Source organism: Lynx rufus, unplaced genomic scaffold (genome assembly GCF_022079265.1).
Source record: "Lynx rufus isolate CCGP_SWC_20201006 ecotype Redwood Valley unplaced genomic scaffold, mLynRuf1.p SCAF_10, whole genome shotgun sequence".
NCBI classification, from domain to species: domain Eukaryota; kingdom Metazoa; phylum Chordata; class Mammalia; order Carnivora; family Felidae; genus Lynx; species Lynx rufus.
The window spans coordinates 65,485,290-65,629,468 of NW_025814824.1; the positions used below are offsets into that span (position 1 = coordinate 65,485,290).

At 36.9% G+C, this 144,179-nt stretch overlaps 1 protein-coding gene across 10 annotated transcripts; it reads left to right on the forward strand.

Moving 5' to 3' along the window:
• The first annotated feature begins 29,076 nt into the window (after positions 1-29,076).
• On the forward strand, positions 29,077-96,816 carry SMC2 (structural maintenance of chromosomes 2). Of its 10 annotated transcripts, none has more exons than XM_047067229.1 (26): positions 29,077-29,172; positions 30,221-30,446; positions 31,387-31,536; positions 33,712-33,834; positions 35,081-35,119; positions 38,136-38,246; positions 38,425-38,469; positions 39,547-39,780; positions 39,990-40,139; positions 42,780-43,013; positions 44,425-44,584; positions 52,432-52,549; positions 53,231-53,369; positions 53,726-53,845; positions 56,050-56,254; positions 65,753-65,888; positions 68,180-68,304; positions 72,594-72,787; positions 73,754-73,897; positions 77,139-77,333; positions 80,052-80,252; positions 82,415-82,531; positions 88,571-88,731; positions 92,407-92,554; positions 93,564-93,740; positions 96,691-96,816. In XM_047067229.1, exons 2-25 carry the CDS (start codon positions 30,279-30,281, stop codon positions 93,720-93,722), a joined length of 3,576 nt encoding a protein of 1,191 aa, XP_046923185.1. In that variant the 5' UTR covers positions 29,077-29,172; positions 30,221-30,278; the 3' UTR covers positions 93,723-93,740; positions 96,691-96,816. The 10 variants fall into 10 exon arrangements, with proteins under 10 accessions (XP_046923185.1, XP_046923177.1, XP_046923193.1 ...); XM_047067221.1 differs by lacking the exon at positions 96,691-96,816 and adding an exon at positions 96,395-96,484; XM_047067237.1 differs by lacking the exon at positions 96,691-96,816 and adding an exon at positions 96,395-96,451 and having other exon boundaries at positions 93,564-93,588.
• Positions 96,817-144,179: the final 47,363 nt, after the last annotated feature.

Here is a 144,179-nt window from a genome sequence, read left to right on the forward strand (position 1 = left end):
TGAGAACAAACTGAGGGTTGATGGGGGGTGGGAGGGAGGGGAAGGTGGGTGATGGGTATTGAGGAGGGCATTTTTGGGATGAGCACTGGGTGTTGTATGGAAACCAATTTGACAATAAACTTCATATATTGAAATAAATAAATAAATAAATAAATAAATAAATAAATAAATAAATAAATAGAAAAAGCAAGATGGTAACTTTCTTCCAAATTTAAAAAATAAATAAGGAGAAAGAAATGCTTAAATATACCGGTTAAACAGTGACGTGCATCTTTATTTTTAGGAAGGTTCTTTCAACACTCATTCTGATAAAGTTTTTTATATTGCTGGAAAATATGTGCATTGAATTCCCAATTATTATATTTCCATAAAGATACAGAGGAATGGATCAAGATAGTGATACATTTTTATATTTAAACATGGGAAAGCACATGTGCACACACGGGGTTAGATCTATGCTCATCTAAATAGACATCATACAGTTCACCTCATGTCATTCATCCAAAGGTCAGGCATAGTGCATTCAAGAAATTATTTGATCTCCATATGACTGTCACTCTTTTCATATTCATTCTAGAAGCTTAATCTAACACATTCTGATTTGCGTCTCTATTGCTCCCATCTGCCCATTTATAGGCCTCACAGCAATGGTCCATGGTTTCCAAATAAAGGGTAGATGGAGCCAAATGAAGAGCAGAGACTATCACAGTCTTTTAAAACCACAGGTTTCAAAATGTGTTGTATGACACATTCTGAATGTCAGTAGCCTCTGTGTTATGTTTTCTTTACTTGGTCTTAAGCTGGAGCCCAATTTCTATTTCTCAGCAATGTATTATCTTGTTAATTATTTTACTTTCATGTAAAGCATTGAACATGTTAGATATCCGTGCACACGTACATTGTAAATAACAATAAATAACTATTACACCAAAAGGCTTACGTTTCTTATAGCAAGTTAATGGTATAATCTACCAAATGTCCATTACCCACAATCATTTTTTTTCATGTACATTCCTCTTGGCTCTGTCTATTCTAGAATTTATGCTGATAATGAGCTTTTGAATACTGATTTTATATGACACAAGGTCATATTTGAAAGCTTTTTATCAAAATAACTGAAGATGTAATCTTAAATACACCTCATCAATACAGCTGTCTTTAATCTCTGGGGATAAATAGTGACAAATGAGGCTTAGTTTTTGACTTGTTTAGCTGCTGCTGAAACAGAGTGGCTGTTTTAATGGGACTTTGAAGTGGATAATAGACATGCAGTAAGCATTCTGCGGTATGATAATGAGCTCTATGTATGGATGCAGGACTATATTTTTCAGTGTGTTTCTGCACAAGAAAGTATTTGCAATTTATAAAAGAATCAGAAGTCTATTTACATGGCCACTGGGATGTGTGCTAAATTTCCTTATGCATTTAAATATCCCTATTTTCACACCCACTACAACCATTATTTAGTTTGCAGATTCATTAAACTGTATAATGTGTTCTTATTAACTGCCAAAGAAATCATGTCAAATTAGGTGTGGATTTTTATTACTTAAAAAAAATAGCACACAATAATGCAACATGCTCAGATGTTTGAATGACAAAATGGGTATGAGGAGAAAAAAATCTCTGGCTAAAAATCTTTCATCCTAGCCTTCAAATTATGTCTTTAATGTTAATGTACGCCAATTACAGGAAAGTACTAGTGGTTTCAGGATAGGTTTGAGGAAACCAAAACTAGATTCTCTAGTTGCTGAGCACATGAATGACTACAAAAATGACTACAACCAGAATACAGGAGCCATGGAATCCTGACAGAGAAGTAGAAACTCTTGCTGTTGCAAATCTAAATTTGGTTAGTATGAAAGAAAGAGTAAGCAGAGGTAATAGTAAAAGCTATGGTTGAGTGCTCAGACAAAATATTCTGATTTCCTAATAAAATCAACATGTGGTTTCCTGCAAATAAGATAATGTGAAAACACATGCAAGAATGAAGAATGGCATAAGGCTTCATATTTCCCATTATATGTACCCAACAGAAGATGGGAACATGGTTTTATGAAGACAATGTGGACTTTGGTGCAGATACAAAAATATTATCCTATGTATAATACTTCCTAGTTAGAGGATTGTGAGCAGATTATATATCATCTTTATTCTCAGTTTTCTTATCAAAACGTGGCAGGGTGTGTACTTCTGACTCAACTGATCAGGAGACTTCATTCTGAAGGGACTTCTAAATACTAAACAAGATAGATATTGTATGTATATATGCTCTTTAAAATATTACTGGACTCTCAAGAAATTAAAAAAAAATTTGTGCCCCAGCACAAATTCTAGTATCAGACCTGCTATCAGAAGACTACAAAACATTAGCAAATCTAACAATATATAAAATACCCATAAACATATAAAAAGAATAAGACATCACGTGCAATTAAGTGGCCATATAAATAGACTAAGAAAACCTACATGATTATCTCAGTAGAAAAAGCATTTGCCAAACTTTAACATTCAATAAGAATCTAGAAATAGGGGCACCTGGCTGGTTTAGTCAGTAGAGTGTATGACTTAATCTTGGGATTGTGAGTTCAAGCCCCATGTTGGGTATAGAGATTATTTAAAAATAAAATCTTTAAAAAAATAAAACTGGAATAGAAAGGAATTTTCTGGAACATCCTGGGATTGTGAGTTCAAGCCCCATGTTGGGTATAGAGATTGTTTAAAAATAAAATCTTAAAAAAAAAAAACTGGAATAGAAAGGAATTTCCTGGGTGGCTCAGTTGGTTAAGCATCCGACTTTGGCTCAGGTCATGATCTCATGGTTTGTGAGTTTGAGCCCTCTATTGGGCTCTGTGCTGACAGTGCAGAGCCTGCCTGGGATTCTCTCTCTCCCTCTCTCTGCCCCTGTCCCACTTGTTCTCTGTCTTTTTCTCTCAAAATGAATAAATAACCTTAAAAAAGAGAAGAATTTCCTTAACAGGATAAACAACATCGAAATCTAAACCTGTAGTTACTATTATACTTAATGGTGAGAGACTGAGTGCTTTTCCTCTAAGATTGAGAAGACAAGGATGTACTCTTACTATCCCTAATCAACACAAAACTATAAGTTCTGACTAGTGCAATAAAGCAAGAAATAGAAAAGACTGGTAGCCTGGATAGAAAAAATGTATGCACAGAAGACATGTTGGTTTATTTAGAAAATTCGAGGGGCGCCTGGGTGGCGCAGTCGGTTAAGCATCCGACTTCAGCCAGGTCACGATCTCGCGGTCCGGGAGTTCGAGCCCCGCGTCAGGCTCTGGGCTGATGGCTCAGAGCCTGGAGCCTGCTTCCAATTCTGTGTCTCCCTCTCTCTCTGCCCCTCCCCCGTTCATGCTCTGTCTCTCTCTGTCCCAAAAATAAATAAAACGTTGAAAAAAAAATTTTAAAAAAAAAAAAAAAAAAAAAAAAAAAAAAAGGGGCGCCTGGGTGGCGCAGTCGGTTAAGCGTCCGACTTCAGCCAGGTCACGATCTCGCGGTCCAGGAGTTCGAGCCCCGCGTCGGGCTCTGGGCTGATGGCTCAGAGCCTGGAGCCTGTTTCTGATTCTGTGTCTCCCTCTCTCTCTGCCCCTCCCCCGTTCATGCTCTGTCTCTCTCTGTCCCAAAAATAAATAAACGTTGAAAAAAAAAAATTAAAAAAAAAAAAAAAAAAAAAAAAAAAAAAAAAAAAAAAAAAAAAAAAGAAAATTCGAAAGAATCCACAAAAGTAGCTCAAATAATTGAGTGAGTTTAACAAGGTCATAGGATACAAGGTCTATATATAGAAGGCAATCATTTCAAAATGCCAGCAATGATGGGACACACATAGGCCAGACATTCCCATTCCAAAAGGGAGAAAGGGGAAAGAATAAAGGAGTGACAGATTTCAAGTTAAGTCCAAAACCCAGTAAGGCAAACTCCATTAAACCTTAAGGCTCAAAAATAATCCTCTTTGGTTTGAAGCTCTTCCCTCCAGACCCACTGGGATGGCAACAAGAATTTGGTTGGAGGCCATCTGGCCTGTTGAGGTGGTCATCCTAATGATCTCTGGATCACTCTTGGAGTCCTCTCTCTCTCTCTCTCTCTCTCTCTCTCTCTCTCTGTTTTTTGTTTGTTTGTTTTGAAGGACAGCACAAGTTCACAGCTAAATAGCTCTATGGTCCAGTTCTGTGGGATTAAAAAGTCCAGCAACTTTCCTTCATTTCATCCCACTTTCTCTGTCCTCTTAAGTTCAAACTGGCAGTGTCTTCTCTGGTATAATGTCATCCCTGTTCTTTTTAAAAAAATTTTTTTTTAATGTTTATTTATCTTTGAGAGAGAGGGAAAGACAGAGCATGAGTGCAGGAGGGGCAGAGAGAAAGAGGGAGACACGGAATCCAAAGCAGGCTCCGGGCTCTGAGCTGTCAGCACAGAACCTGACGTGGGGCTTGAAATCAAACCGCAAGATCATGACTTGAGCTGAAGTTGGACGCTTAACCGACTGAGTCACCCAGGCGCCCCATGTCATCCCTGTTCTATTTCTACTCTTTTCTTAAGATGACTAATAAGATCTGTGGCTCATGCCCATATTTAATCTCCTTAAAAAAATGACAAACCCTTGGTGTTCTCTCTCTCTCTCTTTTTTTTTTTTTTTGTAATATGAACAGGCTGAGAATTTTACAAAGCTCCATGTTCTGATTTCTTTTTGCTAACCAAGTCCATCTTCAATTTATCTCTCGCCTGTAATATTTTAATATAAGTAGTCAGGAGGACCCAAGCCACTCCTTCAATACTTTGCTTAGAAATCTCAGCTAAAAATACAATCTTATTGTTTGTAAGTTCTATCTTCCAGAAAACACTAGGACACAAACATAATTCGGTGGAGTTCTTTGCTACTTTATAACAGGGATTACCTTTTCTCTATTGTCCAGTAACATGTTCCTCATCTGGGACCTCATCAGAATGGCCTTTACCATCTGTATTTGTACCAATATTCTGTACATGATTATTAATGTATTTTTAAGAAGATAGAAGCTTCCTCTATAGCTTTCCTCTTTCCATTGTGAGCACTCACCAGGGCAATTTTAATTGCCTTTAAAAATCCTTTTACAGCAATATTGGATTTTGCTAGCATTTACCTCAAAACTCTGCTAGCCTCTGCCCACTATCTACTTCCAAAGACACTTCTATCTACATTTTTAGGTATTCATTCCAGTGGAACCCCACTTCTTGGTACCTATTTCCATCTTAGTTCTATCTCCCATCATGGGGTTTCCGCTCCTATGACCTCATGTAAACCTAATTACTTCCTAAAGGACCTACCTCTCAATACCATCACATTGGTGATTAGGAAGTCAACATAAGAATTTTGGGAGCATAGAAACATTCAATCCATAGCACTACCATACTACCCGACCATAAAGTTTGTCAGATTCTACTGTTACTACCTATTCACTTTTCTACCTTCCTGTTGGACTGCAGAACAAGATCTTTGCCATTTTTATGGTCGTATTGCATGTATCTAGCACAGGGACTGTAGGCCCCAAATTAATATTTATTGCATGACCAAGGAATTGATATGTAGAATAGAGTAATATATTTTTTTTCTTTTTATAATAGAATGTTTTCAATATTTATTAATACCTCTCTAAGGGGTAGTAAATACAATTTTATTTTATGTTTTCCAGTGAATTGACACTTCTTTTCATTAATTTATCATTTGTTATAACTTTTCCTGAGAAGCAGAAGAGAAATTGCTCTCAGCTTACAAATAAGATCATTGAAGCTCAAAGCAAGTAATATCTCTTTTAGAAGTTAGTGCTAGCTTTCAGATAGAAATCTCCTAAAAGTCAGCATTCAACACACAAAAATGATGCTTTCAAATGTTCAATATTATGATGGTTCCTTCTGTGATGTGAATAGAAAAAGAAAGAGCTCTGTATTTCATATAAAGAATTATAGGGTGCCTCTGTGGCTCAGTCAGTTAAGCATCTGACTCTCGATTTTGGCTCGGGTCATGATCTCACATTCGTGAGGCTCAGCGCAGAGCATGAAGCCTGCTTGGGATTCTCTCTGTCCCTTTCTTTCTGCCCCTCCCCTGCTCTCTCTCTTTCTCAAAATAAATAAATCTTTTAAAAAGCTTAGAAGAAAAGAATTATATATCTTAATGTGGAATGTGAATGATGTAATCAGCTAAAATTCACACAGCTAAAAAAGGGTGTTCTCATTTTTTCAAAACATGGCCCAAAAGATAATTGAAAATACCATTTTTAAGAATTCTTTTTTTTTTCCTTTTTCCCAATCCAAGATGTAGTGAAGTGTTGAGGTGAGTAATTGTTTCATCATTCATTCTAAACTCTACACAGTGCAGACTACATAAATTCAAGCCTGTTATTCCTATGGTATTTATTTCAGGTTGATGTCAATTTACAGCTACAAGAACATTTAATTGAACCGTTGAAGAAAGGAGATGAAGCATTTCTGGAAATAGGAAATTACACTGATATTGGTAAACTGTAAAGAATCAACTTATAGGTGCCTCTAAGATCTGACATAGGAGTAATTAGTTCCATTTTATTAATTTCTAATTCTGTCTTCTATTTGTAGCACTAAAGGCATTATACTAATAATGGAAGAAATAAATAAAAAGGAAAATCTCTTACAATCCCACCTCACTAACAAATCCTGTGTTTTCACATTTTGTGTTCTCTTGATCAAAGGAAAACAATTTTGTGTGTTTGGAAGGATAGTGTACATTTTAATTTTTTTTAATTTTTTTGCACTTGACATTATGTTATAAACATTTTTATATGTTGCTCTTCTTCACAATAATACTTTTTTTAATGTTTATTTATTTTTGAGAGAGAGAGAGAGAGAGAGAGAAAGAGAGAGAGAGAGAGCACAAGCAGAGGAGGGGCAGAGAGAAAGGGAGACACAGAATCCAAAGCAGGCTCCCGGCTCTGAGTTGTCAACACAGAGCCTGATACAGGGCTCGAACCCACAAGCCATGAGATCATGACCTGAGCAGAAGTCGGATGCCTAACCTACTGAGCCACCCAGGCACCCCCACAATAATACTTTTTACTGCATGGTTTCTAGTCTACAAATTGATATCCTAGTATTTACTGAACCAGTTCTTAGTTTTCAGACATTAAACTGCCTTCAGATTGTCACTGTTATAAATAAGTTAGCAATGAGTACTTTTGCATGTGATTTTTACTTTTTCCTTAAAATAATACTGAGTGTCAACAATAGCAACAGCAGGTCAAAAAGCTTGAAAATTTTCAAGATTTTTGCTACTTCGTGTTCAAAAAATGACTACAATTTATACTCTCAGTGGTGTGCATTAGCGCACTGGTTTCAACATAAACTCGCATATATTTGCTAATAGTTGTGAAAAGATACAGCACTGGATTTTACTCCTTTAGTAAATAGTCACATTAGTTTTATTCTGTATGCGATTGTTGGTGTGTGGACTCATTATCCCTTTGTAGATTGTAGCCCCCTGATATAAGAACTCTTAAGACAATGACAAGTTTACAAGGGCAGCTGATAATCCTCTGAAGGGAAAGTGATCCCACCCCTAATTTACCCCTTTCCAATTTGCTGGTTCATTCTTTAAGTGTGTGTGATAGGGACTCATATTACACTTTATTCTTACCACAAAATCACCAATTCAGTATTTTCTGATGTTGGAACATGATATATATCATTTTGCACTTCATCTTGTAGAGGAAGTAGGGATTAAGATGAGTTTCTGCAGGCTCCATAATTGCATAATAGTGTATGTATTTCTGTTTGACATATAATCTAAAATTACAGAAGTAAAATAAGAAGAATCCCTGCACTTATGAGCACCACCGAAATTATTCATGATTGTGTCCATCTTTGAGATCACTATTGACACTTTGTTTCTAAGGGGATTTATTTTTTTTAAGATTTAATTTTTTTAGTTTTATTTGTTTTTGGCAGAGAAAGAGAGCATGCACATGTATGCACAAGTGGGGGTGGGGGGTGGGGAGGAGCCGAGAGAGAGGCAGAGAGAGAGAATCCCAAGCAGACTCTGCACTGGCAGCACAGAGCTCCTTGTGGGGCTTGAACTCACGAACTATGAGACCTCGACCTGAGCTGAAATCAAGAGTGGGATGCTTAACCCACTGAGCCACCCAGGCACCCCAGGGATTTTTTTTAACACATGAAATGTTGAAATGTTTTTAAATTATGAAATTTTGTCAAAATAACTACTATGTACCACGTGCCAACTACATGCTAGATATTTCTATATACCTTATATCTAATTTTCCCAACAATCCTATGAAATACACATTCATTGTCCCCACTGTGCAGGGTAGGAAAAAAGGACTCAGGGATGTTAGGGGTGTTGTCCAGGTGCAAGCAGGAAATGGCTAAGCTGAATTTCACATCCAATGTTGTCTCTCTAACATCCAATGTTGAAGTCATTTAAAAGTATAAGTATATTTTCTTCTCTAAACACCTATTTTTTATTATAAATAACACTTTGACATTTGTATATTTTAATTCAAAACATGATGAAATTATAACCAAAGTAATCAAAACACTCAACCAGTTATTATTTCTGCTTATAAACTAATAAAAATTTCTTTCCATATGAATGAAAAAAAGAACTAGTATAAATTAAAAACCACTTTGGGAGCCTTATCTCCCAGTGCTCTTTTCTGACAACTGTGCTTTGTGGGTAACAGCCTCATTGGCTAGTCTTTGAACATGATTTTCACCTTCCTGCTTTCGTATCTTAGTTCATTTTCAACTGCAAGCCTCCTTCTCCCACTATTAAGGGCACAATCCAAAGAATATCTTCCTTGTAATAGGTTTTTAAATCATGTCAATCAAAGTTAGTCTTCCCTCTTTGGAATAGCCATACTACTTTAGCCGATAACACTTCTCCATTATTTATATCCCATGCACTGTATGGAAAGAACGTGAGCTTTGAACTTTTACAGGTGTGATTAAATATTCACCTCTAATCTAAATTATATCACTTTTTAAAGATCAGTGTTTCAGTTAACTATTGCTGTGTAACAAATCACTCCAAAATCCAGTGGCTTAAGACAATAAGCATTTCTGAATGCTTTTTTTTTTTTTAGAAAATGAGAACTTTTAAGATTTACTCTTAGCAACTGTCAAATATATAGTCAGTATTTTTAATTGCAGTTTTTAAATGTTTATTTTTGAGAGAGTGCAAGTGGGAGAGGGGCAGAGGGGGTGGGGGCAGAAGATCCAAAGTAGATCTGCACTGACAGCAGTGATCCCGCTTGAAATCATGAACCCTGAGGTCATGACCCAAGCCAAAGTCAGACGCTTAACCCACTGAGCCACCCAGCTACCCCCAGTATTATTAATTTAATTATAGTCTTATAATTAACTGATAGTCCTAGTTCTCTTAAATCTATAAGTAAGCTAGGTGGCTTATGGGCTAGCTGGGCTTATTTCTACATCTGCAATGAGACTTATATCAAGGGTGCAACTTTACTGATCTTGGCTGGGTTCCTTTCCATGTTTGGTAGTTGGCTGGCAATAAGATGATCTAGGATAACCTCTCAGGACAGCTGGTTCTTTCCACACAATTTCTCATCCTCCAGTAAGCTAGCTTCAGCTTTTTCCACATGGAGGTGAGAATGCCAAGAGAAAGTAAGTGGAAGATTTCTTAGAGCGGAGCTCAGAAATGACAGTCGATTCTACTGCATTCTATTGACCAAAACTAATCAAAAGGAAAGTTCACATTCAAGTCATGGGAAATAAACTCTACTTGATGGGAGGAGCTGCCAAAATCAGTGTAATGGGAATATCTACATTTCAGAGCTACTATAAAATAAGGTATATGAGTAAAAAGCACTTGGCAAATCCTTTGAATATATAAATTCAACACATGCTAAATTATGTGTTCCTTATACATCTTGGTCCCCACATCCTGCACATGGTAAGTCTACAAGAAGTACCAAATGAATGGATTATAGAAATCTATAATTTAGAAGACTTGAAAAAATATTTTAATAAAAGTTCAAAAGTTGAAAAAATATTTTAATAAAAATATGCAATTAAATAGACACATTATTGTCTCAAAATTATATTTAATTCAAGTTATGTAAAATACCTAGCAAAATAAAAACTGATCCTAAAAGCATGACAATTTTAACCATTTTTCTTTAAACTCTTGTTTCCTAATTCATATTTTTATGTCATATAAAAAGTGGGAATTTTAAAAGGAGGTATTTGATCATTTTCAATATATAATTTGTGCAGGACCATTATTTTTGGCAATAGATTTTCTTTTATGGGAGTGAAATAGAGTATATAAATTCTGCATCGCACGCTGGGAGAAAATCAGTATGGCTACACACTTCTCATGCTTCAAGGATTTTTACTATAATAGAAATCTACAGGAACATAACACCTTCGAACTTCACTGCCTCAATGTGTCTTAGATAGACATGGTGAGAATGCATTCCTGTGAGTTTTACTTGCTGAAATAAAGCACACATAGGGTTTAGTAGCCAAACAAATATGGTGACTTTACTTACGATTTTAGAAGCTACCTTTTCTTGTCAAAGAGCTTTGCAACAATAATCTGAAAAAAAAACCAAACAAACCAATATGTCAATTTTAGAAATGGGTAAATTAGAGAAAATTGAAATACCTGTGTTTATATATGTAGTAAAACTCAGAGCTGGAATATGAGTCCTACAAATGGATAAAATTTCTCTCATTCAATAAGAGAATAAAATCTTCTATCATAATGAAACCCATAATTTCCCTAATTTATCTCCTTTTATAGGTTCATATGTTTCTACAGAATCCTGAGGTGGTAATTCGGTGTTTCTAACATGTGATTGGCATCTCATCTTTTATACATGTCAAAGACAAGTTTTTATACCCATTAAAAAATACACAAGCTTGAATGTGCTACATATAATGTTTAAGATTTTTAAGTTAATGTTTCAAGATTAAGTAGTTCAAAAACTCAGACAACAATACTGAATAACATAAAAATCATATGCTCAGGACCTGGTTTTTTCGTACTTTCACATTATTCCATATTTGCTTTTGTTGTAGTTAGGGTTCTGTCTAAAATCCTTGGTATTTCTATTACCTTTGCTCCTTCTCAGAGGTAATCTGGTCTCACTAATTCAATGTTTATCATTTATAGTTAGGTTTTCTAATATTTCCATACTTGCACTTATCTCTAATAACATATAATTTAATTTTGCAGAATTTTAAGCTTGATATAAATGATATCCTATTACAGGTATTATTTTGCAAATTGCTTTGTTTTACTTAACATTATGTTTGTGAGCATCACCTGTATTAACGTATGTGTTGCTCTGGTTTGTTTATTTTGACTGTTATATGTTTATAGCATTCTATTTTGTGACTGTATCCCACAATGTATTGTTTCTCTTATTGATGGACATTTCAATTATTTCTAATTCTTTCCATTTTCAACCAGTGCTGTGCTGCTGTAAAATCTTGAACATTTCTCTTCGTATACACATGGAAGAAATTCTCTGCCAGATAAGAAGATGCTGAGTTGTAGGGAATATACACCTTCAACTTCACTAGACATTACCAATTTACAGCTCATTCACTGCATATGAGAGTTCCCTTTATCCACATTTTTTTCCTTAAAGTAAGTTACATGCTTTCTTGTTATAAAGTAACATACTGTGATCCCTTTCTCCTCTTTGACCTCAGGGTATACTTGGCTACGTAGCTGCCAGACACTTTCTTCATCAAGATCATGGATCATCATTACACAGTAGGGAAGAACTATATCCGTTCCTCCACCATGGTTTGCAGCAAGAGAGGTTTCTTTCATTCTGTGGGAGGAAGATATCAGGAATATTGAAAAGGGGCACCTCTCCCTGCTTCCATACGGAGGGAATGTGTGATTAAAGATTGACTATCTCCAAGTGAGTCCTCTGCAAATAAACATACAGATTTCACAGGACAAGACTCATGGAATTGTGTAGCCTGGGAATCACTAAACATCCTTACTCCTTCACCCCCAGATTCTCCTGGAAAGTTTTATATTAAAAAGCTCATTTTGTCTTTGGAATGAGGCACCTTTGGTATGCGTTGTGTGACCATCCAGGAGTCAGCAAATTTCCCCATCCTTCCTCCATCCCCCAGAAAGTGATAAACCTCTTTTGCCTAGTGCTCTCATTCTGATGTTCCAGGTAGCATCGAGTTTGCCTGATATTACAGCAAGACATTAACCTCTTCACTTCCTAACTGCCTCATTGATGATAGGAGAATCAGAGGGAGAGTTGGGAATCAGAGGGAAAGATTTTCTCAACACAGCCGGAATGTAGCAAATCCTGAAATGTAACTCAGTCCTGCTTCTTAGAAAAAATGTTTTTTCTACTATACCATTTTTCCAAAATGATTCCCTTCAGTTTCTCTAGTTTGTCCTCTGAGGTGGGTGTTTTTTGTGTCTTTTTTTTTTTTGTATTTTCTAGAGAAAATTGGGTTTTATGATATATTTCTAGAAATGATATATAAGCATGAACTTTAGACTCAATATTATATAGACCCTCTGCATACAGTATTCTGTCTCCTGTCAAGTCGTACAAGACACAGAATTTCAGAGCAAGAAGGGATCCTCAAAAAGATCCTCAAAAAACCCTATATATATATGCATGTATATATATATGTATATATGTATATGCATATATATATGTATACACACACGCGCACACACACACACATGTATATATTATATATATATACATATATATATACACATATATATTTTTTTTTAGTAGGCTTCACACCGAGCACAGAGCCCAACACAGGGCTTGAGCTCACAGGCCTGAGATCAAGACTTGAGCTGAGACCAAGAGTCAGATTCTTAACTGACTGAGCCACCCAGACATCTGGTAAAATTAAATATGGGAAGAGGGTGTCTGCTAGAAACATGCAGAGCCATAGTCATATTAATTTTTCCTTATTGTAACAGTAAAGAAAGAATAAAACTAAACCACAAAATCCTACCAAACAGAGATAACTATTAAAATATCATTGTCTGTCTCTCCAACTGAAGGAAGCATTAACAGGAGAATAGATAACTAAATTGGGTATTTACTTAACACCATAATAATTATCATAATCCTCTTGGGTTTGATTTCAGTCTAGGCATTTATTAAAATGTCTTGAGCAAATTATTTAATCTCCCCGAGCCTCAGTTTCCCCATCTGTAAATACAGGGAAATAGTTTTGAGGATTAGATGTAATACATTAGAAACTGAGAACAATATCTGCCAATTATCAGTGCTAGATAAAGCCTAACTCTTATTCTGTCTAAGTGAAAACGTAGATTGTGCTTCATTACGATAGGAAAGATTTTTTATATTTCATGTGTATTTTATTTGGCTGTATACACATAGTTTTACATAGAGTACTCTATATTTTTCAATGTGCTGTGTGTTTCTCCCTTTATTTTCTTAAAGTTTATTTATTTATTTTGAGCGAGAGAGCACAAGTGCAAGTGGGGGAGGGGGAAAAAGAGAAGGAGAAAGAGAATCCCAAGCAGGCTCAGTGCTGTCAGCACAGATCCCCATGTGGGGCTCAATCCCACAAACCTTGAGATCATGACCTGCGCTGAAATCAAGAGTCGTACACTTCACCAGCTGAGCCACCCAGGCACCCCTCTCTTTCCTTTTTTATAAAGCAAGCTATCAGATCAATCAAAAACTTGATTATGTTGACACAATTTTATCTTAGGAACTGGCATCCTGCTAAGCCACACCCAAAAAGTAATTATGTCGTGGGAAAGACAATCAGTTCAGTGGAAGCATTTATATTACACACCAAACCACAACTTCCTCTTGAGCAGTTAGATTTATATGTGCATTACAGATCAGAAAAAAGTGACAAGGTCTATAAAATATGGCTTATATTAATATGAAGAATATGTGTATAATACACAAACATATATTTAAATTAGGAGAAAATATGCCAGAATGTTATCATGTACTTTTCTACATTTTCTGAATTCCCAGTATGAATTATGGTACTTTTATAATAAGAAAATTCATAAAAGAAAAGTAAAGGGATGTCTTCTCCCCTCTGTTAATTGTTTATATCTGAAACATAATACTTTTTTAATGTTCATTTATTTGACAGAGAGAGTGAGCAGGAGCAGAGGAGTGGCAGAGAGAGAGGGAGAGAATCTCCAGCAGTTTCATGTGGGGCTTAGTCTCACCAGCTGTGAGATCATGACCTGAGCTGAAATCAAGAGTCAGACACTTAACTGACTGCGTCAACCCAGGCACCCCAATACATTTTTTAATGGAAGACAAAGACAAGTCTGCAGGTGTCCAAATTGATATACTACTTCAATACATGACTGACGGAATACTTTATGTCATGAGTTAGGCTGCCTCTTCATGGCTTTGACTGTGCTGCTGCAACTGCCTGTATCCCCTTTTCTCCTTTTGCCTCCAACATTCCAGTATCACCTTAAAGAAGAAAATTTAACCGTATCTCCAGGTACAACTTGTTTCTCCTCCTGATTTGAGATCTTATTAATTACCAAGAATTGACCTCTCCTATCTTTGTGACCCACTGTGGCTTGAACATAAATATATTTATCATGAAGCTGAAACCATTTTTTTTGCACTTTTCCAAGGAGATACCTGTACCTTGGGATTACAGACTGTAATTCATCTTTGTTTCCCCAGTATTTAACAGAATAGGTGCTCTGTGAATATTTGTTAAAGTAGAAAGGAGAAAGAGGGAGAGGGAATGAAGGATGGACTGTGTTAAATTGGAAATAGGCTATTGTAATGGACAATAGGGCTTCAGTCAAGAGAATTCTCTTTAAGAATGGCAGGAATTAGTCTGAAAGGAATCTGGCTGCTTTCAGTGTTAAGTTTTTACCTGTATCTATCCTAACCTAGCTATGATTGTGTATAGGGAGAATAAAAGGGGCTGTGTGTCAGTTGAAAGGTCTGTTTCACTAGACTCAGTAATGATTTGGGACTCCAACATCTCTGCTGTGGAATGCTTCATTTTACAACTGAACATAACATACTTCACCAGTGCAGAGGCATTAGCGTAGTGGCGGTAGTAATGCTGGCTTTTGCCACCATAGGCCACTGGACATGGTGCCATTAAAATAAAGACAAAACAGTTTTGGAGGCCAGAAGCTGGGAAATCTCCATCATGTTAGTGATCCTGGCTGTGACATCAGCAAATCTTAAGAGTAGCTGGTATTCAATAAATAGTGGTGATAGAGATGGCCTGATTCTAAGGCCACCAAGAGCTATCTCTTCTTAGGGCAGATCCATCTTCTTGGGGCAGCATCTCCATAGAATTGTTAAGGCTGGTGGTGGCTGTGGAATCCTGAATTAGTTAAAAGAATTTAATTAGAAGTTAACTTCTTGACCAATTTATTTATCATAGTCCTAAGTTTTTGCAGGTGCTGGACTCATAGGAATGAAATGAATTTTCTTTTCTTATGGAGCTATAATTTTAGGAGGAAGAAACAGAAAATAAATAGATGAGTAAATAAATAATGTAATTTCAGGTGTTTACACCCAGGATGCAAAAGAACGGAATCCAGGATGACTTCTAGGTTTTGGAGAACGATTATGCTGTTTACTGAAACACAGAGTGCTGGGGTTTCAGTGGGCAAAATCAATGTTTGATTTTGGATAAGTAAATTTTGAGACGTTGACTTGCATGGAAACATTGATTAACCAGTTGGATAAAGGATTAACCAGTTGGATCACAGCAATGAATCTCCACTGCAGAAAGCCTGAAATTAGGGCTAAGAACATTGGTAGTGCAGCCTGGAGCAGTAAGTAAAGGCTGACAGCCAGCGGCTCCCTGGACTGACTTGTCCTTATATCCCGTCTAGGGGTATTCCCACATATGTTCAAGGATGTTTGCTCTGAAAGGAAAGGAGCTGGAATTGTTTGAGGAGCACGTGGGAACTCGAAGGGAGCAAGATTTGAGTGCTAACTCTCATGTGATCTCATTGATACCTACAAATTAGTAAGGTATGGTGTGTTCTGGTAATAGATGCACATGCGAAGTGTTGCGTGTAATTATGTAACGAAGTGTCCCAGTGCGATTGTGTGTTTTCACTGTATGAGTAATTCACAACATTTATTACTGTCTCCAGGTTAGTGATGTTATATTAGTGGAGACAGTGTGGTATAATAGGAGAGTACTGGATTTGGAGCCAAAGTGAGGTAATTCTCCTTGAATGAAGAACATGTTGCCTCAGCTGCTGGATGTCCCCTATTGGCAGACAGTCTTCAGCTGTCACCACCTTCAGGGATTGCTTCCACTGCAGACAAGCATGTTTGCTAAGCTCACAACCGTTCCTGGGGTGGCCCACATCCAAAGTGGAGAGACTGTTTACAGACCACAGAGAGAGCTAGGCCTCAGCAGCCCCAACAGTTCTCATGCTGGATGTTTGAGTCTTCCCAGCCCAGGCATCAAATATGTGAGTAAAAGTTTTAAGGTGACCTCAGCCCCAGTGATCACCTAACTACCACTGCATGACCCCAAGTGAGGATTGACTAGCTAAGCCTAGTCAACCCTCAGATGAGCAAACTAAATGAGTGTCATTATTTTAAGCCACCATTTCAAGGTGGTTTGTTCACAGCTATGAATAACTGCAAGTATAATTGAATTATTTTACTTCTTTCTGCCTCAATCTCTCTATCTATGATATGGGAATCTTTTTATTAAAACTTCTGAATCCATCTCATGAGAATGTTGTGGAAATAACCTTAAATAGTGTATGTAAACTTGCTTTATAAGCTGTAAGATGCATTAGAGGTACAATTTATTATAATTATCACCATAAATCATCATTAACTGGGAAGAGAGTGTACAGAATACCAGAAGAGCATGGCTTCTGATTTCAAGGGGCAATGATATCAGCTTTCAGTTAATTATAATTTATCCTAAGCACATAAAGATTCGTGGTCTACATATTGGGAAAAATTAAATGTAAATAGAAGGGTCTTAAATGGGAAGGCGAATGGAAGTCAAGAAGTAGGTTTAAAAACAGTAATGTAACATTCACTTTTCTTTATCTAGCTCTTCCATATATCTCAGATCAGAACAGTATTTTCAAGTATACTTATAGAGGGTACAATTTTGTCCTGTCCAGCTTCAAACATAGAAACTTGGCACTTAACAATTTGCTCTTTTGCACTCACTTAACATTGCCCCTATCCTGTCTTTGTTCTCTTCCCCTATATACTTCAAATGCCTGTATCTCCAACTTGGTATAAATGTATGTAAAGAAACATTCCAGAGATTTTTCATAGAGTAACAATCATAGGAGTTACATAACACATGCTTATAAAATAAATATAAAATCTAAACAGTGCAAATGTGATTTGAAAGATAATAAAGGATCGATGATTACTTACTACCAAGCTTTTTAAAAATTTCATGGAAGGGGCGCCTGGGTGGCGCAGTCGGTTAAGCGTCCGACTTCAGCCAGGTCACGATCTCGCGGTCCGTGAGTTCGAGCCCCATGTCAGGCTCTGGGCTGATGGCTCAGAGCCTGGAGCCTGTTTCAGATTCTGTGTCTCCCTCTCTCTCTGCCCCCCCCCCCCGTTCATGCTCTGTCTCTCTCTGTCCCAAAAATAAATAAATGTTGAAGAAAAAAAAAAATTTCATTGAAAATTGGGAATTCAACTACCAATGTGACCAGATTTTTAAAAAATTTTATTGATTTTCTAGATTCCAAGATTTTCCCCAAATCTTCATTAATGCAGCCTGCCAATTATTCCAGTTCCTGCTCCTTCCTTGGCTTTCTGGGCACCTCTGGGATTGCACTTCCTGAGCCCCTTATGGTAACAGTTGTGGTAAATTGTGAGTGTAAATTATTTTACTTTGGGTGGAACATTTTATTTTATTTTTTATTTTTAAATTTTGTTTATTTTGAGACACACACACACACACACGAGTTGGGGAGGGGCAGAGAGAGAGAGAGAACCCCAATCCCAAGCAGGATTCGTGCTGTCAGCTCGGAGTCCGATGCGGGGTTCAATCCCACAAACCATGAGACCATGACCTGAGCCAGAATCAAGAGTCAGACACCCAACTGACTGAGCCACCCAGGTGCCCAAGTTGGGTGGGGCAATTTAATTCTGGTTTTAGACCATCCCAGAGCTCATGTTCCCTCTGGAAGAGATCCCTCTTCCCCCTGCTGACCTACAGTGGATCTATAACATGAGCAAGAAATAAACAGTCGTTGCTTTTTAAACCTTTGATTTTTTTTGTTTTTGTTCTGTTTTCTTTTCCCATAACATAACTTCCTGATACAATCTTACTGATAGAGCCCCTAATACTTAGTGACCAGAACTGATTGATGGGCTTGGCAAAGCTTGAGGACAGCTGAATCACAGCTCAAGTACAATTTCTCTCCTTTCCAGTTCTTTGTCAGTGGAATATAAATCGGTTTAGTAATTCAGCACTTAATTTGAGATGCCAACTTGTTACCACAGTGAGCACAAGCCAGCACTTCTAATCATATGTACTCTTTAGGCTTTCCAAATTCTATGTTAAACGTTGCTAAAATAAGCTAGCTATAGTGTCTCAAATTATATCTGGAGTTTCCTGAGGTGGGTTCCACAGAGAATACAGTGAGACTAGAGATTGGTATGCAGAAAGTTAATGCGAGAGTGCTGTCCAGAACAACACCTGTGACCAAGTGCAGAAAACAGAAGTGGCCCCAGGGAGATGCCGAACTACGATGCAATCACGAGGCCTCAGCTGACTGTATGGACAGCTATTTAGATGGCCCTTTCTATTTGCCCTAGTTGAAGCAAAGGAGCTTTTGTGTCCATGCACCAACCATTCACTGGCGGTAACTGATCACAGAGAGGTGTCATTTCAGCTGGGCAGCTGGCTTCAGAGGAGAGCAAACTGGGAAGGGGCTCAGTTGTGAGCTATCAGCGGCCACCACTCCTGGCAGCCGAAGGAACTTCTGCCTCTGTCCTGAAGGGGAGTCTGTGGTGCGACCCAGCATCTAGTACAAGAGTAATAGAAATTCCTAATAAGATCACTGGAGCCTGTACTAGGTTATCTCCTATGGAAACTGCTACCTCTTAGTTTTTGTCCACAATGATCTGTGCACTTAAACTGTTGTTTCCCAACTCCAACTGTCAGAAGCATATTTACCCTTAAGGATTCAGCTCAGACACCATCTAGGAAAACCCTACCAGGAAATACCTCTTGATGTTGTTTTCAGCTATGATTGTTTTTCCTCTTTTGGACTCTCTTGACACTCTACGCCAGTCCTGTGTTATCAGTTTGCTTTGAATGGGGAAAAGGTCCTCTAAGTGAATGACTATGAAGCTGCTCATCAAATCTGAGGCGTAGAGAATTGAAGATGGAAGATGGTAGGGTTGGGGGGGATAACATGAGAAATTCAGATAGGACATTCTAGTGCCATTTGTTTCTCTGGGGTCCCACACAGATGACACTAAGCCTGGGAGACCCAGAGTATCTGCTGTTCCATGTTATGTCCTGTAAGCTAGGTTCTTCTCTCTTTCTCCATATTCTGTGGACTTTCCTTATTATTATCCTAAAGCTTCAGTAGAAGATTGTTTACATGTCCCATTCTTGACTTGTCCTTGTTTCAGAGACTTAGAGGGAGAGCTTGGCCTTGTTTCAGAGACTTAGAGGGAGAACACGTAGTTTCCAGGCCTTCTGCCCCCATTCCCACCCCTGACTCCATCCCATGATGGTTGTGGTGTTAAATATTGAAAATTTTGCTTAGGGTGAGGGAAATGTCAGAGAATAAGAATCTGTCAGGTCTAACTGTTCTTTTCTAAGTAGAACTCCTCCCTAGAGAGTCAACCTCTGCTTATCTGTTTTAATTTTTATTTTGCAGGGAAGTAATTTCTCTATACTTTAAATTAACATTATTCATATGCATGTTTTATTTCTTCATTAGACCTTAATTTACTTGAGATAAACAGTAAATTTGGGGAAATCACTAGAAGACTTAATTTTCCCATTGGCAAAATGAGTGGCTATAATTCTTCAAGGGCTCTTCTATCTGCAGAAGTTACTAATTTTATGTGAGTCAGCCTAAAATGATAGGATGTCACAATTCTAGAAAGGTTGAGAATACCTTATCTCTGGTTTCCATATTAGTTTGCTGGCAGATATGCTGCCTACATTTTTTTGTTACTGTCAAGCGAAATAACTGCTCTGGAACAGAGGGCGAGAATAACACAAAGAAAGTAAAACAAAGAAATTGCACAACAGCCATATCATCAGGAACTCAGGGGCAATTTGACTTAAAGCAGCTTGAAATTTTAAAGGAAAAACAGAAAATGCAATCTGTTTTCTCTTTTGCTTCCTGTTTCTTCTTTAAATAAGCACAGTCTATCTCCCCAAAGATTTTCCCCTAAAAAGAAAACACATTGCACAGCTTGTCCTATAATTTAAATCACAATTAAGCTTCCAGTTAGAATGTATCATCATAAATCTGCTATAAATCCCCCAGTGTTCCCTTAAATTCCCTTACCCTTAAACAGCATGACCCCAGGTTTATTTTCCCTAGACATAAAAAGTTGAATTATAGCTTATTTATGAGTTTCATGAATAAGACTAATTTGATTGCCATTTGTAGAGAAATTCTCACCAGGTTATTACACTCCTAGATCCCATTAACTAATAAAAAATATACAAAATAAAAATGACTTCAAATTAGCTCAAGCAAGATTGCTGGCAACATTTCTTTATATAAAAAGAAGATGCCACTGACCATCACTATGAAGAATATTTCCTCCTGTTGCCCCTGCTCAGCACTTTGACCTATGTTAAATACAACCTACTTTTTATATACATTTACAAATCTGCCTTTTAGCCTGTCATTTATTCTTGGTGGGATATTGCTCCTTCACTGAGAATCTACTCCCTGTGAACAGTGGTTAAAGTTGTTCAGATTTTATGTTTTGACCTAAACCTGGGTACCCACTATAAATCCAGACTTGACTTGAGAATGTCCAGCATCTGGTAAAATAGGTCAGCTGAGGTTTCAATGACTTGAGGGCTTCAGTAATCACAGAGAAAGGAAAATGACCGGAGGCATTAAGACTGCTAGCTACTTCTAGGGCAGTATAAGATTATTGCAAAAAGTCATGCTTTGTAATCAATAAAATAACAACTGATAGCCACTACAGTATAAGCTCCATAAGGCAGAAATTTTTTGTTGTACTGTTCACTGACATTGTAAGCACTCAAGCATTTGTTGAATAAATGGATGGACTTTAGTCCTGGCTTTTTTCTATGATCAAAGTCTAGTTCTGTGATCCTGCTTCTTCATCTATAAAATGGAGATAAAAATAAAAGAATTGTTGAGTTACATAAAGTAACTTTGGAGAAGTGTTGGGAACTTGTGCAGCACAAGTATAAATACATCAATATTTTAAACAATAAAATTTTTAATAACTTAATAAGATGACTCAAGCTAAGTCTGAAATAAGATTATTTTAAATCCCTTGAAGGACAATGATGGGCAAAACTGTTGTTTGAAACTTGCAAGCACTGTTTTTTCCCCTAAAATGTGAAGGATTAGTTAAACTTTTAGGCCTGAAAAGCCTCTGTTTTTGGAGAATCCTCTGAATGGATATTCAAGTTTATACAAATGTAGAACAATGACTCTCTGCTGAAATAGAAAGATTTTAGATATACAGCATAAAGAAAATAAACAGCATGCTTAATATTGTAACATTTTTATTAATTTAGGCAGAATCTGTCTTAAAAACATGTTTCCCTACTATGTATCGATCTCAATTATTCTGTCTGTACATTATTGCTTGTCCTTATAGAAGTCGATAAGCATTTTGTTTTTCCAAGCAGTGACCCATAGAGATTGGGAGAGGAGACCTAGAAATGGCAGAAAAGAGTGGAAGACATGATTTTCATTGCCATAGGAACACATTGTCACAAAGGACATAAAGAGAATTTAATTTGGATTGCTGAAGCCCCACATGAATATCCCACAAATGCTGTATTTTGAAGTAAAACAACAACAACAACAACCTCAAACTCTTAGAAATGTATTAATGTTACATTATCCTGGCCTGAAGTCCCTTGGGAAGCAAAGGGCAAGACCCCACCCTTATGGATGGGAGTGGGATTTGGGGAGAATGGAGTATTCAGAGAATGGAGACTGAAAGGGAAAAGCCAGAGGGCTGTGGATTCTCTATCTGCCACCCACCCAGAGTGGGGAGGAGGTAGAATGGAAGTCAATGTTTAGAGATAGGGTCAGAATGGGAAAGGGAGGAGAGTGATCAAGGTAATTCCTGAGGTTCTGTGCATGTTAATGTTTGATGGAGTATACAGGTAACTCTAGGAATTTTTAAAAGGGCAAAAGTACAACAAAACAACAACCAATGTTCATTTGAAAAATCTAGAAAACAGAATGAGTATTCTCTGGTTTAGAAAGAATGACCACCTTTATAATCTTTATATGTCCTTGTAGCTGTTCAACAGTTCAGTAAATATTTATGGAGCACAACTGTGTCAACAACTGGGCTGGATGCTAAGTTTACAGACTAATAAGGCAAGACCACTGATATCAAGGTGCTCACAGTGGGGAGAAACAGCATATAAATGATTAAATACAATAACATGTTAACAGGAGTCTGTGTGTGTAATAAAGGAGCACAAAGGAGGAGGAGTAATTATACTGGGCAACAACCAGGAGGTGGTGATATTTGAATCATATTCTTTCAGTCTGAAACTGCAGCTGTTCCTCTGCATAATAGATGCCTGTTTTTACTTTACAGGTCAAAAAAGTAGGATGGGGAAACTATATGGTACTGACAGCCCTCTGAAGCGAAACACTGGAATGTGTATTCCATGGCAGATTACTCAGTTTATCACAGTGGTCACTGATGGTATTACACAAATAGAACACTGCTAGCTGGCATAAAAAAAAATTGCTTCAATGTTATATCAGTGAGAAATAATCACTACCATTAATTTGCTGAACTTTAAAATATTGAATAATTTGTGGAATATATTAAATATTGCAATATTCTGCATTTTCAAGTCTTTTTTGAAAACTGTTCCTTCCCTTTACCTTAATCAGAAAGCAGCAAATGAACCCTCTAAACTTATTCATATACAACCAATATTTATTGTCTACCATGTGCTAAGCATTGAGGTATGTCACAAAGATATGTCACAATAGGAATAAAGGTCAGAAGAAAAATCTGAATGAAGGATTAAGAGATTAAATAGGGTGCAAGTAATTCCTCCAGAAATGGATCAGATCTGGGGACTGAAATAGAAATAGAAATGCACATGGGGTGAGATGTAGAGAGGATGGGTATTTCAAGTTCAGCATGTGCAAAGACACAGAGATGGAGAACATCAACATTTCAGAAATGACACAAAGTTTTTTAAAATGGCACATACAGGGACACCTGGGTAGCTCAGTCGGTTAAGCTTCTGACTCTTGATTTTGACTCAGGTGAGGTGTCTCCTGGTTGGTGAAATCAAGCCTCACAGTGGGCTCTGCGCTGACAGCAAAGAGCCTGTTTGGGAGTCTCTCTTCCTGTCTCTCTGTCCCTCTCCCATTCGTGCTGTCTCTCAAAATAAGTAAAGAAACTTAAAAAATAAAATGGCACATACAATGCTCCATTATCTGAGGCTTCTGTGATCTCCTACACTAAATCTTGATACTTCTAGCATCAAACATTATGTCTCTTCTATGCCCTTGACTGTGCAGTCTACTTTATTTATAATGCATTCTACTCTTTTTCTCTGGTTATGTCTTTATACAGGTCATCTCTACTCAACTATGGACTCCTTAGGGACAGACTCACATCTTATTCATCTTTGTATCCCAACACTTAACATACTTCTTGGCATAAGGTAGGCATTCTATAAATGCCTTTTGAATTCATTCATTCATCCATCCATTAACAAAGTTATCACATTATCTTTTGTCATTGGTTGGTGCTTGGTTTACAGGAAGGAACACACAAAAAAAGACAAGGTGATCTAAGGAAGAAACAGGAGACTGGGAAAGTAGGTTGAGAATAAATTATGGAAAGCCTGGCATGCCACCTTAAAGAGATTAGAATTAATTCTGTAGGCAATTTTCACCAAGGGTTTACACAGAATCAAGAGATATCATATTTCTGATAGAGCAACATAAGTATTTTGTAGAACTTTAGAGAGGGCAGAGACTGGCACTAATAAGTACTACAGAGGTAGGAATTTAAGTCAGAATTCAAAGAATAAGAAATACTTGTGACTCTAGAGAATTGAAAAACGATGTAGATGACTACAGAGAAAATGTTAATTACAGAAGAGGCAGAATTTGTGAAATAAAAATCTAAGGGTGAAGATGTGTTTGGATCTCATAAGAAATAATAGTAATAAAAGGGAACCAATTGGAAGAAGATAAAGCAGATGTGTATGGATTTGAAATAAAACGTAAGATACCATCATGACATAGAGAACAATGAATAAAATGAGAATTGTATTTGAGACAAAGGAGCCAGTAATTATCTCTATAAAGGAAGGGGTGTGGCAGAACAGAAGAGGTAAGCTGAGTAGCTTTGGCCATAAACCATGGAAGTGATAAAAGCCTGGAGAGCTGAAAAACTAAAATTACAAATACGAAATAAGAAGGGGTGCCAAGGTGACTCAGTCAGTTAAGCGTCCATCTCTCTCTCTCTCTCTCTCTCTCTCTTTTTTTTTTTTAACTTATTTTTATTTTTTGAGAGAGAGAGGGCGCAAATGAGCCAGGGACAGAGAGAGGCAGAGGCTGAGAGAGAGAAGCAGGGGTCACCCGAAGTGGGTGAGCTCACCCGATGCGAGACTCATTATGACCTGAGCTGAAGTCAGGTGCTTAACCAACTGAGCCATCCAGGCTCCAGTATCATATCCAACTCTTGATTTCAGCTCAGGTCATGATCTCAAGATTTGTGAGATTGAGCCCCGTGCTGTCAGTGAGGAGCCTGCTTGGGATTCTCTCTCTCTCCTCTCTCTCTCTTAAAATAAACAAACTTAAAAATATACATATATGAAATAAGAAGATATTGCATTTTATGAATATTGTGTGAAAATATTTTCTTAAAGAGCTGGTTGGCACGAGACTTCTCTGTTTTCTTAGGAAAAGCTACTTTCTATATGGAATGTAAGAATGTGAAAGCAAGGCTTGAAGGAGCAAAACAAAGATCTGACTTACGTTTTCAAAAATGAGACCTCCTCTAATATGGTTGAACTTCCCTTTATAAACTAATACTGGATAAAATGTAATTATTGTTATATAAGCCATATGCCAAACTCAATAGCAAAAAAACAAAAAAATATAGGGAACTCACAGTGCCAGAAATAAACTGAAAAACAGAAGAGCAGAAACTGATGCCATGGCAGCCCTCCCAACATTTTATCCTTAGTTATACGGCCCAGGAGCCAGCTGCCGGGTTCCAGTGCACAAGCACAAGGCCTTGAGCCTCAGTGAGGCAGAGAAGCAGGAAAATCCTGGAGCCTTAAACAACTGCCAGTCACTGGGACTGGAAAAATTCCACCTCCTAGTCTGGAAGAAGCAAAGAAGTTTGTTCTTTGCTTGGGGCTTTGAATAGGGGTTAAAAACAAAAGGTACCTGTGAGAAATAAAACACCTCGGCCTGCAAGATATAAATTTACAGTATCTGCATAATTCAGGAACTACAAACTGAGAAATAATCATTTACAAATGCCCCAGGATATTTAAGAGCCAAAGAACTCTGGCAGAAACAAATACATAACTGTTCTGAAGGGACTCTTTCACAACTCAGGGCATAAGAGACTTCCATAAAACAAAACAACCCCATCCCAGAACAGCACCACGGGAGGATATAAATCACTATGAGTAAAACTCAGCAAATGTTGTAAACAGTAGAGTTAGGAACTCAAAAGCTGGAAATAATAGAAGTACCTGAAAGAGAAGATAAAGACACTTGATTAAAGAGGCCAACTAATGGAAATCATGATGAAAGAATATAGGCAGATTTCACAAAGAACCAAACAGAACATGTAGTACTAAAAACAATATTGTCACTGAAATGAAAATGAATGGGTCTAACCAGATCCCATAGGTGAATCAATATAGTCACCTCTTTTTCTGTTCCTTATTTTAAATTATGCTCAGCCATATTTCTTGTCATATAGGCTATATGTGGTGTATTCAAAATGTGCTGCTATGCAGTACAATTTTACAATATGAACTTCCCATCATTATCAGTTCATGCCCTTGAACCCCAGTTTATCTCTCAACAAAATGAATCAACCTTTCCTTACATCTGCAGTCAAGGTAAAGTCCTTTTATTTTTTTCTTCTGTCCTAAATTGCAGGGAGAGAGGATTCATCAACGTCCCAAGAAGAGCTACTTTAGGACTCTAAAATTAGAAATGTGCATCCAGGGAAAGAGGGTCCTTCCCAGTGCTCTGGAAGAAAAGACCAAATCTTTTTCCTAGGTCCCTCTTATGGCTTGATCAGTGCCCCTGTTGGTACTGCTGCCTCGTACATAAGGACTAAAACTCTACCAGCCTGCCCATCTTGAAGCTTTCAAAAGATTTTGATCCATGATAATGAAACAACAGTGCTCTATTTTTACTACATTTACTCTACAGCCTATCTTTACTTCCAGACTTTCCCTTTCCAAATTAGGGGAGTGTTAGTGGCTTTGTGCCTTGGTCTTCTTCACTTCCCTGTGATCTTAGGAGGCAGTTGTAAGTAAGCCATTAGTTATTTCGTCATCATTCCATACGAACAGAAATTCCTTACTGTTCCTGGCCTGCTGGAAAACTAAAACAGATACATATCTCTCCCTTTATAAGCAATTTTCATTTAAGTAAATACTTTCAGTGGGAGTAGGTATGTATAGTCTTATAACTACTCATAAGTGCTCATCCAGAAGTGCATTTGCATATGTTTTCATCCATTTGACTTAAATATATGTGAATTATTAATCTATTAAATAAGTGCAAAGGCTAATTGTGTCCATTTTCACCCCAAAGAAATGTTTATTTCACAACTTGGTAAAACCCATTTTAGGGTTTGTTGGCAAATTAAAAGTCTTTACTCACAAAGTGATGGAGACATAGTTGAAAATAAATGTATATTAAAATTGAATACACCATTTGTAACCAGGATGGAGCCAGACAGTAGAATGCTAAGCGAAGTAAGTCAGAGAGAGACATACCGTATGATTACACTCACGTGGAATTTAAGAAACAAACGAGCAAAGAGAGAGAAAGAGACAAACCAAGAAACAGACTCTCAACTAGAGAACAAACTGATGGTTACCAGAAGGGAAGTGGGTGGGGGGAATGGGTGAGATAGGTGATCGGGATTAAGGAGTGCACTTGTAATGAGCACCGAATGATGTATAGATGTGATGAATCACTATATTGAATACCTGAAACTAATATAACACTCTATATGTTAACTATACTGGAATTAAAAACTTAAAAAAAAATTGAATAGAACCAACATATGTGAGCTGTAGAATGTAGGGAATGCAGAAACCAAGGCAGAGAGATAAATGCTTAACTAAAAAGATGTTAGGCCAGTAACCACTGACATTACAGAAGGGGGTGGGATATGACAATACATAGTTCTTAAGTAAACAAAACTAACCCCCCCCAAAAAAAACACTTATTTTATCCTCTTAGGAAGAGAATGAATTTCAAAACATAGGCCCATTATTGGCGGTTCTTGATAGTTCTGCTGGTGTCCAATGCTGCAAAGCCATTCCTGGGTGAAGAAATTTTAAACATGGCTTAAAATAGCATACCAGCTACACCATCTTTTTATACCTCACATAGGGACAGCACGACAGTGCAATCTGCCGCTGTCCCTCCTTAGTAGTATCAGAATGCTCAACTGTGAGTAAACTGGTCAGTTTTGCTTGTTGATAACAGCACACACTGATAAATACAGAATCCTATTAATGGTACTGGATTCTGAACACGAAGAGGAATAGTATATAACCATTTAACAATACGCGATATGAAGCTACACTGCTTGGGAGCAAATCCCAGCTTCTCCACTTATTACTTGGAGTAAGTTGCTTGACCTGTGTTCGCTCACCTGTGAAATGAAAACAATGTCACGGGTTTCACAGAGTTGCGACAGGATTTGAAAGCCCTTGGAACCCAGCCTGGCATAAATATTAACAATCCGGTTTCCAAAGAAATTCTGTGAAATGTTAGTTCTGCCACTGCTTTAACGGAAGCGCAGGGAAGGAAACACCTATCTGCCCACCACCTGCCAGCCCCACACAATTTCCTATGGGATCAGCACAGCTCTCGACAGCGAGTACTAACGTCCCGCCCCGACGCGAAATTTGAGATGAAAAAGCCCGCCAGAGACCGGAGCCGCGAGGGGCGGAGCCAGAACGCCACCCCCCCCCCCGCAACAGTGCCCCGAAGTTCCGCGCCTTCCAGCACCGACAAAGCACAGCTTCTATTTTTGACAAATCTGAGCCAAATCGGATAAATTCTGAGTCTTCTGAAATACACTGGTAACACTACTTAGAAGCCTTCCCGCCTCCCTGCCTTCAGGACTCTGAGAAAGCTGCCGTCCGCACCAGCTAGTTTCTTCCCCCCCCCCCCGCAATACCCGCGAGACTCTGGACGGGGCGGGGCCACCGGGACAGCCCGAGGCCAGATGGGACCTGAAGTGGGGTGGGGTTGGAGAAACGCAAGGCCCTTGGCTGCAGTATGGGGCTGCCCGTGGGGTGCCGGACGCCGAGCTCAGCAAATGCCGCTTTCTCCTTTAGTCTTCAGGTCCCAGCGCTTGCATCCCTGGAGTTACCATTGTCATGACGCTCTTTCCTATCCCTCTGTCACTTTGATTGTTCGATGGGAGGGAAAATTAGAACCTCTAAGTTAGGCATCTCGTAGGCACCTGGCAATGAAATCGGCAGTGGAGGTGGGGTCCTTTGCTCGCGCCGAAATTCAAAGGCATAAATATTTCCGGCCAGGGTGTAGATCGCGGAGCGGGTGTCTTAGCCACTATGTTGCAATTCGCTTAGTAGCGCCCAAGGCCAGGCAAGGGTGAACCCACTCTCTGTTCTTGTGACCAGGAGTAGCTTCTGGGGAGCCTCAAGCCCGGAGGGCCTGGCGCAGTGGTGAGGCAGGTGGGTGAGCGGGGCCGGTTGGGCCTAGTCAGGCATTCCTGGCTGGAGAGGAGGATAGGGTTTTGTGTGTGTGTGTGTGTGTGTGTGCGTGGAAGGAGGGATTAGCAAGACTGGACCTCAAACTAAAATTAGTCCTAAAGGGTTCCTGGAAGAATGTCTACTTTCTCTCCAGCCTTGGAGTGGTGCAAACAATTGTTGATAGAAAGTCCTGGTGGGGCGAGGGAACAGGCTGAGTGAAAACAGAATCTCGAGAATATATGGGATTCATCTATTTAAGTAAATGTTGACTGACTCCCCGCGCCCTCGAGTCAGGCACTATTAGGGCCTACAGCGGTGGAACATGCCAAGATTTTACAGAAACTTTCATTATGATAGTTTGGGTAGACAAATACAAAAATACTGTTTAGCGTCATCTTTTTAATTTCTTAAATGTTTATTTTTGAGAGAAACAGAGTGCGAGTTGAGGAGGGGCAGAGCGAGAGGGAGACAGAATCCAAGCAGGCTCCAGGCTCTGAGCTGTCAGCACAGAGCCCCATGGGGGGCTGGAGCCCACGAACCTGAGATCAAGAGGCTTCACCGACTGAGCTACCCAGGCACCCCAGTTTAGCGTCATCTTTAAGTACAGTGAAGGAAAAGGCAGAGGGGATGGGGACAGGTGCGTTTTTATATAGAGAAGTCAGGACCTCAGTATGGTGACATTTAAGCAAAGTCGTGAGTGTGGTAAAGGAGAGTGAGTCATGTCTGTACCAGGGAGAAGGACATTGGGGGCAGAGGGAGTGGGATATGAAATAATCGGTAGTTTCTGTTGAGAGTATGATAAAGATGGAAGGGAAGGCTGGAAAATTAAGTCGTTGACTTCCAGGTTGAATTAATGGTTTAATTAACTTCTAATTAAGTTGGAAAAAGTGTCCTTACTTCAGAGGAAGTAGCTCAGCAAGTGGCTCTTTTATTTCTATTAAGCCATTAAGTCGTTTTTATGTTTTAGTCTTTCTACATACGTCATGATTCCAGATTTCTGTTCCACTTATTGTATTTCTGTTTTGTACAGAACTGCTTTGTGTCCTGTTTGATTCCTAGCAGTTTACCTGTCCAAGTCAGTAGTGAAGATGCATGTTAAGTCAATCATTCTTGAGGGATTTAAGTCCTATGCTCAGAGGACTGAAGTCAATGGTTTTGACCCCCTCTTCAATGCTATCACCGGTTTAAATGGTAGTGGGAAATCCAACATATTGGACTCCATCTGCTTTTTGCTGGGCATCTCCAACCTGTCTCAGGTAAACTTTCTGATATATGTGAATTACAAGTTTGGGGAACCTCAAGAGAATCCTCATTGAACTTGGACACTATTGCCAGTTTTCTCTTCATTTGCATTTTTAAGTTTATGTGAATTATCTTTTTTTTTTTTTCATTTCTATTGGGTTTTTACTGAACTTAACCTACCATTCTTTGTTTAAAATTAGAATAAAGCTTGAGTTTTCTATAATCCAGGACACTTTTTTTTGTTTGTTTTTTGAATGAAGTATAGTTGTCATAATCTAGGGCACTTTTAAAAGCCTTGACTGCATTCACCATAGGAGGGGGGTCAGTAAAGTTTTTTGTAAGAATCAAATAACTTGTCTTATGTCAAACAACTCACAAGTACTTTAGTACTTTACCAAATTCTGAAATAACCATACAGAATTATTCAATATGTTTTTATACGGAGTTTAAATACAGTGCATATACTTCACTGCAGTCCTTTAGAGGTAGATGTTATTACTCTACTTTTTTTTCTACTCTATTTATAGATGAGAAAATAGAAATTTAGTGTTGCCTAAGGCTCATCCCCTTAAGATGTTTGGAGCAGCCCTCAAACTCAGGCATTTGGGAATCTTATTCCAGAAGCTGTATTCCTACCCGCTCACTGCATTATAATGCCTTTTCAGGATCTAATGGGATTGGATGAATAGTGAAATTCTTAGATGCTGTCTTCCTAAATCTTTCAAATGAACTTCAGCTACGAAACGAATAGAAAACAATCCAATGCAGGGTTGGAACAGTTTTGTGGGGAAAGGCACTCATTTTATGTGGTTTCCCATTTTCCTTGCTTTCCTTGCCTGGCTGGCTACTTAGTGGATACTGCATGGGTGGTTTTCCAACAGTAAGAAACCCATTTTTAGTGCCATTTTATGCAATATGGGATTTTGTAATTGACAAACTTTTCTTTTGTTTTAGGTTCGGGCTTCTAATCTACAAGATTTAGTTTACAAAAATGGGCAGGCTGGTATTACCAAAGCCTCCGTGTCAATCACATTTGATAATTCTGACAAAAAGCAAAGTCCTTTAGGATTTGAGGTTCATGATGAAATTACAGTAACGAGGCAGGTGAGTGACTACTAAATATTTGGATATCTAACAACTTTTGTCTGACATGTTTTTTGGCAATGAGACTGCTGGAGAGAGAAAGTTTATGAGCAAAATTGATCAAAAACTGACTAGGTTTCTTAAGAATATCTTCCTTATGTTAAAAATTTGACGGGGCGCCTGGGTGGCGCAGTCGGTTAAGCGTCCGACTTCAGCCAGGTCACGATCTCGCGGTCCGTGAGTTCGAGCCCCGCGTCAGGCTCTGGGCTGATGGCTCAGAGCCTGGAGCCTGTTTCCGATTCTGTGTCTCCCTCTGTCTCTGCCCCTCCCCCGTTCATGCTCTGTCTCTCTCTGTCCCAAAAATAAAATAAACGTTAAAAAAAAAAAATTAAAAAAAAAAAATTTGATCGTGCAAATTCCACCATTTACCAAGAGGATTGAAAGGGATCTAAAAAGCCATCAATCAGGATGAGCACTAGTAACTATGCTTTAAATCTTGAACTATACTTGAATTTTCTCTGTACTGGAGTACCTCTAATAGTTGGGATCTTGCCATCTTCTGAGGTAACCTATTGTTACTGGATGAGTCTAATTAGAAAGTTATTCCTATAAAATGAGCTGAAGTACTGTCATCAAATTTTACACATTAAATCTGATTCTTTGAGAGCATCAAAAAACAAATCTAATGTATTCCATGTTTTAATATTTAGGTGTTTAAATATTTAATATTTAAGCTAAATCTCTCTAGGTATTTCAATTGATAATTGTTTCTATTTCCTTAACTTGTCTGATCACACTGAATACAAATTTGCTCTAGGTTCTTTATGCTTTTTTTTAATTATTTTTAATGCATGGTCCATCAAATTGCGTGTCTCAGAATTGGTCTCCTTAGGACAGGATTAAGCAGAATTGTCACTTCTTTCATTTTACGTACTCTTCTGTTTTCCCCAGTATGTCTTTGGAGAGTTCATAATATGTTATGAGTTCATATCCACTTCACTTAAACTCTGATTTTTTAAATGTGTGTTATTAGCTGTGTTACTGCCATTTCTGTATGTAAGCAGGTTTTTGAAACCAAAGCAGGGACCATACATTGTCCTTTTTTCTTACTATAGTCCTACAGTGTTTTTACTTTGTCAGTTTTATGTTTAAAAATTCTGTTAAGTCCTTTTGACTCTCCATCTTAGCATTATGTAATTTTCGATTCCCTTTTGTATTTTAATAAAAACCTCTAGTTAAAAAAAAAGTAAGACATTGACTAGTTTGAGATAAAATCCTGTTCTTTGTCATTAAGCATCCATCAAATACTCAACTTTTAGGAATTTTTAGTAAGTCTCCTACTAATCTACCTAAAATTCCTGTCCTCATATAATCCATATGCCTATATTTTCACCAAATTTTTGTTAGAAAGACTTTGTTAAAATACTTATGTGTATACTAGGTTTATTGTTCCAAATATAGTAGTATGTGATCTATCAGCTTAATGCTTCTGTCAAGAAAAGAACTGAATTAACACTCATTCAGTATTTTATTAAGTGTTTGGTATGTGCTGGGCAATCTTGAAGGCCCTGGGAAATACAGATAGAAGAAGGACCTCAAAATAGGATGGGTGAGATGATTATACCCAATAAGTGACAGTGTAAGTGCTATAGCAGAGTGTGAACACGCTGATGTCTGGTATAAGTTGTTCTTTGAAGCTCCATAATTACTCTTTTTCTTTCAAGTATTCACAAGTCATGTCTTTATTGACCCATTTTAGAATCTTGTCAAGGATCAAACTATCACACTGCTATCAAACTCCTTGTCTTTAGTTTTTAGTATCTGACTTCTGTTTTTTGGAAATTAAAAAGTGGAGGAAGGAGGGGTTAACCTCTGAGGGTGGGAAAATTCTAAAGAATGATTAGGTATAGAATATGTTTTATACATACTAGGAAACATAAAGTCAAAAGTGACCTTAGAGATTTAGTCCAACGCATGAGAGATTAGGAGGCTTGTGTGTGGAATATCCTTGGATTAGAAACCAATTGACCTGACTCTGTATTCTTTTTGACCATGTCACACTTCCTCCATTATTTATTCAGGATTGGTTTTATTTATCATTAGTAGGACAGAACAAACAAGTGAAATATATTTGGAAATGTATCATCTTCAAGTTTTATATATTCATTTATATCTTTTAAAATATTTCCCTTTTAGGTGGTTATTGGTGGTAGAAATAAATATTTAATCAATGGAGTAAATGCAAACAATACCAGAGTACAAGATCTCTTCTGTTCTGTTGGCCTTAATGTTAACAACCCTCACTTTCTCATCATGCAGGTATTTTGTTTGTGGCCTTTATATATGCTTTGACATTGTTCATTTTTTATGATACTATAATACGGGAATTGATTCTTTTTGGGTTTTTCATTTTTTATATACCATTACACTGGTGTTTGGGCACCTGTTAAGAGGTTGATTTAGTTAATATGTACTGATGTGTTCTAACATCAGTACATATTTGAAGTTTGAAGAATGTCTAGAAATAATTTTCCTTGACTTACAAGAATACACTATAAAATTTTTTAAAAAGATATTGTCATAATATATTCCTTTTAAAGGAATTCCTTTGAATGTTGGACTCAAGCATTTTGTTATTTCAAATATATATTAAATTTTAAGAAATGTTTTTACTTAGGGGCACCTGGGTGGCTCAGTCGGTTAAGTGTTGGACTTCGCTCAAGTCCTGATCTCACGGGTTCATGAGTTCATGCCCCACATCGGGCTCTGTGCTGACAGCTCAGAGCCTGGAGCCTGCTTCAGATTCTGTGTCTCCTTCTCTTTTTGCCCCTCCCCCCCGCTCATGCTCTGTCTCTGTCTCAAAATTAAACACTAAAAAAAAAAAAAATTAAAAAAAAATTTTCTTACATGGAGACTTATTCAAATGAAAATTAAGTGCTAATATTATCTTGTCCTTACTTGCCTCACCAGCTGTCTTCTTAGAAAGTTACAGCAAGGTCAATGGCAGGATCCTGATGGGACCAAAATAACGTTATTTTCAGTATATCACAGCCTCAAGTCTGAAAATTTACTTTAAATGAATCGAAATCATAAGTAATATGATGGTCTGAGAATTGGGTAGTGGAATTTTGTTTTGGTTTTTTTTGGTACTGATAATCTGACATTGAAATAAAACATGTAACTATTCTATTTGAGGCCCAGAATTTCTGTTTCTAGAAATTACCTTGGAGTGCAGCAAGTAAAGAAACAAATCAAAAGATGTCCAACAATTATGCTAAATTGTATATACTTATGTATTTATATACTTATTGGAGACTTCTGTATCATTAATATTGTTTCAGAAATATGATCTGAGTTGACTTTGTGTTATTTAAAAACTATATTACTGGTAAGTGAAAGTGTGAATAGCAGAATTCTAGAAGAAACATCTTTTCATGTAGGTAAGAGAAAGAATTCCCAAAAGGTTAGTATATTAGGATATAACAACTTCAGTGCAGGTAAATGTGTATGCCTTTAGTTGACTCTAATTTGTTATCATTACAGTAACTGCCGTTTTATTTTTCAGGGCCGAATTACAAAAGTATTGAACATGAAACCTCCAGAGGTAAAGATACTATTTGTAGACAATAAAAGTAATAATTGTAGATACTGTTTTAATCTTCTAAGTCAATTTTTAAACATAATTTCTTCTATTCTTAAAATTCTTAGGAACATTATTAAGAATAATTAGTAAAGAAAGTTTTTTGTTTTTTTTTATTATTTGGCACTCTGGCCCCCTACCTTTTTAAAGCTATATGACATTACCTTTCTGAGCTTTAGTTTCCTTATCTGTAAATTAGAGTCAAGAGTCCTTACCTCAGGTATTTTCTGAGGATTAAATGAGAATGTATAAGAAAAGGCATGGGCAGAACATTGTCGAGCAGATTTTTTTTAACATTTTTTTTTTTTAATGAAGATATAAGTGACCTATTAGTTTCAGGTGTGCAATATAGTGATTAATATATGTAGACATTGCAAAATGATCCTTATAAGTCTAGTTAACATCCATTACCACATAGTTTCAATTTTCTTTTTCTTATAACTTTTAAGGTTTACCTTCTTAGCTCTTAGCAACTTTCAAATATAGCATTATTAACTGTATTTTTACAGTTTTATTAACTGTAGTCACCATCCTATACATTATATCCCCAGAATGTTTGTAACTGGAAGGTTGTACCTTTGATCACCTGTACCCATTTTGTCCACCCTTTAACCCTTATTTCTGGCAACCCCTAATATGTTCTCCAGGATCTCATTTTTTTTCTTTTTAGATTCTACATACAAATAAGATTATACAGTATTTCTCTATCTCTGCCTGACTTATTTCACTTAGCATAAAGCCCTCCAGTTCCATCCACGTTGTCACAAATGGCAAGATTGCATTTGTTTTAAGGGGCACCTGGGTGGCTCAGTTGGTTAAGCGTCCGACTTCGGCTCAGGTCATGATCTCACGGTCTGTGAGTTCAAGCCCCGCGTCGGGCTCTGTGCTGACAGCTTAGAGCCTGGAGCCTGCTTCGGATTCTGTGTCTCCCTCTCTCTCTGCCCCTCCCCCACTCGCGCTCTGTCTCTCTCTTTGTCTCAAAAATAAATAAACATTAAAAAATTTAAGATTGCATTTGTTTTAAATAGCTGAATAATAGTCCATTGTGTATATATACCACATTTTCTTTATCTGTTCATCACCAACACTTAGGTTGTTTCCATGTCTTGGTATTATAATGCTGCAGTGAACATGGGGATGCAGGTATCTTTTCAAGTTAGTGTCTTTGTTTTCTTTGGCTAAATACCCAGAAATATAATTGCTGTATCATATGGTAGTTCTATTTTTAATCTTTTAAGGAATCTTCATAGTTTTCCATAATGGCTGCACCAATTTACATTCTTATCAACAGTATAGAAAAGGTTTCCCTTTTCTCCACATTATCACCTGCACTTGTTATTTCTTGTCTTTGTGATAATTGCTATTCTAACAGAGGTAGTTATCTCATGGTTTTAATTTGCATTTCCCTGATGTAATGATGTTGAATACCTTTCATATACCTTTCATCTCTCTATCTTTTGTGAAAAAAATGTTCACATCCTCTGCCCAGGTTTTAATTAGATTGTTTTTTTCCTATTGTGTTGTATATGCAAGTTCTTTATGTATTTTGATATTAACCCCTTAGCAGATTCATGATTTACAACTACTTTTTCCTCTTCCCTAGGTTGCCTTTTCATTTTGTTTATGGTTTCCTTTGCTATGCAGAAGGTTTTCAGTCAGAAGGTAGTTCAGTCAGATAGAGTCCCACTTGTTAATTTTTGCTTTCCATTGCCTTTGCTTTTGGTGTCAAATCCAAAAAATTTTTCACTATGACCAGTGTCAAGGAGCTTAACTTCTGTGTTTTCTTCTAAGAGTTGTATTGCCCAGTATTAAAAGAAATTTTGACTGTATCAAGCAGCCTTTCTCAACCAGTGTTCCATATCAGACTTAAACCCTACAGAAAAAGATTTGAGTGAAATTAATTCATTGCATTCAGTGGATTGCTTAGGGTATTAAGACTTAAAGTTTTTTTTCTTGGAGCCCCCTTGAAAAGAGTTGGTGTAAAGGAATGAATGTTTTCAACAAGAACAAAGGCTCTTTAGTTACTATTTTTTATTGAGAACTAAGGGGAAAACTGATAATTGGTAATAGCAGTCTGATTTGAACGTAGGTCATGCATATTTTCTTTAGATAACGTCTTAAGGGAAACTTCTAATTTGAAACCTGCCAAATACATAGAAATGAGAATAGTTTTGAGAGAAATAATCCTTTTGAGATAAGGATTGATGGTGTGTAGAAGCTTCTGAAAAAGGAGTGCTGGTAAAATTGTTTTACTTAGGAAATTATAATTGATAAGTAGTTGCCTTTTTTAAAGTGCTTTTTACATGAATTATTTTGTGTAATTCTCAACAGTGTTGTGAGATATTATCCATACGCTATGGATGAAGAAACCGCAGCACAGAGAAGATTAAGTTATTTGCCCAAGTTCTTACAGCACATGCCACAGTTGGGATGCACATGTTATGTCATGCTTCATCCTGTTGGCACAAAATGGCTGAAGTCTCTTGGAACAATTTTAAGTAGAAGCTTCTAAAATGAAAACTGAATGTTGGTAGCCTTTATTTTTTTTAAACTTATGTTTGCAGGAAAAGAGGAGGAATTATTGGCTTCAATTTTATTTTTTTATTTAAAAATTTTTATTTTTAAGTAATCTAAATACCCAACATGGGGCTCAAACTCAACAACCCCAAAATCAAGAGTTGCACGCTCTCCTTGCTGAACCAGCCGGATGCCCCTGGCTTCAATTTTAAAAGAGATTTACTCTGCCTCAGTGTTGCATGAAGTTCAATTTTAGAATTGGAGTAAAGGCCAGAAATGTTTCTTGAATGTTAGGGCTGTGGGCAATACGTGCATTTTTATGTACTTAATGTCTCTGGTCCATTTGGGCCTTTATTTTGGTAAGCATGCTTAGTGAGGTTAAGACCTTAAATGATATACGTAATGTAAACTCTAATGAGATTTATCTTGTATTCTTGAAACATTAATATAATTGTCTTTCCAGATTTTATCCATGATAGAAGAAGCAGCTGGAACCAGGATGTATGAATACAAAAAAATAGCTGCCCAGAAAACTATAGAAAAAAAAGAGGCTAAGCTGAAAGAAATTAAGACGGTAATTAAATTTATATAAAATGTTTGTAAAGAGAGTAATTTTGCATTTAGAGTTTCCCTGCTGTAAAGAGGAAATTTCCCCTCCCCCAGTTTTCCTTAAACTTCCATGCTACTTTTCCTTTCAGATTTTTTAATGGTACTTTACATACTGAAAATTTTGATTTTCCTTTATTTTCCAGATACTTGAAGAAGAGATTACTCCAACCATTCAAAAATTAAAAGAGGTATACACTGTGTATGTGAGGACAGCCATCTAGAATGTCTCTCAAAATTGGTGACAATTTTTCATTGTATTCAAGATCATACACATAGAGATGAAGTGTACACCACTTCTCAGGAATTTTTCTATGGGATAAGATAAGGAGTTAGAATTGGTACTTGTTAATCAGACTTCTGCTTATAGAGGACATGTACTTCATTCATACCTATCAATCATAGTGATTTTGGAGATTGCTCTTCATAATCTCAGAAAATGATCTCCCAGATGGAGAGGTAGAATTGAGCAGAACAACATTACTTGAGGACATGACACTCCTAGTAATCCTGTTAGTAGAGTGAATAATTTCTAGGATAATAGGGGCTACCACTGCAATTATTGGCTGTCAAGACCATTGATAAGTGAAAGGTACTAAAACAAATGTCCAGGTCTTTTCTATCATCTTTGTAGCTTGTGACATAATATTTCAGTGAAAAAATGCATTTATAGCACATTGGTTTTGAACTTTCACATTTAGGATTTCATTAAATGCTCATTAAAATTTGATACTTCTCAGAGTTGTATTCTGAATCCATAAAGTAATGTGGATGTTATTGGCAAATCTGAACAGGTGTGGTTAGGGATTTTAATTACTCTGTCCACCCTAGGGGGTCCTTATCAGAATCAAGTTTAATAATGTGTGAACAAGTGTTTGTAAATAGTTACATGATTGAATGTTGGGTAGGCATCTTGGTAAATACTATTTCAGGATACATGTAATAATGTATCATTGGTGGTTGTGTAGTTTGTAGACTACTTACTACCCCCCAGTCTGTGAACCTTGTGTCCACATTTCTTTGTTAATCCCAACTGCCTGATTATATATTAAAAGAAACAACCACACAGGATTCACTGGAGATGGTATAATGGTATCTGAAAAGCTAGAGATCTAATGTTAAAATTTCTATAATCCATGATCACTAATCTAAGACAAAGTCTATTATGTGATGGGAAATTTTATACATGTTGCTGTAGTTTGAGTCTTTCTAAGTTTGTTGAAAATTTTGAAGTTTGAGTTATACTTTATTGGTGATTTCTCTTCCAGGAAAGATCTTCCTACTTGGAGTACCAAAAAGTAATGAGGGAAATAGAACATTTGAGTCGTTTATATATTGCTTATCAGTTTTTGCTGGCTGAAGATACAAAAGAACGCTCAGCTGAGGAGTTAAAAGAAATGCAAGATAAAGTTGTAAAGCTTCAAGAAAAATTGTCTGAGAATGATAAAAAAATAAAAGCACTTAGCCATGAAATAGAAGAGTTGGAAAGAAGAAAAGATAAGGTCAGACATAATATGTAAGAACAGATAATATACTGTGGAAAAAAAATTGTAATAAGTGAGGTCCACTGGTATTGTCTTCTGTATTGATCATCTTAACATGTGATAATAACATAGCTTATAAAAAGTAAATCTTACAGAAGTTATACAAGAACATGATGACATGAACAAATTACAAGTATGCTGATTGGATTGGCTGCATTTGATTATAGGAAATTGGAGGTATACTCCGATCTTTAGAAGATGCTCTTGCAGAAGCTCAGCGAGTTAATACTAAATCTCAAAGTGCCTTTGATCTCAAGAAGAAAAATCTGGCAAGTGAAGAGAACAAACGCAAAGAGCTGGAAAAAAATATGGTTGAGGTAAGTAAATAAGAAGCTTGATTTAATTTCTCTCGGTTACACTTATCCATTTTATTAATATTTATTGAGTGTATGCTACGGACAGTATAGTTGTTTGGGCTGAGGATATAGCAGTGGACAAAATGACAAATAAGGACAAAATGCCTTTTGGGTATTCATTCCAATGAGGAGAATGATGATAAAATAAATGAAATCTACAGTGTGTTATATAGTGATAACAGATTTGGAGAAAAAGGGTAGAGTTTTAGGAATATAAGGGAGGTGGGTAAGCTGTGGGTTTTTAAATTGGGTAACCACTGACGGTCTCATTGAGAAGGTGCTATTTCATTAATAAGACCTGAAGGAAGTCAGAGAACCATGTAAATAAATTGGTTGTGGGAGAAGATGTACGAGGCAGAAGAGCAATTGCCCCAGGTGCCAGAGATATTGGAAATATAAGGAGATTGATCAGTGTGGCTCTTCAGTACTAAGTAGTAGGAATGCAGAAAGGTAAAAGGTGTAGGATCACATGTGATTTTATAAGACACGTGAAGGACTTTGACCTTTATTCTGAGTGACATGGGAAGCGACTGGAGTTGGCTGAGCAGAGGAACAACATTTTTTATATTTTAATAGTACTTTTCTTGATGTTTAGAGAATAACCTAAAGGGAAGAAGCAGGGAGGAAATCCAGGTAGTAGGTACCAGTCTAGAGGATAGCCCTTGGATGAATGCAGTATAAGTGGGTGTATTGAGAGAAGTTTTGGGATTTTATGAGTATTGTAAAGGTACGTCCAACGAGTTAGACCTGGCAGATTGGTTGTTGAGTTGGTTGTTAAAAGGACTGAAGGATACTACAGATTTCTGTCCTTGACAATTGGAAATATCATTAGCTTAGTAGAGAATAGGAGGAAGTACAGTGTGAACATAATAGGCTTGAGGTGCCTGTTAGACGTCTAAGTAGATCTGTTGATTAGGTAGTTGAATATAGGAATATTGAAGCCAGTCTAGAAATAGAAATCAGAATAACAGATGTTGGCATCCCACTGGGCTAGTGCAGACTTCTTTTATATACACTCCTTTCTTAGCTAATCCCATCCAGGCCTGTAGCCCTATAATATTTATATGTTGATGCCTTTCAGATCTATAATTAGCCTTGACTCCTTCCCTGAATTCTAGATTTTTTTGTCCAGCTATTTAATTGACATTGTTACATAGATGACTAACAAAATGTCTAAAACTTAATTGTCCAGTTATTTAATTGATATTTTTACATAGATGACTAACAAAAAGTCTAAAACTTTACATATCCAAAATAAAACTCTACCTACCCAAACCTCCTTGAGTTATTGAATTTTTCCCTATGTCAGAAAAATGGCGCCACTATTAACTTAATTGTTCAGTCCAGAAATCCTAGAGTCTTCTTGCATTCCCCCCTTTTTCTCAAACTCTGTATCTAATCCATCAGCAGATTCTCTTGACTTTAAAAGTACTTCCTGAATATAGCCACTTTTCATGTCTATCGCTGCTTTACTGCAGGCCATCATGTCTTAGGAGGGATGCTGTAATGATGTCCCTGTTAGTTGCCTTGCTTTTTACTCTTGCCATTCTACAATCTGTTCTTTACAAAAGCTAAAATATAAACTGGATCACATCACTCTTGTTCTTAAAATTCATTAATGGTTTCAAAGTCACATGTATAATTAAATTTAGTCTTCACCATGGCCTATGAGACCCTAGCTCCTTTCCACTTGCTCACGGTGGTCCAACACCAAATAGTTCTTCAAACACCCAAGCATATTTCGCAGAGCTTGCCTAGTGTGGGTCCCTGTAGTATTAGCATGATCGATCACTCCTTTTATTTCATTTAGGTTTCTGCTCAAAATGTCATCACAAAAAGGCCTTCCTTCATTGTTCTTAAAATAGTTCCCATCAGTTTCTATCCCTTTACATTGCTTTATTTTTTTACTATGCTTCTCTAGAATATAGGGTCCCTGAGGAATCTGTGTCTTTAATGTCTAGAACAATGACTGATACATGGTAAACCTCTAATAAATATTTAATGAATCATGAATTAAACTTGTGAGCCAAAATTTCTGGTCACTCTCATGTAAATAATATAGCTGGATTTTTTTTTTTCCAGTGTTGTTATCTTAGTGTTCATGGTGTTCGTGTATATAACTTAAGAGGGGTTAATTATTAATAATGCTGTTTCCACTAGTATTTAATATTTAAATTTTATGGTCTTTAATAGTTTATAAATATGTTTTCATGTACATGCTCTTCATCCTACAATCTCTGCTTTGAAGCTTGGAGTAGGATAGTTATTAGTTCAATTTTAGAGCTTTAGAAAGTGATTTTTAGTTGCTTCAAATCGTTTGTTTATGCTGCTTTAGCTAATTTCTAGATTAGACCGTAACACACAGAATGAAAGTATTTCCAGTAGTATTTGGAATACTAAGGACACATTTATCCTAAAAACAGGGTGAATTTTAAAATGAGGATTAAGTATTTAAAGTTGGGATGGTTAAATTATTTTCCTTTTAACCATGCCCACTTCAAATTGCTATGAAATTTGATGGCATAAGGGTATGGGTAGATAAGAAAAAATGGATGTATTTCCTAAAATATAATACTGTTCAATATTAAAATCTTCCTGAAGGATTCTAAAACTTTAGCAGCAAAGGAAAAAGAGGTTAAGAAGATAACAGATGGGCTGAATGCCCTTCAGGAAGCAAGTAATAAAGATGCTGAAGCTTTGGCTGTGGCACAGCAGCACTTCAACGCTGTTTCCGCTGGACTGTCTAGTAATGAAGATGGAGCAGAAGCAACTCTTGCTGGTCAAATGATGGCCTGTAAAAACGACATAAGTAAAGCTCAGACAGAAGCCAAACAGGTAAATACAGACATTCAGCTCTGTGTGATTGCATTTTTTTAGAAGCTCCACATTATGGTGATCTGATTATTTTCAACGTTTTATAACCATTGCCAATGTCAAGGAATTTGTTACTCTGCTACTCAGTAGCGCTCAATACAGTGAAATTCAAATATGCTAACTGCTAAATATTGATGATAGTTTAAGATGCTATAAAATATTAAATACCCTTATAGGTTAGTTGAAATTATAAATGCAATAAATGCTTTATTCTATTTTGTAGTATTGTATGGAATATTTGAGGTTAATTTTTTTGTGTGTGTGCTCTTTTTACTTTTTTATTGACAACATAAAGTCGAAGTCTTAAGCTTTAACGGGAAAACAAACATCCTTTCCATTTCTGTGGTCACCACACTTAGTTCTTACCTTTCATCCTTGGAAGTATCTCTCCCTCCCACTTACCCCCTTCTCGTCTTTGGTTTCCCTATACGGATTTCATAACCTTTGAAGCTTGTCAGTAAAGACTTTCAAATTTGTTTAGATAGTTGTGCATCTTTTAAAGTCCTATGAATGCAACAGTTTTGATTGCAGAAAAAAAAAATATATATATATACACAGTCTTTATTTTTTTTAACAGAGGGCTCATCTTTACAAATACACATGTTCCCGTGTGTGTTTGTATTAATCATATTCAGCATTTTCTGTTAAATGTTTGCAACTTTTCCACTCAACGCTGAAGGTCACAAAAAAATTGTAAGAAATCAATAACAGAAAAACTTTTAAATCCCCTCAGTTTTTCTGTTAACTTATTATATGTTGGGAAAAAGCCACCATTACTCAGTTTTAGGGGAAGGAGACATCCAGCCAGATCTCAAAGTACTAGTTCATGCTTTTAAGGAACGGTACTCATTTATATAAACTAGCATTCGCATATCAGACTCCAAGCATTGAAATTTCTCTTGTCAGCTTAAGTTCACTTTCCTGTATAATTTTCTTACTGCTCAATACAGTCTCTCCACTGTTAATTGAACAACACTCACAAATAGTATACAAGTACAAATATGCATACCTAAGTGGAAAGGAAGGGAACTAGTTAGTGTTCTGATTAGTAGCTTTCTGATGTGTTTTTAATTTAATCAGCTAATGACAATTACTCTTTCATATAATTTTTGGACTCATTAATGTCATCCTTTGTAAGTGTTAAAAATATGGAGTAAATAACGTAATGATTTATGTTAAGCATATGTTTTATACTCTGAGTAGTTTTATGAGCAGAAAGTATTGGGAAATGATTGATTTCTTTAAGATATTAATGCAAGTGACCAAACAGTTACATTTTCCAAGCTGACGTTTCTTAAACTAATCTGCATCTGTGGCCATTTAATCACTAGCACTATCTGCCTCACATAGTCTATTAAATTTTCAATAACAGGCTCAGATGAAGTTGAAACATGCCCAACAAGAATTAAAGACTAAACAAGCTGAAGTTAAGAAGATGGATAGTGGCTATAGGAAGGATCAAGAAGCTTTAGAAGCTGTGAAGAAACTTAAAGAAAAACTTGAAGCTGAAATGAAAAAGCTAAATTATGAAGGTTTGCATTGAAACACATGATATTAAATCATTAGGAGGTAGTGATTGTTGATAAAAACTAAATAAAGGAAATAGCAAGTAGGAGTTTGTTTCTTTTACCGTATTAATGGGTGTTAGTATAAGACATACTCGTAAATACAACTGATCCCTGAACAAAATGTTTGAACTTGCATGGGCCCACTTACTTGAGGCTTTTTTTTTTTTTTTTTTTTTTTGATAAATACAGTTGAGTACTGTAAGTGTATTTTCCTTATGATTTTCTTAACATTTTCTTTCTCTAGCTTACTTAATTGTAAGAATACAATATACAATACATATACAAATGTGTGTGTAATGTTTATGCTACCAGTAAGGCTTCTTGTCAGCATTTGGCTATTAGTAGTTAAGTTGGGGGATCAGAAGTTAAACACAGATTTAGGGGCATCTGGTTGACTCAACTGGTAGAGCATGCAACTCTTGGTTTCAGAGTTGTGAGTTCAAGCTCCACAGTGAGTGTAGAGCCTACTTAAAAAAAAAAGTGAAACATGAATTTGGAACTGTGTAGGGAGGAGGTGTCTGTCAGTGCCCCTGATCTCCTGCAGAACAACCCGGTTGTTCAAGGGTCAACTAAGTATAAAACAGGTCTTTGATTTTTTTTTTTTTTTTTTTTTTTTTTTTTGCAGTGCTATATTAGTGTCAGGTATAAAACCTAGTGATTCAACAGTTCTGTTCATTACTCAGTGCTCATCATAAGTGTACTCTTAATCCCTATCACTTATTTCATTTCACCCATCCTCCCACCCACCTCCTCATCAGTTTGTTAACTGTAGTTAAGAGTCTGTTTTTTGGTTTGTCTCTTTTTTTATTGTTTCTTGAATTCTACATGTGAGTAAAATCGTATCGTAATTGTCTTTTTCTGACTGATTTATTTAACTTAGGATTGTAATCTCTAGATCCATCCACGTTGCAAATGATACGATTTCATTCTTTGTGGCTGAGTAATATTCCATTGTATATGTATAGCACATCTTTATCCATTCATCTATTGATAGACATGTGGGCTGCTTCCATAATTTGGCTATTGCAAATAATGCTGCAATAAACACAGGATGTTTATATTTTTTCAAATTGATGTTTTAATTTTCTTTGGGTAAAAACCCAGTAGTGGAATTACTGGATTGTATGGTAATTCTATTTGTAATTTTTTGAGGAACCTCCATACTCCTTTCCACAGTGACAGCACCACTCTGTATGCCCATAAACAGTGCATGAAGGTTCCTCTTTCTACATATCCTTGTCAGCACTTGTTTCTTCTGGTTTTGATTTTAGCTATTTTCACAGGTATGAGGTGATAACTCATTGTGGTTTTGATTTGCATTTCCCTGGTGATTAGTGATGTTGAGCATCTTTTCATGTGTTTATTGAACATCTGTATGTCCTCATTAGAGATACCTCTTTTCATGTCTTCTGCCCATTTTTAATTGGATTATTTGTTTTTTTGGTGTTGAGTTGTATAAGTTCTTTGTATATTTTGGATACTAACCCTGTACCGGATATGTCATTTGCAGATATCTTCTCCCATTCCATAGGTTGTCTTTCAGTTTTATCATTTGTTTCCTGTGCTGTGCAGAAGCTTTTTATTTTGATGTACTCCCAAGTTTATTTTTACTTGTTTCCCATGCCTCGGGAGACTAGAAAAATGTTGCCATTGCCCGTGTTGGAGAAATTACTGCCTGTGCTCTCTTCCAGAACTTCTATGGTTTCAGGTCTCACATTTAGGTCCTTAATCTATTTTGAGTTTATTTTTGTATAGCGTCTAAGAAAGTGTCCAGTTTTGTTCTTTTCGTATAGCTGTCCGGTTTTCCCTACACCATTTTTTGAAGAGACTGTCTTTTATATTGCATATGCTTTCCTCCTTTGTTGAAGATTAGTTGACCATATAACCATGGGTCTCTAGGCTCTGTCTTCTGTTGATCTGTGTGTCTATTTTTGTGCCTGTACATACTGTTTGGATTACTGTGCCTTTGAAGTGTGTCTTGAAATTTGGGATTATGATATTCCCTGTTTTGTTCTTTTTCAAGATTGCTTTCACTATTCAGGGTCTTTTGTGGTTCCATGCAAATTTTAGGATTGTTGTAGTTCTGTTGGTATTCTAATAGGTATTGCATTAAAACTGTAGATTGCTTTTGGGTAGTATGGAGATTTTAATGTTATTTTTATTCTTGTCTATGAGCATGGAATATCTTTCCATTCATCTTCAGTTTTCTTTAATCAGTGTTTTATAGTTTTAAGAGTACAGGTGTTTCACCACCTTGGTTAAATTTATACCTAGGTATTTTATTACTTTCGGTGCACCTGTAAATGGGATTGTTTTCTTAATTTCTCTGTTACTTTGTTACTAGTATATGGAAATGCAACGGATTTCTGAGTATTGATTTTTGTATTCTGCAACCTTAGTGAATTCTTTGATCAGTTCTAGAAGATTTTTGAGGGAGTGTTTAATGTTTTCTATGTATGGTATCATGTCATCTGCAAATAGTGAAACTTTTACTTCTTTCTTACCAATTTGGATGCCTTTATTTCTTTTTTAATTTTTTTTTCAATGTTTTTATTTATTTTTGGGACAGAGAGAGACAAAGCATGAACGGGGGAGGTGCAGAGAGAGAGGGAGACACAGAATCGGAAACAGGCTCCAGGCTCCGAGCCATCAGTCCCGAGCCTGACGCGGGGCTCGAACTCACGGACCGCGAGATCGTGACCTGGCTGAAGTCGGACGCTCAACCGACTGCGCCACCCAGGCGCCCCTTGGATGCCTTTATTTCTTTTTGTTGCCTGATTGCTGTGACTAGGACTTCCAGTACTATGTTGCATAAAAGTGATGAGAGTGGGCATCCTTGTCTAGTTCCTGATCTTAGAGGAGAAGCTGTTTTTCCCCATTTAATATGATAGCTATGGGTTGTTCATATAAGGTCTTTTTATGTTGAGGTATATACTCTATAAACCTACTTTGATGAGGGCTTTTATCATGAATGGATGTTGTACTTTGTGAAATGCTTTTTCTGCATCTACTGAAATGATTATATGGTTTTTATCCTTTATCGTGTTGATGTAATGTGCTTAAGTTCACTGATTTGTGAATATTTAATGTTCTTTGCAACTCAGGAATAAATCCCACTTGATGTGAGTGATTTTTTTTTAACATATTGTTGGGTTCAGTTTGCTAAAATTTTGTTGAGAATATTTGCATCTGTATTCATTAGAGATACTGGCCTGTAGTGGTTTTTTTTGGTTTTTTTTTTTTTTTTTTTTTTTTTAGTGTCTTTGTCTCATTTTGTAACAAAGCAATGCCGGCCTCTTAGGAGGAGATTTGCAAGTTTTTCTTTTCTATTTTTGGAATAGTTTGAGAAGAATAGGTATTAACTTTTCTTTAAGAGAAGGTAGAATTTGCCTGTGAAGCCATCTGGTCCTGGACTTTTGTTTGTTGGGAGTTTTTTTGATTACTGATTCAATTTCATTGATGGTAGTCAGCCTGTTCAAATTTTCTTTAAAAAAAAAATTTTTTTTTAATGTTTTTATTTATTTTTGAGGCAGAGACAGAGCATGAGCAGGGGAGGGGCAGAGAGAGAGAGAGAGACACAGAATCCGAAACAGGCTCCAGGCTCTGAGCTGTCAGCATAGACCCTGACGCGAGGCTCACAGGCTGTGAGATCATGACCTGAGCTGAAGTCGGACGCTTAACTGACTGAGCCACCTAGGCGCCCCATCTTTTTTTTTTTTTTTTTAATTTTTTAAAATTTTTGAGATAGAGAGAGAGAGAGAGAGAGAGAAAGAGAGACAGAGCATGAGTGGGGGAGGGGCAGAGAGAGGCAGACACAGAATCCAAAGCAGGCTCCAGGCACTGAGCTATCAGCACAGAGCCCGATACAGGCTCAAACTCATGAATCGTTTTTCTTGCTGAATCTTTCTAAAGGTTTGTCAATTTTGTTGGTCTTTTCAGAAAACTAACTCCTGGTTCCTTTTGTCTTTTAGTTTCTATTTCATTTGTTTCTGTTGTAATCTTTATTATTTCCTTTCTTCTGCTGGTATTGGGTTTTGTTTGTTGTTCAAAATGTTTTTTGCTTCTTGAGGTAGGCCTGTATTGCTGTAAACTTCCCTCTTAGAAATGCTTTTGCTGCATTCCAAAGATTTTGGACTATTATGTTTTCATTTATGCATTTTCTTGGTTGACCCATTCATTATTTAGTGGCATGTTTTTATCCTTCATATATTTGTCCAGACTTACTCTTTTTTTTTTTTTTCAGACTTATTCTTGTGGTTGATTTCTAGTTTCTTAAGTGCTGTGGTTGGAAAAGTTGCATGGTAGGACTTTCATCTGTTTGAATCGAGACTTCTTTTGTGGCCTAATTTGTGATCTCTTCTGAATATATTCCATGTGCACTTATTTGAAAAGAATGTATATACTGCTATTTTAGGATAGAATGTTCTGAATAATATCTATTGGATCTATCTGCTCCAGTGTGTCATTCAGAGCCACTGTTTCCTTGTTGACTTTTTGTTTGGATGATCTATCCATTGATGTAAGTGGGGTGTTAACATCCCCTACCATTACTGTATTACAATCAGTTAGTTTCCTTTATGTTTGCTATTAGCTGCTTTATGTTTTTGGATGCTTCCATGTTGGATGTATAAATATTTATAACTGATATATCTTCTTGTTTGATCGCTTATATAGCACCCTTCTTTGTATCTGTTCACTTTTTGGATGATAAATGCTTTTCTATCCCTTCACTCTCAAGCTGCATGTGTCTTTAGGTCTGAAATTAGTCTCTGTAGGCAACACTCTTGTTTTTTTATCCATTTTATTACCCTGTATATTTTGACTAGAGAATTCAGTCCATTTACTTTCAATGTAATTATTGATAGGTCTATACTTATTGCCAATTTGTTACTTGTTTTTATAGTTCTCTGTTCCTTTCTTCTCTTGCTCTTCTCTCATGGCTTGCTGGCTTTTTTTTTTTTTTTTTTTTTTTTTTTTGGAATATACTTGGATTCCATGTCTTTATTCTTTGCATATCTATTACTGGCTTTTGATTCATGGTTACCATTGGGTTTGTATATAACATCTTAGTCACATAGCAGTCTATGTTAAGTTGATAGTCGCTTAAATTTGAACCTGTTGTTTACTCCTCTTACCCCAACCCCCACATTATAGGTATAGTTCGTTTTACTGCTTCTGTACTTCTTATTTTTTATATTTCTGCTTATGGTCTTTTCCACTCAGAGTCTCCTTTAACATTTCTCGTAGGACTGGTTTAGTGGTCATGAATTCTTTAAACTGTTGTTCATCTAGAAAACTCCTTGTCTCTTTCTTCTGAATGATAGCCTAGAATAATCTTGGCTACAGGTTTTTTTTTTCTTTCAGCATTTGAATGTATCCTGCTACTCCCTTCTGGCTTGCAAAGTTTCCACTGAAAAATCAGCTGATAGCCTTATGAGGTTTTCTTTGTTTGTAACTGTCTTCTCTTAATTGCTTTTAAAATGTTCCATATATCACTGTTTTTTGCCATTTTAATTACCATGTGTCTCACTGTGGGCTTCCTTGGGTTGATTTTGTTTGAGGGTCTCTGTGCCTGTTGGATCTGGATTTCTTTCTTCTTACCTAGATTTGGGAAGTTTTCAGCTATTATTTCTTCAAATTTTCAGCCCCTCTTTTTCTTCCAGGATCTTTATAAAGGGAAAGTTATTACACTTGTTGGTATTGCAGAGCTCCCCAAATCTGTTTTCATTTTTTATTATGTTTTTCTACCACCTGTTCAGCCTGATTGTTTTCTGTTACCCTGTCCGCTAGGTTGCTGATCCATTCATTTGTCAGATTCCTCTTGTGTGCTATTTGTGCTATCTAGTGTATTTTTAATTTCACTTATTGAGGTCTTCATCTCTGATTGGTTCTTTTCTATGTTTTCTCTCTTTGTTCACTCTTAAGTCCAGTGAGTATCTTTATGACCATTTCTTTAAATTCTCTATCAGACATATTACTCATCTCCATTTCATTCAGCTCTTTTGCTGTGGTTTTACCTTCTCTTTCCTTTGGGATATACTCTCTTGTCCATTTTGTCTAACTCTGTGTGTCTATTTCTACATGTTAGGAATACTAGTTATGTCTCCTGCTCTTGAAAGTAATGACCTTATGAAGAAGAGTTCCTGTAGTGCCCTGCAATGCAATGTCTGTTGTGCACTAGAACCTGATGCTTTAGCTGTATCTCCTATGTGTAATGCATGTACCTTAGTATTGTGACTAAGCTGTTTTTGCTTTTAGTCCAGTCATCTGGAATGTTTCTGTTTGCCTGTCTTGGACAGGATTTGGTCCCTGTGTTGTTAAGAGGGCCAGTCTGGAGCCATTGTGGGCTTGAGTTGAGTCAGATCAAGTGTTTGCCAGAGATGCAGTAGCATGGAAGTGTTTCTTGCTTTCCCTATGTTGTACCCTGAGAAACTTTCTTTGGTGGGTGAGGCCTACAGTCAAACCAGATATCTGATTGTAGCCCACTGCTAGGGCTGCAGTAGGACTGATATGTGTAATTATCCTCTCTTCTCCACAGTGTAGCTGTTATTTTGGAGTGGTACAGGTCCCCTGTCAGGGCTACTTGTACCCTGCCTGGCTTATAGCACTGGTTTGGATGAATTCCAGCCCAGGGCATATTGGAAGTGGTAGGTCCACAGCCGAAAGTGGGGTGGGGCAACAGAATTATCAAGGTTTGCACAGGTCTGTTGTGGGAGGGGACCTGGAACAGAGGTCTGACTAGAGGGGACAGTTTTATAACGTGGGGTTGAGGCACACTGTTAGCAAAGCTAGATAGAGAGCTGTGCTGTTTCCTGCAAGTGTCTGTGTGTCTAGGCCGAGGGACTAAAGAAGGAAATGGTGCCTGCCAGTTCTTTTGTTCCTGGAGAAGTCTCTCAAGGATTCCTGCCCCTCCAGCACATTCTTTGAGATTAATAAACAAATCTCCCACCAGTATATTCCAGGCGTTTTTCGAACTGCTACTGTTAAATGCTATACATTTGTGGGGCTGTTTGTTGCGCTGTCTTTTTAAGGGTGAGGAGTTAGTTTCCTCTCAATTTCTTGGCTCTCTTAGAGCTGACCCTACTGATTTTTAAAGTGCCAGGAGTTAAGCCCTGCTAATGATAAGAACTTGTGAAGTTATGCCCCTCTGGTTTTCAGAGGCAAATGTTATGGGGATTTGTCTTCCCCTTATGGGTTCCTTGTGCTTGGGGTGCCTGGTGTGACTGAAGGTCCATTTCTTCTGTTTGTGCCCTTGGTGTCCTTTCCTCCCATTGGCATTCCTGCAGTTCTGTTTGGCTCCTGACTCTATCTCTGTCCTTCCTACCCTCTTCCTTGTGGCCTCTTCTCTACATTTAGCTGTGGAGAGTCTGTTCTGCCAGTGTTTGGGCCATTTTGGGTTGTTTACACTTATGTAGGTGTTATCTGGTAGCATCTGTGGGACTTGGTGAAGTTGGGATTCTCCTATTCCATCATCTTTCTAGCTCTTTGAAGTTGTGAAAACTTACTACTGACAGTTTCCTGCTTCAGTTACTGAAGTGCCACTAGAGAATTCCCAAAATGTTATTTATTTCCACATTAGTGGTTATTCAATTGATATATTGTTTCTTAGAGTGAAAATTACTGTTATTTGTTGGTAGTATTGTCTACTTGACTCTTCATGTTAAGCATGCTTTTTATTTGATGCCAGAAATTTGTATTTTGCTTCTAGGAATGCTTTGGAAACAGAGGTTTCCAAAACTGATAGTTTCTTTAAAACAGAATATTTGTATTTTTAAAATTTTGTTTCAATTTACTTGTAATTTATTATTCAGAAAACAAAGAGGAAGGACTTCTGGAAAAGCGCAGGCAGTTATCTCGTGATATCAGTAGATTGAAAGAAACATATGAAGCTCTCTTAGCCAGATTTCCCAATATTCAGTTTGCCTACAGGTAAGAGATTTAAACCTAAAATTTTAATGTAGCAATAGCCAAGATATATTTTTATTTAAGCTTGGAAGACAGTGAAAATTTCATTTACATCAAGTTTTTTGTATGAAAGTATTGTAAGCTGCTTTTCCTTAATTGGGATTTTTTTTCCCTAAACATTTATTGAAATGTTAACCAAGATATATTTTCATTTAAGCTGGAAGGCAGTCCGAAAATTTTGTTAACATTACGATTTTTGTATGAAAAATATTGTAAGTTGCTTTTCCTTAATTGGTATTTTTTTCTTAGATGTTTATTGAAACGTTTCAGATGTTGGCAGGGGAATTCTTAAGATCAAAATGAGGGAAATTTAGTCCACAGTTTCTGTAAATATCTACATTAGTATTTTACAATTTGTTTTGCTACATGGGTTTTTTTTATGGAATACTCAAAGTAATGTGTTAAAAAGAACATCAACATTATTTTTGCTACGTTGAAAACAGTATATACTGAAAGAGTTTTTGATTGACTTAAAGCAATAGCTGACTAGTCATCCGGAACATTTAAAAATTTTTGTTTTTCTTAAAACTGTATATGCTTCTCTTTCGATTGAATGTGTTGTCAGAAAGAGCTCTTGACTAGTAAAATATAACTTAATCTGTTTTATTGTTTCACATTAATTTTTTGTCATCTGTTGTATTTTAGGGATCCAGAGAAGAACTGGAATAGAAATTGTGTGAAAGGACTTGTAGCTTCTCTGATTAGTGTGAAAGATACTTCTGCAACGACAGCTTTAGAATTGGTGGCTGGGGAAAGGCTCTACAATGTTGTAGTAGACACAGAGGTAAATTAATTATAGTGAAAGAAAATTTACAATTGCTCTTTAGCTGGAAAAATCATGAGTTTCTACAATGGAGTACTTTCTTTATGTTTTAAGCTGTTCCTAAGGTTTATAAGTACAGTAATTCATTTAATGACTTTTATTTTATTACTGATTATATCGTATTTGATTAACTGTATTCCCAAAGAAGTCACATGCTTATTCAGGAGCCCAGAATGCTTATTATCAGTCTTAGACTTTTGATTGTTTAGGATGGTAGGCACTAAATATTTAATTGTGGATTCCTAAACTTGTACTCTTTCCATCTGAATATTTTCTGTCATTAATATTTTCTTTATTTCAAATGCACAATGTTTTAGGTGACTGGAAAAAAGCTACTAGAAAAGGGGGAATTGAAGCGTCGATACACTATAATTCCACTGAATAAGATTTCAGCCAGATGTATTGCTCCAGAAACTCTGAGGGTCGCACAGAATCTTGTAAGTCTTATTTATATGTTTTATGTACATCTTACTTGGTTTATTTAGTTAGGGGACATTAACTTGGGGGACATAATCATATATGGAACCAGAAAGTTGTATTGTTACCATACTTCAAATAGTTAAGCTACAAAAAAAAAGTAAGAGTTGGCTTATGTGAAATTAGATAGAAAGAGAATAGAAATGGGGGAAGACAAACTCCCTTTGATATTTCAGAGTTGTAATGTTAAAATGTCTTTAAACCTTAAGTGAGGTCACATGACTATCACATGATAACATTAAATTTCTGATCTCTGAGTTGTTAGATATACAAAGCTTATAAATACCAGAATTCTTCAGTTTTTTTTTTTTTTTTCCTGTCAGGCACAAAGTGCCCACAGTGACAATGGTTTTGGAAGGTGTCCATCAGTCTTGCAGAGATGCTTCTCTATTAAAGTATCTCTACATTGCCTTCCAACCTCTGGGCATACAAAGGCAGGAACTGGGATACCCAGTCAGGTGCTAAGGTGGACCTAAAGTGGTATTGCTATTAGTTAAAAAACAAAAACACACACAACCCCCCCTCCCCCCAAAGGAGTACAAGACCATACATTTGGTTATGGTTGTGTGACTGTAGGTAATAACATGAAGCCAATCCTAATGTTCAGCAGTGATACCATTTTTTTATTGAGCATCAGTTGAAATGGCAGTTAGGAAACCTAGAAATGCATTTGTATTTAAGATACTAAATGTATACTCAGTGTTCTTGCTGATGTTGAGAAGCCTTCAATGAAAATTATTTCAAAATACAGTTGTATTGATACGTATACTATTAGGAGAAGGAAAATGAGTGCAGAGTAATTAAAAGGTGGTGTTCTAGTTAGTACTTAATTTACTTTAAAAAATTACCAATGGGTCTGGAAGGTTTTGGAAGTTATTTCAGCTTTCGGACAAGTCCGAGTGTAAGTAGTAAATTGGGATTTCAGGTAACGGCAAAAATACTTATATTCAGATCTCTTAGACCTTTTTAACGGTAGCTGCTGTGTCAGAGAACAATGCTGAACATTTGTTAAACAGCTGCCTTCATTTTGATTTCTCTTGCTACTACTAAGCTCCTTAAAGAATGCTTAGTTATTTTAAAAAGATGAGCAGAAGAAAATATTGTAAACAAAGGTTGAGAAGAGGCAGTTGGATTAAAAAAAAAAATGAAGAATTAAAAAAAATTTTTTTTGACTCTTGCAATTGTTAGTTGTGTTTTTACTTTGGTAGTTGGTAGGTGGCTGCCCTAGCATGTGTTTTTGTTGGTCTGTTTGTTTGCCCTAGCATGTTTAATTTGAATGAAAAAGTATTCACTGTGGAACAACCAAATTACTAATAGTTGAAATAAAACATTTTTAAAATTGGGTTGATCCAGCAACAGCTGTATTTAAATTTTTTTTAGTATTTATTTATTTTTTATTTATTTATTTAGAGAGAGAGAGAAAGAGAGAGAGAGAGAGAGACAGTATGAACAGGGGAGGAGCAGAGAGAGGGAGACAGAATTGGAAGCAGGCTTCAGGCTCTGAGCTGTCAGCACAGAGCCTGATGCAGGGCTCAAGCTCACAAGCCACGAGATCATGACCTGAGCCAAAATCGGACGCTTAACTGACTGAGCCACCCAGACGCCCCAAGCAACTGTTGTATTTAATTAAGAGAATGTGTCCATAGTCCATTTTGAATTTAGAAACTTGGTACTGGCTCTTGCTTAATAGACACTGTCATAATGCCTGGTGCCTTAGCTAAATATTTTATGTAGCTGTAGAGCTTTTAGTGTTTAAACTTGAAATTTGTTCTAAAACTCTTGAGTTTTCCATAGCATTTAAAAATTTTTTTTTCAACGTTTATTTATTTTTGGGACAGAGAGAGACAGAGCATGAACAGGGGAGGGGCAGAGAGAGAGGGAGACACAGAATCGGAAACGGGCTCCAGGCTCTGAGCCATCAGCCCAGAGCCTGACGTGGGGCTCGAACTCAAGGACCACGAGATCGTGACCTGGCTGAAGTCGGACGCTTAACCGACTGCGCCACCCAGGCGCCCCTTCCATAGCATTTTAGAAAGTTCAAAAGGAATTATAGTGTTCGGTTAAGTATTACTTAAATTTCTAGTATAGCACTTCTGTTTTATAAAATAATATTTGAAAAGAAAGGAGTAGTATTTACTGTGATAGATCTGTTGTTTTTCCATAGGTTGGCCCTAACAATGTTCATGTAGCTCTTTCCCTTGTTGAATACAAACCAGAACTTCAGAAAGCAATGGAATTTGTCTTTGGAACAACATTTGTTTGTAATAATATGGATAATGCAAAAAAAGTGGCCTTTGATAAAAGGATAATGACCAGAACTGTTACTCTAGGAGGTGATGTATTTGATCCTCATGGAACATTGAGTGGAGGTACGTTATGTGTTTGTTTTTTTGCAAAAAATAAAAATAGTTAACATTTATTTAATTCATATTATGCCAGGTGCTTTACAATTTGCTTTTTTTTTCTAAAAAAATTTTTTTTAACGTTTATTCATTTTTGAGAGAGAGAAAGAGAAATTGAGACAGGGCATGAGTTGGTGAGCAACAGAGAGGGAGACATAGAATCTAAAGCAGGCTCCAGGCTCCGAGCTGTCTACACAGAGCCCAATGTGGGGTTCGAACTCAGAAACCACAGTATGATGACTTGAGCCTAAGTCAGACACTCAACTGACTGAGCCACCCAGGCACCCTGATATACATATTTGCTCTTTTTTCTCATTCCTTACAACTATTTTTTAAAGTAGTTTTTTTCCCCATTTTTTTTTTAGGTAATTAAATGAGAAAAGTTTAGTAATTCACCCAGTGGCAAATAGTGTTAGAGCTAGTATTTTAACTCAGTTGGATTACAGAGCTAATGTTGAACCACTACTATGGTTTCCTCTCTATGTTTATTGATAACTTATGATACTCCAGGAACCATGCCATTAATTCATTTAACGTTTCAATAGCTTATCTATGAGATAGGTACGATTATAAAAAGTAGAAGTAGAAAACAGTTATTAAGCATACTCGTTTTCTAGTGACTTGAAAATCTTTTATTGAAGTGCAGAGATCTATGGATTTGACTTTCTGTTTATTTACTTTTAAGGTTGATTGTGTTTTTTTTGGCTTTATTTACTTTTGGGCTTAAAACTAAATGATGAACAAAAAGGTAAAAGTAAAATATTAACAAGATACACAAGGTATGAGATAAACAGCAACAAAAAGAAAGCCTAGAAGACAAGAGTAATACCAAAAAAATACTCAGTACTAAATGTATTAAAAGAAAAATGATCATGCTCTATTGATTATATGTTTTTTTTATTAAATTTAATTTTAGCGTAGTTAACATAGTGTGTTATATTAATTTCAAGTGTACAATTTAGTGATCCAACAATTTCATACATCACCCAGTGCTCATCCCAACAAGTACACTCCTTAATAATCCCTGTCACCTATTTCACCTATCACCCTACCAACCTTCCATCTGGTAGCCATCAGTTCTCTATAGTTACGAGTCTGTTTCTTGGCTTCTCTCTCTTTTTTCGTTTGTTCCTTAAATTGCATATATGAGTGAAATTGTATGGTATATTTCTTTCTCTGACTGACTTATTTCACTTAGCATTATACTTTCTCAGTCCATCCATGTCCTTGAAAATGGCAAGATTTCCTATTTTATGATTGAATATTATGTCTATATATATATATGTATATATATACATATGTACATGTACACACACACCACCTCTTCTTTATCCATTCATCAGTTGACAGACACGTAGGGCTGGTTACATAATTTGGATATTGTAAATAAAGCTGCAATAAACGTATGGGTGCATGTATCCCTTTGAGTTAGTGTTTTTGTGTATTTTTGGTAAACACCAAAATCGCACCAGTAGTGCAATGGATGGATGATAGGGTGGTTCCATTTTTAACCTTTTGAGGAACCTCTGTACTGTTTTCCACAGTGACTGCACCAGTGTACATTCCCACCAACAGTGCAAGAGAGTTCCTATTTCTCCACATCCTCTACCACACTTGTCTCCTGTGTTTTCATTTTAGCCATTTTGACAGATGTGAGGTGATACCTCATTGTAGTTTTGATTTGCATTTCCCTGATGATGAGTGATTTTGATGAGCCTCTTTTCATGTGTCTTTTGGCCATTTGTATTTCTTTGGAGAAATGTCTCTTCATGTCTTCTGCCCACTTTTTAGTTGGATTTTTTTTGTTTTTTGAGTCAAGTTTTGTCAATTCTTTATATTTTGGATACTAATCCTTCATCAGATATGTCAGGTACAAATATCTTCTATTCTGTAGATTCTCTTTCAGTTTTGCTTATTGTTTTGTTCACTGTGCAGAAGCTTTTTATTTTCATGTAGTCCTTTCCTTTGCCTCAGGAGACGTATGTAGAAAAATGTTGCTATGACTTATGTCATTGACATCACTGCCTGTCCTCTCTTCCTAGGTTTTTATGGTTTCAGGTCTCAGCTCTGTCTTTAGTTCATTTTGAGTTTATTTTTGTGCATGATATAAGAAAGTGGTCTAGTTTTTTTTGTTGTTTTTGTTGTTGTTGTTTTTTGCATGTAGCTGACCAGTTTGCCCAATGCCATTTGCTGAAGAGACTGTCTTTTTCCCATTAGATATTCTTACCTTCTTTGTCAAAGATTAATTGATCATATAGTTGTGGGTTTATTTCTGGGCTTTCTGTTCTTTTCCATTGATCTAGGTATCTGTTTTTGTGCTGGTACCATACTATTTCCATTCCTACAGCTTTGTAATCTAACTTGAAGCTGATACCTCCAGCTTTGCTTTTCTTTTTCAAGATTGCTTTGGTTATTTGGGGTCTTTTGTGGTTCCATATAAATTTTAGGATTGTTTGTTTTAGTACTGTGGAAAATGGATTGCATTAAAAGTGTAGATTACTTTGGGTAGTATAGACATTTTAATAATATTTTTTCTAGTCCATGAGCATGGAATATCTTTCTTTGTATCATCTTCAGTTTCTTTCATCAGTGTTATAGTGTTCAGAGTACAGATGTTTCACCCCCTTGGCTAAGTTTATTTCTAGGTATTTCTGTTTTTGGTAGGATTGTTCATTTCTCTTTCTGCTGCTTCATTATTAGTATATAGAAAGTGCAGCATATTTCTGCACATTGATTTTGTATCCTGCGTCTTTACTCAATTCCCTGATCGGTTCTAATAGTTTTTTGGTGGAGTTTTAGGGTTTTCTATATATAGTATCATGTTATCTGTAAATAGTGAAAGTTTTACCACCTCCTTACCAATTTGGATACCTTTTATTTCTTTTTGTTGCCTAATTGCCTGAGCTAGGACTGCCAGTGCTATGTTGAATAAAAGTAGTGAGAGCAGGCATTCTTATCTTGTTCTAGATCTTACAGTAAAATCTGTTTTCCCATTGGATATTATATCAGCTGTGGGTATTTTATATATGGCCTTTATTATGTTGAAGTATGTTCCCTCTAAACCTACTTTGTTGAGGGCTTTTATCATGAATGGATGTTGTACTTTGTCAAATGCTTTTTCTGCATCTGTTGAAGTGATCATATGATTTTTATCCTTTCTCTTGATGATGGATCACATTGATTAATTTGATTATGGTGAATGACTTTTTTCATGTATTGTTGGATTCGATTTGCCAGTATTTTGTTGGGGATTTTTATATCTATGTTCATCAGAGATAGTGGCCTGTAGATGTCTTTTTTTTTTTTTTTCTAGTACCTTTATCTTATCTGGTTTTTGTATCAGGTTAATGCTGGCCTTGTAAAATGAATTTGGAAGTTTTCCTTCCTTTTCTACTTTCAGAATAGCTTGAGAAATGTAGGTATTAACTCGTCTTTAAATGTTTGGTAGAATAAGCCACTTTGTCCTAGACCTTTGCTCTTTGGGAATTTTTATATTACTGATTCAGTCTCCTTGCTTGTAATCAGTCTGTTCAAATTTTTTATTTCTTCCAGTTTCAGTTTTGATAAGTTATATGTTCCTAGGAATTTATCTGTTTCTTCTGCATTGTCCAATTTGTTGGCGTATAGTCATAATATTCTCTTACAGTTGTTTGTGTTTCTGTGAGGTTGGTTATTATTTCTCATCTTTCATTTGTAATTTTGAGTCCTTTTTCTCTGTTATTTCATGGTTCTTACTGAAGATTTATCAATTTTGTTCATCTTTTTAAGGAACCATTTATCTGTTTTGTTCTTTATTTTATAGAGCATTTATTTTTGCTCTAATATTTATTTTCTCCCTTCTGCTGTTTTGGGGTTTTGTTTTTTCTTTCTTTAGCTCCTTTGGATATAGTTGTTTGAGATTTTTTTTTTTTTTTTTTTTTTTGCTTCTTGAAGTTGGCCTGTATTGCCCTAAACTTCCTCTTAGAGCTGCTTTTGCTGCATCCCAAAGGTTTTGGACTGTTTTCATTTTCATTTGTTTCCATGTATCTTAGGATTTCTTCCTTGATTTCTCGGCTGACCCATTCATAATTTAGTAGCATGTTTTAATCTTCCATATATTTATTGTTCTTTCTAGACTTTTTCTTGTGGTTGATTTCTAGTTTCATAGCATTGTGGTCAGAAAAGATGCATGATAATGACTTAAGTCTTTTTGAATTTGTTGAGACTTCTTTTGTGGCCTAATATGTGATCTGTTCTGGAGAATTTTCCATTTGTACCTGAAATGAATGTGTATTCTGCTATTTAGGATGGAATGTTCTAAATATATTTGTTAAATCCATCTGATCCAGTGTGTCATTCAAAGCCACTGTTTCCTTGTGGATTTTTTGATCTTTCCATTGACATTAGTGGGGTGTTAAAATCCCCTACTATTATCGTATGACTATTGATTAATTCCTTTATGTTGTTATTAACTATTTTTTATATTTGGGTATTCTCATGTTGAGTGCATAAATATTTAAAATTGTTATGTCTCCTTGTTGGATAGTTGCTTTTCTTATTATATAGTGTCCCTCTTTGTCTCTCATTACAGTCTTTGTTTTAAAATCTATTTTGTCTGATATAAATATGTCTACTTAGGCTTTCTTTTGACATCCATTTACATGATAAATGTCTCTCCATTCTCTCATTTTCAACCTTCAGGTGTCTTTAGGTCTGAAATGTGTCTCTCTTTTTTTTTTTAAATGTTTATTTTTGAGAGAGAGAGACAGAGGCTGAGTGGGGGAGGGGCAGGGAGAGAGAGAGAGAGAGAGAGCAAGCGAGAGAGAGAGAGAGAGAGGGAGACAAGAATCTGAAGCAGGCTCCAGGCCCCATGCTGTCAGCACAGAGTCCAACATAGGGCTTGAACTCAAGAACCGTGAGATCATGACCTGAGCCCAAGTCAGATGCTTAACTGACTGAGCCACCCAGGTGCCCCTGAAATGTGTCTCTTGTAGGCAGCATATAGTTGGGTCTTTTTTGCATTCTGTCCCCCTATGTCTTTTGATTGGAGCGTTTAGTCTATTTACATTCAAAGTAAATATTGACACGTAGGTACTTATTGTCATTTTGTTTCTGAAGTTTTTCCCTCATGCTTTCTCCTCTTTCATGGTGTGCTGGTTTTCTTTAGTGCTATATTTGCGTTCCTTGTTCTTTATCCTTTGCATGTCTATTTCTGCTTTTCTATTTGGATACCATTAGATTTGTATATAACGTCTTTTGCATATAGCAGTCTCTGTTATGTGATTTGCTTAAGTTTGAACCCATTCTTTACTGCTCTCCTCCCCACCTTTTAGGTATTTAGTGTCACATTTTACATCTTTGTATTTTGTGAATTCTTTGACTGATTTTCTACAGAAATACTTATTTTTGTAACTTCTGTGTCTCCCGCTTACATATGGTCACTTTTGGTCTTTCCTTTCCAGTCAGTTTCCTGCAGGTCTGGTTTAGTCGTCATGAACTCCTTTCATTTTTGTTTCTCTGGGAAACTATTTTTCCTTCTATTCTGAATGATAGCCTTGCTTCATAAAGTAATCTTGGCTGCCTATTTTTCCCATTCAGCACTTTTAGTGTGTTAGGCCACTCCCTTCTGGCCTGCAAAGTTTCTGCTAAGAAAGCTGCTGATAGCCTTATGGGGTTTCCCTTGTATGTTACTGTCATTTTTTGTCTTGCTCCTTTTTAAAATTGTTTATCACTACATGTTGACATTTTAATTACAATATATCTTTGTGTGAATCTGCTTTTGTGGATTCTGTTGGGGGTTCTCCGTGTCTCTTGGAAGTAGACATGTTTCCTTCCCCAGATTAGTGAAGTCTTCAGGTATTATTTCTTCAAAATTTCTGCCCCCTTTTCTCTGTCTTATTCTTTTGGGATCCCTACCATTCAAATAATATTACATTTGATGGGGTCACTGAGTTCCCTTAGTATACTCACTTTTTGAATAATTCTTTTATCTCACTTCTGTTCAGTTTGATTATTTTCCACCCCTCTGTCTTCTAGGTAATTAATTTGTTTCTCTTCCATTGCATCATGGGTGTTTGTAATTTCATTTATTGCACTCTTCATCACTGATTGGTTCTTTTTATCTCTGTATTAAGGGTCTCACTGATGTCTTCCACTTTTTTCTCAAGTGCAGTATCTTTATGATTATTACTTTAAGTTTTCTATCAGTCATGTTACTTGTATGTGTTTTGTTTGGGTCTCTGGCTGTGGCATTGTCATGTTCTTTCATTTAGGATAAATTCCTATGTCTTCTCATTTTGTCTAAGTCTCTACCTGTTTCCATGTGTTAGGAAAGTCAGTTACATCTTCTGTTCTTAATGGTAATGGCCTGATGGAGAAGAGTTCCCTGTAGTATAGCATCCCCTGTTCTCCAGGTTTGGAGTTTCTGGGAGTATCTACAGTGTGTCCTGTGTACATTCTGCTGTTGTGTACTGGCCTCTTTATCCTTCAGGCCAGTGGTCTACAGCAGCTCTTTTTGCCTGTCATGGGCAGTGTTTGGTCTCTGGCCTGAATGTGAAGCATTTTATTAACTAGGTATGCTCTAGTCTCCTTGTGAAATGAGACCTATTACCAGTGGAGTCGAGGCTGCATAAAACTCATAGGTTTGGAGGGGCACCTGGGTGGCTCGGTTGGGCGACCGACTTCGGCTCAGGTCATGATCTCAGTTCTTGAGTTTGAGCCCCGCGTCGGGCTCTGTGCTGACAGCTCAGAGCTTGGAGCCTACTTCAGATTGTGTCTTCCCTCTCTCTACCCCTCCCCTGCTGAAGCTCTGTGTCTGTCTCTCAATAATAAATAAACATTAAAAAAAATTTTTAAACTCCTATGTCTGGAGATATGTGTTGGCAAGGGTTGGACTGGTCTTTTGGGGTTAGGAGCCTACAGTGATGGGACTTGAGGCAAGCATGACTGGGAAGGGTGCATCTACCTAGCATGGGAGATGGAACTTGGTATAAGCATGTTAGGTAGCAAGTGTCTGTGCTGTATTGGTTTCCACAGATGGCCCTGTGTTTATGCTGAGGAGCAGGGAGGGAAATGGTGCCTGCTAGTTCTTTGTCGTAAAGGGATCTCTCTGTGAATGCTGCCTCTCTGGGACAAGCTTCCAGATGAGCTCACAGCCTCCCCACCATGTGCCCCAGATGCTCTTCAGAAAGCAATTACCATACTGTTTGTAGCAGGCTGTTTGCCCCACTGTGTCTCCAAAGAGGGGCTCCAGTACCCTTGGGGCTTTCCCATAGCCAAGCATGCTGACCTTTAGAACTCCAGGTTTTAATCCCCACTGGTTGCCACAACTCACAAAATTTGGTCCCTCTTTCTTTTGAAGCCAATTGCTACAGGGATTTGTATTCTCTGCATGGCCTCCCCTATGTGCTCCTGTGTCTCTGTGACTGCAGCTCCCACCCCACCACAGTGGCCACAATCTGTTTCTCTCCCAAAGTGTGTCTCTACACTTCCTGCCTTCTTTGATGTGGTCTCTTCTCTGCCTTTCCTTGTGGAGTTTCTTCTGCAGTTCAGGTCAATTTCTGGGGTATTTCAGGTGATTTGATTTGATTCAGGGGCCGAGGTGAGCCTAGGGTCTTCTTACTCTGCTTCCATCTTCCCCACAAATCTTGGAGGTAGGTTTTATATCATTTTGTCCTCAAAATTCTGTGTGGTAAATAGGATGGGGGTTTTTGTTGTTTTGTTTTTAAAATAGGAAAGTGTGGGTTTGGAATGACTTAATCCAGAGTTCTATTCCTAATTTAAGAATTGGGTTTTCTTTTGAATACCTACTGTGTCACAGCTACTTAATACTGAGAAATTATAAAGTGTCATAGCCCTCAAGGAGCTCACAGCTTAGTAATCAATAGTATTGCTTTCTTCTGTTCTTCTCATGTAGTCTGTTCCTGTTTTGTTTTTATTTTGTTTTTCTTGCATTTTGCCTTATTAGGATATTCTAGCCACTGGGAAATTTTTTTATTCAGTACATTTTTACTTTGTCCACTTCATCAGGAAACACTAACTTCTAATTTTTGTATGTCACTTCTCCTTTCAAAAGTAAAAGAAAAAATTAAATCTACCCTTGAGAATAAGATAATGATCATATTCTTCTTATGTTTGTCACATTGAATTTGCAGATCTATGTTGAGTGGTCGAGTAATAACAGACTGAATAGTACTTAGTACCAGGCAACACTGTAAGACTGTGCTGTCCAGTACAGTAGCCATACGTGGCTGTTTACATTTAAATAAGATAAATAAAAATAATAACCTCGATTGTACTAGTCACATTCAAGGACCCAGTGACCATTAATAGTTAATGGGTAACTGGGCAATGCAGATAGAGGACATTTTTATCCTTTAATGAAGATCTGTTCTCAGTGCTTTTTCATCCTTATAGCAACTATATGGGGAGTATATTACTGTCATCTCCAGTATGCAGTGAAATAACTTGCTGGTAAGTGGCAAAGCCCAGGATCTGAATTCAAGTAGTCTGTTTTTACAGTTTGTGCGTTTAACCAAACCAAGAGACTGAATAATGCCTGTTAAGATACTAAGTGACATAATTTCTTTCTAGGCCAAGAAAACAATAGCCAACAAAGAATACAATAAGAGGATTAGTATCTGCAATTGGAGGATAAAGAGAGATCAAATATTAAGTATCTAAAATAGGAGAAACTTTAGATTTCATTGATTTGGATGTTCTTGAAGTTCCTACTTAGGAATGGCAAATATGCAACTCTTTATCATATTAACAAATAACAAAGTGCTCATAATAGCATTGCTAATTGACTTTTGTATTCTCCCATCAAACCTAGAGTATTCTTGCCAATGTAACTTAGTATTGTCAGACATTCACAGTTGTTTGTAAAGTGAAACCAATTTAGCTGCTTCCTCTGCTATATCAAAGTTCAGGCCAGGTTATGATGTGGTAGTAAATAGCCCCCAAATCCCAATGGTTTACAAGTTCATCCAATAATTATGCTTCTTTACCTGTAGATCAGTTATTTCTGTTCAGTGTTATTCTCATTGTGGGACCCAGACTGAGGGAAAAATAGCCCTTACTTTGAACATGCTTTTCTCATGGGAGAGAGGAGACAAATGATGAATTATGTGCTGCCTTTTAAGCTTACTTTCAAAAAAGGCACATTTTTCATTTCATTGGCTAGAGCCAATCACGTGGCTAAGCTGATACTATCGGAGAGATTAGTGGCCCTGGGAGGGGTGGGCCTAGAAGGCAGGGGCAGTGATTATTTGAATGAATAATCCATCACATCTTCTTAGAAGTATTTCTTATCAGGTATGTATGTCCTGAGATTCCAATGATGCATTGAAATCTGTATCTTCATAAGCTCACTATAAAAGATTTGCTGTTGAATCTTTTCAAGTATAATTCTCAGAAATTTTTTTATTGTTTACTAAATATGTGGTAACTTAATGACTAAGGTCTGTTTCAATTTGCTTCAATCAGGTGCTCGATCCCAGGCAGCTTCTATTTTAACCAAGTTTCAAGAACTCAAAGGTGTTCAAGATGAGCTGAGAATTAAGGAGAATGAGCTACAGGCTCTAGATGAGGAATTAGCAGGTCTTAAAAACACAGCTGAAAAGTAAGACTTTGTTGAATTAAGTTGTATTTTTAAGTTTCTTTTTGGTCAAAGATTTGCATGGTAGAAGATGAAAGAATTTTAGCTAAAGAAATACAACTTCTGACTTTTATCAGTTAGCTTTTTCTGATAAGAATGTCATTGTTATAAGAAATTAGGGAAAGCTAATTAAAAGGAAGAAAAAACATCAGCCAAATATTTTTCTTTCCCTGTTGAGATACACTGTTAACATTCTACTGGGATTGGTGGGGAAATCCATACTCTGGATGTTGATACCAGAGGGTACTGGAGTCTTTGATTTGAAATGATACACAATGTAGCATTGATCAGATACCAACATTAAGTTTAGTAGCATCGTGGCTATCCTATAGATTATTAAAGATCACTGAGCTGCCTACTGAGGCATGTAAGAAAGTCACTGTTAAAGTGTTTCCTTACTGTGTTTCTTTTGTCGGGGTATGGGTATGCATATGTATGTGTACCTTTCAATATTACTTCTGTTTGTGTATGATACAGGTACATTTTTTTTTTTTTTTAATTGGCGTCATGCTACCTCATGTATCTTTTCATCACTTAACGTCAGTGCCAAGTACTCTTGTAGGAGCTGGGAATACAGCAGCGAACCAAACATAAATCTCTTCCTTCTTCTTGCTTTCAAAGTTAAATTGGTAAAACATGTTAGGTAACACTGAGTTCTAAGAGGAAAAATGCCACAAACCTACAGTCTCCAAAGATGACAAATGGGAACTGAGTTAAAATTAAAATCAGACATTTTATTCAGAATTCACAATACTGAACAAAGGTTAAAAATCATATATAAATAAACTTCAAAATATATATGGTTTTGTAAATTTTAAACATTCATCTTCTGAAATTATCAAAACTTAGAATGTTGCCAAGACTTTTTTGGAATATTATATGTATAGAAGAGATGCTCATAATTAGTCAAAGTGGTCATTCCAACATAGATATTATATCAAAATGTCCACTCTCAAACATATACATACAAAGCCTGCTTTTACCTTCTTTAACATAAATTACCAAAAAGTGAATATCTGTGGAAACTTTGGCAAGGCAATGAGTTTGCAGCTGGCATTTGGTTTGGTGCTGTTACCTTTATTCAGTAGTATTGGATCATTTATTTTGCAGAGTTGTCTTGTGGACTGATAGTGGCATTGAGGTCAAGGAAAGGAAATAGATTTTTAAAAATATGAGAGTGGAAGTATCAACTAAAGCCATTCTTTCACAGACCATATCAGGAAAATAGCTTTTATCTTTTTTTTTTTCAAGTTTCTATACTCCCCATTTTTAAATGAATTGAAAAATGGCTTTAAAATTACAGTTTTAATTGCTGTCAAGCATTCTCAGCCAAGAATACTCAAGGGAGTATTTATGTTTTATAAGTTGCTTCCTTTTTCCTCAGACCTCATGAATTTCTAGTGTCAAGCTGCCTTGTGAATTTATTACAACTTGATATTTCACTGCAGCTGAATTAGCTAAATACCTTCCAAAGAAAATATTAAGCAGCTAGAAATGGGCTAGATTACAGGGTTTGCAAGAAGAGCACAATGTAATGTTTAGTTCAGTACTAGGTCTTTTAAAACTATCAGTCTCATTACAGAATGTTGGGGGGAACTTTTTATTAGTATTTGAAAATGGGAATTGATAACCAGATTTTTGAAATTTTGTGTGATTGTTGCATATTAATGTATTCTTGTGGGAAGCTGTTGTGGAGTTTGGAGTTTTTCTTCTTGGTAAGGCTCAGTAGAAGAGACCATTTTTAAGGAAACCTATTTATTTAAAGGTTATATTTAGTGCTTTCTAAAATTAAGAATATTTCTGTAAATAGTTGTCAGCCTTGGCAGTTTAGAGTCGTTTACCTTTGGTGATCAAATCAGACTTGAATTTGATTCCTCAAAAACTGAGTCTTCAAAACTATTCTTGTAATCAGTGGCATCTTAACATTGTTTATATTGAGGGGCACCTGGGTGGCTCAGTCGGTTGAGCAACCGACTTCAGCTCAGGTCATGATCGCATGGTTTGTGAGTTCGAGCCCCACGTCGGGCTCTGCTGACAGCTCAGAGTCTGGAGCCTGCTTCGGATTCAGTGTCTCCCTCTCTCTCTGCCCCTCCCCACTCATGCTCTGTCTTTCTCTGTCTCAGAAATAAATACACATAAAAAAAATTGTTTATATTGTATGTGAGTTTATTTTAGGTAAGAGCCTATTGTTTGAATGCATGTCTCAAATATCAGAAAAGTTGTGATCATTTATTGTAAACTTCTCTTTTTCTAAGGTATCGCCAACTAAAACAGCAGTGGGAGATGAAAACTGAGGAGGCAGATTTATTACAAACCAAGCTCCAGCAAAGCTCCTATCACAAGCAACAAGAAGAATTAGATGCCCTTAAAAAAACCATTGGTAAGATAAAAACATTCTGTGCTTCCTCTGTTTATACTGATAACCTTACTTTAGATATTTAGATCTTTATTATATATTTATTTGAATTAGTTACCTTAAATATTTTAATTATTAGATACTATTATTATATTGCCAAGTTCTGCCCATTTGGAGCAGTATACATTTCCACCAGTGGCATATGAAAGTTGTCAGTTCTCTAAATCCTTTTTTTTCTAGAAAGTCTTTAAAATATCTCCAATGTGATTGTTAGAAAGAGGTAGCACATTACTGTTTTCACCTGCAGATATTGCAGGGGAAGCCTAGAATCTATTTGATCTGTTCCTCAGACCTTTTGGTTTCTACTTCTGTGAATATTCTTCTTTCAACCATTTTCCTATTGACTTGCTTATGGTTTGTTTCTATTGTTCTCATACTTAAGAGTTACGATTTCTTATAGATTATCTGCATTATGAATATCTTTTGGTTTATGTGCTTGTCTTTTAATTTTGTTCATAGTATTTTTGTTAAACAGAAACTTTTAATGTTTAATTCAATTTATAGCTGCTTCTACAGAACCCTCATTTTAAGAACTTGTCTTACACTTTTAATTAGAATTTAATTGTATATGGTAGTTTTAGTTTTTCTCATTCCATAGGACAATATCCACCGACCTATTACCCACTAATATTTTCTTTCCTTTTTATAAAATTTAAAAAATTTACCCATTTTGTTTACCCCCTACCTCTGGCAACCACCAGTCTGTTCTCTGTACTAAGATATTTTTAATTGGTTAAGATTCCACATGTAAGTGATATCATATGGTATTTATCTTTCTCTTTTTTTCATTTAGTATAATGGCTTTGAGTTCCATCCATGTTTTTGCAAATGGCAAGATCTCATTCTTTTTTTATAGCTGAGTAATATTCCATTATATATACACACACATTTTCTTTACCCATTATCCATGAGTAGATGCTTACCTAAGTTGTTTCCATATCTTGGCTATTGTAAATAATGCTGCAGTGAACATTGTGGTGTGTATATATTTTTGAGTTACTGTTTTTGTTTTCTTCAAATACCCAGGAGTAGAACTTTTACATCATATCTATTTTTATTTTTTTGTGGAACCTCCATACTGTTTAACATAGTTGCTGCAGTAATTTGCATTCCTCCCAACAGTGCATGAGGGATTCCCTTTTCTCCACATCATCTCTGACACTTGTTATTTCTTGTTTTTTTTGATAATAGCCCTTCTAACTTGTATCTATCTTATTTTGATTTTGATTTGCATTTCCCTGATGCTTAGTGATGTTGAGCATCTTTTCATGTGCTGGGTGACTATGTATCTTCTGTAGAAAAGGGTCTATTCAGATACTCTACCTGTTTTTTAATCAGACTGTTTGGCTTTTTCTTTTGAGTTGTAGGAGTTTTGTACATATTTTGGGTGTTAACCTCTCATCGATATGATTTGCAAATATTTTCTCCCATTAATTATGTTGTCTTTTCAATTTGTTGCTCTACAGAAACTTTTTAGTTTGATAATTGTCCCAGTTATTTTTGCTTTTGTTGTGTTTGCTTTTGGTGTGAAGTCCAAAAAAAATCACTGTTAAGACCAGTGTCAAGGAGTTTATCACTTATGTTTTCTTCTAGGAGTTTTATGGTTTCAGGACTTACATTCAGGTCTTTAACCTATTGAGTTAATTTTGATATGTAGTATAAGATAATGGTGCAGTTGCATTCTTTGGCATGTAGCTGTCCAGTTTTCTAAGCACCATTAATTGAAGAAACTGTTCCTTCTTCATTGTATGTTCTTGGCTCCTTTGACCATTCATGCATGGGTTTATGACAATTTATTTCTGGGCTCTGTTTTGTTCCATTGATTGGTGTGTCTTTTTTTTTATAATTTTATTTTTTTTTAATTTACATCCAAATTAGTTAGCATATAGTGCAACAATGATTTCAGGAGTAGATTCCTTAATGCCCCTACCCATCTAGCCCATCCCCCCTCCCACAACCCCTCCTGGTGTGTCTATTTTTAATGCCAATTCCATACTGTTTTGATTACTATAGCTTTGTAATATAATTTAAAATAAGGAGTGTGATGCCTCTGCCTTTGTTATTCTTAAGATGGCTTTGGCTATTCCATACAGATTTTAGGATTCGTTTGTTTCTGAAAAAATGCCATTAGAATTTTGATAGGGATTTTTAACAGATCTGTAGATTGCTTTGGATAGTATGGACATGTTAACAGTATTCTTCGAGTCCATGAGCACTGAATATCTTTCCATTTATTTGTGTCTTTTTCAGTTTGTTTTATCAATAAGTGCATTATAGCTTTATGTGTACAGTTCTTTCTACCTTCTTGGTTAAATTTATTCCTAGGTATTTTATTCTTTTTGATGTAATTATAAGTAGGATTATTTTCTTACTTTCTCTGATAGTTATTATTGTATAGAAATGCAACAGATTTTTTTACATTAATTTCATATCCTGCAACTTTACAGAATTTGTCTATTCTAACAGTTTTTTAGTGGAATCTTTAGGGTTTTCTATATATAATAGATCATCTAGAGAAAGTTTTACTCCTTTCGAATTTGGATGCCTTTCTCTATTTCTTTTTTTTTTTTTTCCTCTTTTTGCCACATTGCTCTAAGTAGGACTTAAGGACTATGTTGAATAAAAATGGAGTCAGTCTTGACGTGTTTCTGATCTTAGAGGAAAAATTTTCAGCTTCTCACTGTAGATAGGGTATGATGTTAGCTGTGGGCTTCAGTTTTATCATAAATGGATGTTGAAATTGGTCTAAGCTCTTTCTGCACCTATTGAGAACATGCTTTTTATCCTTCATTTGGTTAATGTGGTGTAGCCCATTGGTTGCAGATGTTAAACCAGCCTTGCATCTTTGAAATAAATCTTTGAAATTTGATCATGGTGTGTCATCCTTTTAATGTATTCTTTAATTCAGCTTGCTGATATCTGTTGAAGATTTTTGTGTTTGTGTTCATCAGGGATATTAGGCAGTAACTTTTTTCCTCTGGTGTCCTCTGGTTTTGGTATCAGGGTAATAATGCTGGCCTTAATAGAATGAGTTTAGAAGTGTGCCCTCCTCTTCTGTGCTTTGAGAGACTGTGAATTCACCAGTGAAGCCATCTGGTCCTGGACTTTTGTTTGTTAAACAGAGATTTTTGATTACTGATTCCGTCTCCTTGTTAATAATTGGTCTGTTCAGATTTTCTGTTTCTCATGATTGTCTTCATAGGTTGTATATTTCTGGGAATTATTGTTTCTTCTAGGTTGTCCAATTTGTTGGCATATAATTGTTTATAATACTCTCTTGGAATCCTATGTTTCTGTGGTAGCAGTTGTGTCTCCCTCGTTTTTCTGATTTTACTTGATTCCTCTCTTGTTCTTAGGCTGGCATGAGGTGTATCAATTCTTTCTGAGAAGTAGCTTTCACTTTCATTAATCTTTTCTATTATCTTTTAGTCTCTTTCATTTTACTTTTGCTCTGATCTTTATTTCCTTCCTTCTACTAACCTTGAGCTTTGTTTTTTGCTTTTTAGTTCCTTTATGTGTCAGGTTTTTTTGAGATTTTTCTCCTTCCTTGATGGAGGCAGCACTATAAACTTCACTCTTAGAACTGCATTTGCTGCATCCCATTAAGTTTTGGTATGTTGTATTTCCATGTTAATTTGTTTTAAGGTACTTTTTAAATTTTTTCTTTGATTTTTATTTGCAGTGATATTGTGCACTGAAAAGTAGCATAGAATATTATGTAGTTAATGGTCTCCAGGGTTGTATTTGTATCTGCATTCTAACACAGTGTATGGCAATTGTGACACTAATCTACTCATTTTATCTTGCTTTTTTTCCTGTACAAATTAGAGCTAAATAGGCAAAGAATACAATGTAAGTTTGTTTATGAAATTAAGCTTTTTGTCCACTAAGTAAAGGAGAAATACCATAGTTATACTCTTGTTCTGGCTTAGGAAGCATATTACAAGTATATTAAAAGGTGGTCTGTGATCTTTTTAGTAAGTTCAGGATAAAATTTGTTAGTTTCATAGGCTGGGAAATAATTTCCTCACAGTCTTTAGATAATTCAAGTGTGGTTCTTAGGCAGGGTTTATGTTTCAACGTAGCATTTCTGGAATAAGGTTGGAACAGTTTTTTTTTTAATTTTAGCCTAAATTCTTTAGATCATATCTTCTATTAAAAGGTGAATTCATAAGGCACTCATAAACCATTGCCTATAACTGCTAATAGTTCAAGGACCTCATTTAGCTACATTTACCTGCTTTATGATGCAGAGGAAAGTGAGGAGACTTTAAAAAACACCAAAGAAATTCAGAAAAAAGCAGAAGAAAAATATGAAGTATTGGAGAATAAAATGAAAAATGCAGAAGCTGAAAGAGAGAGAGAACTGAAGGATGCTCAGAAAAAACTGGATTTTGCCAAAACAAAAGCAGATGCTTCTAGCAAGAAAATGAAAGAAAAACAACAGGTAATACCTTTCTTGAAATGGAACCAATCTTTAACATCAGTATAGAGCTGAAGGTGGTAGAGCATCTTGGGTTAGCCTCACTCATCAGTGTTCATCACAAAATCTAAAAGTACAGTATGCTTCTTTAGGAAATAATTATGCGTCGTATGAGTCAAATTAAAACATTCCTCTCTGAAAACCCTGTAATGGAGTGTCATAATGGTAAGGATAGGTTGCATTGTCTTTCTAATTTTAGAGAAAGAGCAAAATTGCCTTTTGGTAAATGCTGCACTTAAGAGTAGACCAAAGCTTATGTCATGCGGTGGAGGTATGTCCTATCAGCTCCAAGTGTTGACATTTCTATTAGGTGATCATCTATGAATGGATCCTGTGAAAGATTGATATATGACAAAGCATGTTATATTTACAAAGTACCATTCAGTTGTAGACTGGTGATACCTGATTTTATCTTTTGATAGTGCCACAGATGGAATTTGAACCTAGCCTTTTCTGCCTCCAAAGGCTTTATTCTACATCACTTTTCTATATGATTCTATTTAAATCTGCTTTTCTTCATATTCTGTCACTAAATAGCTGCACAAAGTATTTTCTAACAAACTAAAGGCTATAGAGGGAAAGAAGAAAATTGAGCAGCTGGGTTTTTTTGACATTTAAAAAAGGCTTTTCCTTTGCTAATTTATCTGTTACATAGAATTCTAGATTGTTTTTCCCTGTAGGAATAACAAAATAAACAGTTTATGCCCAGTTCTTTGAACCTGTAAAAACTGTACATACATTTGTAATGTTTAACTAAAGGAAAATAAATTTCCTTTCTCCTCCCTTCTTCTGGAGAAGCAGCTTACATGTGTTTTGGTAGTTGAATAAGCTGTGGGTGTTACTTGCATTGGAATCTTAATAATTTTGTTGACATGTATCTATTTTTCAGTAGTTAATAGTCTGTTGAATGTCTGAATAACATTCTTTTAGGAAGTTGAAGCTATCACTCTGGAGCTGGAAGAGCTCAAGAGAGAGCATGCATCCTATAAACAACAGCTTGAAGCTGTAAATGAAGCTATCAAATCCTATGAAGGTCAGATTGAAGTAATGGCAGCTGAGGTGGCTAAAAATAAGGTACTTACCGTGCTGGAGAAATTACAAATGTTAATCCACTTATGAAATGTTGGCTTGAAGATGTTTGACTTTAGAAGTCTTGATCTCTTCATTCTTTACTTATTGAGAGAGAGAAAGAGCATGAGTGGGGGAGGGGCAGAGAGTGAGAATCTCAAGCAGAGTCCGATGTGGGGCTCAAACTCACAAACCGAGATCATGACCTGAGCCAAAATGAAGAGTCGGACGCTTAACCGGCTGAACCACCCAGGTGCCCCTCTTCATTCTTGTCTTGATGGGAGGCAAAAATGATGATTCCTGATCCAGAAAGAGTCCTGAAATAATATTACTAATTGTTTTAATCTGGGTCTACTCAGAAGACGAAAACTACACAGTAATTTGAACAGGCAGAGTTTAAATAAAAAATTTAACTACAGTAGGAGTTTGGAATGATAAGGGATGATCACTAAAGAATAAAGAGAATTCTAAATTATATAGGAACAGCCCTTACAGGGAATAGCCACTACCACCCTTAGGGCTGAGGGAGTGCACCCATGGAAGGAACAAATTGGAAAAGAGCCATAGCAACTATAGGCTGAAAACCAGATCTAGTTGAAGATGTAACTGTGGCCCCCTGGTTGTGAAGTTTGCTGGAGTGCCATGGATAGTCATCCATAGGGAAGTGCCACGTGGGATGTAGGGGAAATTAGCCCATGTGAACATGTTGCAAAGCCCTGTTCCCCTCTCCCCATCTGCTGGATGCCAGGGAAGCCATGTAGGTTGCTGGCCCTTGCACATGACAAACTTGCCTTTGAGAAAAGCACACCAGAACTGGGAAGTAAAGCCTCTTCTTTCTACAGTTTCCTTACAGCATCCTTTACTGTTGAGGCTGACTTATAGTTGCAGCTGGTTGGGGAGAAATGTTCTATCAGAAGCAGGGAGTGAAGGATGGATTTAGGACTGAGGGTATTTCAAATGTTATGAAGACATTCTGTCACCTGCAAATTCATACTGTGGTATATCTTTATTAGAGATTGTCCCTAATGAATATTGGAAATTCTCTTGCCCCTTTCTTTGATTTTGTCTTTGAATTGCTTTGTTTCATATTGAGGTATAATTGATCTATATTAATTTCAAGTATACAACATAAGGATTTGTTATTTGTATATGTTGCAAAAAGACCAAGCCATAAATCTAGTTAATCCCTCACCACACAGTTACAAATATTTTTTGTGATGTGAACTTTAAAGATCTACTGTCTCAGCAACTTTTAAATATACAGTACCACTGACTACACTCATCATGTTTTTTAAGTTTTGTTTCGTGTTGCTAATTGATACCGTTTGTAACTAACATTGATTTTTATGTTAACTGAATCTAATAGCTTTCAACAGGGTAGTTCCATTCAGTTTTCAGTGTGGTATTTTTGTCTTGTTTGTGTCCTCTACATGCTTTTATGTTTTCCTTTGATATGATTGTTGTAATTGTTGTAGCCTATGGTGTTTTTGGAAAGTAGGTCTTTCCTCTTGATTCTCTTCATGGATAAATTAAAGTTTTTTGTTTTCAACCCATTATTTATCAAATCAATAGAACAGTTTTTAACTACTTTTTTTGAAGTTAAGATCAAAATGCTTTTCAGCTTTGTGTTCTGTGTTACTGATTAAATTTTTTAGTTTCTGTTCAGTTTTTATTTTGCCTCCAAAGCAAATTTTAGTTTTTAAAAATATTTTTAGTTCCCTTCTGATTTGTTGTCTTAATCTCATTTTTCCCGTGCATATTTTTGCTGTCTTTCATGGACATCATGTTGTAGAATTTTAAAAGTTAGATATGTTTTTAAAGATAATTGTGAAATAAATAAGCTACTCCTTTCCTGATCTAAATAAAGTCCGAACATGTACATACTTCCATTTCTCTTTATGGAGAAGTATAAAATAGATCACTTGGTTGTTAAAGGTTGTTTTTTTGGGCTCTGCATTCTAAATTGTTTCCTTTGCAGATAAGAATATCAAAGGAAACTCCCAGGGAACTAAGAAAAGAAACTACCTACTAATTAGACAAACAAAACTAAAATTTCATTTCTGTTCAATCTTAAGTAACAGATTTCCTATCATTGTAAAAAAAAAAGGTTAAAACAGTGAAAATTGCATTGCAGTTTTTAACCTGTAGGCATGAATCTTCTTCATAAACACTTTTTTTTTTTTTTTAAAGATACAGTGTTAGTTAATAAACTTATATTTCCCTTTGGTTAATATCTTAAGCAGAGTATTTTTCAGTTTCTCTTCACAGGTTTCAAAAAGCTAAAATATCTTCAGGTTTTTATATGAATGTCATGTTTTATTTTCTTTCCTCAAAAGACCTCTGATGACACAGATTAAACATTATAGGGAAATTAAGGCACTTTGAGTACCCTAACCATAACATCAGGTTATTCTTTGTTGCTCATCTTGTTTCCTAATGAGCATGCTAAAAACATTCCTAAATTTTTCCTTGTGGTTTGCATCATGAAGATCCATTCTTCCTCAGAAACTTAAAGCAGGTTGTCCTACTTTGGTTTTCCCCCTACCTAAATATGGGTTGAACTAGGTTTTTTTGGTTTAGATATTTGTGTGAGTTCTTTCAAGATTTGGGTGAAGCAATGGGATTTGCAGGGCAGGTTGGTGATAGTCTGAATTGCAGTTACAATTACCACTTCTGACATTGAGTAGCTCCAACCTTGGGAGGTAGGGGGATATTCAAAGTCAAAGCAAGAAAGTTTTTCTTTGTGCCACAAATCTATTTATTGAAAAAAGTTTCTTGTATTTTTCTGTTTTGACCCTTGTGCTAGAACCAAACATTATGACCTTCTGTTGCACCGGTAAATATGGCTTATATCTACAAAGGGAAGAGCAGAAAACGCGGCCTACATCCTTCCCTTCCTGATAAATGACATGTGGGGATCTGGCATAGTATCTTCTTGTTAACTACCCAGAAATGCCACTTTACTGAGACCTCACAAGTCAGTTTCCTGTAGTTCACTGTATCCCCAGAAACTTTGTTGCTTCCAGCACGAACACTGTATCCCATCTTTTTTCTAGTGATAGAACAAGTTTTCTCCTGTATGCAAATTAATTAGTCATTTTAATGGGGATATACAATGTAGAGGGTTAGGTGACCATCTGCCTGTAATCACATTGCCATCTTGCCCAGACGCTTTTTAGATGATCTTTTAATAAACTAAAAATATGCCCACATTACTTTGCTATATATCATCTTCTGTTTGTTCCAGGAGTCCGTAAATAAAGCTCAAGAAGAGGTGACCAAGCAAAAGGAAGTGATAACAGCCCAAGACAATGTAATTAAAGCTAAATATGCTGAAGTTGCAACACACAAGGAACAAAACAATGATTCTCAGCTTAAAATTAAGGAACTGGACCACAACATCAGCAAACATAAACGGGAAGCTGAAGATGCTGCTGCAAAGGCACGTTTGTGTTGTTTATTTCTACCCGTAATCAGATTTTTGCTTCTGAGTTGTTGAGATATTCTGGTAAACTGCTCAATGGAGAATTCAGTATAAATGGCAGAAATGCGGTATAACAGAATGTTGAGGCTTACTGCTATTTTAATGGCTTCTCAGCAATGCTTATTTTTACCACCTGGCATAAATCTTTCTAAATTTCAGGTATTTATTCCTATGTATAAGATGTTTCAGTGGTCTCCCATAGAACTAACCATTTTTTAATCCCCAGATATTCAGATTAATATATTAGTTGTGATTATATATTTTGTTGCCTGTGAGTTTTCAATTTATTTTGAAATAAGGTAAACGATATATATTTATAGGCAACTTCCAAAACCAGGACTTAATTGGCTTCCAGATGTCCTTAAGAGGATCAGTATAGTCAATTTTGCAGCCTCATCTGAAATCTGATGTTTTGCTAGCAGCTGTCTTTTTTGAAGTTATCTCAGTTTTTTGTTCACTCCTGAAAGTTTCTTTCTGGGGCACCTGGGTGACTCGGTCGGTTAAGCGTCTGACTCTTGGTTTCCTCTCAGGTCATGATCTCACAGTTCATGAGTTCGAGCCCCACATCGGGCTCTCTGCTGACAATGGGGAGTCTGCTTAGGATTCTCTTTCACCACCTCTCTCTATCCCTCCCATCCCCCTCAAAAATAAGTAAACATTAAAGAGAATACATGCAGGGGCGCCTGGGTGGCGCAGTCGGTTGAGCGTCCGACTTCAGCCAGGTCACGATCTCGCGGTCCGGGAGTTCGAGCCCCGCGTCAGGCTCTGGGCTGATGGCTCAGAGCCTGGAGCCTGTTTCTGATTCTGTGTCTCCCTCTCTCTCTGCCCCTCCCCCGTTCATGCTCTGTCTCTCTCTGTCCCAAAAATAAATAAACGTTGAAAAAAAAAAAAATTAAAAAAAAAAAAAAAAAAGAATACATGCTTTTGCAGAAATTCGCTGCTTGGTTAAGAGGCTGCACTCATGAAATCTTAGTAATTTGCCCATCATGTTTTCTTACGAGTGTGTAACCGTTTGATGCCTTTTAAATCTTGTTTAGCATCTTAAAAGTATAAGAGATTTAACTTCAAAAAAGTCAGAACATACAAAATAGTCACCCCACCCTCTGAAAGAGCCCTGTGTGCCTGTTCAGGCTCACACTTAAAAATATTTTTTCATAGCCACATCACTAATTTCCTAATATATTTTTGTATTGATTTTCCATTAGCCTGGTAGCCTAGTATTAGTGGATTCACTGAAATGTTACCAATGTTAATATTACTGTTAATAGGTTTTTGGTAATTGAAAGTGCTAGTAGTGGTGATTGCTAGGGGATTTTATTTACGGTTAAGGTGAAAAGGAGAGTTAAAAGTGAAACTGCTAAAAAGTCCAGGATTCTTTGAAGTCTATAGTTTGTCAAATATTAATTACATACCAACTAGTATCAGATAGTAGTAGGCCAGGCACTAATGATAAGGATGAGCAACATGTACCCAGAATGCTTTCATTGACCCTATGGATCAGCAGGGAAGGTAGATTGGAAATGATCATCTTTGGAGCCTGGAGGTGAGACCGTTCCCCTGGAATTAATGAGGATAAACAGACTGACAAGGATTAGACTCTATCAGTCAGAACCAACCTTGAACAATTTTAGTAGAAGAAAGTCTTCTTTAAGCACTATAATCTAAAATTTTTTTTTAACTCTTTTTACCATATAAAGAAATACATTACTGTGCCTTGTCAAAAGAGGGTGACTAGGCAATGGAGTCAAAGTTTAGAGCAGCTTTTTATTTACCTAGTATATTTTAGAATTATAATCAGTCAGGGGCACCTGGGTGGCTCAGTCAGTTGAGCTTCCGACTTCGGCTCAGGTCATGATCTCACAGTCTGTGAGTTCGAGCCCCGCATCAGGCTCTGTGCTGACAGCTCAGAGCCTGGAGCCTGCTTCAGATTCTGTGTCTCCCTCTCTCTCTGACCCTCCCCCGTTCATGCTCTGTCTCTGTCTCAAAAATAAAACATTAAAAATTAAAAAAAGAGAGAGAATTATAATCAGTCGGAATTAGGCTTCCACAAATTTACCAAATCTATGACTTAAGTATTCTTATGAGAATTTTAATTTTCACAAATTATTTTTGAAGCAATAGATTGAGTTTGGTAAAATCTGAAGGAGGCTTATCTTATATTCATTCTAATGGAAATGATTTACATGTATAAATTTCTCTGAGCTAGCTTTTCTTTTAATGCTTAAGTAATCTTTTTCCTATACAATTTTTTTAACCTATTCTCTAGGTAAAAATATTCATACTTAACAGTAAACCTATACTAACAGTGAACCTCATTTTTGCAGATGAGTCATTGTGGGGTTTTCTCCTAAATACTTAAAATTAGTAAACATTTAAGAAACTAGTTTTTGTTTTTTAATTTTTTTTTAATGTTTATTTATTTTTGAGACAGAGAGAGACAGAGCATGAACAGGGGAGGGGCAGAGAGAGAGGGAGACACAGAATCTGAAACAGGCTCCAGGCTCCGAGCTGTCAGCACAGAGCCCGACGTGGGGCTCGAACTCACAGACCGTGAGATCATGACCTGAGCCGAAGTCAGACGCTTAACTGACCGAGCCACCCAGGTGCCCCAGAAACTAGTTTTTAAATGTCGGTTTGTAAACAATGATAGATTTCTCCATTATCCTCCGTGGCTAGGTCTCCAAAATGTTGAAGGACTATGACTGGATTAATGCAGAGAAACACCTCTTTGGGCAACCTAATAGTGCCTATGATTTCAAAACCAACAACCCAAAAGAAGCTGGTCAGAGACTTCAGAAGTTGCAAGAAATGAAGGAGAAACTAGGAAGAAATGTCAACATGAGAGCTATGAATGTACTGACAGAAGCTGAAGAGCGGGTAAGTCCTTTTCCTTGGACTCTCTGGCCTCCTTAGGGAGTAGCACTAATAGCTCTCTGTGACCCTTGTGGCAATTACTAGAGTCAATCTTTGGCTTGATACTCTTGATACTGGATTTGTTTTCTTGTTCTCCCTTTTCAGTTCTCTCTTACTTGTTTTTGCATCAATATTTATATAGTCTATTGTCCCTTGAAAAGCTTTTCTACTGGCTTTGCCCAGAATACCATCTATCCTTTTCTTATTCTTGGTATAAATAAGAACATTTTTTCATGATTACTCCTCCCATTTCTATAATTTCTTTCAGTTGCCTTGAAAAGGCCTTGAAAAATAAGGCTACTCTGCTGTCTGCCTCCTTACCAGTCGTTCCATAAATACGGTGTTCCTTTTGATTCTAGGGTCTACTAGAACCATTACATAAGTAATGACTAAAATTGTTATGTGCATAACCACTCCTTTCCTAATCTGTAAATCCAGCATCATCTTCTGTGTTAATGTTCACTTATGCAATAATGTTATCATCTCCCCAACCCTGACAGAACTTTGAATCCGCTGTGTCACTAGAAAAATCCACAGGGAAAAGCAATCCATATTTTTAACAGCTCCGTAGGAGATAGCAGTCTAATTTTATATAATGCCCTATACTTTATTTTTTCTAAGATTCTGTTTGAATTTGTATCAGGAGAGTTATGAGAACTCTCTAAAAGTGGCAATACTTATGAGCTCCATTACTTCTAAAAAGTTTTGCTGTACTGGGTTTTTTTAAATTGTTATTGACATTACTATCTACAAAGAACCTGTATTATGTTAGATACCAAACAGGCTAATAATGCCCGTGTTGTGATCTCTCTATAAATGTTCCCGCTGGTTTTTATTTCTCCATTAAAGCTTTGCAATATATGTTTTGTGGAAGAAAATCTTTGGTCTGAATTTGAACTGTGTATTGTGAAACTTGTTCACTTGTTTGCTTTTATTAGATAATAATAATTGGGTCTTTTTTTAAAAAAAATTCACCAACTCGCTTTCTTACCCAAAGGGAAGGGTCTATTGTTGATAAGCAAGATGGCCTTTTTTTTTTTTTTAATGTTTATTTATTTGAGAGAGTGAGAGAGCATGGGGAAGGGGCAGAGAGCAGGAGACAGAATTATAAGCAGGCTCCTCACTGTCAGCGCAGAGCCTGATATGGGGCTCGAACTCAAAAACTGTGAGATCATGACCTGAGCTGAAATCAAGAGTTCGACGCTTAATCGTCTGAGCCACCCAGGTGACCCTTGTTTTGTTTTGTTGTATTTTGTGTCTGTACACATAAGAAATTGAATTATGCAAGGAATAAGAGAAAAATGTAGAGCAGGTTTTAGGAGCTTTGCTATAAAGGAGAGAGACAGCAAGGAAGCTAACAGGACTGGTTACAATTTAAGGGAGAATTTGAAGACTCCTTGAAATGTGAGGCTTTGAGGAGAAATGAGTTAAGATTTTCATAAAGTTCTGTTGCTACTTATGGTGTAATTCTCCCTTTGCAGCCTCCTTTAAATTTTTTTCAGTGAGTTTCTACATTAACCAGGAAAAGCCCATTCTGAAGATGTGATGTTTGAGCTGAAACTTGAAGCACCAATTATGTCGTATACAGAAAAAGAGCATTCAGGGAAGAGAGAACAATGCAAGGGCTATAAGGCTATATAATGAGCTTCTTATGTTCAAGGAACTGAGAAAAGACCACATGGCTGGCCCCTGGGGAGGATTGGGATGTCAAAAAGTCAGAGATAAATAAGGGCCCAATTATGTAGGACTTGGACATCATGGTGAAGAACTGAAACTTTGTGTTACTGCTAAGACTGACCTCAAGAAGAAAGCATGCAGGGCTACTTTTGAGTTTACATACATTTTCCTTTTTGCCTTGACTACTAGAAGGATATGAGAATATCAGTATCAAAGTACCCCAGGAGCTTGTCCTATAAATTCTTAATTACGGCAGCTAAATTTTACATATAGGCGATATATTTACCTTTCTCATAATTTGGTTCACGTTATGACTCTTAATGCAGTGTATCTTTCTGGTAAACAGAAGTGTATATATTCTACATACAAACTAAACCTCTATTCCTGACTGAATTCTAGAATAGAAAATTTTACATTTTTTCAATTAAGCATGCTTTTTATCTTACCAGTATAATGACTTGATGAAGAAGAAGAGAATTGTAGAAAATGATAAATCCAAAATCCTTGCAACTATAGAAGACCTTGACCAGAAGAAAAACCAAGCCCTAAATATTGCGTGGCAAAAGGTATTTGAACCCAAAATATTATCATTTATTCTTTGTGAGGCAAAGATGAAGAATACTGTCAATAGATTTATACTCTAAGATGAATTTGAAATGGCTGATTTGTGTTTGAATGAGGCACACGCCTTAATTAAAACCTCCTGACTTTTAAATGCATTTTGTACTTTTGGACTTGAGTACTACTGATAATGCAAAGCTAAGTTTGTGTCGCTACATCATAGTCTCACAGTCTACTTCTCTGGTCCTTAAGTTGTATTAAATTTCTGACTTTCTAGATTTCTTTATTTTTCATTCTTACCTTGTTTCCAGGTCTGTGTTACCTTTAAGGGAGATGCTATTTGTCTGAAACCTTGGAGTCTGTCCAATATGTGCCATACCCCACTCCCTCTGCTTGAAGCTGGAAGCAAGCTCGGTTTTGCACTAGGAAAGCTCTGATTGTTGGAAACTTCCCAATGATCCGTTTTGTTCTAACTTCCTTGGTTTTTCTTACCCAGACTCAACAGAGTTCAAATATTTGTTATCAGGACATTTTTCTAACAAGATTGGCATATTCCTTACCACTTACAAGTTATTCATGGCATTTCAGAATTCATTATTAAGAATTGTGTAGATTTCTGGCAGAGCATTTTGTACATGTTATTAGTTAACACATATGAAGCAGATACTCTGTTTTCTCTTAAAACAATTCCATAACTGATAGTTAACCATCCATATTTTATAGATGAAGAAATCAAAGCTTAGAAAGGTTAAATCGATCCTTAACAGGATACTAGCCAACCAGATCCAACAATACATTAAAAGAATTATCCACCACGACCAAGTGGGATTTATACCTGGGATGCAGGACTGGTTCAATATCCACAAAACAATCAGAATGATACATCACATCAATTAAAGAAAGGACAAGAACCACATGATCCTCTCAATAGATGCAGAAAAAACATTTGTCAAAACACAGTATCCTTTCTTGATAAAAACCCTCAAGAAAGTAGGGATAGAAGGATCATATCTCAAGATCATGAAAGTCATATATGAAAGACCCACCCCACCCCATCCTCAATGGGGAAAAACTGAGAGCTTTACCCCTAAGGTCAGGCACATGACAGGGATGTCCACTCTCGCCACTGTTATCCAACCTAGCATTGGAAGTCCTTGCCTCAACAATCAGATAACAAAGAAATAAAAGGCATCCATATCAGTAAGGAGGAAGTCTAGCTTTCACTCTTTGATACTCTATATGGAAACATGATACTCTATATGGAAAACCCAAAAGATTCCACAAAAAACTGCTATAACTGATCCATGAGTTCAGCAAAGTCACACGATATAAAATCAGTGTAAAGAAATCGGTATAGGTTGCATTCCTGTACACCAGTAATGAAGCAACAGAAAGAGAAGCCAAGGAATCGATCTCATTTACAGTTGCACAAAAAACCATAAACTAATGAGGAAAAAAACGTAACCAAAGAGGTGAAAAATCTGTGCACTGGAAACTATAGAAAGCCTATGAAAGAAATTGAAGAAGATACAAAAAAATGGAAAAAGATTCCATGCCCATGGATTGGAAGAACAAATACTGTTAAAATGTTGGTATTACCCAAATCAGTACATATTCAATACAATCCCTATCAAAACAGCACCAACATTCTTCACAGAGCTAGAACAAACAATCCTGAAATTTGTATGGAACCAGAAAAGAGCCTGAATAGCCAAAGCAATCTTGAAAAAGAAAACCAAAGCAGGAGGCATCACAATCCCGGACTTCAAGCTGTATTACAAAGCTGTAATCATCAAGATGGTATAGTACTGGCACAAAAACAGACACTCAGATTAATAGAACATAATAGATAATCCAGAAATGGACCCTCAAATGTATGGCCAACTAATCTTTGACAAAGCAGGAGAGAATGTCCAATGGAATAAAGACAATCTCTTCAGCAAGTGGTGGTGGGAAAATTGGACAGCAACATGCAGAAGAATGAACCTGGACCACTTTATTACAGCATACACACAACTAAACTCAAAATGGATGAAAGACCTAAATGTAAAACAGGAAACCATCAAAGCCCTAGGGGAGAAAGCAGGCAAAAACCTATTTGACCTCACCTGCAGCAACTGCTTAGTCAACACATCTCCGGAGATAAGGGAAACAAAAAGAAAACTGAGACCTCATCAAAATAAAAAGCTTCTGCACAGCAAAGGAAACAGTCAGTAAAACTAAAGGGCAGCCAACAGTGGGGGTGCTCCTGGGCAGCTCAGTCGGTTAAGCTTCAGACTTTGACTCAAGTCATGATCTCACAGTTTGTGAGTTCCAACTCTGTGTCGGGCTCTGTGCTAACAGCTCAGAGCCTGGAGCCTGCTTTGGATTCTGTGTCTCCCTCTCTCTCTCTCTGCCCCTCCCCAGCTTGCTCTCTCTCTCTCTCTCTCTCTCTCTGTAAGGTGAGTAAACAGTAAAAAATAAGATAAAAGGCAACCAACACTGGGGCGCCTGGGGGGCTCAGTCGGTCAAGCATCCAACTTCAGCTCAGGTCGTGATTTCACAGTTTGTGAGTTCGAGCCCCGCATAGGGCTCTGTGCTGACCGCTCAGAGCCTGGAGGCTGCTTCGGATTCTGTGTCTCCTTCTTTCTCTGCCTCTCCCCCACTTGTGCTCTGTCTCTCAAAAATAAATGAATGTAAAAAAAAAATTTTTTTTTTTTTCCAAAAAAGGCACCAGCAGAATGGGAGAAGATACTTGCAAATGACATATCAGATAAAGGGTTAGTATCCAAAATCTACAAGGAATTTATCAAACTCCACACCTGAAAAATAATCCAGTGAAGAAATGGGCAAAACACATGAATAGACACTTCTCCACAGAAGACATCCAGATGGCCAACTGACACATGAAAAAATGCTTAATATCACTCATCATCAGGGAAATACAAATTAAAACCACAATGAGATACCACCTCACACCTGTCAGAATGGCTAAAATTAGCAACTCACACAACAACAGATGTTGGAGAAGATGCAGAGAAAGAGGATCTCTTGCACTGCTGGTGGGAATGCAAACTGGTACAGCCACTCCAGAAAACAGTATGGAGTTTCCTCAGAAAATTAAAAATAGAACTACCCTACAACCCAGCAATTGCACTACTAGGCATTTATCCAGGGGATACAGGTGTGTTGTTTCAAAGGGACACCTGCACCCCATGTTTATAGCAGCACTATCAACAATAGCCCAAGTATGGAAAGAGCCCCAGTGTCCATGAATGGATAAAGAAGATTTGGTATACACACACACACACACACACACACACACACACACTGGAGTATTACTTGAAAATCAAAAAGAATGAAATCTTGCCATTTGCGACTACGTGGATAGAACTGGAGGGTATTATGCTAAGTGAAATTAGAGAAAGACAAATATATGACTTGTGAGGAATTTAAGATACAAAACAGATTAACATAAGGGAAGCAAAAATATAAAAACAGGGAGGGAGACAAACCATAAGAAACTCTTAAATATAGAGAACAAACAGGGTTGCTGGAGGAGTTGGGGGTGGGGGAATGGGCTAAATGGGTAAGGGGCATTAAGGAAGACACTTGTTGGGATGAGCACTGGGTGTTATACATAGGGGGTGAATCACTGGAATCTACTCCTGATATCATTGTACTATATGCTAATTTGGATGTAAATTTAAAAATGAATAGGTAGGTAGGTAGGAAGGCAGATGGATGAATGGATAGCTAAATGCATACATACATAGATGATCTAGCCTAAGATCAGATAGCCAGAGGTGGAAAAACTGGGATTCTCTTTTCCTAAATTAAGACCAGTTAAAATTGCCTTTAGTTGCTAACTCCTGTCACCCTCGTTGCTCTAAATTTGGGGCAGTAAGCAAAGAGGTTTAGAATTGTTTTTCACTGGATTCTCATTCAACAAAATCCCAAGTACGTTTGTTTTGTTTTAGGACAACTTTGGCAGATTTCACAGTTCTTTACTTTTATTTCTGCTTCCCTAGTTGCATATGTTTGTCTCCTTTAGGATAATTCCCTATCCACTTATGTGGAAGTTTTCCTGTATCCATCCTAGCAAAAGACTCTCATTTAGAAGATTCCAAACATAGTTACTATGCTGTTTGGTACTTTAACAGTCCCATGCCTCTGGGATTTAATTGGGCACCTTGCCTCTTTTTTGCTTTTTAATTCTGTAATTATTCTGAATTCTGAAAACTTCATTTTTAGTAATGGTAGTACAATTATCCCTTTCAGTCACCTGGTTTTTAGTACCCTAGGACTTATTTTCAGTGTTCCATCTCCCTGTGGTGTTTGTGTCTTTTTAAATGGATGCATAAAGTTGGCCCCATTATTCTTGTATAAGTGTGGATATAACACTAGGTCTGAGAGGTTTTGTCTCTTGTTTTCCATGTGATTCCTGGATTAATGTAAGTACAAATCTATCCTTTAAATTGATGTTCCCCCAATTTCCAGAGTTGTCTCAAAGCAGGTAAATTTATTGAGTACTTATTATATGTCAGGGACTATTCTCATAGTAATTTTCTCACTTAATCCTCATAATAACCTATTGAGGTAATAGTGTTATCAGTATTATATACTTCCTTCTGGCTTCTAGCATACTCAATTCACAAAGCCAGAGTATTTTCAGCACTGGCTGTGTCTTATTTTTCTATTTCCTTCTTAACCATATTAGATTTCCAGAATTTGATTGCATTTCATCTTTTATCTATCCGTGAATATAATGCATTTTCTATCTTGAATAGGGCTATATTTTGCCTATAAATAAGTTTCTCTTTTCTTCTTTGGAGGAGTTTTCACTTGGGTTCAGGGTTGAGTAGCATTCCACTGTTTTAATCCTCTCTTTAGTGTCTTTCTCCTGCCTGCCCAAAAAATTAAAGAAAAGCAAAAGAACCAAAACTGTTTATGAATACTCTGCTATCTTCATCATTCTCAACAAAAGACAGCGGTCCTCTCCCATTGTGGTGAACCTCACTTAGCTGTAGAAATGTATCCCAGATAAAACTAAAACCTGTTTCCTCTGTGTAGGGTACTGTCCAGCATGTATTCAGTTGCTCTTAAAACTGTATTCCTTGATAAATCTGTATTCAGTAGCACTGATTTTTGGTATGTAGAGATCCTTATTACTACAAATATTCATGAACTGTTTATTTGCACTTGAATTTAGAGATTTCTCTAGAGAACATGACTGTCAGATCCTCATGGTTGTGCATGTGTATGTATACACTCTCAGATTTCCTGAACTAAGGTTATTAGTCACGTATTTGAAGACAGGTGGCCAAATTCTCAAATCAAGTGTGTATGCACAAAAATTACCCAGTTTCAAACTAAAATATTGACCCTAAGTCTCTCAGTAATCTACTGGGGCTTGATGGGATAAGCCAAACAGATTCTTTAGTCTTTTTCTGTTGGGGTCCAATCCTTTTCCTGTCTTTTGACAACTTCTTTGGCTGAGACAAAGCCTATATAAAAGTACCAGTCAACACCTTGAACAGATCTGGTTGTTTGATTTCATGACTCTTTTTTTCCTAGACTTTACCCTCATCTTAGGCTTTTTGAGGTTAGCTGATAACCACTGGCCTATCAAAGCAGTCAAACGAGAACAAGATTTAGAAGAGAATATGTTATGCCAAAAAGTTTGTTTCTGCTTCTCCAACTCCAAGCTCAGTGTCTTATACAGTTGTAGGTCTCTCAAGATTCCTACAGTGTGGCTTACAAAGGTATCAAAAGTTAGAGCAGAGCTCAGTAAATTATTTCTGCAAAGGAACAGGTAATAAACATTTCTGGCTTTGTGAGCCATATAGTCTCTGCTGCAATTACTAGATTGTTGTTTTAGTGCTAGCAGCCATAGACAAAACATAAAAGAATGGGCATGGCCAGATTTGTCACATAGGCCATAATTTGCCAACACCTGAGTTAGTAACAGACAACAAAATGCATCTGCTGGATTGAATATACACATATCAAAATTTGATTCTTTGAAAGCCTTCTATAATATTTTATTTATTTATTTAATCCAGGTTAACAAGGACTTTGGGTCTATTTTTTCTACTCTTTTGCCTGGTGCTAATGCTATGCTTGCACCACCAGAGGGGCAAACTGTATTGGATGGTCTGGAGTTCAAGGTTGCTTTAGGAAATACTTGGAAAGAAAACCTAACTGAACTTAGTGGTGGTCAGAGGTGAGTAATCCCTTTACAGATTTAGAATTCCTCAATCCTCTTATTACAATCCATCATCTCATTGCCGACCTATTTGCTGTTTTGTTTTGCTTAGCTATCTTAAATGTACAATTTAAGGAGGTTAATATGTAAGACTGCAGATTGTGGTTAGAACTTGTGATTAAAATAGTAGGCAACAAAGGAAATAAGGGTAAGCAGCTAGAAAATGAGATGAAATTATGAAAAACAATTGATTTCAGACATTGGGAAATTAGTAGCCCAAGAGTCTGAATCCTGTGAGCAATAAAACAAAAGTGCTAAGCTCAGGGTTCATGTCTGCTTTCTCCATAGAATTTCTGGATTGCAGATGCAGGGAGGGGGAATCAACACAAATCATAGTAGTTTCACTGAAAGAAACAGAATTTTGGGAGGCCCCAGTAAGCTGCACCCTAGCATTCAGTCTGTAATGTCCCTGAAGTGAAGGATAGTCTTTACACACAGCAAAGTTCATTGTAAGCCTTGAAGAAATCAAGCTGATCCTCATGTAACTAAAGTGTTTCTCAGAACAAAGCCTAATGCTTTTAAAGAAAGACAACAAAATTTGAGACTGTAATGGAACACAGTGTCTGGTATCTGATAAAAAGTACTGGACAGAAATCAAGAAAATGACGTGTAACTTAGAGAAAAATTATTCAGTGGAAACAGACCCAGAAATGACAGGTGATGAAAATAGCAGACAAGGAAGTTATAGTATTACATTAATTAGTTCTAAGAATTACAAGGAGAAAAGAATGTGATGAGAAATGTAAGCTATAAAAAAAAAAAAAAAAGAATTTAGGGGGCACCTGGGTGGGTTGGTCAGTTAAGTGTCCAACTCTTGATTTCGTCTTAGGTCATGATCTCACGGGTTGCAGGTTTGAGCCCAGTGTTGGACTCTGCACTGACAGCGCAGAGCTTGCTTGGAATTCTCTATCCTGCCTCCCCTGCGCCCCTGCTCACGTGTACTCTCTCTCCCAAAATAAATATTTAAAAAAATTTTTTTTAAAGAATCTAGTAGAATTGCTAGAGATAAAAAATATGCCCAAAAGGAAAAGCTCACATGACATTAGCAGATTAAACAGTGTAGAAACATGAGTGAATTTGAAGACACAGCAATAGAAAGTTAAAGCTAAAGTGAGAAGCACAGAACTGTAAACAGTGACCTGTGGGGCAATATTAAGCCATCTAACATATATGTGATTGGAGTTCCAAAAAGAGAGGAAGAGGTAAAGAAAAATATTTGAAATAATGTCCCCAAATTTTCCCGTTTTGATGAGTTCTATAAACCCACAGACTTAATGTAGGTAGGATAAACACCACACAACCTCTCCCGTGACATACATACAGTAACACAGCAAGCCATGTTATATGAAATTGTGATTTGTCTTCAGGCAGCCAGAGGCATAGTATTACATACCAAGGAACAAATATAAAAATGACTTTAGGATTATTGTCAAAAACTATGCAAGCCAGGTATCTGGAACAACATCTAGAAAGTGCTAAAAGAAAAACGTGGCAACCTAGAATTCTATGTCTAATCAAAATATTCTTCAAATGGAAGTCAACGTAAATATTTTTTCAGAAAAACAACAGCTGGAGGAATTTGCTGTCAGCAAAACCGTACAAGTTAAAGGAAGTTTTTGGATAAGGGGCAAATGATACCAGATGAAAAAACTCAGATCTGCATAAAGGAATGAATAGTATTGGAAATAGCATGCTGTAGACTTCAGGGAAGTTTTTCCCCAGCCTTACATGGTGATTCAGACAATCGGCATACTAAGGAAAAACTTAAGAGGTCATGTGGACTAACTCCTTACCTGCAGAGAACCAAATAATTAAAGCCTACTGAGAGAAAATTGTGAATATTCACATAATTAAAGACCGTTGTTAATTTTATATTTTGTCCCCTGTAGGATGTGCAATCTGTAGTTCTTAAATTGTTCTCATGTGCCCTATGATGCCATCATGTAACTTTTATGTATGTAGAAAATACTAAGACCTGTTAATTTCCCTAATGAAGGCCTTTGCCATTTTTATGAGAATAGTACTCCCCTGATTATATTTCATTATGATAAAATTCCTAAATATTTTAACAGTCTAAGACACCTTCTGGTGCCTGTTAACCAAAGTTGAATTCTACAGTTCAAATCCCAACATCTAACTTTTTTGCCAAAGTCCTAGATAATGTTTTGAGGAGAACAGAAAATATATGCTTACTTTCTTTTTGAGACCTGAAAATTATTTCTATAATTAAGATGATACAATTTTCACATAAATACCATTATTTTAGATACATACCCAGCATACTAGTTTAACTCTTGATGAGAATTTTTTTTTCTTGGTGAGGTTTTTTCCCCCCTGCAAAATTAAGTTGAAAGAAAGCGCAATGCCTTAAACATTTGGTACAGAGAAAGCCAATAAAAAATAACTTTAGGTTGCTTGGGAGACGTCAGCTGCCCTTTATAGAGGTAGATGTCAATCTCACTGTTGTTTTTTATGGTAAAGAAAAAAATCTAAGAATTATGATACCTGATTAGAAAAAAAACAGCTACAGTAATGGGGATGGCTAGCTAGAAGAGAACTGAAAAAGAGCTATAGAAACTCAGATGTGTAACTGCAAATTGTAAATAAGGTGTATTGGGATTCTCCAGAGAAACAGAACTAGTAGGGTATGTTTGTGTGTATAAAAGGAATTTTCATCTTATCGTGGAGGCTGAGAAGGCCCACAGTTTGTTGTCTGCAAGCTGGAAACCTAGGCAGGCCAGTGGTATAATTCAGTCCGAGTCTGAAGTCCTAAGAACCAGGAACACTGAGTCTGAATATCCATGTCCCAACTCGAGTAATGAGGCAGGAAAGAACAAATTCTTTCTCTACCTTTCTTATGATTCAGGATTTCAGCAGATTATGTGATGTCCAGCCACATTGGAGAGAGCAAACTGCTATACAGAGTCTTCCAATTCAAATGCTAATTTCACCCAGAAACATTCTCAGACCCAGAAATAAAGTTTAGCCTAATATCTGAGTGCTCTGTGATCCAGTTAAGTTGACACACAAGATTAACCATCATACAATTGTTTGTTTGAATTTCTGACACTGGGAATTACTTCCCAGTAATCCCAGTATTATGGGATTACTGGGTCATAATCTATACAATTTACTCTTAAATGGTGCCAATAAAGAGTGTGTGTGTGCGCGTGCACACATATGCAGACATAGTAAAAGTTTGAAAGAAGGTACCTAAACCAGTTCTAGTATTACAAAGATAGTAGCTGTTGACTATATACTTACTTGTTAAGACTTCACTCGCCTGCTACCAAGGCATCTAATAGCAACTGGGGAAGGAAAGAAAACAATTAACATGCTCTTTCCTTAAGGATAAGTGCCAATTATAAAATCCTGATTATTTGACGGGAAAGAATGTAAACCTGTTTCAAGATAAATAAGTTTCAAAATAAAACTTGAAGAGAAAAACTGAAAAGCTGAAATAAACATTTTAATACCAACAAAAGTGTTGAACTTTGAAACTTTAAATTATTTCCATGGCAGTCTTTCAGCTAAATCTGCACTATCCATCAAAGGACAGCAGATTTGCTTCAGTATTTTGGTAAAAAATGATAAAATCAAATTTTGATAACTTTTCTTCTGGTCTTTTCTTAGGTCTTTAGTGGCTTTGTCATTAATATTGTCCATGCTCCTCTTCAAACCTGCTCCAATTTATATCCTGGATGAGGTAGATGCAGCCTTGGACCTTTCTCACACCCAAAACATCGGACAAATGCTGCGGACTCATTTCACGCATTCTCAGGTGAGAACCAGGAAGACAATGTCTCCGTGATAGTTTTCGTATAGTATGTGTTTATTCAAAAACTATTCTTTAGTAATGGCCAATACGAAGATATTTAGGATTGAAGAACATGAAAGCATTGTATCTCTTTAAATATACAGTGATTATTTACATATATGCACATTCGAATAAGGAAAGAAGGTTTGGTTTACTGTTACAGAAGGAGCCAGGCATGACAATTGTTGGTTGTATCATGAGGGAGAGTCTAAGTTTTTCATAATTAGAAATTAAATATGGTTAACGTCATTATTTTCTCTAGCTTGCTGCCAAAGGATACACAATCAAAGGAAGACTGGCTTAGGAACATACCTAGGCATCAGAAAATCATGTGGTGCTTGATGGGGTACTCGTCATGTTTCCTGGGTGGGAAGTAGAGAAAAGCCCCTTTAAGAATAGTTAGTTTTTATTGAACTGTTGCTACAGGAGCTGGGGCTGCCAAGTATGGTTATATAGATAATGCAGTGTACAACTCGGGGTTTCACTTAATCGTAGTTAGCGTAGACTTATTTATTATGGTCCATTTTTACCACGTAACAGTGAAGTGGTGCCTATTTTGAATTCTATAAGTGTTCCATTTGACTAGTGGTAGTGCTGTGGGAACTTGTAGCCTTTGATATTTTTGCAATATCACAAAGAAAAATATTTCACCAGAGCATTTAGAGCTAGCAACAAAACAGTGATGCCAGCTGCAGAGGATAGCAACAAGCAGTCAACCAGCAGGAAATAGTAAACTTGGGTAATGAAGCACTCAAGGTAAAATTAAGACTCCTAAAACCCAAATATAGAAAGCTAGAATTCATTTAGGTGCCTAATATTATAACTATTTGTTACTTGCATTTGCTTTGAGCCACGCATTGAAAGAAATAAAATCAAAATATCTCTAGACAATTCTTAGTCCCAGAATAAAAACAGGAGTGCTTTTCTTCAAATTACAAAATACCTTTTATGCTTTTTTTCTTTTTCCCTCAAGTTCATTGTGGTGTCCCTAAAGGAGGGTATGTTCAACAATGCAAATGTCCTATTCAAAACCAAGTTTGTGGATGGTGTGTCTACAGTAGCCAGATTTACTCAGTGTCAAAATGGAAAGATTCCTAAGGAAACTACATCCAAGGCAAAAGGACCCAAATGACCACCTTTGAAGCTAAAAGTACAGATTTACTCCTTTACCTTGACCTGTTTTTTAAACATAAAGACCTTGGGATTTACTTATTTATGTAAAATGCAATGTTGTTTTGTTACTTAACCTGTATTTTCTCTTCCTTTATGTAATCACTTATAAATGAACATAGATGCCTCTTTTCTTAATCAGTGTAACTATGGTCCAATTACTGTGATTGTGATTTTATGCATGTCCTCAAATGTTTTTTCTTACACAATTCTTTATACTAGGGAGCCTGAGATACCTGGTTGGTGGTGCATTGTTTGTAAAAGCTAAAAATAAAAAGAAACAGATGGAATTAAGTTATAAGATAAATATAGCTGATAGTCAGCTTTTAATTAGTTTAATTCCTAAGGTAATATTAATGTGTTTTCTGTTGTTAAGAAAGTCATTTAGGTAAGAATTATAAAGCAAGTGTCTGGACCAACAAAGGGAACACACAGGAAGCTGTTAGGCATGCACCAAGCTCTTTGTTGTTAGTTCTGTGAAGATACAATGGCAGAGCCCTGATTGAGACCCAGATGGGAAACCTTTGGAAAGATTCTCACTTTAATGATGTTTGGAGATCATGTTTCTATATGCTTAGTAATTGGTCTGTGCAATCTTAAGTTTTTAAAAAATCTTCACTAGTATTTTAATAGAAGCCTGGGAGAAAGTATGTTGCATTAAGTCTTCTCATGTTTTCAAAGATTTTTGTTATTAGCCTTTTCATAATCCAATTAATAACAGTCTGTTGGTGAATGAGAATGTAGGAGCCAGCAGACTAAACCAAATTTATCTTTTTCCTTGAGTCTGATGAATATATAAATAGATCCATCCATTCTACCGAAAGAACTCAAAATTTGATGATTATTATATATCTTAGTGTCTTCTGCTTTCCAGGTCAAAAGGTTGAAGTTCCTTTAAGAACTCACAAGAAGCGCTAACAAACACCATTTGGTTACTATGTGTAGTTCTGCATCACCCGATTGTCTCCAAACTCTGAATTTTGAAAGCGCTCACATGATCTAATCTGATCTTGAGTATATTATTTTGGCCCTGTATCCCTTCTTGATACTCAGTTCCTTTATGTTACCCTTTCCCTAATATATGCTTATGGTTCTTGGCTTTGGCTTTAACATTCCTCATCCTTCTCATACACAACTGAGGATGTCAGATAACATCCAGGTAACTGATACAATGGGACACACTGGAAAGGACTGAATCTGGAATTCTTTCTGTCCACTATGGGAGGAGAGGGAGACAAAGTTATAAATGCCGAGTTACAGGAAGTCTAATTTCACCTATAACAGACAGGAGTTTTTTATTTCCTTTCAAATGTATTGAAGATTATTTGCCAAAACAGTTCTGTCGGTTCATACTTGCAGTAAGATCACATATCTGTTGACCACAACCCAGTCAGCACTGGCTGTTAGTTTTATTATTTCTGATTTACTAGTTATAAAATGGTAGTTCATTGCTGTTTTAACTAACATTTGATAAATAACTTGTGAGGTTATATTTTGACATCTGAACTAATTTTCTTTACCTCAGATTTTCTATTTGCTTCTTTAATTTTTGTCTCATATATATCATGCTTTTTGATGATAATCCTCAAACATATTAAATTTTTATGAGTAATGTCAGTATATTGTGATTAGAAGATGACATGAAGGGGAGAGTCAGGTACCTTTAAAGTTCTGCAATAACATAAGTAACCTTTACTGAGCTCTTTCTAGACATCAGAGGCTATTCGTATTTGCATCTGTTTTCACATTTGAGTAAGTACTGTTGATCAGCATTACATAATTGAGGAAATTGAATTGAGCACAAAAGTTACCAGACTTGTCTGTGATGACAGTAGTTAGGGGCAGAGCCAAGATACCAGTCTTGGCAGTTGGACTCCAGAATATTACCTTTCTGACAGTTTGAACATTTGTGTTCATTGTACATAATAAATTTAAGACACACCTGGGTGAGCAGTATGCACAACATGAGAAAATTATTTCTAGGAAGAATGTCAAACATTTGAAAAGGATTCCTTCTGGGGTTTTTTTGGGGGGGGGTTGTTTGGGCATTTCATGTACCCTAACAAATGCAAAAGCAAAAACTTGAGAATCCATTCTCTTCTGATACAGTGAGGTAATCAAATAGGCCAACCACTCCCGCCATCATGTTGTCTGCAAATCAGGACAGGTTTTCTTCCTTTTTGATCGGTGGGCCTTTATTCCCCTTTCTTGCTGTACTGGCTTGAAGTTCCAGCACTGTGTGGTATAAATAATGAGAGCTGGCATATCTTCCTTTTCCCCAAAATTCTGAGGAAAGCATTCAGTCTCTCACCACCTAAGTATAATGTTAGCCATAGGCTTTTTTGGTTTATATTCTTTATCAAGTTAAAGAAGTTTGCTTCTGTTCCTAGTTTGGTCACTTTTATCATGGATGGGTTATTGAATTCTGTTCATTGCTTTTTCTGCATTGATTGATATGATCATGTACGTGCTTTAGCCTGTTAAGAATGAATTACATTGCTTAATTTGTGAATATTAAACCAGCCTGGTATTCCTGAATTAAACCCTGCTTGGTCATGGTCTATAATTCTCTTTATGTAGAGGCATACCTTGTTTTATTATGCTTCACGGGTAACTGCGTTTTTTTTTTTACAGATTGAAGGTTTGGGGCCACCCTGCACCCAGCAAGTCTGCCAGCACCCTTTTTCCCCACAGCATTGGTTCCCTTTGAGTCTGTCACAGTTTGATAATTCTCACATACTTTCACACTTTCTCCTTGTTATATTTGTTATGGTGATCAGTGATTATGACTCACTGAAATCTGATGATGGTTAGCATTTTTTTAGCAATAAGCTATTTTTAAGATACATACTTTTTTTAGACCTAATGCTGTTGCCCACTTAATGGATTACAGCGTAAATATAACTTTTAAATTTAAATATTGGTTTCAGGAGTAGAACTCAGTGATTCATCATTTACATACAACATCCAGTTCTCATCACAGGTGTCTGCCTTAGTACCCATAACCCATCCCCCAACCCATGGCCCTCCATCAACCCTCAGTTTGTTCTCTATCGGTAAGTCTCTTGTGGTTTGATCTCTTTTTGAATATTACTCAGCCATCAAAAATTAAATGTTGCTACTTGCAACAATGTGGATGGAGCTAGAATGTATTATGCTAAGTGAAATAAGTCCATCAGAGAAAGACAAATACCATCTGATTTTAAGAAATCAAAACAGATGAATATATGGTAAAGGGGGGTATAAATAGAACTTTTATATGCACTGGGAAAGCCAAAAAAATTTTTTTGCCTTGTTTTGCTTGCTGTATTGTAGTATCAAATTGAACCCAAAATGTTTCCAGGTTATGCCTGTTTTATAGGATTCTGTTTGCTAATAGCTTGGTTGTGATTTTTGTGTGTGTTCATTAAGGGCTTTGGTCTGTATGGGTTTTTTTGTTTTGTTTTGTTTTTCTGGCTTTCTTTGGTTTTGGGGTAATACTAACTTCATAAAATTAATTGGGAAATGTTCCCTCTTCTATTTTCTGTATAATTATATAGAATTTGTGTTAATAATTCTTCAAATATTAGAATCCTCCTATGAAACTCTCTAGGCCTGGAGATTAGGGGGCGGGATGGGGGGAATAGAAATACAATTTCTTTAATAGTTATGGGGATGTTTAAATTATCTGTTTTACAACAAGTGATTTGTGAGTTTGTGTTTTTTGCTGAATTGTTCCATTTCATCTAAACTGTCAAATTTGTGTGCAGCAGTCATGGTATTTCCTCATTATCCTTTTGATGTCTTCAAGCTCTGAAGTTATCACTTGTTTCATTCCAGCTATTGGTAATTTTTGTTTTTTTCTCTCAGTCGTGATGGAAGTTTGTCAATTTTATTGTCTTTCGAAGAACCAGTTTTTTATTTCATTTACTTTATTGTCTTTCTGTTTTCATTTACTGATTTTGTCTCATTTCCTTTTTTCTGCTTTGGGCTTATTTTGCTCTTTTCTAGTTTTATGGTAGAGGTTTAGATTGTTGATTTGAGATCTCTTTTTGTAGCAAGCAATTAATGCTATCATTGGCCCTCTTAGGTAGTAATCTTTTAGCTTCATCTCACAGATTTTGATATGCTGCATTTTCAACTTTAACTTCAAAATATATTCTAATTTGCTTTGACATTTCTTCTGACTATTGAATTCTTTTGGAATCTATTTCTTAAGTTTCCAGATAGTTGGGGATTTTCCAGGTAGCATTCTCTTACTGATTTCTAGTTTGTTCTGTTATGTCAGGAATCAGTTTTTTTTAATTGTTAAAAAAGGATAGATTTAGAAAACAAAATAGGTACAAATTCAGCGGTCTAAGGTTCTACCTTAATGTATATTTTAGATAAATAAAAAGTAAACCCAAATTAAATAGAAAGGTGGAAATAATAAAAGGTAGAAGTCAACATATACAGGACAGAAAAACAATGGAGAAAATTAAGCTGACATATTGATTTTGTTTTGAGAACCAGGTATCTGTAATTAGACCATTCAGGCAAACCAGAGAAATTACAAGTCACTAATATCAGGAATGAAAGAAGAGTTGCCACCGTGGCTTTTACCTAAATTAAAAGGATGCAAAATTATGATGCTTTTCATGCCAGTAAATTCAATAACTTAGACAAAATGGAAAATTGGAAAAATAAAACTCACTAAAATTGACAAGAGTAGACAGAACTTGAATAGCTTCACATCTGTTCATGCAATTGAAATGATTAAATATCCTCTCACAAGGAAAACTTTAGTTCCATGTGGTTTTATTTGTAAATATTACTATTCAAAGACAAGTGGGGGGTGGGGAGGGGGCAGGGGAACACTTCCAACCTGTTATAAGTCCAGGGTTCTAATACTAAAACTTGACAAAGACATTATAAAACAAGAAAATTACAGCCTGGTAGCCCTCATGGTCTGAAGAGCAAAAACCCTGAAAATATTAGCAAACTGAATCTGATAACATTTACAGGCGATAATAAGCCATTTTCAGTTTTTTTCAATAAATGGTACCAACAGCTAGGTATTTATACAAAAACAAAACAAACAAACAAAAAAAACATTGCCCTTCACAACATACACAAAAAAATAACTAAAGATGAGACATAGGCCTAAAAGTAGTAGTTATAACACTTCTAGAAGAAAACAAAATTTTTGTGACCTTAGATTAGGCAAAGATTTCCTAGGACACACCAAAAAAACACAAACCTCAAAAGAAGAAGAAAAAAAGTATCAAGGAACATTAAAATTTTAAGAATATTTTCAAAAGACAGTCTTAAGAAAATGAAAAGTCAAAGCACAGAATAGGAGAAATTTGGAATGTTCGGAGCTGACAGAGTTGGGTGCAGAATGTGTCAACTCACATGTTGACATTGGCATGAATGGTGGGCAGAACTGTCACCTAGGCATAAACCAGGGTGGGGCAGCACTCTGTGCTAGCAATACTGCTAGCATTTTCACCTCCATGCATTTGGATGTTTTTGTTTTGTTTTGTTTTTTAATGGTGGTCTCACTTAAAACTGTCTTTAATGAAGCTAAAAAAATTTTTTTATCCCCTCCTCCTGAGTACGTCTTTAATAATCTGATAAAATGGGAGTTATATTATAAAGCATTTCTGCATACCAAAACATGGTTCTTTTGCAGAAATGCTCTTATTTCTGTTGTAGTCTGAAATAACTTTTCATGGAAAAGCATTTTTACTTGGACAGGTGACTAAGACAAACTATGGTTATTAAGTCTATGGCATTTGGTTAGACATTTCTTAAAAATGAACAGTATGAACCTGTCATATTAACCTGACATTTGTTGCAAATACTAAAATTGTAGCTTTCAAATGAAAATTAGAATTCTGGCAAACTTGTATTTGTCATTGTGAGCTGGACATCTCAATAAAGACTGTTCTGATAATACTGGTGGTCATATTAACAGGATTTTTTTTATATTGTATTGTGAAATGTGTTAACATTTTGAAGATCTGCATAACGCAATCAATGGTGGTTTCCCTTGACTAATGTGTGATGCTACAAAATCCTGCATGGGTAAGTAAAATAGCTGTTCTAAGTACAGGAATCACCAGTTAATTTTAATGTTATAAGGGGCAATATTTTTATTAATGGAGTTTCAGATTCCACATGGCAACTAAGAAGCGATCCCTTGTTGCATTGTGTTATTTGTATCAAGAAAGGATTATCTACATTATGTAATACTCCAACTACATATTTATTCTCAACTGTAGCAAACAGAATCCTGTAAACCAGGCATACCCTGGGGACATTTTGGGTTCAGTCTGATACTACCACAATAAAGCAAGTAAAACAAAGCAAAAAAAATTTTGGGGGGGTTTCCTAGTATATATTACTCTAGGTATGAAACTTGAATAACTTGTCTAAACTTCCACAGCTACAAAATAAGGGGTGGGAGAGGGGAGCCAGGATTTAAGCTCAAGACTGTCCAGATAAAAAGCCCATACTCAGTCCTTATAACAAACTGTGTTAGGTATACTCCTGTGTTTGTGCCTGGAGCTCAGCTAACGTTCACATTCTGCCTTTAATAGACAAGATACTTGTCATGCATGGGTGGGAGCAAGGAGAGATAAACTTACATCCATCATAGAGAACAAAGATTGTGATTTAACCCTAAAGCTCATGCCGCTGGTCATTTTATACCAATCTAGTGAAATGTGGCTAATAATCCCTTAATTGTATGACAGAACAGTAGGCATAAGCTGCCCCTTTTCTTGCCATCAGTTAAGGGCCAGAGTTTTCTTTGATAGGTTGAAGCTTTACATATTATCCTTTACACAACTTTTCTGATGTGGTTTGTAGGATGGGCTCTTATTGATGGTCATAAGCATCTTCTCGAGTTTAGTGTAAGGCTCATTACTCCTTTCTGCATCTTGCTCCTCACGTACATTACTACACATTTAACAGTTTGGCATTCTAAGCCTCTAACAGCCCACTTTATGGAGTTTCAGCTTATCCTAAACTAACTGCCTCTACGAACCCTACATGCCACCCAATCTGCAACAGTTGCCACTCCTGAATACAGCTTTCTTCTTGCGTTTGCTCATGTTCTTAATGCTGTGTCAACAGCATACCCATCCTCCCAAGTTGTACTTAGAAACCACCATCTCTACAGATCATTCTCTATTCCCATCCCCCTTTCATAAGGCATCGAAGAGTATTGGATAATAGTAGTAAATGAACACATCTTAGTTCTAGTAGATTGTGAACACCTGAGAGCAACTCTTTAGAGCCCGTAACCTATTAATGGCTTGAGCTCAAAGATGATTTTAATTTTTTTTAACGTTTATTTATTTTTGAGACAGAGAGAGACAGAGTATGAATGGGGGAGGGTCAGAGAGAGAGAGAGAGAGAGAGACAGAATCTGAAGCAGGCTCCAGGCTCTGAGCTGTCAGCACAGAGCCCCACACGGGGCTCAAACTCACAGACTGCGAGATCATGACCTGAGCTGAAGTTGGACACTTAACCGACTGAGCCACCCAGGTGCCCCAAAGATGATTTTCTTAATGAGAGTGTAAGAACTCATAAAAGTTCGGGGCGCCTGGGTGGCGCAGTCGGTTAAGCGTCCGACTTCAGCCAGGTCACGATCTCGCGGTCCGTGAGTTCGAGCCCCGCGTCAGGCTCTGGGCTGATGGCTCGGAGCCTGGAGCCTGTTTCCGATTCTGTGTCTCCCTCTCTCTCTGCCCCTCCCCCGTTCATGCTCTGTATCTCTCTGTCCCAAAAATAAATAAACGTTGAAAAAAAATTATAAAAAAAAAAAAAGAACTCATAAAAGTTCAAGATGAAATAGACCATGGTATTTAGCTCATGTACCACACTATGGATTAGCAAACTAACTAGAATGAGATCATCAGACCCATATTCACTCTGAGAAGTTCCTATTAGGGTTTTGTCATACTATCATACTTGTAAGGAAGTCTCCCAGTAAAATTTTATAAGCAACAGAGACTTTTCCTCCAAAGAATTAATAGAATCTATAACAGCCCTTTTATATGTTGTGTCCTACTCTATTTTTGTAGGTGTGGAAAGTCTAAACTATTGTGCCCTAAAGTTGAAAGGTTTTTATTTCACATTTGTCAACTTTAATAAAAATTGAGTATGACACAAATAGAAATATGTTTCATGCCCCTGGATCAGAAGAATGCATGTTGTTAAAATGTCCATACTACACAAAACAATCTACAGATTCAATACAATTTCTATCAAATTACCAATACAGCATTTTTCACAGAACTAGAACAAATGATACTGAAACTTGTATGGCACTACAAAATAGCCAGAGCAATCTTTACAAAGCTGGGAGTATCACAATCCCCAGCGTCAAGATACATTACAAAGCTGTAGTAATCAAAACAGTGTGTTATTGGCACAAAAGTAGACCCATAGATCAATGCAACGATAAAGAGCGCCTAGAAATAAAACTCATACTTATCTGGTCAATTCATCTGACACAAGGGAGGCAAGAATATACAGAACTTTAAATCCCTTTGTAATTTAGGTATAGAAGTTTGCTTTTGTGCTAATTACTTGGGATCAAAATTTCAAGGCATGTTTGAAGAAGAGAGGAAAAAAAATCTGAAAATTATTACCTGAGATTGCTTCCAGCTCAGTAAAAGGAATAAGGTATTATTTTTTTTAATATAATTTATTTTCCAGTTAGCTAACATACAGTGTATACAGGGTGTTCTTGGTTTCGGGGGTAAAGGAAGCAGGTATTAAACATCCTGAGTACCACGGCTTTTGGGGACCAGGAAAAACATGAGTAATTTATTAATTCCAATACTTTAAGCTTTATTTTCCACTCCCTCTCCCATCATTTTTATCAGGGCTAAATGAACCACAAATGCACTGTGATGCTAATCCATAGCCTGTGTTATTCCCTGGTTGCTGCTGAAAATTTTAGACTCAGGATAAGGAGAAAAGAAAACAAGCCTACAGTTACTGCACCTAGTTTCATCTATTAACTGATTTTAACAGCTCAACAAAGTTGCTGTTATTTTCACAGAATGAGAAAACACTGGCTCAGAGAAGTTACTTGCTCAGTTAAGGTGCAGCTGGTCATAATTTGATTATGTATCTAATTCCAAGGATCCTGGTCTTTCAACTACACAGTTGTTTCCAATACATTATTCAATAATGTAAAAACCATTTAAAGGGAGAAACTTTTCATACAAAATTTAGACATGTGTGAGCATAAACTTTACAGTGAATTCCTTTCGCTTATATTCTTATAAAACCAAAATAAATGGAAAATACAAAATAAAAGAAACCACAAAACCAAAATTTAGCTCAACATTTATCTACTTATGCAGATGAAGGGTGAAATAAAGGTGTTGCTTTGCATGAGACTATGATGCTACCTTCTAAAGAGCAAATTATTTTAATTTTAGCACATTAATGTGAACCACAACTAATTTTCCCCAACACTTCCCTCACTATGCACCACAATAAAACCTTGTACAGTCTATCATAAAGGCATTTAGTCATCACCTACTCATGTATATATTAACAACTCTGTTCTCTTGAGCAAGGGAAACAAAAGCAAAAATAAACTATTGAGACAACACCAAAATAAGAAGCTTTGGCACAGTGAATGAAACCCATCAGTGAAACAAAAAGGCAACCTCCTGAATGGGAAGAGATGTTTGCAAATGACATATCCAGTAAGGGGTTAATATCCAAAATACGTAAAGAACCTAGGCAACTCAACACCAAAAACAAAAAACAAATAATCCTATGAAAAATGGGCAGAAGACCTGAATAGATATTTTTTTTCCAAGAAGGCAATATAGATGGCAAACAGACAATGAAAAGATGTTCAACATCACTAATCATCAAGGAAATGCAAATCAAAACAATGAGTTCACCTTACTCCTGTCAGAATGGCTAAAGTCAAAAAGACAGTGTTGGTGAGGATGTGGAGAAAAGGGAACCCTCATGCACTCTGGTGGGAATGTAGATTGGTGCAGCCACTGTAGAAAATATCACGGAGGTTCCTCACAGAATTAAAAATAGAATTATTATATGATCCAACATCCCACTGCTAGGTATTTACCCAAAGAAAACAAAAACACTAATGCAAGAAGATAGATGTATTCAGTTACTATTATGGAATTTTTTTGATGCCTTACAAAAGGGGGATGGGAGGGGCGCCTGGGTGGCTCAGTCGGTTGAGCGTCCGGCTTCGGCTCAGGTCATGATCTCGCAGTCTGTGAGTTCGAGCCCCGCATCGGGCTCTGTGCTGACAGCTCAGAGCCTGGAGCCTGCTTCGGATTCTGTGTCTGCCTCTCTGCCCCTCCCCCATTCATGCTCTGTTTCTGTCTCAGAAATAAACATTAAAAAAATTTTTTTTAAAAAAGGGGGAGATGGGAATAGAGAGGAATCAGAGGTGTCTGTTGAATAGAACCTTGAATATACCATTCTTTCCAACAGCATACCCAGGGTGATTTCTTCACATTGAGAAGAGCATGAGCAAAACCAGACTGAAATCACAAGGCAATGCCATTCCAGGCAAAAGGGAAGAGCATGCATAAGGCATGAAAACAGGACACTGAATGTTGGAGAAATGAAAATAATACGCCTGGGTTATATTTAGATTGTATAAATAGAATCAAGAAATGAAGCTGAAGAGTAAGGAGGAAAAATGAACCTTGGGCTCTGTTAGTGGAAATATAAATTGGTGCAGGAACTAAGGAAAACATAGTTTGGAGGTCTCTAAAAAATTAAAACTGCCATATGACCCAGCATAGATTCTACTTCTGGGTTTTTAGCTGAAGAAAACAAAAACACCAACTTAAAAATATACATGCATCCCCATGTTCATTGCAGCATTTACAATATCCAAAATAAAACAACCTATGTGTCCATCGATGGATGAATGGATAAAGAAAATGTGGTGTGTGTATATACAGTGGAATATTACCCAGCCAATAAAAAAGGAAATCTTGCTATTTATGACAATATGGATAGACTTTGCATTTTGCAAAGAGAAATAAGTCAAGGAAAGAGAAATACTGTATGATCTCATATGTAGAATGTAAAATAAACCAACACAAAATCCCGAGCTCATAGATAGAGCAGATTGGTGGTTGGCGGCGGTGGGGGGGGGGGGGGGGGGGGGGAGGGGTTTGTGTGTGTGTGTGTGTGTGTGTGTGTGTGTGTGTGTGAGATTGGTGGTTGTCAGGGTGTGCGTGTGCATGTGAAATGGGTCAGAAGGTACAAACATCTAGTCATGGGGTTGTATAGCATGGTGACTATAGTTAATAATACTGTATTCTATATTTGAAAGTTCTTATGAGGTATCTTAAAAGTTCCCATCACAATTTGTAACTACGTATAGTGACAATGTTAACAAGACTTATTGTGGTGATCATTTTGCATTATATAAAAATATTGAATCACTAACTAGGCTTATTGTGGTGATCATTGTGCAATATATACAAATATTGAATCATTATGTTGTATACCAGAAGCTAATACAATGTTAAATGTCAATAAGAGAAAATGAAGCTGGAAAAGCAGTCAAGGACTGGACTCAGAAGTCTATTTGACTTTAAATTGTCCTATTAACCAAATTCTGGTTTGAATGGAAAATTGATGCTAGAAAACCTCATCAGAAATCAGGAAAATAAAATTGGAACGCCCTCCTAAAATACAAAAGGAAAATAGTCAAACAGGAGAAAAACAATGTGAAAAAAATCATTAATATGTGGATATGGACCCAAGATCCAACCTTGAAAATTTACACAATTGTAACAAAAATAGTAACTAGGGACATGGTTAAAATCTTCCTGAGTGGGGAGAAAAATACTGCAAAGACAGGTAAAAGATAATTCATGGATTTTGGGCAAAATTGGTGGAAAAGAAAACACACTTTTTCTACTTCCAATTTTCTTTTTGTCATAAAGGCATCATCCACAAGTAAATTGAAGTTTGATATATTCAAACTCGAATTCATGTATGTCAATTGTCAACTCACTAACTCTTCAACTCCAAACACACTGAAAATCTACTACACTTTTTTGGATGCCTCCTGCTTTGTCTAAACTACAGACATGACAACAGACCATCTCAGTTACCCACGATGGGAATAAAGTTTGGCCGAAATTAGGTGCTTAACCCCTGGAGATGGTGACACACTATCAGAATCAACAAGTGGCTTTAAGTTGCCTCTCTGTTTCATCCGGTTCAGTTACCCTCCTCTTTTCCTTCCTCCTGAGCCTGTCCAGGCAAGTCTTGCTGACAAACCTGATCTCACATTTTCACCGGGCCTCCTTTTGGTCTTTCAACACTGCCAAGCTCTTGTAGGTCCCATGCCACTATTTCTGCACGTCATTTTTTTTTTTTTTCCACAACCAGTTTTTTCCCCAAAGCTCTGCTCCTACCAGACTCCCAGGTCCAACCTTAGCTTCTAGAACAAAAATACCGGCTAGGCTAAGCCTTGGATCCCCCGCTTGTCTGGGAAAGAAATTTGGACCCTTGTAAATATTTTTAGCAACAGTTATCTAAAGAGCAATTTGAGTCATAAAGTTTTTTCTTTCTCTGAAAGAACATCCAAAGTTTGAAAGAGTAGTGCCAACTAATCTAAGCAAACATAGTTATTACAGAATCCCTTAAATAAATCATGCCCTCTAACTATCACTGGGAACATTAGCAAATAATCCAGATACAAAGGCTTGTTGCACATTACGTTTATATTATTTAGCAACTGCCACAAATGGAGCAATTTTTAGCACAGAATCATTCAGGGTGAAAAATATCAGATTAATGTGTTGGTACAAAAGCCTGTTTATTCATGTGCAGTTTTTACAGATTCCACTGAAACGCAATTAGCAGTCTTCATGTACATCTTTCCTGAGAACACATGCTCATCATAGTTTTGCAGTCCTAATTTTTGACTTCTCACCCAAATTGCCATTTCTTTCTCTTTTTTTATGTTTATTTTGAGAGAGAGACCACATGTGTGTGTGCATGGAGAGGGCAGGGAGGAGGTGTGGGAGGGGGTGTGAGAGGGGTGAGAGATAAAGAGAGAGAGGGAGAGAATCCCAAGCACTGACAACATGGAACCCAATGCAGGGCTCAGTCTCATGAACCCCAAGATCATGACCAGAGCCAAAACCAAGAGTCACTTGCTCAACGGGCTGAGCCACCCAGGTCCCCCCAAATTACCCTTCTTAATCCAAATTCCTATTTGCAGAAAACACCCCATTTCAATTTGTATTTTCTCATAGCATGTATATATTACTCAATGTTAAAAGGTTTCAAAATGAATTTTTATTAAAACCTACACCTTCATTTTGATCGTCATGATAAAGGATACAAAATAAGTAGGCAGCAATTATTTTGAGAGGGAGTGGCATCACTTTGTGGATCGATTCTGTTAGAAATATGGAGGCAAGCTATATGCTGAATACTTATGCTATCTGCCATGTCATAAAAAAGCAAAATAGCCCAAACATAGTTTTTCCATTCCATTTATATATGAAATGAAAAAAGTACTAATAGTAGTGCTAGGATTTTAGAATTATTCTGGAGTATTCCTATTTTTTTTTAATTTTAAATTGCATCATTAAAATCATTACAATTTTAAAAATTTATTCTAAGTTATAAGAAAAATGTATGTGCATAGCAAAAGAAATGTAAAATTTATATCTATAAATTGAAAAGAAAATTCTTTCTCCCCCTCTCCACCCACATTCCTATTTCCATACTAACCACTTGAGATCATTTCTGTTTTAGTCTTTCTTTCCTAATTAATATTCCCTTACCGTGTTAGTATTATGTGTCAGTATCACAACGTTCCAAGGTTTTATTTGAGCAAGTTTCTCTTTTTTATTAATTTTTTTTGGTTTAAAACCATTTTTTAATGTGTATTTATTTTTGAGAGAGACAGAGTGTGAGCAGGGGAGGGTTAGAGAGAGAGGAAGACAGAATCCAAAGCAGGCTCCAGGCTCTGAGCTATGAGCACAGAGCTCAATGCGGGGCTCCAACTCACGAACTGTGAGATCATGACCTGAGCTGAAGTCGGACACTTAACTGACCTAACCACCCAGGAACCCCCCAAAATAATGTTTTTTTAATGTTTGTTTATTTTTGAGAGAGAGGGAGACACAGAATCTGAAGCAGGCTCTCACCACAGAGCCTGACACAGGGCTCAAATTCACCAACGGGGAGATCATGACCTGAGCCAAAGTCATACACTTAACCAACTGAGCCACCCAGATGCCCCAAAAATTATGGTACTGAGGATAACATTGTTAAGAAGTCTAGGAACAATGATAGTTTATATCTGAATTGGATGCTGGGACACAGAACAAGTTAAAGAAAACTGATTTAAGTATAGAAGCTGCCTAGTGACTAATATGAAATTTCTCTGCTTGAACTATCCTTAACTCTTTTTCAGCCTAGTCTGAGCTGATCATACATAGTTTTAGCAATTTATTAGCAATCATCTGAAGGAAGATTCTAACAGCAATGAAAGTGGATAGAATGTCTAAGAAATAATCACCTACATATGAGTAGCACTAGGCTGTCAGAAGCTTCTAGTAAAAAAATTAACAACAAAAAATCACTTAGAATATTGTATATGACATGATATACAATATAAACATAATATGTAATATAAAAATAGTAAAGTACTTATAATACAGAGAAAAATGCTTCAAAAATTTTAAAACAGTACTAAATTGAGGAATTAGGTAATTCCTTTTCCCAATATATATGAAACAAGAAAAAAAATTATACAACAAAATTTGATTAAATGAAACAAGAAACTGAAATAAAATAGTGCTGAGAGGCAGACAAATTAAAAGAAACTGCATAAGATGAGAAAAGTTATAGTGACACTAAAAAGCAAATAGAATTAAAATTTCCATTACAAGCAGTTAAGGTCAGTCTGAAAAATCAAATCAATATGACAAAAAGAAAATGTAAGGTACTCTTTTACTCACAGAAAAAGAACAGAGAAAAAGAAAATTAAAATAATAACGTAGAGTTTAGCCAAAAGAGACTTAATACAAAATAATTAGTTCCTGAAGAAGAGTCCAGAACACATGGACCAAAAAAATAAAGATATAAAAGAATATTTTCCTGAGGTGAAGAAAGGTTTGAGCTGAAAAGGTCTAACTGAATGTTTAATGCTTAATAAAAACACATGGATAAATCCTTTAAATATATAAATATATAAAATTTAAATGTAAATAGATAATATAGAAATATTACCTTATTTAAAATATAAATAAAGAATTTATATGCATTTTGGCAAAGATGTTGTACAAAGGGGAAAACTCTTGACTGGCCTTGATATCCCCTTCACAATAGTATATATCAGAATATATTTAGAATCTACATGGGACAAAGTTGTAACAGATGAATTGTATATTCAGCCAATTTGTTAATCAGGTGAGAAAGCAATAGAATAGTACCTGAGGTGTGCAAAGTTAAAAATTATATATATATATATATATATATATATATATATATATATGTGTGTGTATATATATATACACACACACACACATGTACATATATGTATATATATATACACATATATACACACACATATGGCACCTACAAAATTATTATATGGCACCTATAAAATTATATATTTATGTATATATATACACGCATACATACGTGTGTGTATACACACACACACACACACAGCACCTACTTAGTCTTCCTGGGAAAGTAAAACAAACCAACAATGAAACACCTCCAATAAATAGTCTAGCTACAATACAGAATCAGGCTACCGGAGTGGCTCAGTAGGTTAAGTGTCAGACTTAATCTCAGGTCATGATCTCACGGTTCCTGAGTTTGAGCCCTATATCGGTTCTATACTGTCAGAAGCTGAATCCTGCTTTGGATTCTGTGTCCCCCTCTGCCCCTCTCCCACTCACACTCTGTCTCTCTCTGCCTTTCTCCAAAGTAAATAAACATTAAAAAAAATGAAAACAGAAGCCAAAATACAGTATCAAATAGGGAAGACGCAGTTTAAGATTTTAATGGTGACCACTGAAATCATTAAAATTATTCTAAAATAAAATTACAATACAAATGTAAAAATAATTACTGAAAGAAGGCAATCAATTGACCATGAGGTGTACCTGGCCAACAAAGCGAGCACTGTAGGCAGAATCAATCTTTGATGTGTGCCAAAATATCACATAATTTTATTAAAGAATTATTTATCAGGAATGTTAATTGGATGTTGCAGGGAAGGGCTTTAATTCTGCTTCCATATATGTATGCTAACAAGTACTGATGTCCTATTTGTCCACAGGAAATTGGATAAAGTGGGTAGAAAAATTTTTTAGTTCATATTTGTGTAATATTTCTACTAGGCACTTTACTCTCTACTGGGTGCTATTTTTGCTTGCTTAAGTCTGACAACATCCTTGAAAGGTAGCATCATCATGTCTGTTATACAGAAGTAGACACCAGCTCAGAGTCTGGAGCCTACTTTGGATTCTGTGTCTCTGTTTTTCTCTATGCCCCCACCCCCCACTCACACTCTGTCTCTCTCTGAAAAATAAACATTAAAAAAAACCTTTTTTTTTTTTTAAAGAATCAGGTTGTTTAAATAATGTACCCAAGGTTGTATGGATAATAAATGATAGAACTGAGATTTGAATACAGTTCATGTCATTCCAAAACCTGGGTACTCCCTGTCCACATTATACCATTCCCATCAAAGTCCAAGTAAATAATTTCACCAATCACTCAAGATGGAAACTTTTTATCTTCAGCTCATCCTAGGCTAAGCTTAGCAGTTTAACATTGAGAGGACTCAGTTTTTCCCCATATACAGTGTGTAATTTGTAAGTCATTCCAAGGTTATACCTGTTTGACCAGTTTTAAAATCCATGATGATTGTTACCAAAAATCATCACAGAGAACCATACACTATATATATCACCTTTAAAACAGATAGTCCTATTTGTGATTCCACACAGCAAAATAATTCCAAAGCAAAGTTGCCATTAAAATTGCATATAGTCTGCAATCTATAGACTTAATGCAATCCCTATCAAAATTGCATTTTTCACAGAACTAGAACAAAGAATCCTAAAATTTGTATGGAACCACAAAAGATCCCAAATAAAGCAAACTTGAAAAAGAACAAAACTGAAGGCATCACAATGCCAGATTCAACATATACTATAAAGCTGTAGTAATCAAAACAGTATGGTACTGGCACAAAAATAGATCAATAGAACAAAATGGAGAGCCAAGAGATAGATTATGTCGCAAATTCATCTTCAGTTAAGGAGGTAAGAACATACAATGGGAAAAAGATAGTCTGTTCAACACTGTTGGGAAGACTGGACTGCTAGTTACATGCAAAAGAATGAAACTGGCACATTTTCTTACATCATACACAAAAATAAACTCAAAAGAGATTAAAGACCTAGATGTGAGATCTGACACACACACAAAAATAATAATAAAAATTAAAATTAAAAATTAAAAAAAAAGAGCACAGGCAGTAATTTCTCTGACATTGGTTGTAGCAACATTTTCTAGACATGTCTCCCAAGGCAAATTAAACAAAAGCAAAAAATAAACTACTGGGACTACATCAAAATAAAAAGCTTGTGCAGAGTGAAGGAAACAATCAACAAAACTAAAAGCTAACCTATGGAATGAGAGAAGATATTTGCAAACAACATATTTGATAAAAAGTGTCCAAAATATAAAGAATTTATACAAGTCAACACCAAGAAAAAAAAACCCCACAAATAATCCAATTAAAAATGGGGGTCGGTTGGTTAAACGTCCAACTTCAGCTCAGGTCATTATCTCATGGTTCATGAGTTCAAGCCCCACACTGGGCTCTGCACTGTGAGTACAGAGTCTGCTTGGGATTATCTCCACCCCCCTGCCCCTCACCCACTTGTATGTGCTCTCTCTCCAAAATAAACTTGAAAAAAATGGGAAGAAATGAACAGACATTTCTCCAAAGAAGACATCCAGATGGCCAACAGACACATGAAGAGATGCTCAACATCACTCATCACTGCATTTGAAATGCAAATCAAAGCCACAATGAGAGGTCACCTCACAGCAGTCAGAATAGCTAAAATCAAAACACAAGAGACAACAAGTATTGGCGAGGATGGAAAATGAACTTTGTACACTGTTGGTAGGAATGCAAGCTGGTGTAGCCACTAAGGAAAAACAGTATGGAGATTCCTCAAAAAATTTAAAAATACAATTATCACATGATCCAGTAATTCCATTACTGGGTATTTACCCAAAGAATATGAAAGCACTAATTTGGAAAGACATGCACTCTTGTCTTTATTGCAGCATTATTTACAGTAATCAAATTATGGAAGCAACCCAAGTGTCCATCAATAGATGAATGGATAAAGATGTTGTATAGATACACAACAGAATATTACTCAGCCATAAAAAAAAAAATGAGATCTTGCTATTCGCAACAACATGGATGGATCTAGAGAGTATAATGCTAAGTGAAATTAGTCAGAGAAAGACAAATAACACATGGTTTCACTCATATATGGAATTTAAGAAACAGATGAACAAAGGAAAAAGGACAAACTGAAAAACAGATTTTCAACTTTAGGAAACAAAGTGATGGTTACCAGAGGGGAGGTAGGTGGGGGGGATGGGTGAAATAGGTAAAAGGGATTAAGAGTACACTTAACATGATGAGTACGGAGTAATATATAGAGTTGTTGAATCACTGTATTGTACACCTGAAACCAATATAGCACAGTATGTCAACTATATTGGAATTAAAAAAATTTTAATTGTATATAGTCCTTATTATATGCAAGTGGTGCCCAATTTAAATGCTTTTCCTTCTGATTTTTAAATTTGACATACTACCTGAAAAGAATTCAAACAGGCTAGATTTACAATGCGCAACTGAGTTTCATAAAACAGAGAACCTACATAGCATAGTAATGTTTACTACATTTCCATTAGAAGTCTACATTCTAATTATTAAGTGGTCACAAATCTCTGTTTCATGCAAAATAAAAATTTGTTAATATCGTAATCATAATTATGCTACCTTAAATATATTGGGGCTTTAAATTTTATTAGAAGCATTAAAGTGAAATTAGAAACAATTTAGCTCCCAATATACTGACATAATGTTCAAAGAAAAAGTGGACTTCGCAGGCCAAATTAACTCCATGTGTGCATTTAAGTATTAATTAAGTGCATGTGGTTTAGACTGGTGCCTGTGGATCTGGATTTAGAATGAATACTTCAATGGTATGAACTTGGAGACAGTCATTGTCTGGCATAAATCACTCTGGTCTAAAGCTAAAGTAACATTCAGAAATTCAGGAAAAGCATGGATGGAACCAAGATTCAGATATTGATACTATAAAGTTGAAAAGATTTATAAGTAACCATCACAAATAGTCACCAATTCAAACACAGGCAAACATTCACACTTCATCTTCCATACATAGGTCATAAAATAGATGATACAAATTTTTATTGGCCTTTGCAACTTCATAAAAAGAGGGAAAACTTTTGACTATATATTTTTCAACAATATTTTTCTCTGTACAAAAATATGTGGTTCACTATAGAAAACATATTAAAGACAATAAAAATCACTTGCAATATCATTACCCAGTTATAACCACTCCATATGGTCATGTTTTCGTACTTCTCTTTTATGTGTGGTATATACATTCTTTTTTTTTAGTGCATATTTTTACATTATTTTTTCTTTAACAACACGTAAATAAAAACTTGATATCTTTCAATGTTCTTTTACTATACAATTTAGAATTATATGTATAATTATACATATACATCAGTTATAGCCTTTATTTTTATATGCAACATTTTAATATACACATATATGTTTCAGTATACATACATGCTGTAACTATTATAACAGCACTCCAACTGGTCTTAAGGGTTAACTTGCTTCAAGTTTATGCACTCCTTGCTTGTTGACTTAAGTCTCTTGGTTTGTAGCAGAACTTTGAGATCTGCAGACAAATGGCCTCTGAAGAGTGAAGGACCAGACTTCCCCAGAAGATAAAGTCTGACTACATTCTCAAACAGCTGCCGAAGATGCCAGCAAGTCTGTTCAGGGTCATGCCCACATATGAGTCACTACCTGTGCACCTGCTTTTCTGCACCGGCCCCCTCCATTTTTCTCATGCTTTCCCCTTTAAAACCCTCTGGCTTTGCCTGGACAGAGAAGATGGACTTTGAGACATTAGTCCACCATCTTCCCAGATTGCTAACTTCCTGAATAAAACACTTTTCTTTCCCACTATCACTTGTCTCTTGAGTATTGACTTTTAAGCAGTGAGCAGCTGAACCTGAGTTTGGAACCAGATAGTTCTCTATCTGGTAACATGATGGAATGCATTTACATTTAAATGACAAATAATTATAGAAATTTTTTTTTTTACAAAATATGAACAAAGAAGAAGAAGAAAAAAAAGAATGTATAAAAGTCCTATGCCTTTTAAAAAAGAAATTCTATGTATACATACTATATGTATAGTGTGTATGTATAAAATAGAAAAATAGATTCTTTTAGGCAATCTAATAATTGTGGGTCCTTTGATTACTTGCAGATTTTTTAGTTTTAAGTAACTTTGCAATGAACAGTGCTATAATTAAATCTTTGCACACATTCTATATATCTGTTTTTTTCACTGCTTGGTAGATGATACATATGTAACAGGTGTTTATTAAATGAATTATTTTTCAAAGCCTTTATAGATGTAATTTCAAACATCATTCTGCCTTTGATAAGATCTTTCCAACACTGAAAATATGTTAAATATGATAGTAATTCTATTTCTGAGATTTTTGCTATGGCCTTGTAATAGTCTCATCTTTGATTTCTTCTTGAGTCCATTGCTCACTCTACTTCCAGTATCCTTCTAAGATGCAGAACTGATTATCTTATTCCCTTAAAACTCTCTATTCATTCCCTATTATCCACAAACTGAGTATACAAGGACAATCATATTTAAGCTGTGGTCTGCACTGCCAGGCCAGCCTCCATCATAGGCTCCTGTGCTCCTGCAAACCTTGCTCCAGGTTTAGTGTCATGCACACACTCATTCTTGCCCCACACGCCAGGCAGCATTTCTTCCCGCCGATCACTTATTCTTGAAAGCCTAATGTAAGCATGCCTTTCTTTGCATCATGCATTTCTCCATACAGCTAGGCTTCCAAGAAGCTAGTTCTTCTATTATAGCCCTTATGACTCTAAACAGTATCTATTTGTTTATATTTCTATATCCTAAACTAGACTATCAACTGCTTGAGTTCAAGAACAGTCCATTCACCTATGCTTCCCTAGCACCTTCATGACAGTGAATAATCATTTTCTTCACTGTGTATTCAGAATAAACAGTAACTACAATGTTTCACACACTTCTGATGATTTTTAGCACCCCTATTACATTTTACAGAGCAGAACTGGTAGTCTCAGGAACTTGGCGTTTACAAAGTCCATTTTTTGGGCAAAGAGATAGGACACTACAACTGACTTCCATAGTTCACCTATCTCCAGTTTCAAACAAAATGAATTTAAAATGTAGCCTCTGTAATACGGCTTCATTTTTTTTCTTTGATCGAGCTCTGTATTCCTCTGTGTGAATAGGAGATGAATACACACACACACACACACACACACACACCCCAAAACCAAAAACCAAAAACCAAAAACCAACATTCTACAATATTTAGAAAGTATGGTTCATAGTAACCTCAGAGCATCCTAAAGGAAAGAGAATTAAAGTTTTATCTAGGATAGCGTGGTTTATACAGATTAGGGTTATTCAGTCTTCTTATGATATAACATATCTATAGACAATTTTTACTCTTGTCCTCCAGATTTATCCCTTAAATGAGCTTTCCTGATTCATGGGAACTAGTAACCTTTTCACACTCAGCATTTGCTCACCCCAGCCAACAAGGGAGTCAGGTCAAGATGAACTTTAAATAACAGTAGTGAATATGTTTTATGACCTGCCTCAACAGTAGAGAATGGAAACATTTATATTACGTGAGAAAACATTTGACATGGCTATAAAAGGCTGCTGATTTAGTCATATTGGGGTCAATACAAGACTGGGTGTTCAAGAGGGCACAGGAAGTGGGGCAGGGCCTACAAAAACTGACCCTGATGCAAGCTGATTCTTAAGAAGGCACCAGGGTTGAAGAATCCTTATTCTGTCACCTGGAGATGCCAATTAGGCAGTTATGGACATAGTAAAGAAAATCTAGGCATGATGGAATACCTGGGGTCACAAAAAGGCTATGGAAGCATCTCATTAGAAAAGTATCAGGTAGCCATTTTGTAAAAACCATTGCTGGGTTAACTAAAAGGCAAGATTCATCATCTCTGGGGGCTTTTCTATCCGTTTGCCTTTGTACACACACACACACACACACACACACACACACACACACCTCTCTATGCCAAAGAGAGATCAGTGTATCCAACCCCTCTGAGCAGCTTTTATTAGTCCCCTCAACCATCTAGACTTTGTCTTCCCAAATATTATTTCCTTTAAGATATAAAATCACCTTTTCCACAACCTTGGTGTTTTGTACTCAGCCCTCTTGTTATTTGCTTCTATTTTTTACTCTAATAAACATCTTGTTAAATATAACATGCTAAAGAAAAGTACACAAGTTATAAGGGTATAGCTTGATGAATTGGAATGAATGCATTTACCGAAGTGGCTGGGGACATGTTGGCTCCAGAATACCTGTACAAGGGCAGTTGGGACTGAAAATATTATCGGAGAGGGAGGTAGTCCTGGGGCCATGACTTGAAGGAAAGTAGAACATGAATAGTAAATAAGAAAGAAACTCAGTCCTAAGAACTGGGCCAAGGAGGGAGTGAATAAAGAGCGTTATGATTCAGTCTGAGGGACCCAGGGCTTATCACTGATGTGCTAAGTTATTCTGGCTACCAATGAAGCCTAAGAGACTAATGCTAGGAGTTGTTGGGAGGTGGGATGGGGGTAGAGGGCAAACAATAGTGGAGAAGGAAGTTCTGGGAAGTGGGGATTGAAGAGACACAGGAGCAAGGAGAAAAGGAAACGCTAAAATGAGTTACAAAAGGCAAACAGTAAGTTTTCTCTATTTCTACACCGGTCTTATTGCTAATCTCGTATGGAGAGAATAAAAAAGTTAAAACACTATTTTTTGACTTATCGAGATATAATTGGCATACAACATTGTAGAAGTTTAAAGTATACAACGTGATGATTTGATATATATTGCAAAATCATTAATCATGATAAGGTTAGTTAACACATCCATCATACCACGTAATTACCCTTTGTGTGGGTGTGGTGAGAACATTTAAGATCTACTCTGTTAGCAGCTATCAAGTACACCGTGCTATATATTAGATCCCCAGAACTTACTCCTCTTGTAGCTGGAAGTTTGTACCCTTTGAACAACATCTTGTTGCACTGGATCTGCTCTACCAGTTTTCACAGGTTTGCTTTGTTAGGGAAAGACCTCCAGTCAGCTCAGCTTGGGGTGCTGGGTCACCTGGGGGGCATCCACAAACAGGCAGGGCTTGCTGTTGGGGTCTCTAGTCAGGTGAGGCTGCTGCCCACGCTCTGAGGTGGGGAGGCAGCCGGGGACCCTTGCTGCACTCCTCAATCACTGAGGAGGCAGGGCTTCCCAATTGGACAGGGACACAGGCTGTGCTCTGAGATCAGACAGGGCCACAGGAAGCCTGTAGCACTTGGGCAGAGCCACAGGCTGGGTTTACTGAAGGGGCAGGCAGCTGGCTATCTAGGCTCTGCATTTAGAGAAGGTTTCTGCCTGGGCTCTCTATTCAGATGGGGCCTCTAGCTACAACCTGCAGTTTAGTGGGGCTGGAGGCTATTCTTCTGGTTGGGTGGGGTCAGTGGCTGGGCTTAGCATTTGGGTAGAGGCTTATCCTGGACTGGCTGCTGAGGGAGCTGTAGGCTGGGCTCTCTACAGAGTGGGTTTTTATCATGTTGTGATTATAGGACACCTGTATTTGGCCAGGTCCCCATTATTGGCACTGAGCTCCTAAAACTCTAAAATTTGCTCAATGTTGAGAATGATAAAGGTGTCTTTTGTTATGTTAACGACATGCCTTTTGAACTGCCTCTGGCAACCTAAGGGGTTGGGGCTGGTTGCCTGGGGAGCCAACTGTTCCATTCCAGGGAAGGGTGGGAACTTTTCAGCCTGCAAACCCCACTCCTTCCCCAACCTCAGAGGAAGGGAGAGGGGCTAGAGAGTGAGTTCAATTGCCAGTGACCAATGATTTAATTAATCATGAAGCCTCCATAAAACCCCCAAAGGCTAGGCTTGGGCAGGCTTCCAGCATGAGGAATTGTGGAGGTGCTGGGGGAATGAGTGATGCAGTGGGGTGGGCATGGAAGCTCCAGGCCCCTTACCCACACCTTGTCCTATGATGTCTCCGTATGGCTGTTCATTCATACCCTTTAAAATCCTCCATAATGAACCCATAAGTAAGGAAACTGGTAAGTAAGTAAACTGGTGAGCCACTCGAGCAAATTAATGAAATACAAGAAGATTGTGGGACCTTTATAACCAGGGTCAAAAACCTAGGTAACAGTCTGGACCTGCAATTGATACCCAAAGTGGGGGCAGTCTTGTGGAACTGAGTCCTTAACCTGTGGAATCGGACACCACCCCCAGGTAGACAGTGTCAGAATGGGGTTAAATTGGGGGGACATGGGGTCAGTGTCCATAGAGAATTGAGTTTCTTAGTGGTGTGGGGGAAAAAAAGTACACATTGAACTGGTACCACAGTCTGGGCCCCTTGGCTGCCTGGAGTCCTTTTTCAGGCTCCGTGGTCAGGTGGAGCTGGAGTCTATACTCCAGTTGGGCAGGACTTCTGCCCTGGTTCATGCAGTGGCAGGGCTGTAGGACTGATGGATTTTGCCTGGAGTGTCTGACCAGGCTGTCTGGTCAGCTAGGGCTGGAGGCTATGTTCAGCAATTTGTAACCCACTAAAGCATTTAATATATTCCCATCAACATTCTTATTATTTCAAACTCAATTATTTCCCACTATCCCCTTAGAAAACAGGCTTAACTTGCTCTCACTCTATATTTGTATTTGTTCCCATCGAGCACTTAGAGAGGAGAATTCTTAGCTATATGGATTAAAATGAATAATTGGAGAGAGAATAGATGTGACTGGGATTTACAGTATCTCACTGAAACACACTTAGAGAAACCATAAGCAAGCAGTGAGGCTTAAGCAAATCTGCCATGGAAGTGTATCCTTCCCTGTGGTCCATGAGACTTCATAGGAGCTGCTAGGCCCTCATCTGCTTTCAGGGCAGATAGCATCCTTAATTCTTTTCTTGTTACAAGGCAGGCCTCTGACTCTCACTATTTTAATGAAAATGTAACAAAGAATAGGATTTGTGATTTTTGCTCAGTGTAATGATAGTGTGTTGTTCTGGCAAGATTTTTTACCAAAGAGAAAATGGGAGGCGCTGAAGAAAGAATACATTGCACTGACACCACCATTTAGAGAAGCCACAGCATCAACAGATGAAGCAACTTGCTCAAAATGGTTAGTAAGAGGCAGAATAGAGAAAGTTTTTTATTTTTTAATTTAAATGTCATGATCAAGACTAAAATATTTATGGGAATTTGAAAAGGTAGGAATTTATAGAAGGCATCACAATTATTAGAAGCGAAGTTGTCCCTTTTTATTATGAAAACTAATTTAGTGCATCATCAAGGCATAGTATTACTGTCAATGTTCTTGCTTGTGATGGTACCTTTAGAAAATATTTAGCTGCACACAGAGCATATAGATGCTATTATATAATTTATTGTGATGCAGATGTTAAAATCATTTTTGCTACAAAGCAATTTATACTCAAAAATGACTATAACCCTTAACATTTAAGGAGTCATTTCGCTTAGGAAGAAAAATTAAGAAATCTTTACTCTTTGTAGTAGAAATGTGAAACAGCTGCATTTATTCATAAATAGGTCAAATGAGCCATTTGTCAAACAAAACACTTAAAGTATTATGTCAAGGAGTGGTGAAATCATTTAATGCATGAGAAGAACTGAAGCTATAAGATAATTCAAAACCCAACCAACTAAGTAAAAATGGTCTAATAGGAAAAGAGTACCTGACTGTTCCTGATATTTTTTAGGTTTCTTAAATGGCATGACCCTAATTTAATCAAAATAGTAATGACTTAGTAATGCTTAACAATCTTTGTGAGATTTACAACAATTTATTTCCTAGTTTTTAAAACCAGTTTTTGGGGTTCAAATTCCAACTAGGATGGAGTGAACACACTCTACCTTATTGCTCCCACTTATTAAAACTTATTAAGAACTCTCCACCAAATACATAAAGGCACTGAGAAGTCTGAAAAGTAAATAATAGCAAGCAGAGTTGAGAGAGAATTACGAACTTAAAGAATAACCAATACAGCCTTGAGTATCCTGTTGTTGTTGTTTTTTTTTTCCTCCCATGACTCCTACCTTACGTTTTAGGGCATCCCAAATGTGTGGGTATAGACAGAAAAGCCACCAAGAAACTCTCTCCCCTTTTCTGGCCAAAGGATGAGGAAAGGGAGCCCCGTACAACAGCTGTAAAGGAAATTTCAGTTAAAAACAAATAAACAAAAACAAAAGAATCTCCCGGACTAGCCTTATGCAAGCCCCAGCCATGAAGTTGCCCTTGCTTAGCAAGGATAGCAGTGGTGACCACTCAGGCACCTAAAACTGTGAGATAAAATCTTTCTTTCTGACCAGAAGAACCCAGAAAAGAAGTCTCTATTATCCAAAGAGTGTGGGATTCAGGTTTTTTTTTTTTCTCCCACAACTTTGCTGCTGAGGTAGACACAATCCTAGGAAGTATATGATATCATAGGACACTAATATTTTAGCTTCATGGCCAGAGAATCAGCAAAAAGGATCTCCTGAAGATTGAGTTGGGTGTTGTGGAGATCACATAAAGGAGCAATTTATAGTAAGATATTTGTCTGTATATCATGTCCAACACTCACCCTCTGAATTGCACAAACAAAAATCTGACCTGAGGTGTGCTGTCACACCTCAGGAACTGACCAGTTCCCAGACTGGCACAAACAGCACTGTGTAAACTTTGAAAACTAAATTGACATCTAAACAAGGCCCACAAAAGACAGGTTAAGATATGCATCTGAACCTAATGGGGTTGGTTGCTACTAAAATAAAATATCAACATTCTCTGAAGAATTTAACAAGCTCACAACATAACATCTAAAAAATTTTGGATACACTTGAAAAGTACTTGATGAGAAGTACCAGTAAAATCTCAATAAAACTCACAGATGCTAACCCTGAAATGACCCACATGCTGGGGTTATGAAACAATTTAGAAGAGAAATAACCATGTTTTATGAAGTAAGGACAAATATTATTAAAATGAATAGAAGATAAAATTTCTCAATAAGGAAGTAGAAGCTTTATAGAAAAAAATATGGACATTTTAGAATTAAAAAATACAATAATGGAATTTAAAAATATTGCTTAAATAGCTCACTTGCAAACTGGATATGACAGAGGAAAGAATCAACTAACTTGAAGACAGACCAATGGAAATTTTCCAGTCTGAAAAAGAAAAAGCCTGGAAAAAATGGACAAAGCCTCAAGGATCTTGTGGAACAATATTTAAAAAGTAAGTATTCATGTCACTGGAGTCCCAGCAAGAGAGAAGCAGAAAATCAAAGCAGAAAATTTGTTTTAAGAAATAGTGATTTAGGAGCACCTACGTGGCTCAGTTGGTTAAACATCTGACTCTTGGTTTCAGCTCAGGTCATGATCTCATGGTTTGTGGGATAGAGCCCTATGTAGGGCTCTGTGCTGACAGTGCAGAGCCTGTTTGGGATTCTCTATCTCCCTCTCTCTCTGGCCCTCCCCTGCTCTCATGGTCTTGGTCTCTCTCCAAATAAATAAATAAACTTAAAAAAAAAAAGAGAAAGAAACAATGAGCTAAAAGTGGTGAAAGACTTAATTGAGCAGATAGAAGAAATTTGGTGACATACAACCAGGAGAAATGCAAAAACAAAAAGCAAACAAACAAAAACAAACTACATCACAATATGTAACAAACTACTAAAACCTGAAAATGAAGGGGGAAAAATCTTGAAAATCAACCCAAGGAGTAAAACACACAACATACAGGCAAATGCCAATTTAAATCACCTCATTTGTTTTTTATCATAAAACCATGAGGGACAGAAAACAGTGGAAAAGTATTTTTGAAGGGCTAAGAGAGAAAACTTTCTATCCAGAGAAAACAGCCTTCAGAAATGAGGAAAAAATAAGGATATTCTAAGATGAAATAAAATGAAGAGAATTTGTCTTTAGCTCATCTTTTCCAAAAGAAGAACGTTGTGTAGACAGAAGAATGACACCAGAGAGAAACTTGGAATTCAAGAATGAAGAAACAGAGAAATAGTAAATAGATAAACTTTTTAATTCTCTAAAATATGTATGAAAGCTTGTAAATTCCTTTCAGGGGTTTTCATTGGGTCTTCTTGATCTTAAATATACAGATTTTCTCCAAAGCATCACCCCTGCACCCCACCTTGTCAGCCTTTAAGCCTTTCTTAGCCATGGCCAAAATTATAAAAGAGGCATATAGATAAGTGAAATAAGGAACATGCATAGTTGGGATATTGTTACATTTGATAGGAGGGATGAAAATAAGAATTTTAAATGTCACTTAAAATCTCGGTGTTTAAAAAAAAAAAAAATAACTGAGCCTGGTGGTTCAGTCAGTTGAGTGTCTGACTCTTGATCTCAGCTCAGGTCATGATCCCAAGGTCATGGGATCTAGTCCTACTTGCTGAGTGTGGAGCCTTCTTGGGATAAAAAAATTTTTTTAATTACTAAAAAAAACCTAATAGTTGAAGGTGTCTTTTTTGTTAATAGGACACAAATATTTAGAGGCTAGGTACTTTTTCACTGCTCCTTTTTGCAGGGTTTTTTTTCTTTAGTTCATTACTTTCTGGTTCATGTCCTCTTCCCTCTTCCCCACCCCCCCCCTTCTCTCATCCTACTATATACATATATATAGTAATCCCTACAGCAATCACTAACAAAACCTAAGACATAAAACCAAACAGCCACATTAAAGTGAAATACTAAAACATACTCAAATTTTTGGTAGAAGAAACAGAAAAGTGAAAAACAGAAGGACAAAGGGAAAACTAGTAAGAATGTGGTAAGCCAAAATCCAAGTCTACTAATAACAACATTAAATGAAAATAATGCAAACACACCAATTAAAGGACATATTTTTCAGATTAAGTAAACAAAGATGACCTAATTATATTCTAGGATAAGTGTGCCCTTGGGAAAAGTAAATAGCCAAACATTTTGTGTAACGATGAGTAAATAATCTGAGTTAAAGTGATACCAGGAGGCCTCAAGTATCATCATGATCTGTTAGAGTGGAGACATATGGAGGCTAGATAATAAATGAAAACTGGCTCACAGGGGGGCACTGGGTACATGGACCCACCTAGCAGTCCTTTTCCTGGTTCCAAATGTATTCAGAATAGACATCCTTGATAATGGCATACCATCTAAAAACCATTCTAATGTGAAATTCTAAGTGGAAGCTTCTGACACTACAAAACTCCCTTCCCATACAGCAAATAAAAAATCCCATATCTCATGGGATTGGTAGATATTAGTGCCAGTCGTAATCTACAGAGTATAGGGTTGGTGGTCTAGCCATTTCTCCACTTACTTCACTAGTATTACTTCACTAGTTCCTGCCAAAAACCAGATGGATTCTAGAAACTACCATTAGACTATGGCAAACTCAAACAAAGAGTAGTCCTAATTACAGCCACCACACCAGGTGGGAGATCTTTGCTTGAGAAGATTAAAACAGCCCTAGGTACAGAAAATGTAGCTACTGATTTATCGAATGTATTCTTTTCCATCACTATCAAATTAGAGAATCAGAAATAGTTTGAATTTTACATAACAGGCAACAGGATATATTTACAATTTAGCTCAGGATTAGGTTAAGTTTTCCTTCTGCTATCATAATATATTACGAAGAGGTCTGGACAAACTAAACATCTCACAAAATACCACATCGATCTACTATATCAATGACATCATGTGAATTATGATAGAGGAGCAAGAAGGGCTAGTATCTTAGGGACCTTGCTAAGACACACGTGCTCCAGAGGATGCAAGATAAACCCTACGATGACTGTGGTATGCTGCATTAGGAAAATTTTAGTAATTTAGTGATCACAGGTATTCCAGGACATTCTGTACAAAGTAAAAGATAAATTAATGCATCTTCACCTTCCAATACAAAGCAAGAAGAATGATGACCAATAGGCCTCTTCAGATTCTAAAGGCAATGTATTCAGCAACTGGGTATACTGTATTGACCCAGATACCAAATGACATAGAAGCTCTGAGTGGGCCCCAAAACAGTAAAAGCTCTTTAGCAAACCCAGGCTATGGTGGAAGCAGCTTTGCCATTTGGAACATGTGGTATTACCAGCTATGGGGGAAAAATGACATGTTGGAACCCACCACAAGCCCCAATGAGATATTCATGACGCAGACCCATGGGGCAGGGCCAAGTCACCTGCAGCAGAGACCCCAATATCTGTAGAAAAACAACTTCTGGTGTGCTACTGACCCCTTACAGAGAATGGAGTATCAAACCATGGGTTACCAAGTGACCATTTGGCCCTAATCACCCATCATTAGCTAGATTCTGTCAGACTCAACAAGTCATTAAGTCAGGTGGGCCCAGCAACAATCCCATCTTAAGATAAAATTGCAACATCAAAAATCAATCACAAATCCCTTATCATCTAGCACACAACCTCCATGTAATTCACCAGTTATACTGCCATCCTCCTACACATCTGGTTAATCTTATCCACACCTGTTCAATCTCAGGAGACCATGTCAAAACGATTTCCCTACACCAAACCTACCCCGGCCCAATGGTCTGAGTCACACTGTGATGGTGGCTCATCCCAGCGGCTGGCAAGGAGTGAGAGACACATGCAAATACCTAAAGTCTATTACCTTCCAGGATGCCCAGGTCTGAGGATACAGCACATGCTCCAGGGATGAAAGACTTACCTCTGGCAAAGTCAAAATCTGCTTCAACCTGATCACTCGGTTATACTATCCTTGGCTTCAGTTTTTCCTCCCAACAGCTGCAAGTTGTCTTGAATTCATCACAGGAGATCGTCGCTGTCTGCTATCTCTGGCCTTCCCCAGAACAGCCTCAGCACAGTCCTCTTTCTACCCAGCCCAATTGCCAGCAGCCTGATATGGAGGAGCTGACCCCTCCACCCAAGTGCTTCCATCAGGAAAGGTTCTCCTTTGAACACCAAGAGTAACACTGGAAAGCCAGAACCAGGGAGAGGAGGGGAATGTGAAGCTTCCCAGGAAGGCAAACAGGAGCCCAAAATGTGGACTATGTGGCATTGGGTGTGTGGGAGAGTAAGCGTGGGTCCAGTGGAGGCACAGGGAGAGGTTGGTCTGGGATGTGCTGAGTGTCAGCTCAGAGAATGGTGGAATCAGTGCCATGACCACTCTTCACAGAGGAAGCCTGCTCTTGTGGAATCTCGGGAAATATAAGGGAATTGGGAGAGGGTGGCAAGGGAGTTCTGGGATGAGAAACACTTGGTTGCTCTAGATGCCAGATGTCTCTCATCCCAGACTCCTCCTTTAAGTCTCGTTCCTGCCACTTGACACAATAGAACATAGTACAGAGGGCTCCATGCTTATGCCCAGTAGTATAAATTTTCTGTTACCATTGCTGATTGAGCTAATATTGCTAGGGAGGGGTATCTAGAATGGAGAGTGCTGATCTATTGGTGGAGGGAGACAATGAGTATCAGTTGTGGCTCTGAAACCAGCTGAAGTGGCTACAGTTGTCCCAACAACTTTCCTCTCCTGCAAAGTTCATTCAAAAAGAGAGGTCTACGAGAATACTATAGAAGTTGCTCCCAAATTGTATATGAAGCAGATTCAACTTGCACAAGGGGTGATTTGTAGACACTATGATATATCACCCAGATCTCCCTTCGGTGAAGAACTTATTGCCCCAATTGTTGGGAGTGACGCAGATTGACAGCCTTCAGCTGCCAGCTATCTCAGGGTCTACCTCAGCTGCAGTGAGTCACCTTGCCCAAGGTTGAACCCCTTGCTGCGGGAGTCTACGTCTAATGAACGATTGCTATAAGTCTATAAAGCCTGGCCATCTTGGCCCAACTCAGGACAACTGCTAAGGGATAGTCTAGCTCCAGAGCAACTCTGGGAATAGGTTGAGGATGCCATTCGCCCTGGCTGCCTCATCGCTGGACTTCTCTCTCTCTGCTCAGTCCTACTTCCTTCTCCTCCCTTTCACAGTGATTGTCTCCAAGGGGGTCCCTTAATAAACATTCAGCAAACTAAACCCAGTCTTAGGGTCAACTTCTGGAAGAACCCAACCTGTAACAATACTTCACACTCAATTTGAATTTTTCTGTTTTGTATTTGTTAATTTCTGTCATTTTTCTCTTAAAATTATTACTGGGTAGGGGCACCTGGGTGGCTTAGTCAGTTAAGCATCTGATTCCTGATTTCAGCTCAGGTCATGATCCCAGGGTTGTGGGATTGAGTCCTGCACTGGGCTCTGAGCTGAGATTGGAGCCTGCCTAAGATTCTCCCTCTCTCTGAGCCCCTCCCCTACTCACATTTTCTCTCTTTCTCTCTCAAAATAAAGGAACATTTTTTAAAAAATTTATTGGGTAATTTCTTGTCTGTGTCTTATTCTCCAGACCAGAGAAGTTTAGGTTTGAAGGAAACATTACTGAAAGAAAACATTAGTTTTCTTGTGTACATCCCCCCCCCCCATAATGTTCTCAATCTCCACCTGTTTGAATATTTTCAATGGTATCTGGATTACACAGTAATGCACAGCTCTGATGTTTACAAAGTCTCCTGCCATGATGAGTAGAAATCTGCCTTCTTGTGTCTACCAATTTGCCTTTGTTTTTGTTTATTAATCAACTTCCATAGGACAGTTTCAAATAAATGAAAACACCTCGCATGTCCTCTGCTGAATCGTCTTGAGGTTAAATAAATCCAATTTCATCAACCACTCCTAATATGTTTCAAGACTCCTTACCATCATAGATCCACCTCTCCTCTAAACTTTGTAAACTTCTCATTCTTTGTATAAACCCAACTCAACTTTTTGTACTGTTCTGTCATCCCCTTATCAAAAGCATCTTGTCCAGGGTGGACATTCAAACAAACAAACAAACAAACCAATGTAGATTGACTGGACAGATAAATACTTCAAGTTAATTAATCCTTTTCAAGTACTAATATACTTAAAGAAATGTCCAAACCTTTCAATTTAATCCTCCTAATCCACAAATATGATTGGCTCATGAATGTTACGGTGGGAATTCTGGTCCTTTTGTTGGACTAATATGATTTATTAATAGTATCGTTATTCCATGAAATGATTTGACAAATCAGAGGTAATTCAGTTTTTCATTCTTTTAGTTAAAAGTGAGTGACTGATTCTTATTACAATTGGCATCACTAATGACAGTGTGAGATTCAGCATTCTGTGCTCTGCCTCAAGGACAGTGAAAGGATGAACTAGCTGCCAACTTGACTGACATTTTATGCAAGTGACATGAACCAATATATCTCTTGTACGTGGCGCACTGAAAATTATAATTGTGTATTTAAAAATGTATACAAGCCGTATTTTATATCAGCAGCATGTGTTTTGCAGAGCAGTAACACATGACAAGAAACAAACATCCTTAAGTTGCTACAGGAATCAGGCTGCTGTCATAGTTAACACACATAATTTCTTTCTGAGAATGAAAAGTGTCCACTTCAATGAGAAATTCTAATTATTAAATTCTGTTTTTAACTCTGAGTTCCATAGAGGGCTGCAATCCACAGCTTTTGATAACTTAAATGGTGATTTGCTTTGGAAACTACAATGATATGAGGCTTATGTCATTAGGAAGAAAAACTCATTAAATTAATTCCTGGTTCCTAATTTACTTTAGGAAATTATTAATGTTGAAAAGATTAGTTGGGAGGAAGATTGATGAGTTTAGTTTTTTCACGGAACACTGAGGTTATAAAAAAAAGTCAACTGATTTATCATTTTTATATTGTGTGTACTTCCTATCTTAATGAACAAGTTGACATTTTGTTCACTCGATTTTTATTATTTCATAGTTCGCTAAGAGAATAAGCTTTCTAAGAGTTTTCATCTTTGACAAGGAGATAAATGGCATAGCGGATATAAGCATGGAATTTAGAGTCAGACAGAAGTTTTAAATCCCAACTGTACTGCCTATTAGTTATGTGACCTTGGTCCAGTTTTATTTTACCTTTATCTGTCGATTTTTTCTCTTCAGAATGGCAGTAATAATCACTTAATAGAATTATAAGCATTAAATGAGGTGGTATACCTATACACTGTAGATGCTCTCAAATGGTCATTATATTTTGGATGTAGTAAGATTCAGGAGCTTTGGTGCAATTAATGCCTTCTATGATCTAACTTAATTAATTGTTTTCTATATTAATAAGAGAAAAATGACTCTAACACAAATGTCCATTAATACTTGGAGAATAAAGAGGAGAAATTCAAGTATTCTGCCTCCAAAGGCCATTGTTCCCACATCTTAGCACCAACCACAATAGACTATCTTATGGAGAGGTTAGTGATAACTTTTAAGAGAAAGATGCAGTACGTTTTTCTTTTTTTTTTTTTAAATTTTTTTTTTCAACGTTTATTTATTTTTGGGACAGAGAGAGACAGAGCATGAACGGGGGAGGGGCAGAGAGAGAGGGAGACACAGAATCGGAAACAGGCTCCAGGCTCCGAGCCATCAGCCCAGAGCCTGACGCGGGGCTCAAACTCACGGACCGCGAGATCGTGACCTGGCTGAAGTCGGACGCTTAACCGACTGCGCCACCCAGGCGCCCCTCAGTACGTTTTTCTTTAGGGCACCAGGGAGAAAAGCTATAGGAAGACTACACTATAAATATCTGACATAAAGAAATCTCAAAATGAGAAGGAAGGAAAATGTAATTGATTTTTTACTGTATGCCAAACTCTGTGATAAGTATTTGTTGAAAAATCAGTATCACCATCACCATCTCATCATCAGGATGGCAGTAATGACAGCTGCCATAATTAAGGACTTATTATATAGCAAGTACTTTACATATGCCATTAAGTTTAATTCCTACAATGACCTTATAAGGTATATGTTATTTTATCTAATTTATTGATAAGGAAAGCAAGGCTTAGAAAGTTGAAGGAACTTGTCCCAAATCATATTGCTGGTGAATGTTGGCGTTAGAATTGGAACCCACTTCTATCCAACAAGGACCAAAAAAGAAGCAGTGACTGTTCTTTTTCAGTGTGCTTTTCTTTGGGCTGCATCAACACAACATAAGATCCTCTCATACATTTTGTATTGTCTTCTAAAGGTGTAACCTTTGGATAAGCATTGCAGGGCCCAGAGTGAGGGACCCGGTGAGCTCCAAGCTAAACACCAATAGTTGTCAGGACCATCTCCATGATTTTACAATCCTCTTGAATTTTGTTCAGTGTCTGTTGGACATCACTCACCAACCACATAGTTATGTAGTCCACTTAGGCCTGCACTTAATACCTCTGTTGCTGTAGCCCAGGGCACCAAGGTTGTCCCAGTCACTGCTACAATCTCAGCTGCTTCCAGGGAGCCACCAGGCTTACTGAGTGCTCTGGTATCCGTAAAAATCTTCCTTGGCTAGCAAGAGCTTTGCCCCCAAAGAATAGCTGGAGAGCGCTTATACTATGGAGCAGAAACTATATCTTATGATACATTCAGGTGCCTGTTCCTCAGGTGGAAGTTCTACAGTTGTCTTGGATTTTTTCTCTTCAAATACATACCTTGCAACCTTCCCCCAAAATGAGAAGTTTTGGACTGTTACATGGTTCACATAGGGGTTTCTCTTATGGAGACTCTCTAGCACCTATAGGAACCGATCTAAGCTATAGTTCAAAAGCCTAATTGGTTATTTCCCCCTTACCAAGTTACTTCTTAAGTGAATTGTAAAAATTCTGCTGTGAAATAATTGAAAATAAAATATTGATCTCATAATTAAAAGATAACATTTTATACATTTTAGGTGCCAGTTACATTTATAAACATGGTCTTTAAAGCAATTTGGACTTTTGGCAGTGTTATCTTTTGTATTAAATCTGTAATGCTGCTATTCGAAGTCAGGAGTAATTAATTAGAGGCACTAAGAAACACTCAGGGATCTCAGAAGGGAAAGTCTGTTGAAAAAACTAGCAAACAACATATTATGGCAATAATATCTTTTCAAGGTGCAGAGAAAATGACCCAACATACCTTAATTGGTTTCTTATCTGAGACTCATGAGATCTCAATTGTGAAAGATATTTTACTGTGGAGGATAAAAAGAAAACATCCCGGAGGCTCCAGTGAGCGAAAGGGAAAGGTTACTAAGGCAATCAAGGTGAGTGAATAGATGTTTGTGTGATGCCCAAGGTCTAGACTGGAAACAAGAGGAACCCAAGGTTTACCAATTTCAAGGCAAACCTGAGCTTAGCCAGTGGGCTAGAAGGTCAGTGGAGACCTGTGGTAATCACATGCAGTGAGTCCCAATGCATAACTGCAATACTAAGAAGAGCAAGTTCCATTTGGCAACAACTTCCTTGAAAGCAAGTTAAGCTAAGTTGCATCACAATGTTCTTGGTCTCTTTATCTTTTTTTTCATTAAAAAAAATTTTTTTTAAGGAAGCTCCATGCCCAATGTGGGGCTTGAACTCACAACCCTGAGATCAAGAGTCATATGCTCTACCAACTGAGGTAGCCAGGCTCCCCTTTGTCTCTCTTTGAACCTATATCACAGCTGAGCTGGGACTACAATATTTAAAGCTACTTGGAAAAGGATGCTGTTTTATGAGAAATGGGAGAACCAGAGAGGTTTGAGCTCGAGTCACAAGGAAAGTTTGTATGGAAAAGTTGAAAAAATGAGAACATACAATTTTGTAACTTGAAGGTACCTTAAATAACCATCCTGCCTCATATTAGTTATAGTCATTGTAACCCAGAAAGTTTTACTCCATACCACAGGTTCAGAGCTTGGACTGAAACACAAGTCTTTTTAATTTCTACTGCAACATTTTTTTTCCAGTCAAGAGAAAATTTAAAAAAAAAATTAAAAAAGAGAAATTTTAAAAAGAGAAAATTAAAAAAAAATTAGAAAATTAAAAAAAAAAGAGGGGTGGGGGACACTGTAAAGGAAAATGGCCAGGATCTCACTGGACATGCTGGAGAATTTTCCTGTGGTCAGGTTTAATTTGCTAGCATATTCTTATTTCAGCAAATATTTACTATGATCCAGGCATTTTTATATTTAATCCTTGCTATATTCTTATGAGGCAGGAATTATTGAATTCTTGAATAATGACACTAAGGCTCTAAGAGGTTAAATAACTTTACTCAAGAGGATAAGGTAATGACCCAGCCAGGTTCCAGCCCCCATGTTTTTTGGTCACCAAGTCCAGGGTGCTTTCCCTGAATATTTAAAAATTGGGTTTTTGAGTAGCTATGACCTGGCTCCAGCATACTGCTGCCCCAGTCAGTTTCATAGGGAACTCTGAGGTTGAAATAGCAATTCAGAGATTTTTATAAATTGAGGCAAGTGTTTCAGACATTTGTCAGCAAATGTCTGGCATCAACTAGCTATTGGGTGTCAGCTACAGCCTTTGGCCAGGATTATTCCCTGGAACATTAATACATGGAAGCAATATTTCTATATTTGCACTGCTACTGAGGCATTTTCAATAATTCAAACTAAACCAGGGGGCTGATGACTTATACCTGTATAAGAAAGCAAATATGGATTATTAAACTGAGTAGCTAAAAAAGGACTTTAGCAGAAATTGCTTCAGATAGTTCAAATGGGAATTTGAAAACCTGTTTGGCAATGTGGGTAAGTGGCCCTCATTTTACTTTAGATGAACACTCTTGAATGTTGGCTTTGACAAGGCCCTCCTGATTCTGGAGGAAGGAGTCTTCCATGAAAGGTGAAATTACTCATGTCAGTCATCTCAGTTTGCTGATTGCCTGTAGGCAAGGCCTGTCTTCAGATCAGGAACTGGAATTCTTATGTCTGATTAATTTTTTCAGGAAAATTTAAATACATAAAAAACTCATCCAGAAGAAAACAAAAGACATAGTCACAATATCTTGAAATAAAAGCTGTTGATCTTTTTTCCAGGAACAACATAAGGTGTTTTTGTTTTTTGTTTTTTTTAGAGAGAGGATGCAAGTGAGCAAGGGGTGGAGGGAGGGAGGGAGAAAGAGAGAGAAAGAGAGAGAGAGAGAGAGAGAGAGAGAAGCAGGGCTCACCCAGGGCTCATGTTTTTACACAAAGCGAGGCTCTGCTCACCAGTGTGGGACTCAAACTCACCAACTGTGAGATCATGACCTGAGCCGAAGTCAGATGCTTAACAACTGAGTCCCTGAGGCACCCTATGATAAATATTCTTTTAAACTTTGCATACATCCATTATTATTTCCTTCGGATAAATGATTAGAAGTAAAAATTTGGGGTCACAGTTTAGGTAGACATTTAACATTTTGGATATATTGCAAGACTGCCCTCCAAAAGACTGTGTGAACTAAATATTCCTACCAGCTCTGTCTGTCAAAGTATTAATGATGTATTTTTTTTGCATTTCATCAGGAAAAAACCAGGTAGCTCCTTTGTGGTGGAGATAAACTTGGTCCCAGGAGTAATAGAAACAAAAGCACCTGAATTTGGGGAATATAATGACATTGTTTTGGATTATTTGTGAGAACTATACTTAAGGAGGACCTGAATGTAAAGATTTGGGAGAACAAAATGAGGACTTTGGTGAGCCACTCAGCCCTACCTGGAGAGTTGTGTGAACATGTATGTGTGTGTGTGTGTGTGTGTGTGCACAAAATGCTGCGTACTCAAAACATGGAGGGTTCAATGGTTTGAACAGAGAAGTATTCCTTTCATTTTCCTAAGTTTCTTTTCATAAATTAAAATTTTGTTTTAATGTTTATTCGTTTTGAAAGAGAGAGACAGAGCAAAAGCAGGGATGGGGCAGAGAGAGAGGGCGACACGGAATCTGAAGCAGGCTCCAGGCTCCCAGCCATCGCCAGCTAGAACTGATGAAACGCGAGATCATGACCTGAGCCAAAGTCGGATGCTTAACCGACTGAGCCACCCAGGCCCCCCTTCCTTTACTAAATTTTAGATAAAGCAAGATATTATTGCAATATGGCATAATTTATTGACTGATTTTATAATTGTTTATTGAACACCAAGTGAAAAGATTGGTGTTCCAGATTTTAGATTAATGTGAAAAAAAAACCCACTCCTATTTTTCCTTCTTTCCACTTTATTAAAGCTTTGTATGAGAAGTGAACTGCTGTGCAGAGATGACATCTGCTTTGGATAGAATAATAAAAACTGGATGTGCATTTCTGGAAATGAGTAGTGTGCTTACAATAATGGATAAAAAGTGCATAAAAAGAAAGTGTTTGAATGATTTTGGCTTTGAGAAAAGAGACAACATAACAACCCAAGATCATATTAAATAAACAAGAACATTGCATTATTGAGGATGAGACCCTGGTGCACATTAGCTGAAGCAGGGGTATCTAAAGTAAACTAGGAGTGGGCTTCTCTATGAATTTTGCCAGCGGGAATGCAGAGGCTTTTGTAGTTCATACACCTATCAGGCTTATTTATAATAAGAATTTCTGTCCTCAAAGAAGCTTTCAATGATAGAGGTAGTAACAGGGTAATAAATGGTAAGTATGATATGATCCCCATCTTTAAAGAAACTTCAGTTGAAGGATGTGAATGAGGAAGTGTGGGTGGGTGGGTAGTCTTGAGAAAAAGCTGGATCAAAATACCAAAGTGTTTGAATTCATATATTTTGAAAAATGCATTTCTCTGATTATAAAAATAATCCAATTTGTTATTAAATATTTTGAAAAAAAAGCAAAGGATTAAGAAGATAATAGAGATTACCCATAATCTCACAAGCCTTTTGATTTAAATGGCTATATACGTATATACTGTATATGCATAAAAAGTTTATCTTTATATCTTAATTTGGAAATATGTACAGAAGAGATAAACAACTCAAATAATTACTGTCTTAGTTTCACCAGAAGTTTAGAGGATAAAGTTATTGATATCTTATTATCAGTCTCTATGCCCTATGATTTTCACAAAATTATTGGAGGTGTTATTCTCACCTCTGAGCTAAGAGTTTATTAATATAAAATCTTTTGTTGTGAATTTGTTAATATGCATTTGAGCATTACCTAAAATAATATTTTAAAAAAGAGCTTATTAAACATTTAGGCACAAATTGAGTGGTTTACCTCCATAACAGCCTTATTTTGTTTAGAATCATTTGCTAACTGGAAATTTGAGGTTAATACCTCTAGAGATAGAAAGATAATTGACCTAATGTTAGACTAGATTCCACATAGTTGTGAGGTTTCTCTGACCTACTCTCAGGAAGAATCTTTAATCTTTCTAGAGCTAATGTTGCTATCTCTATTTTCCTGATATATAGTATACACATAAAAATGATATTGTTTATTCCTTCAAAATATGTAAAGAATTTAAAGCATTGTTATAAGTTAGTTTTCATTTTTTGGAGACTTTGAACTTTGTAAGAGATGGTTTTTCTCCTATTTTCTTGATCACAGGGAGGCTCAAATCAAATGTGTATCATACTTTTAGTACATAGAAGACATAATTAATGGCTTGCATTCGGGTTTAGGCTTATCCTGCCTTATTTCTCTATGTCCCTTTCCTTCATTTCCTTGCCTATTTTATTTAACTTGGTTATGCATAAGATTAGCCACATTTAAAGCTGAAACCCCAGTGGCTTACCACAACAGTGGCTTATTTCTTGTTTATGCACATCATAGGTTGGTGTAGGGGTCTGCTCCATATGTCACTCAGCAGCCCATGCTGAAGTTTTACCAAGTGTAGCTGCACCATCTGGAATATGCAGTCTCTGGTTGTTGTAGCTAGAGAAGAGTCTGGAAAGATGCATGTGCTATTTTCACAGAACTCACTTCTGTTCATCTTTTTGTTGCTTTATTGACCATACTTGGCTGCAAGGCCCGACCCAGTGACAGGGGGGTCCAGAAAAGTAATGGTTCGATTAGAACACTTGGTGAGCAGACTGCCTCTGTCTCAATGTATTTTTGACAAGGTTTTGAGAAGTAGTTTTAGAATTAAGTAGATTATAAATAATATAAGTGTTGTCATTTTTGTAGGTCAAAAATGGTTAAATATCAGCAGTTTTATATAGTTCAGCTTAATAAATGAATGCATAATGTCACAGCACTTTTCTGAGTTAACACTGTCCTTGCCCTCAAAAAAGAGACTGCCTATCAGCAGGAGCACGTCTGCATACAAATAACTGCATTTCATTCAGAGAAGAACTGTGCCAGAGACATGTAAAATGTCATGGCAATAAGGAAGAAAGCATGACTAGTCATCTAAGAGCTTGTTAAGGAAGGTGTCACTTGTTAATTGTTGATGGTCATTACAAGGAGAAAGTAACTTCTAGTCAAAAGGAATGACATGCAAAGAAGCATAAAAATGAGGTGGGGGGAGTTTTGTTTAGAAAAGCCCTGTAACAGAAAAAAAAAGTCAAGAGAAAGGCTAGCTTGAAACGAGGTCATAAATACAGATGGGATCAGGCTAGAGATGATTTTGTGTGTCATACTAACCAATTGCCACTTTTTGCTGATGGCAATTTGAAGTTACTGACGGCCTGGTGTGATGGGATCAGATCTGTCTTTAGGGGATAAGGAAGGAATCACACTGTAGGAAGACTGGGTGTTTTAAAGAAGAGTTTCTTAGGTACTTTTGTGTTTCTTTTCAGCGTGGACACACACATCCTTTAAACTATACAATAAAATCTCCTAAACTTATAGTAATAAAATATCACAAAAATTTAGACAAGAAAGGAGATTGATGGGTATGGTATAGACCAGGTCTCTGGCTAATATTGGGGAGGAAAATGGCTGGTGAAATACTTATCATGGTTCTGGCTTATAACCTGAATCTTGTACACTGACATCCTCCAAGGTTCCTGCTATATTAAAAAAAAAATACTGTTTTTGGAATCCTAAGAGTTAGATGGGACCTTAAGTGGTTTCAAGGTCTACACTTGTTTTCTATTTAAGAATTTTCCTTATATTTAATAAACTTGAAAGTAGCCATTGAGTCTTAGGCTTGAATAGGCCCTTGAGGATCTAATTTATTCCCAAGACAGATCATTCCATTAAAGAACAGTGAAAGTGTTTTGCTGTTGTTTGCCATTACAAAGAACAATACTTGAAAAATGGGAAGAAAAATGAGTTTGGCTAACAACCTCAAATAGAGTTTTTTCAATTTTAAACTAAAGTCCCTATAATGATACATGATTCATCTTAATGGAAAAAAGAAGTTATTTAAAACTATAATGAACAATAACCACTTCAACCTTTTAATATCTTTGTGTACTGGGGAGATAATTCATATCAGAATGAAAACAAGTCTCTACACCATCCTCTTCTACAGAAAAGTTTAATGGGAGGAGTGAGAATGAACAAATGATATTTCAAAGTCTCTGCCAGTTCAGAGTAACAACCCTAATGAAGATAACGCTAATTATGATACAAAGGTGCTAGAGATGCAGAATCAGGAGGGCCAGTCGGCCCACGTAATAAAGTCTGGGGGACTGGGTTGAGTGGGAAAGTCTGAGGATGAGCAGCCCTAATCTCTCATTAAAGTCTGCTGCCCACTCACATGCCTGTGTGGCTGATAATTTGGAGCTTTTCAAAAACAGTCCATCAGCTTTGTAAAAATGTGGGAATTCTCCTTTGTATCTGGCAATGGCTTTTGTTGTTATTCATGATGTGACATAGATGTCAACTGAGATAACCTAATATTTGAGACTGAAATTAAAATGACTCAAAGTGAAATCTGCCTGCCATAGGATTGCTTACTGCCTACTTTCTCAAGAGATTCCAAGTGCCATGGGGAAACTAGAGAACATTCACAGTGTGGTCTGTAGTAAAGATGTCTGTTGCAACACAAATGGGTACCTCTTACCCACCATACATTCTCACCACAGATGATTTCACTTCCCAAACGGTGAGCGTTTGTTCTTATTGGTGGGAGTGGGGAAGGGAAGGAATAAAAAAACTGTTACTCTTTTATGTATGAAGTACAAATATACATACAGTACATAAATGGACATACAGTATATCTGTGGTATTAAAATTTCAAGAGAAAGCAATAAGGAAAAAAATATCTAAAAAGACTCCTTAAGACTCCCTACGGTTTTACACTGACTATGATATACATGCCATCTCATATTGTCCAGCATGGTGGTCCTGGGTGGGAAGGGAAGGAATTTGTGACTCTCCTGAGTCATGGAAGGTTCTGAGCTTCTGCTTCCCTTGAATTGGATAATTTTATAAATCATTCCTCCATTTCATGCATGCTGTCCCTCTTTCTTGCAACGTCACTCTTGTTACGGAGTGCCATTCCCTTTCTTATCTCTTTAAAAGACATAGGAAAAAACCTTGATCATTCTCCCATCCATTCCTTGGTTCACAAACATAAGGTCTATGGCACTTTGAAAACTGGATAAAAATAAAATATGTTTTTTATATATTTATACATTTTCATGAAGCCCTTCCTGTTTTGCTTATAAGAAATGAGTTCTCTCATTTCTTTACCTCCTAGAAATTATTTTTGCACCACAAAATTTTTTAACTCTTGAGATTACTCTGTATTTTTCTTACCCTTTCTGCTACACTTTAAACTTCCTAGCATCAGAAACCATAATCTTATTCATCTTCAGAGCCTCTTCCATGTCTTGTATGATGCTTTAACTAACATCACAGCAATCAACTCAATCTAAATCTGGGAGGGGAGGAGGGCAGATGGACTTTGGAGCAAGAGAAGCTTTTAATAATGGATATTAAGACTAATCAGATTGAGATGAATAATGACTAATGTGACACTAAAATGTAGTCCTTCTGTCAGGGAAGAGAGTATGTTTACTTGTGAGCAAAATGATTCAAGTCCATTTTAACTGTATATCATAAAAGAGAGGATAAAATGTAAAAGTGAAAAAGGTAATGAAACACAAGTGTTTAATTCTCCAAAGAGAAAGGAAGAGAGGCACAGGGAGACTTTAGGTGGTAGACTCCGTACAGACGTCTACACGGTGTTGTGGGCAATTGCAGGGGAATAGGGTTCAGATCCAGCTGTACATAAACGGTATTTCTGGCTCTTTATTTTATATTTCTTTGATCTACCCTCTAACGTCTACTTTATTTCAATCCTAGGTCCGTCTACATTGCTTCCCCTAAAGTCTGCAGTCTTTAGAACCCAATTTGCATTTCTCCTCAGTTTAATTAATTTAAACACATGCACTGAGTATGTTATGTTTCGGGCTGTTTGTAAGGTATGAGGAATACACAGAAGTGTAGGACACTTTGCTTGCCTTCAAGAGGGTTTCACAGAGGAAATGGCTTTGAACTTGGCTCTGAAGAATAAGTTGCATAATTAGATCCGGAAAAGGGAGGAAAGCTATTTCAGGCCGAGGGAACAGCTCAGAATCAGAGCATGGACTACATGCCCAGACACTAGATTGACACGGTTTGCTTGAACCACATGGGAGGCTTGAGGAGAAATGTTTTTGGGAACTCAGCTAGTTTATGCTCTGTTGGCTGTCTGAGAAAAACCTGCCTTATAGAGGTCTTCATTTCTAGTGAATCTCTGCTCCCTCTGCCTTTTAACTCTAATCCTGAATGTTCCTTCAGTTGTTCCTAATCCTAATTAAGTGGCATTTGGTAACTCAGGGGAGAAAAGTCATCTCTTTTTTACGGACCAATAATTACCATAGTTAATTAGCTTACATTTATAAAGACAATGCATGCCTAATTACATCAAATATAGCCCCCATTCAACCAATTAATTATTGAAGCAAATGTTTGGGGGCACATACTCTGCATCTAGAGTAGTTTCATCATTCAGCCCTTCAACTCAAGGAATTGAGTAACTTATTTTTACCATCTCTAAATCTCAATCTTTTTTTTTTTACTTTTAAAATGAGAGTTACTATATCTATCTTATAGTTTTGAAAATTAAAAGACAATTTTTTTATTTTAGAGAGAGAAAGCATGAAATGGGGAGAGGGGCAGAGGGAGAGAGAGAATCTTAAGCAGGCTCCATGCTCAGTGCAGAGGCTAGCTCGGGGCTTGATCCTATGACCCTGGGACCATGACCTTAGCTGAAATCAAGAGTCCAAGGCTCGACTGAATGAGCCACCTGGGCGTCCCAAAAGAAAACTCTTATAATGCATTTATGTTGGTTGCTTTCTCCCTCCCTGTTCTGTACATCTTCTCTGCTGTTCTCCACCTTCTTCTGTGCCCCAAGGCTGATCCCTACACACTGCATTGCCCAGACCCCCTGGGCTGGCTGATTTCTGGTTGCTGCTGCTGCTACTGCTGCTGCTTCTTCATCCTCTTCATCATCTTCTTCTTCTTCTTTTTATTTGAGAGGGAAAGCATCTCAAGCAGGCTCCATGCTCAGCACAGAGTCTGATGTGGGGCTCCATCCCACCTGGGATGGTGACCTGAGATGAAATCGAGAGTTGGCTGCTCACCGACTGAGCCACCCAGGCGTCCCATGGCTAATGCAAAGCACGGACAGAGACAGGAGACAGGACACTCCTTAGGTGTCCTGGTTCTGGCATATTATGGTGAGAGATTGGGCCCTCCTTCTGTCCCATGGTCCCTCTTCCACAGCACCGGCTCTTACTTGTCCTTCTGGCTTAAGTGTCATAATTAATGGCTTTCACCTGTTTCTAGCTCCTGGGCCCTTCAGCATCTGTTGTTGGTTCTCTTTGCCCAGTCCTCTGTAAAGAGTTCCTTCTTTAAAGGCCCCTGAATTGAAATTATCTTGGGGGAATTTTGTTTCTTGCAGGACCTTGACTGATGGGGCATGATACCAGATGGGTGTACATCTGGCACATAGTTGTTACTCATCAAATATCAGCCATTTTTATCTTCATTCATTCTTTTGTCAGGCTTGTTTGGTAAATGTCTCTTTCCTGTGCTAAGTTCAATAAATGTTACTTACATTTATAAAATGTTACCTCCTTCTTTCTCAAATATCCACATTCCTTGGTGATTTGTCGATCAGAGACATACAATCATCTATCTGAAACTTAACCCAAGAAGGCAGTGAACACTTCTATGAGCACTTTCTCCCTTACATTTCTGAAACAATTGAGAAATAAACTTTGAAACAAAGCTTTTAATTTTTCAGCATTATTTTTGGTAAATAATCTGCTACTAGGCTTACTACAGGGAGGAGCCAGGAGAGGAAATGGCAATGAATGTCTGTAACCCGTAGGGCAAGTGGATCCTTAGAGAAAGTCAGTGGCCTTCCCCCTGGTCATCCCCTTCCATTCAGTTAAGGTCTTCCTTCGCTGGCTAGCATGAGTGGCAAGGAGAGGACAGAACATGTTCTGCTAATACTTTCAAGAAGACAGTAGTTCCTATTTTACAATTAGATGCAGGGACCTTGGGGTGAGGGAGAAGATTGTCCTCCCTACAATCAAGAATTGCAAGAGGGGCACCTGGGTGGCTTAGATGGTTAAGCATCTGACTTCAGGTCAGGTCATGATCTCATGGTTCATGAGTTTATGCTGACAGCATAAAGCCTGCTTAGGATTCTCTCTGCCCCCTCCCTCACTCGTGCACTCTTTCTCTCTCTCTCTCAATAATAAATAAACAAAAAGTTTAAAAAACAAACTGCAAGAAAAAATACTTTTAGGATGCATACTGTCTCAATGAAGAAAATGCTTTGGAAATAGTGTTCATGAAACTATATACCAGAGAAATGGCAGCCATCCAAACTATCTTGGAAATTCCCCATTTGGTACTGACAGAGACTTACAATTTTATACCATGGTTTTATACCACAATCCTTCTATACCATTAGGATGTTTTCCCCAATCACTCCTGCTCTGCCTGAGACTCTGAAGCATTTTTGCTGAGCTACTTCATGCCCAAGGGCACAAAGGCTACACACTCTCTTCGGAATACCAAGGAGAGTAGGTTCTTGGGAGACTGTGTTCTACTCTGCAGCGAGGCAGGGAAAAGAGGCAGGTGTGTTGGTAACAACAATGTTCAAGATGATAGTGATGCAGGAAGAGACTCTAACACCTGAGGCAAAAGATCAAAGCAGAACTTGGAAGAAGAAGAAGAAGAAGAAGAAGAGGCCTGAAGCTCAACACTGTGAAAGTCCTTAAGGCTGTTTGATCAGATGCTCATCCTCGAGGACCCAAAGCTGTCTTGCACCTGTGCCTACTCCAGGTGAGAAAGTGCAAGCTGTCAAATTGTCAGATAGAATTCTTGAGGTGTCCTTTGGTCTACATTTTATAATAATTCTTTCAGGAAACCTTTAATTGCATTTCTGTAATGGTCTTTTCAATTCAAATTTGCAGTTACATAAAGGACACTATACCTTACCACACTGATCCAACAGCCTGTAAATAGACAAAACTCTTCTTTGTTTGCTTGCTTGTTTTTTGGACATTGATACAATATGACAGAGCTGGTCAAATGTATAAATGTAATGTATACAACTGTGCTTGGTTGTAAAATCTTCTGATGTCTTGTCTCTGTTCATTATCAACTGCAACACTGCTGAATAAAATGTAAAACCCTCACATATCTTTATTAGGATAAAAAATCAATATTTCAGGTCTTAAAACTCATGACAATAGCAAACCACTTATTTTCTTATCTTTAAAAATTTTTTTAATGTTTTTGAAAGAGAGAGAGAGAGAGAGAGAGAGAGAGAGAGAGAGAGAGAGAGAACAAGCAGGGCAGGGGCAGGGGAGGGGCAGAGAAAGAGGGAGAAAGAATCCAAAGCAGGCTTCAGGCTCTGATGTGTCAGTACAGAGCCTGATGCTGGGCTCGAACCCAGGAACCATGAGATCATGACCTGAGCTGAAGTCAGATACTTAACAAACTGAGCTACCCAGGTGCCCCGCAAACGACTTATTTTCTTAAAAGAGTGAAAAATGTGTGTTTTCACCCTAGTGCTTCCAACATCAAAAATTTATTCTTGTCTAACAATTTCAGTTTAAGGGCTATAAATTTCTTTATCTCTATATATAACATCCCTATTTGGACCATTTATTGATTCTGGTAAACCACACCTATTTGATCATTCAATTTTCTAAATTAATTTGCAACATAGCAAATAAAGGCATCAGCAAACAACAAAATGTTTATTTTTAAATTACACCAAAAACCTGAATATGCCCACAGAAGTAAAAATCTGATCTCTAACAGAAGTTGATAAAATAAAAGCTAAAACCTCCAATCATCCAATTCCCAACTTTCATAGTATTATTTCCTTACCTGGCTGTAATCATTGTTAATAGTTTCCTCTCTAGGTGCTCAGAACTGGACACAGACACCTGTGTATATACATGTAGGTGTGTATATACTCACATATAAATATACACATTTTATACAAATATGACTGTAATTAATGCCATCATGCAACGTGTTTTTTTCATTTAACAGTAGTACATAAAAATCTTTGTCACTCTTTTAAACAATTGAATGGTATTTTATAGGAAAATAATTTTTTCTATTGATGGACATGTAGGTTATATTTAATCCTCGTTTTTATTTACTCAAACAAATTTTTATGGATTTCATATTATATGCCATATTTCCATTAGGTGCTCAGCTAACAGTGAACAAATCAAATACAGTCCCAGCCCTTCAAGAACCTAGATCCAAATGAGGGGAACAAAAAGTGAACCAACAATTACATTATATAAGTACAAATTGTGTTCAAATGCCATGAAGTCAACAAAGATGAAAAAGAGGTAGAGAATAATAAGAGGAAGACCTATGTGAAATAAAGTATTCATGAGAGGTTTCTGTGGAGAATGGATATTTGACATCCTAAGGACAAAGAAACATCCATTTGAAAAGTGGAGAAAAGAGCATTGCAAGCATAGGGGCAGCCTGTACAAAGGCCCTGTGGCAGAAACTTGGCATGTTCAAAAAGTTTCAGAATGCCAGTGGTCTAGGGAGTGCTGAGAGAGGCAGAGTGCTACAAGCTATCACAAAGGCACCAGATGGCACAGCACCTCATATGCCACATAAGGTGTTTAGATCTTATCCTTAATGAAATGGGAAGCCATTAAGTAGTGGATTGACATAAAGTCTTTTTTTCTAGCTTTACAGATATATAACTGTCATATTATGTAAATTAAGGTGTACAACATGATAATTTGATACATGAACTTATTGCAAAATGGTCACCACAATAAGGTTCATACCTCCATCACCTTACATAATTACCTTTCTTGCTTTTGGTGAGAACATTTAAAATCTACGCTCTTAGCAACTTTCAAGTGATACACAATATAGTACTGTTAACTGTAGTCACTATGTTATCCATTATATCCCCAAAACTTATTCATCTCATAACTGGAATTTTTTCCCATTTGATTAACATCTTTTCACTTCCCCCAACCCTCAGCCCCTGGCAACCATCATTCTGCTCACTGCTTCTGTAAGTCAGCTTTTTTAGATTCCACATATAAGTGAGATCATACTGTATTTTGTCTTTCTCTGCCTTATTTCACTTAGCACAATGACATTATATATATATATATATACATTTTAAATTTTTTTATTTTTTAAAATTTACATCCAAATTAGTTAGCATATAGTGAAACAATGATTTCAGGAGTAGATTCCTTAGTGCCCCTTGCCCATTTAGCCCATCCCCCCCTCACACAACCCCTCCAGTAACCCTCAGTTTGTTCTCCATATTTATGAGTCTCTTCTGTTTTGTCCCCCTCCCTGTTTTTATATTATTTTTGTCTCCTTTTCCTTATGTTCATCTGTTTTGTCTCTTAAAGTCCTCATATGAGTGAAGAATGACATAATATATTTTTAAAGAAGATATTTAGCTGCTATGTAGAGAATGAACTAAGAGTCAAGAGAGAAAACCAGGAAGGGTGATTGCAGTTAAAAATTATGGTGGAATTGACCAAATCCAGTAGTTGACTTTTCCAAGTCAGCAAGGCTCCAAATTATGAGATTCTCAGTCAGAGTGCAAGCCTCAGCAGAGAACATCTCATGTGCTTTATTTCATTCCACCTCTTTGCATATAGGCTCACTTAGCCTGAGTTTGCTAGA

What these genes read in the sequence shown, in the direction of transcription:
- SMC2 (XM_047067206.1), top strand. Translation starts at nt 30,279, where the DNA reads ATGCATGTTAAGTCAATCATTCTTGAGGGATTTAAGTCCTATGCTCAG. An exon ending in AAATGAAAGAAAAACAACAG is followed by an intron (nt 72,788 to 73,753) that starts GTAATACCTTTC and finishes ACATTCTTTTAG; the next exon opens with GAAGTTGAAGCTATCACTCT. An exon ending in CTCATTTCACGCATTCTCAG is followed by an intron (nt 92,555 to 96,394) that starts GTGAGAACCAGG and finishes TTTTTTTTACAG; the next exon opens with ATTGAAGGTTTGGGGCCACC.